This window comes from Salmo salar, chromosome ssa15, assembly GCF_905237065.1.
Source record: "Salmo salar chromosome ssa15, Ssal_v3.1, whole genome shotgun sequence".
In the NCBI taxonomy this organism is placed as follows: domain Eukaryota; kingdom Metazoa; phylum Chordata; class Actinopteri; order Salmoniformes; family Salmonidae; genus Salmo; species Salmo salar.
Genome location: NC_059456.1, coordinates 34259528 through 34403706, shown reverse-complemented (window position 1 = coordinate 34403706; position 144179 = coordinate 34259528). Strand labels below are relative to the sequence as shown.

At 41.9% G+C, this 144179-nt stretch overlaps 1 protein-coding gene across 4 annotated transcripts; it reads left to right on the top strand.

Annotated features, from left to right (window-relative positions):
• The first annotated feature begins 31651 nt into the window (after window positions 1-31651).
• LOC106571329 (ephrin type-A receptor 7) lies at window positions 31652-106448 on the top strand. 4 transcript variants are annotated; one of them, XM_014144271.2, is made up of 17 exons: window positions 31652-31840; window positions 33580-33644; window positions 35066-35735; window positions 51839-51994; window positions 58544-58879; window positions 86635-86759; window positions 87955-88123; window positions 88757-88868; window positions 91331-91386; window positions 95243-95356; window positions 95799-95984; window positions 97460-97521; window positions 97695-97904; window positions 98229-98378; window positions 100420-100613; window positions 102174-102329; window positions 102613-106448. In XM_014144271.2, the coding sequence occupies exons 1-17, from the start codon at window positions 31747-31749 to the stop codon at window positions 102725-102727; spliced, it is 2970 nt and encodes a 989-aa protein (XP_013999746.1). In that variant the 5' UTR covers window positions 31652-31746; the 3' UTR covers window positions 102728-106448. The 4 variants fall into 4 exon arrangements, with proteins under 4 accessions (XP_013999746.1, XP_013999745.1, XP_045551596.1 ...); XM_014144270.2 differs by having other exon boundaries at window positions 95231-95356; XM_045695640.1 differs by having other exon boundaries at window positions 88757-88904.
• The last annotated feature ends 37731 nt before the right edge of the window (window positions 106449-144179 follow it).

Here is a 144179-nt window from a genome sequence, read left to right as displayed (position 1 = left end):
AATACAAGTGACAGATGTGAGTCAAAGCTAGGTCTATGTCTGAAATAATCCCCGGGAGCGCTCTGAGACCCCGCACCACTTGCCACCAACAGATGGATCTGAATTAAAGAAGATAAATGAGAAATTACTTGTACTGTATGAACACCGTCCAGCACACAATACAACACAGAAATGTTATCCATGGCATGAGAAACAGACATGGAATGCTGGTTCACTATGGGGAATAAGTAAACCCACATTATTCTGATGTGAAACTCAAGCCCTGAGAAAAGAATAAGATCAATAATGTCTTTCATGCTTTTCTCCAAATGCAGGACGTTAATAGTCTGGTAGGCCAGTGTGAATGACAGGTTGTATACTATAAAGCACTGGTAGCATGTACATTGAAACAACACACAAACCTAAGAACAGGAACAAAACGTCCACACTGCGTCATGGCTCAGGAGCCACTGGGAATGCAGAGGGGGATGGCAAGAGAAGAATCCCTGGATGGGGAGAAAAGAAAACTGGGCCTGTTAGTCTGTCCATAGTCTGTCCATGTATACCTGCTGGGAGAACTGGTGAGGGAAGAGATCCTGTGAGTCTACTCTGTTTTGCCTGCACCTCCCACCCACATACCTCCCTCCAACCTCCTCTGATAGAAGCAGCAGGCTTTGCAGTCCTCCGCTAAACAGACAGCCTATTGTAGCCCCTTGCCCTTCAGGCTACGAGCTTTCATCGGTGGGTTTGTCGTGCCCAAACAAAAAGGGGAAGTTCTGGGGTCGTTACACACAGAGACACAAGGCTTTGTTTACTGTATGACTTCCTAAAAGCCTCCCAGCAGAATTGGGTCGACCACCGTATTCCAAGACAGTGGCAACACTCCAAAGATAGAGAGGGGTTTCTTCGAGGACAACCTATCATTGCCCCATCATTGCTCAGGGTGTATTACTGTAATTCATATTAGCACATTAGGCTCTTCTGATTTCAGTCTAAAAGGGGATAGACAATGAGTAGCATTTTCATGAGTGAGTGAATAGAGGAAATCAGAAATAAATTGTTTGAATTCCCCAAAAAACCCTCTTTACTGTATTAATTTGGGACACGTCTGTGGAATCATCTGAATGTGATTAAAAATATGATTTGTTCCAGATGCCTCAATAAAATGATATGGGAATTTTTGCCATTTTGTAGCCTACAGCAAGCTACTCAAAGTATTCTGTTGGAGATGTTGGATAAACATTTCTTGATTATGACGGTCATTCAATTAGGTTTGAAGCCACCGATATTTCATTGACATCTCAGTGGTTTAGCACCATATTCCCAGGTGTGCTAACCATACACAGTACCAGTCAAAAGTTTGAACACACTTACTCATTCAAGGGTTCTTCTTTATTTTTACTATTTTCAACATTGTAGAATAATATTGAAGACATCAAAACTATGAATTAACACATATTGAACCATGTAATAACCAAAACAGTGTTAAACAAATCTTCAACATTGCCACCCTTTGTGTCACGTCCTGACCAGTAAAAGGGGTTGTTTGTTGTTGTAGAGTGGTCAGGGCGTGGCAGAGGGTGTTTGTTAAGTGTGTTTCGGGGTTTTGGTTTATGTTCTATGTTTTCTATTTCTATGTGGGTTTTCTAGTTTTTCTATATCTATGTTAGTTTTGGGAACGTTCTCCAATTAGAGGCAGCTGGTTGTTGTTGCTTCTAATTGGAGGCCATATTTAAGTGGGTTTATTTTCTCTTGTGTTTGTGGGTGGTTGTTTCCGTGTATAGTCTGAGCACCTTACAGGACTGTTTTCGTAGTTTGTTTTGTATAAGTGTTTTTTTCCCCTTCTAAAATAAAAGAAGATGAGCACCTTAACCGCTGCATATTGCATACTGTCTATCCCTGTTCTATCCTCTCTGCACAGGCCATACAAACGCTTCACACCGCGTGGCCGCTGCCACTCTAACCTGGTGGTCCCAGCGCGCACGACCCACGTGGAGTTCCAGGTCTCCGGCAGCCTCTGGAACTGCCGGTCTGCAGCCAACAAGGCTGAGTTCATCTCAGCCTATGCTACCCTCCAGTCCCTAGACTTCCTGGCGCTGACGGAAACATGGATTACCACAGATAACACTGCTACTCCTACTGCTCTCTCTTCGTCTGCCCACGTGTTCTCGCATACCCCTAGAGAATCAAGCCAACGGGGTGGTGGCACTGGAATCCTCATCTCTCCCAAGTGGACATTCTCTCTTTCTCCCCTGACCCATCTGTCTATCTCCTCATTTGAATTCCATGCTGTCACAGTTAGCAGCCCTTTCAAGCTTAACATCCTTATCATTTATCGCCCTCCAGGTTCCCTTGGAGAGTTCATCAATGAGCTTGACGCCTTGATAAGTTCCTTTCCTGAGGATGGCTCACCTCTCACAGTTCTGGGTGACTTTAACCTCCCCACGTCTACCTTTGACTCATTCCTCTCTGCCTCCTTCTTTCCACTCCTCTCCTCTTTTGACCTCACCCTCTCACCTTCCCCCCCCTACTCACAAGGCAGGCAATACGCTTGACCTCATTTTTACTAGATGCTGTTCTTCCACTAATCTCATTGCAACTCCCCTCCAAATCTCCGACCACTACCTTGTATCCTTTTCCCTCTCGCTCTCATCCAACACTTCTCACTCTGCCCCTACTCGGATGGTATTGCGCCGTCCCAACCTTCGCTCTCTCTCTCCCGCTACTCTCTCCTCTTCCATCCTATCATCTCTTCCCTCTGCTCAAACCTGCTCAAACCTTCTCCAACCTATCTCCTGATTCTGCCTCCTCAACCCTCCTCTCCTCCCTTTCTGCATCCTTTGATTTTCTCTGTCCCCTATCCTCCAGGCCGGCTCGGTCCTCCCCTCCTGCTCCATGGCTCGACGACTCACTAAGAGCTCACAGAACAGGGCTCCGGTCAGCCGAGCGGAAATGGAGGAAAACTCGCCTCCCTGCGGACCTGGCATCCTTTCACTCCCTCCTCTCTACATTCTCCTCTTCTGTCTCTGCTGCTAAAGCCACTTTCTACCACTCTAAATTCCAAGCATCTGCCTCTAACCCTAGGAAGCTCTTTGCTACCTTCTCCTCCCTCCTGAATCCTCCTCCCCTCCCCCCCCTCCTCCCTCTCTGCGGATGACTTCGTCAACCATTTTGAAAAGAAGGTTGACGATATCCGATCCTCGTTTGCTAAGTCAAACGACATCGCTGGTCCTGCTCACACTGCCCTACCCTGTGCTTTGACCTCTTTCTCCCCTCTCTCTCCAGATGAAATCTTGCGTCTTGTGACGGCCGGCCGCCCAACAACCTGCCCACTTGACCCTATCCCCTCCTCTCTTCTCCAGACCATTTCCGGAGACTATCTCCCCTTCCTCACCTCGCTCATCAACTCATCCTTGACCGCTGGCTACGTCCCTTCCGTCTTCAAGAGAGTGAGAGTTGCACCCCTTCTGAAAAAACCTACACTCGATCCCTCCGATGTCAACAACTACAGACCAGTATCCCTTCTTTCTTTTCTCTCCAAAACTCTTGAACGTGCCGTCCTTGGCCAGCTCTCCTGCTATCTCTCTCAGAATGACCTTCTTGATCCTAATCAGTCAGGTTTCAAGACTGGGCATTCAACTGAGACTGCTCTTCTCTGTGTCACGGAGGCTCTCCGCACTGCTAAAGCTAACTCTCTCTCCTCTGCTCTCATCCTTCTAGACCTTTCTGCTGCCTTTGATACTGTGAACCATCAGATCCTCCTCTCCACCCTCTCCGAGTTGGGCATCTCCGGCGCGGCCCACGCTTGGATTGCGTCCTACCTGACAGGTCGCTCCTACCAGGTGGCGTAGCGAGAATCTGTCTCCGCACCATGCGCTCTCACCACTGGTGTCCCCCAGGGCTCTGTTCTAGGCCCTCTCCTATTCTCGCTATACACCAAGTCACTTGGCTCTGTCATATCCTCACATGGTCTCTCCTATCATTGCTATGCAGACGACACACAATTCATCTTCTCCTTTCCCCCTTCTGATAACCAGGCGGCGAATCACATCTCTGCATGTCTGTCAGACATATCAGTGTGGATGACGGATCACCAGCTCAAGCTGAACCTCGGCAAGACGGAGCTGCTCTTCCTCCCGGGGAAGGACTGCCCGTTCCATGATCTCGCCATCACGGTTGACAACTCCCTTGTCCCCTCCTCCCAGAGTGCTAAGAACCTTGGCGTGATCCTGGACAACACCCTGTCGTTCTCCACTAACATCAAGGCGGTGACCCGATCCTGTAGGTTCATGCTCTACAACATTCGCAGAGTATGACCCTGCCTCACACAGGAAGCGGCGCAGGTCCTAATCCAGGCACTTGTCATCTCCCGTCTGGATTACTGCAACTCGCTGTTGGCTGGGCTCCCTGCCTGTGCCATTAAACCCCTACAACTCATCCAGAACGCCGCAGCCCGTCTGGTGTTCAACCTTCCCAAGTTCTCTCACGTCACCCCGCTCCTCCGCTCTCTCCACTGGCTTCCAGTTGAAGCTCGCATCCGCTACAAGACCATGGTGATTGCCTACGGAGCTGTGAAGGGAACGGCACCTCCATACCTTCAGGCTCTGATCAGGCCCTACACCCAAACAAGGGCACTGCGTTCATCCACCTCTGGCCTGCTGGCCCCCCTACCTCTAAGGAAGCACAGTTCCCGCTCAGCCCAGTCAAAACTGTTCGCTGCCCTGGCACCCCAATGGTGGAACATGCTCCCTCATGTGACGACCCTCCCACTGTCTGCCGTATTCTCTCTCTTTGTTCTTGTTTCCTTATTAGGATGCCGGTGGGCGGAGTTGGAAGGGTCGTCAGCTAAATGGGAAGCACCTGGGCCCGGCTGGGTCCCAGGATAAATAGACCTCTTCCACAGTCATTAAGGGGAACTCTCTCCATGCAGACACTTTGTTGATTTTGGTTGGGTAGTTTTGTGGCTTTTTGGTTATTTGCTTTGGCACCTTTCAACACCCTGCATTATTACATTCAGGTATGCAAAACACTCACTTACACTACTGATTACTGATTACACACGCCATTGTTAATTATTTAGTTACTTTAGTTAATAAATATATATTTTGATACTCCTTGTCTCCACGTTGTCTCCCTTTTGTTGCGAACTCAGAGCCGGTTCGTAAAAAGTGGGGGCTCGTCCGGGATCTTGAACTTGTGTTTGGGAGAAAACGTGGAGGTATGTTAAATTGAGGTGCTTTGTTTGTTAGTTTGAGTTTGGTGCTTAGTATTGGTTGCCTTTGTTTGTTTGGTTTGTGTGCTGTGTTGGAGAGAATACATTGGTTAGTTTTCAGGCCCCTGCCTAGCCTGGAAACGCTTGTTCTACTTGCTGTTGGGACGTTGGTCTGAGGAGGTGAGTACAATCAGCTGTGTACCTTGGTGGGAGATTTGGATAGGGTAGTGAAACTTACTACCCGGAGCTATAACCTTTTTCCCCTGATAGGCTTAGCGACGTGTTTCATTTTTGGAATATGTTGGGCATTGTTAATGTTTGTTATTTTTGTGTGGTGTCTGTGGACTGAGCAGTTGTCTCGGGGGCACATCTGTGGCTTGGGGGAATCTACCAGCGTGCTGGGGGGTTACTTCCTTGCCAGCGGGCTACAGTGCATAATTACCCACCGCAAATCTGCATGAAGACTAGGGTTGAGTTATTGTAGATTTTGGGGAAGCTCCATTTCTCATCTCTTTTCTGTGGTGCCCGGTGTGATTGTATTTTCTCTTTTTGTGGTCTGGTGTGCTCTGTAGAGGGGTTGAGTGAGAATTTTTTTTGACTATGGCGTCCAAAGTAGACGAGTTCATTCGCTTTCCATCAAAGGAACTGTTAGATGTATGTACTAAAGAACAGCTGTTGAAGGTTGCTGAACACTATAAGGTTGAAATTAGTGATAAACGTAAAAAAAATTCTATTAGGTTAATATTGAAAGCCAATCTGATGGAGAGTGGTATTCTTGAAGATACCACTGGGGCAGCCTCTGCTGAGGACTCGCCGTCTCCCCGATATGTTACAATTACCGCTCCATCGGTTAGTCCTAGTAGTCTTCTTTTTGAACAGCAGAAAGAGCTGCTTCTGTTACAGCTAGAGCACGATCGTGAGAAGCTAGAGCATGATCGTGTAAAATATGAGAAGGAATTGGAATTTAAACAGGATATGGAGCGTGCTGATCGGTTAAAATATGAAAAGGAATTGGAATTTAAACAGGATATGGAGCGTGCTGATCGGTTAAAATATGAAAAGGAATTGGAATTTAAACAGGATATGGAGCGTGCTAAAATCAAGCTGCAACAAGAGCGACTAGAGTTGGTTAGGGAAGGAAAGCTCTCGGGGGAGAGTTTGCTCTGGGAAGGTGATGCAGATTTACTTAGGAGTCGTTCCTCTTTTGGTCGTGCCCCGGACACATTTGACATTGTAGGGAATTTACGGTTGTTGCCTCAGTTTAATGAAAAGGACCCTGAGACGTTCTTCTCGTTGTTTGAGCGTGTTGCTGACGCTAGGAGTTGGCCTGATTCTGACCGCACTTTGATGTTGCAGTGTGTGCTGACTGGTAAAGCGCAGGAAGCATATTCAGCTCTTAGTGTAGCCGACAGTGTCAGTTATGATAAGGTTAAAATGGCGGTGTTACAGATTTACGAATTGGTTCCTGAGGCTTACCGCCAACGATTTAGAACTTTAGAAAGGGATGATAGGCAGACTCATGTTGAGTTTGCGCGAAAATTATCTTCACAGTTTAATCGCTGGTGTTCCGCCTCTGCGGTTATGACTTTTCAAGGGCTGTGTGATCTGATTATGCTAGAGCAATTTAAGGACACAATCCCTGGTCATATAGCGACGTATATTAACGAACGAAAAGTAAAGACTGTCGCTGAAGCTGCGGTTTTGGCGGACGAATATGTTTTGACTCACAAAAGTGTTTTTGTAGAACCCCGTACTTGGAGTGAGTGGGGGCGTTCGGAGAGATTTGGGCCTCGCTCACTGAGATACTCTGGTTCACGGGCAGAGTTTTATTCAACTAGGGTTGAGCCTGACTCCCGTGGTAAAACTGACTTTGGTCAAGAGTGTCACTACTGTCAAGGCTCAGGTCATTGGAAAAACGAATGTCCGGTTCTCAGGTCTAGGGGTAAATTCAGTACGTGTGTTAACGTTAAGTGTAGACATCGGCGTTAACTGCGTCTGTTCCACATCAGTTTACTCCTGACACATTGTCTCAGGCCCATGGGCATGTGAAAGTCCATATTGACCCAGGCTATTTACCTTTCATTATGGAGGGTTTTGTGTCTATGTTAGGAAGTAAGAACCTAGTGCCAGTGAAGATCCTACGAGACACAGGTGCCTCGGAATCGTTTGTGTTGGAATCTGTGTTACCTTTCTCTGCTGAGACTGATTCTGGGAATAGTGTTCTAATTAGGGGAATAGGTTTGAACAATCTGTCAGTTCCATTGCATAAACCGATATTGGATTGTGGACTGGTGAAAGGTGAGGTTGTTGTGGGGGTGCGTCCTTCGTTGCCTATTGAGGGTATCGACGTTATCCTTGGGAATAACTTGGCTGGTGAGCGTGTGTGGCCTGTCGTGTTTCCATCTCTAGTGGTTTCCACTAAACCGTCAATTGTAGGGATTCCTGATGAGAGTCCGCAGAGTTTCCCAGCGGTGTTCTCTGCGGGTGCAGTGACGCGGTCTATGAGCCATGGTGACCTGGTCCCTGCTCCGGTAAATGAGAATACCACAAAGAAGTCTATCACTGTTTTCCCTGTTATCCCGTTATCTGTATTCCGCTCCGATCTAATCAATGCGCCACGGACTAACCCCACATTAGAAGAGTTGCGTGACCAAATTGTGCCTGTGGAACACTTGGGAGATGTCGCACATGGTTATTTTCTCCAAGAGGATGTTCTGATGCGAAAGTGGAAGTCTACAGAGGATGGTAAACCTGTTCGTTTGGCTGATACCATTACTTCCCTTGGTTCTTGCAATGCTAGGTCTGTGCATGAGGACGAAAATGTTCCTGGTCCCGATGATTGTATACTGCAGGGTAGATTGAAAAATTCAGAGACACTGGATATTTTGGATAGCCCTTTTACTCAGCTACCTGTTGACGGGCGGAAAGAGCTGGTTGGTCTGATTCGGAAAATTCCAGGTTTGTATTCTGTGACACCTACACGTACAAACTTGATAGAGCATGATATTGACATTGGAGATGCTGACCACATTCGTCAGCGGTTCTATAGAGTTTCTGTAGAGAAACTGCGTTGTCTGGATGCTGAGGTCAGGTACACGCTGGAGAGTAAGATAGCAGAGCCTTCTTTGTCCAGTTGGGCTTCTCCCTGTATCTTGGTCAGTAAACCGGATGGAACGGACCACCGTAAGGTAAACGGAGTCACTAAGCCAGATTAATTTCCTCTTCCTCGGAGGGAGGACTGCGTTGATCAAGTCGGCGCAGCTAAGTTTGTGAGCAAATTTGACCTGTTATTGTGCTATTGGCAGGTGCCACTGACGAGTAGGGCACATGAAATTTTTGCCTTTATTACACCCTCTGGTCTGTACTCGTACTCGTATTCGATGAGTTTAGTGACTATGAATCGTTGGGAAATGACAACCGTTGAGAAGTGACTATGAACCGTTGGGAGATGTTGTTTGCGTTTGTAGCTGATGTGGTCTCTTGTGCGCCCTGTTCCTGAGTGTTATGTGACTGACCATTGTTTGGTTTTGTCATGTTCTAACTTTCCTGTCTGTTCCCTTCTGGTCTTGTGTTCTCCTTTCCTCTTAAATTTTGCTTCCTGTGCACAAAGGTTGCTGAGGTCTGGGGAGAAGGAGGTTGGCTGGGGCAAGTGGAAGGTGAACATGTAACCCCTCATAAATTTGGGACGCAGAGGCCTGTGTCAATTTGGGACGCAGAGGCTGGTACGTTGTTCCGGGGCCCTTGTTGGTCCCCGGTTTTATGGGGGGGTGTGTGACGACCCTCCCACTGTCTGCCGTATTCTCTCTCTTTGTTCTTGTTTCCTTATTAGGATGCCGGTGGGCGGAGTTGGAAGGGTCGTCAGCTAAATGGGAAGCACTTGGGCCCGGCTGGGTCCCAGGATAAATAGACCTCTTCCACAGTCATTAAGGGGAACTCTCTCCATGCAGACACTTTGTTGATTTTGGTTGGGTAGTTTTGTGGCTTTTTGGTTATTTGCTTTGGCACCTTTCAACACCCTGCATTATTACATTCAGGTATGCAAAACACTCACTTACACTACTGATTACTGATTACACACGCCATTGTTAATTATTTAGTTACTTTAGTTAATAAATATATATTTTGATACTCCTTGTCTCCACGTTGTCTCCCTTTTGTTGCGAACTCAGAGCCGGTTCGTAACACTCACGACGCCAGGACAGCGGAGTCAATCACCACCTTCCGGAGACACCTGAAACCCCACCTCTTTAAGGAATACCTAGGATAGGATAAAGTAATCCTTCTAACCCCCCCCCCCCTTAAAAGATTTAGATGCACTATTGTAAAGTGGTTGTTCCACTGGATATCATAAGGTGAATGCACCAATTTGTAAGTCGCTCTGGATAAGAGCGTCTGCTAAATGACTTAAATGTAAATGTAAATGTATTGGTCCGATGATTTCTCCTCTTCAGACGACGAAGTTTGTGACAGAACCACCCACCAAAGTAGGATCAAGCAGCGGAGGAAGGAGCAGCAGGAAAGTTATTTGGAGTCGTGGACATGGGAGGAGGTACTAGATGGGAAAGGACCATGGCACCAGGCTGGGGAGTACAAGCGCCCAAAGGAGGAGCTGGAGGCAGCAAAGGCTGAGCTACGGAGGTACGAGGCACTATATCCTCCATTTCAGGAGGTGAGGAGGCACCCCAAAAACATTTTTTGGGGGGGCACACGGGGAGTTGGAGTAAGTCAGGCAATAGGCCTGAACCAACTCCTCGTGCTTATTATGGGGAGCGTTTGGCGGTGAGAGCACCGTGCTATGCGGAAGTGCGCATGGTCTCGCCCATCCGCACGCACAGTCCGGTACGAGCGATACCAGCCCCGCGCAAGTGCCGTGCTAGAGTGGGCATCCAGCCAGGGAGAAGTATGCCTGCTCAATACATCTGGCCACCAGTGCGTCTCCTAGGCCCAGGCTACCCTGCGCCTGCTCTACGCACGGCAGCCATCATGCCTCAGCACAGCCCAGTTCGTCCTGTGCCAGCACTCCACCTGTGCTGGGCTACAGTAACAATCCAGCCAGGACAGGTTGTGCAGGCTGTGCGCTCCAGACCTCCAGTGCGTAGTCAAGGCCCAGTGTATCCAGTTCCTGCTCCTCGCACTAGCCCTGTCACTGTTCTGGCGCCTCCAAAGCCAGCCCCACGCACCAGGCCTTTAGTGCGCCTGCCCAGTCCAGTACATCCTGTTCCTGCTCCTCGCACTAGCCCTGTGGTGCGAGTCACTAGTCTGGCGCCTCCAAAGACAGCCCCACGCATCAGGCCTTCATTGCGCAGTCCCCGTACAGAGCTTCCGGCCACAGTTCCCCGTCCAGAGCTTCCGGCGACAGTTCCCCGTCCGGAGCATCCGGCGACAGTTCCCCGTCCAGTGCTTCCGGCAACGTCCTACAGTCCGGCAGCCGACAGAGACCGCCCACAGTCCGGAGCCTGCAGAGACGGCCCACAGTCCGGAGCCTGCAGAGACGGCCCACAGTCCGGAGCCTGCAGAGACGGCCCACAGTCTGGAGCCACAGTCCGGAGTGTTTTTTTCCCTTGAGCACCTTAACCGCTGCATATTGGTCCGATGATTTCTCCTCTTCAGACGAGGTTTGTGACACTTTGCCTTGATGACAGCTTTACACACTCTTGGCATTCTCTCAACCAGCTTCATGAGGAATGCTTTTCCAACAGTCTACAAGGAGTTCCCACATATGCTGAGCACTCCTTGGTTGCTTTTCCTTCACTCTGCAGTCCAACTCATCCCAAACCATTTCAAATGGGTTGAGGTCAGGTAATTTTGAAGGCCAGGTCAGCTGATGCAGCACCATCACTCTCCTTCTTGGTCAAATAGCCCTTACACAGCCTGGAGGCGTAGGTGTGTTTTGGGTCATTGTCCTGTTAAAAACAAATGATAGTCCCACTAAGCGCAAACCAGATGGGATGGCGTATCGCTGCAGAATGCTGTGGTAGCTATGCTGTTTAAGTGTGCCTTGAATTCTAAATAAATCACAGACAGTGTCACCAGCAAAGCATTCCCACACATTACACCTCCTCCTCCATGCTTCACGGTGGGAACCACACATGCAGAGGTCATCCGTTCCCCTACTATGCATCTCACAAAGACATGGCGGTTTGAACCAAATATCTCAAATTTGGACTCATCAGACCAAAGGACAGATTTCCACCAGTCTAATGTTTATTGCTTGTGTTTCTTGGCCCAAGCAAGTCTCGTCTTCTTATTGGTGTCCTTTAGTAATGGTTTCTTTGCAGCAATTCGACCACGAAGGCCTGATTCACGCAGTCTCCTCTGAACAGTTGATGTTGCGATGTGTCTGTTACTTAAACTCTGTGAAGCATTTATTTGGGCTGCAATCTGAGGCTGGTAACTAATGAACTTATCCTCTGCAGCAGAGGTAACTCTGGGTCCTCCTTTCCTGTGGCAGTCCTCATGATTGCCAGTTTCATCATAGCGCTTGATGGTTTTTGCAACAGCACTTGAAGAAACTTTCAAAGTTCTTGAAATAATGCGGATTGACGGACCTTCATGTCTTAAAGTAATGATGGATTGACGTTTCTCTTTACTTATTTGAGCTGTTCTTGCCATAAAATGGAATTGGTATTTTACCAAATAGGGCTACCTTCTGTATACCACCCCTACCTTGTCACAACACAACTGATTGGTTCAAACACATTAAGAAGGAAAGAAATTCCACAGATTAACCTTTAACAAGGCACACCTGTTAAATGAAATGCATTCCAGGTGACTACCTCATGAAGCTGGTTGAGAGAATGCCAATAGTGTGCAAAGCTTTCATCAAGGCAAAGGGTGGCTACTTTGAAGAATCTCAAATATAAAATATATTTTGATTTTTTAACACTTTTTCGGTTACACCATGATTCCATATATGCTATTTCATAGCTTTGATGGCTTCACTATCACTCTACAATGTAGAAAATAGTAAAAATAAAGAAAAACCCTTGAATGAGTAGGTGTGTCCAAACTTTTGACTGGTACTGTACATTACATCTTCAAAACCATTTAGCACATTTCATAATGATATCGCTTTGCAACAGATGGTGATCAAGTTTGATCCTGTTGAATGCCTTCTAAAAATCCAGAAATTAATGTGACATGAACATGAAAATTAGATATTTAGGTTACACTGAAACTATGGTTATGTATGTACATATTTGTTATTGCTGGTGGTTATAAGGTATATCTTTTTTAATAAGGTAGACGTGTTTGTAGATGTGCTTAAAAAGCACTTCATTAAGCAAGACGGAAATATGTTACTGGCTGGATATTGTATCTGTGTTTTATACTACCCTGCATAAAAATGTTGCTGAGTTGCAAAAAGCTTGTTAGAAGGTCTACAACCTCCACATACTGTAGCATTCCCACTGGAGAACTAGCCATCTAGGCTGTCGTCAGTGTCAAATAACCTACCCTCTACACTCATGCTTTTCCTAGCTTCATGCTACCAACATACAGGGTCACAGTGAGTCTACACAGACAGTACACACAGAGAGTTGCGCAACCTTTTGGCCACAGAAGGGTGTAGCATTGTAGCATTGTTTAAATATTCCCCATGTAATGTTAATGGGGAGCTAAGATGGCTGCCATAGAATGTTGAAGTGTCATGTAAATGCATCATAATGTAGAAACCGCTTCGGCCCAACTCTCTAAATGCATGGCTCTGAGCATACCCTGTTTGGTATTTGTTAAGAAAACAATCCCAGCAATTAAATGTAAGGAGAGGGAATTTAAAAAAAAACTATAATTTTCTGGTTTTAACTAAGAAAAACTACAGTTGAGATGATATGGGCAGGGTTCTAATGGAATGTCTAAATTGTTTCGTTTTCCGAGACATTAAGAAGATAAATGATTGTGCATGTCTGTTGTCGACATGGGATATGCGGTATCCTGACCTGAAGTCTACAGTTGCTATTGCCAGAAGAAGTGAAAGAAAAACAGGGAATGGAAAACCTATCTGAGTGTGTGATTGCAGTGCGTCCTGGGTAAAAAAGACAACAACTGGACCCCTTTGACAGCTTGCACTTCTATATCTGACAGGCAAAGAAAGGGAATTATGTGGAAAGAGAGAGATATCAGGAGGATCTGAAAGATGAGGAGATAACAAATCAAAGCAGAGAAAAAAATAATAAAGATAAAAGATAAGACCAGAATAATAAAGATTAGATGTAAGACCAGAATAATAAAGATTGGAGGTAAGACCAGAATAATAAAGATAAAAGATAAGACCAGAATAATAAAGATTAGATGTAAGACCAGAATAATAAAGATAAAAGATAAGACCAAAATCATAAGGATAAAAGATAAGACCAGAATAATAAAGATAAAAGACCAGAATAATAAAGATAAAAGATAAGACCAGAATAATAAAGATAAAAGGTAAGACCAGAATAATAAAGATAAAAGGTAAGACCAGAATAATAAAGACAAAAGATAAGACCAGAATAATAAAGATAAAAGATAAGACCAGAATAATAAAGACAAAAGGTAAGACCAGAATAATAAAGACAAAAGATAAGACCAGAATAATAAAGATAAAAGATAAGACCAGAATAATAAAGAGAAAAGGTAAGACCACAATAATAAAGACAAAAGATAAGACCAAAATAATAAAAATAAAAGATAAGACCAGAATGTCCCGCTCATGCTCTTTCTTTCTTTTCAATCAATGAACTCATAAAACTAGAGCTTCCAGCATTATTGAGACCTATGAATGCAGAGGCAATGTAATCATGTAGGTTACATTGGTGCATACAGACAGTATGAAGTTCAGCTAATAACAGCAACACATTCATATTGACCTGGCACCCCGGCACCATTAAGCAATTACCAGCTAATGACTATGTTTGTGAAGGCCAGAGGGTTAGCATCATTATGTGTGTAGTGAGCCGCAACGGTCAGCTCTGTCTGACCAGTGAGGTAGGTGTGAATAGATGTGACCTGCATATACATATTTCAGAAAGATGTTCTCAAAACAGAGGCATTAAGGAAAAGCAAAACACTATAATCCACAGCATGCCTGTGCAGGACAGAACTTCTGCTTGTTCAACTGCACAGTCTTGCCTAGAGTCATCAAATAACGGAGATAATAACACTACATTTAGGATGATCCTCATGCCCTAGCATGTACTCTATGATGAAAGGCAATCAAAGTATTTGAATATAAGCCATAGACAGCCTTACATCACATTCTGCACATGCATGGGCCTATAGCGAAATGTATATACAATCTTATACTGAACAAAAATATAAACACAACATGCAACAATTTCAATGGTTTTATTGAGCTACAGTTCATATAGGGAAATCAGTAAATTGAAATCAATTCATTAGGCCCTAATCTATGGATTTCACATGACTGGGCAGGGACGCAGCCATGGGTGGGCCTGGGAGGGCATCGGCCCACCCATTTGGGAGCCAGGCCCACCCTCTGGTGAGCCAGGAAAAGCCAATCAGAGTGGGCTTTATTACAGACAGAAATAGTCCTCAGTTTACAGAAAACATTTACTGTCGTGTAAAAAAGTAATCTACATTTAAAATCTGCAATATTACAGGCAGACGATCCCGCAGGAGAAGATGGCGGATGTGGAGGTCCTGGGCCTGTTCGGTTACACGAGGTCTGTGGATGTGAGGCCGGTTGGAAATACTGCCAAATTAGAGAAATTAACATTCAATTCTCTGGCAACAGCAATGGTGGACATTCCTGCAGACAGCATGCCAATTGCGCACTCACTCAAAACTTGTGACATCTGTGGCATTGTGTTGTGTGACAAAACTGCACACTTTAGAGAAGCCTTTTATTGTCCCCAGCACAAGGTGCACCTGTGAAATGAGCTTGCTGTTTAATCAGCTTCTTGATATGCCACACCTGTCAGGTGGATGGATTATCTTGGCAAAGGAGATATGATCACTAACAGCGATGTAAACACATTTGTGTGCACAATTTGAGAGAAATAAGCTTTTTGTGCATATGGAATATTTCTGGGATCTTTTATTTCAGCTCATGAAACATGGGACCAACCCTTTTCATGTTGCGTTAATATTTTTGTTCAGTGTATAAAGTCTAGAATTGCACCACTATGTAGCTGAGTGGGATTATATGAATTTCATGTGGTGATACGGCGCAGACACTTACGACTTTCCCAGGGGAGTAGAAAACAATTATTTTGCAAAAGCAGCACGGGACAAGGAACATTTCACTAAACAATGTCTGTTTTCCTCTGCATCTTCATACTCTACATCAGGACATTTATATACTGTAAGTAATGATTAGGAGGGAATGAGGTCTAATAACTGTCTTAGAATGTCACTCAAGTGTCACCAACTTGACAGTAAGTACATTATCCCCCCAAGCCAGGGAGACATAAATGTCTATTGAGCAGAGCCCAAGCTGGTGGGGCAAATCCCCATGCCATATCTATTACTAGGAATTTCAATTTAACCGCAAATATAACTTTACATCCATTTAAACCCATGAAGTGCACTTTAGAGCTCCCTTTGTTATACAGTGGCTATTATTAAGTGAAATGCTCGGAACAGGGAATAATTGGTACTTTCTAATCCAGTAATGTTGAGCTATCTCTGGGAATTAAAAGTGTGTCTATTCTTTTTGTGCTTTGTGTCTTAGAGTGCCCGTTTAGATTTCACATGTTGAATCAAACATTTAAGAAGATGTGAAACACAATCGTCGCGTGATTTAATTATCTGATAACATTGTATGAGCTATGCTTTTCCAGTTAAATCCATGTATCTGGATCTGTCTTGTCAATCCTGACCAGAGCCCGACTACTATCTCCCCCTTCTCCCAACAGTCCTCAGGGTCATAAAGTTAAGCTGTCTTTTGTCTATCATTTGATGCTTTCTCTGTTTTCTTCCCTTTTGGTCACATATGATAATGTCTGTTTTTCCCCCACTTTTGGTCACATATGATAATGTCTGTTTTTTCCCCTTTTGGTCACATATGATAATGTATTTTTTCTCTCATTTTGGTCACATATGATAATGTATTTTTTCTCTCATTTTGGTCACATATGATAATGTCTGTTTTTTTCTCATTTTGGTCACATATGATAATGTCCGTTTTTTAAACTTTTGGTCACATATGATAATGTCTGTTTTTTCCCTTTTGGTCACATATGATAATATCTGTTATTTTCTTATTTTGGTCACTTTTTTGGGGCAGTATGTCAACCTCTGGCTACACATTGAAAGTGTTGTATTATGTCTTTCTATATGTATCTTATTTAAACAATAATTTGGTATGTGATTTGTATCAACGTGTAATCTGAGACAGAGGTCAAATGTGTGTCGGAGAAAACCGGCCCCATAATTGTTTTCTTCTTTAACAAGATCAGCTTTAAACCATAGCTCTCTGATTATTTTCTCTTTGATGAGATGCAGACCATTGTTTAGCATTATCTCTTGTTTTGTTGCTTTCTTTTGTGTTAAAATATCTTTATTTCATATTCAATAGGATTTGTTTTGCTAGTTTTTGTTATTAAAATCGATGATTAACATGAATAAAATCCTTAACACAACGTTTACATTTCATAATACAAAAAGGATTGAGAATTGATTTGAAAGAAATCAAAAAACAAGAATCTCCAATTGTTCACCCCTTCCTCGTTTCATTTCAATAGTTCTCCCTTTAAGTTCTGTTCGAACTTGCCTCCCGGTTGTTAGCTTGTGCTACAGTATTAAGATCACCTCCTATAATGACCGTATAAAATTGTTAAAAGTTCCACCACTGACATTCCTTTTACTCATAGCCCATGTTTTAAACTTGGTCAACTTCTTTTCGATTTTTCAGGCAGAATTCTTGTACAAAAATGATATCGGCCTTGTCTTTTAAAAGGGTCTCTATTTCTCCTTCCTATTTCTGCTCAACTACTATAAAGGCCATGTAGATTACTTCAGAATGTTAATTTAGTGTGGCATCATCAACAAATATATGGTGACATGTATGTAGGGGTAGGTTTTACTCCTTTCTTTTTCCATTACATGTACTGTAGAGTGACGTCGCTTGGCAGGTTGAGCAGGCCACATTGATTTTTTGGGGGACCGTTTTTGTTCTCCAAAAGCAATTTGCAGGCCAAATTGCTGGGCGATATGGACAAAAAGTCATACCACAATAAATTAACCCATTGTATATATATACCATATATATATATATATGCGCAGTTACTTTCTATTAGTGGCTGGGCGCTAGTCTGTCTTTTCCAGTGCTAAGTAAGACATGAAATCCGTTAGATATTTCATCAAACATGTTCAGAGAATGCATCATGGATATTTTAATGTGCAACATGTCAAAATAGGATCCAGAATGATCAGCTTCCTTTTTGACTCTTTAGAGATGCATATTGGCCTTAGCTATATGCTACATAATTCACCTGAGGAAGTGGGAACTCAAAACTAGGGGTTGGAACCGGTTCAGGGAGCAAAGAATAAAAATAAAAATAAATAAAATAAATAAAAAAAAACACAGCAAAGCACCCATGCAAAGCCCTTTCTCTGTCAATCAGAAACTTCTTCCAGGGTCTGCCTGCCAGCTGAAAATCTTTGCCAGTGTGTGTGATTGTGTGTGATTGTAGGTTACCTGATTTCAAAAGGAACAGAAAGGAACCAGTTCGAATCGGTTCAGAACTTTATTTTGCTGGTTGGAACAGTGGGACAGAATGAAAAAAATAAGGGTTCTGTTCTGAACAAAATGATTGGAAAATCATTTTGGTTTTAGCCCCTGCTCAAAACACATTATCTATATTGCTAACCCTAAATACAATATTTTTGCTAGATAGCCATGTAATTGATTTATTTTAGCTTCTACCCTCTGCTGAACAATTAATCAAATGGCCACCGGACTATTTACATTGACAGTCCCCCATTTGTTTTGTACACTGCTGCTACTTGCTGTTATTATCTATGCATAGTCACATCACCCCTACCCAGCTGTGATTGTACATTTTGGTGGGGAAAAAAAAAACTAATGTGGGATGCATGCCAGCAAAGCCACTACACAACACAACACTAAACTATACATTAATTGCACTATAACGGTGACAAACGGTGCCCACAAACTGTTAGGGCCTACATAAAGCTGTCCCAACTGCAGTCCCAACACCTTACCACTGCTACACCTGGCTATCAGCGGAGCCTTGTCTGGCAGCGAAACAGTTCATTGATAGTTCACTGATATGGAATGGCATTCCCATAGGAAATCTCAAGTGTTGAAAATTCCCTGGTATTGTTATGGGGCAGCTCACACCCATTTGCATCTGACACCGGTTTGTTGATAAAATCCCATTTCTGTCTCTGAGAGTCTGTCTCTGCCCGGGTGAAGTTAAAAAAATGCAAAGCACTGATGAAACAGTAATCATGCCACATAATTTCCCCCATGTTTAAACAGTAGAAGGCTCTTATTCATGCCTTGGGTCACAATTAAGTTCATATGAAAAGTAGCAAGAAAAGGAGGGAAATCGGCAGAAAATCCTTAATATGCAGTGATCCAATTAGTCAGTTCAAATAGAGTGATATGAAAACGTATCTTTACTAAGCATTTTCCTATCTGGTGTGTAGTTCCATTCAGGGATAACAGGAAGGAAGGATAGCAGGAAGGTTCAATTCGAGGCATATGTAGAGAGAACGTATTGTATTGCAGTGTTCTAGGCTACTTGTATAGGCCATTGGAACCAGAGTACGATGATTTGTCAGTGTATAAAGGCAGGCTGTTAAGCTTGAGTAATTGTCATAGGAATAATTTTAAAAAGTACACTTTTTTATATTTCATTTAATTACACGAAGAACAGAAGTTGGAATGGAAAATTATACACAATTGAAGACTAATGGAGCCTCAAACGACACAACAGAGGAAAAAACATGCATTGATTGATGTGCTCACATTAAAGTTAAGCTACAACGATACTTGTGCTTTTAATTCAAGCATGTTATTTCATAGCAAGTGGAAATTAATTAAAGCCTTCAAACTATCTGCAGTATGTACACAAAAACACTGACTTTATGCACCAACTTCAAATGAATCTGCCGTTTTACCCATTGCAAATGGGGATGAAGTCGGTTGGTTTTATGCAAATATATACTTTGCTTTCTGTCCATAATTTTCCTTTAACATTGAAGTTCCAGTAGTTTTCAGGGAAGCCCTTCAGTTCTGCTTCTGTCGTGTGAGTTCTTCCTCTGCGTACTGGTTCCTTAGAGGTCTGCCTTACTAATGACTGGGTCAGTGCCTGCGTCATGGGTCTTTGGGCTACCCTAGACATGGCGGGATTCTTGGAGTGACAGATGAAGACATCCAGACACCCATATGTACGGAAACCATGTGGTTAGTCAGTTCCTCCTTCGTGCTTCAGGAGAAGCAATTTGATTGGCTGAGACAGGATCATTAATGTCTAGCTGTATATTTTGGCATGGTGAAAAAGACCCGCCTACATAACTTCAGATGTTTAAACAGCTGTCACTTTGTACCTGGAAAAATTATGAACTATAGGGTCACTTTGGCCAAGAATAAAATCCCAAATCAACCGTTTGCATAAACTCTCCAAGGAAGGGAAGGCCATTCTTGTGATCAATGATTAAGTCATTGTGATGTAGCTTTGAGATACATAAACCTTTTCCTCCTTATACCTGACTATAAATGTGATCTTTATATCCTCTGAAACACAGATGACAGCACATGGTGAGAACTGACGTTGGCAGATTCCCGCTCAAGGATCAGACTTATGATATAATCTTATGATATGCTGAGGAGTTTCAAAGTTAAGACTGAAAGGATATGAAAGGATGAGGTGTGACAATGCCACTAAGAACCTATAAGCCGCCAATTACTGTCCATGTCTCATGCAGACCACTGTTCAATGAACAGTACAATTACAATACCCTATTCGTTATCACTTTACTTGCCACCCAGTGTCATACACAAGGATATAACCATGTCATAATATGTCATAACAGCTGACATCATTTGTCATAACCTGACATGATTTATATTCACACCTGTTGTGACATATATTGCGTTACTTTCTGGCTGGTTATGACATACTGTAAGAGTGTCAAAACCCACATTAATTGACATTTGTTTTTTCCCTGCTAAGAAGTTTCCTTTGTTTAGAAAGTTTTTATCTTAGATCCTTTGTTGTTGTTGTATTGAATTCTCCACAGTCAGGTTTTTCTCATCACATTTTAAATGACTTCTAGAAAATACACTTTATGACACTGTCATGATACATTATGACCATCCTGTGTCGCTTTACTTGGACTTTATGATACTGTCAGGAAGGATTATGAGCATCATAACCATATAAGCCAGGCCTATCACGTACATTCCCTTATATCAGTCATCAGTCAACAAGAGGGTGTCTTGCCCTGCTCCTGAAATCTGCTCCTGCATTCATTCCAGTCATCAGCAACAGAGCATTGGAGTAGATGCATGTCTGACATCAATGTGTGTTCAATTACAATGATAATTTAACATGGTCAATTTAAAAAACGGTTATAATTTACATCATAAACATACTGTTGAGACGTATTGTTACCCACCTGGAGGCCCTCGGGTGATTTTATTTGGCCCCCCAAGTTTTCTGAGCAAAACAAAATTAAAAAATTAAAAAATTGTTGGACAAAAAAAACGGTAAAAACACCAGGAAATCATCTCCAAGTGACATTCATTTGGGAAATCTGTCCCCAAGTATTTCCATGCATAATAGTAAGATGTGATCACATACAAATGCAAGCAAGGTTTGAAATCACTATGTTTTAGTCCAATATTATATCTGTTTGGGATTCTTGCGGTCAATTTGCAGTCAATTATTTGTAATTATGTTCCAGCTCCCCGACCATGCGCTCAAGAAATAAATCGGCCCCCGGCTGAATGTAGTTGATGATCCCTGATGTAATGGAATGTTTTGCCTTGTGTGGTAAGTTTTGTGGGTTTTGACGCTCTTAAAATAACACAATGTAAAACTATGTTTGCATATATTATTGCAGAAGAATAGTGAGTAACACTTTATTGACACCCAGCATCGTAACAGGTTATGACACGGTCATAACCATGTCATAGTATGTCATAACAGCTGACATAACTTGTCATAACCTGTCATAGCAGATGCAAATATATGGGTCATGACAGTGTTATGACCATATTATGACAGGTTATGACAAGTTATGTCAGCTGTTATGACATATTATGACATTGTTATGACCGTGTTATAACGTGTTACGACGCTGGGTGTCAATGAAGTGTTACCCACTATTCTTCTGCAATAATTCATGCAAACATAGTGTCTATGGTATGTATTGTATAATGTAAAGTGTTACCATAAATGTATTAATAATCTGCTGCAGTACTTCAGCACGGTATGTGCTGCAAGGATTCTGTGGTGGGGAAATACACTTCACGTATGAAAACTCATAATTTAAAGTTATCATTATTCAGCTGTTCATGCAACAATGAATCTCATTTTAAAGACAAAAATAGGTACGGGTTGCTGGGCTCAAATCAAGGGATACGTCCCAAATGGCACCGTATTTCATAGTGCACCCTATACCCTACATAGTGCACTACCTTCACTAGGGCCCATTGGGCTCTGGTCAAAAGTAGTGCACTATGTAGCGAATAGGGTGCCACTTAGGACACAGGCAAAGCCTCTCTCTTTCAGATATTGCTGCTCTGTCAGAGTGTTACTGTACGTGTCACCAAGATCCAAATGTGGTAACAGTATAGCATTACTTGACTGTCTCTAATAAATCAACTACCTCAGAGGGAAAAAAGCAGCCAGGGAGTCAGTTAGGATTTCCATAGCGTGAAATAGTAGACGGTGGCCCCTCTGAATCTGAAGGATGCTCAGCAGAAAGGTGTTTTATTTTACTGTTTCTCCAGCTGCCTGCTCTGAAATGCTGATGGCATCCACTTTTGTAATGTGCAGCCAGCCAGGCAAATGGCGACCCACAGCCCAGACAGAACAGACCCCAGCTCAGCTAGCCGTTGTCTAGCAGCCATTACTCCTGAAAAATATTATATGTCCTATCCTCCAATTATGGTTTAATCAGGTCCCTGCACAAGATATTGACAATTTCTCATTCTTTTATTTTTTGGGGGATATTGCAATCGTATCCTCTTGTGAACACAACCAAGGTTATTTCTCCACTGTCTCATCCTTATGGGACTGGTATTTGACTTCAATGTTATTTTTGGCAAATATTTGGTTAGTTTGTCAATTGAATATGCTTTTTCATGAAGTGTAACGGCTTACTCTGTAACAAACTTGCATAAAGCGTAAACTTGTCTGAAATGAGACATTGGGGAACTTGGTCAGTGCAACAGTAGTGTATTGACAGGAAAATCAAAGGAGTTCAGCGTAAACAACAAAATAATGATTCAATAATTAACAACAAATTAACCTAAAACCTTAGTCCTACCAGAACCTCTGGTTGAGTCAAAGTCCAAGTCCAAATAAATATTTGTATTCCAATGGAAAAACCTTTGACGGACAAAATCCAGACGGAACCCCATATATAAACCCCAGATATATAGCCTTGGTTTCTCAAATGATTGAATCGCCTGGTTCACCAACTACTTCTCTGATAGAGTTCAGTGTGTCAAATCGGAGGGCCTGTTGTCCGGACCTCTGGCAGTCTCTATGGGGGTGATACAGGGTTCAATTATTGGGCCAAGTCTTTTCTCTATATACATCAATGATGTCGCTCTTGCTGCTGGTGAGTCTCTGATCCACCTCTACGCAGACGACACCATTCTGTATACTTCTGGCCCTTCTTTGGACACTGTGTTAACAACCCTCCAGATGAGCTTCAATGCCACACAACTCTCCTTCCGTGGCCTCCAACTGCTCCTAAATACAAGTAAAACTAAGTGCATGCTCTTCAACCGATCGCTGCCTGCACCTGCCCGCCTGTCCAGCATCACTACTCTGGACTGTTCTGACTTAGAATATGTGGACAACTACAAATACCTAGGTGTCTGGTTAGACTGTAAACTCTCCTTCCAGACTCACATCAAACATCTCCAATCCAAAGTTAAATCTAGAATTGGCTTCCTATTTCGCAAACAAAGCATCCTTCACTCATGCTGCCAAACATACCCTCGTAAAATTGACCATCCTACCGATCCTCGACTTTGGCGATGTCATTTACAAAATAGCCTCCAATACCCTACTCAACAAACTGGATGCAGTCTATCACAGTGCCATCCGTTTTGTCTCCAAAGCCCCATATACTACCCACCACTGCGACCTGTACGCTCTCGTTGGCTGGCCTTCGCTTCATAATCATCGCCAAACCCACTGGCTCCAGGTCATCTACAAGACCCTGCTAGGTAAAGTCCCCCCTTATCTCCGCTCACTGGTCACCATAGCAGCACCCACCTGTAGCACGCGCTCCAGCAGGTATATCTCCCTGGTCACCCCCAAAGCCAATTCCTCCTTTGGCCATCTCTGGAAACACTTATCTCCCTCACTAGCTTTAAGCACCAGCTTTTAGAGCAGCTCACAGATCACTGCACCTGTACATAGCCCATCTATAATTTAGCCCAAACAACTACCTCTTCCCCTACTGTATATATTTATTTTGCTCCTTTGCACCACATTATTTATTTCTACTTTGCATTTTCCTCTACTACAAATCTACCATTCCAGTGTTTTACTTGCTATATTGTATTTACTTCGCCACCATGGCCTTTTTTGCCTTTTCCTCCCTTATCTCACCTCATTTGCTCACATTGTATATAGACTTATGTTTCTACTGTATTATTGACTGTATGTTTGTTTTACTCCACGTGTAACTCTGTGTTGTTGTATGTTGTCGAACTGCTTTGCTTTATCTTAGCCAGGTCGCAATTGTAAATGAGAACTTGTTCTCAACTTGCCTACCTGGTTAAATAAAGGTGAAAAAAATAAAATAAAAAAAAAGTCAATAATCCAACATAAATTGAAGTTGATGGTTCTGAACTATTCCATTTACACCAAAACAGAGGAATATGGGAGTAAAGAGGCCTGAAATCCATTTGAGCAAACAATGCTAGCTCTCATTTTCATTTTAGGCTTTCATGGTAACACACGTTACAACTCTACTACTTCATTGCAGTTGATCCCAAAAGTAAAACTCACCAATTCGACAGACTGTAATTCTTTACTGCATTAGGCTGTGAGATGGCAAGTGTAATTTCAGAAGTTTTGTCCTAAAAAGCCAATTAGTACTTACAGTGCTCCCTATCCCTCTCTATTATAAATTGAGTGTGTCTTTACCCATGGAGAAAAATGGCCAAGCTCCTTCATCTGGCAAATCAAAGCAAAATAATTCTACGCTCTTCAGATTTTGCAGAAGCCCCGAGCTTTCAGATAATGAACTAGTGGCCATGGGAAGAACCTACTATCATTATAACATCAATTGTCTCATCAAGAGACTTTTTCAGCATTACTTTTTCCCTTTTTTCAGAAAACCAATTTTTTTTAACCTGTACAGATATAGGATCTTAGTTTGATCACCCTGTTGCAGGATAACTTTCCTGCAATGCAATAATTCAAATGTAAAATGTGTAGTGTATTTGAGGTTTCAAAAGACTTCTGAAGTTTGTAATTTCCACTTTGAAATTTCAGACTTGATTTTTCATTACGAAAAACGTATCAACCCGTACAAAAATGGCCATTAATTATAATCCACATAATAATTCACACTTCCCGTTGCTGCAGGATTATTTTCATGCTGTAGAAAACTGGCTCAAATTAAGATCCTGCATCTGTATGCCTTGACTCAGAAAGGAGACAAAGTAAGAGAGCAGGAAATAAATCCTTTAACCTGTGAGACACCTTAATGAGATGCCACTGGTTCGCTCCAAAGTTTCGGCTCAACTTCAGACTTAGTTAATTTTTCCTGCAGGAAATAAAAGGCATTATGTAAGCTTTAAAGGGATTGGCCCCCATCTAGCCCTGCTCTTCTGTTCCGTTTCATCTCCTGATTGGGTTAATTCTTGTTTTGGGTAAAGGAGGAGGCAGAAGTGCTGAGTGAGCGAGAGAATGGCTTTGAAGCAGGGCCCACCGTGCCATGCTACCACTGTACATACTTTGCTCTACCGGTGTCCTTTCTCTGCTCAGAGTACACAGGCTGAGGAGCCTCTCTCTCTCCATCTCTTCTCTGTCTCTCTCTCTTCTCTCTCTCTTCCCCCCTCTCCCCATTTTCTCTCTCTCCCCCTCTCTCTTCTCTCTCTCTCTTCACATCACCATGTGTCCTTTGTCTCCACACCACTATGTCTCTACCTAGTTTTCCTTACCTGTACTTCTCGATTTCTCTTGCTCTCTCTCTCTTTTGCGCTCTCTTTTTTTCTCTCTCTGTGTGTGTGTGCACATGTTTGTGTGCGTATGCGCGTGTATTTCGCAACACCTCTCACTCTCTTTGTACTGCTTCGTCATTTCCCATCTCCCCCTCTGTCTATATGTACTGCATTATGTGAAACTCCCTCCCTCCATTTTCTCCCTCTACTACTCTCTCTGTGAAGCCACACTCCTTCATTTCTCCCTGTGAACATGAGAGAGAGAGAGAGAGAGAGAGAGAGAGAGAGAGAGAGAGAGAGAGAGAGAGAGAGAGAGAGAGAGAGAGAGAAAGACTCACTATGCTTGTTCTGACAGCCATGTAAACCCCAAAGTCACACAAGTTAACAGTGGCATATTTTCACATGCTAATTCAGGTGCCCTGGGAAGTGCGGGCATGCAACAATGACTTATCTCCGAGTTAACGGCATATTAATGCCAACATAAACAATACTCCAGGGGTAAATTACACGAGTCGGGCAATACCACCTACATGTATATTTTTATCAATATGATTTATTATTATTTCACATTTGGGGTGTTTAAAATGTCCACTTACTGTAACATGAAAGGGCAAGACTATAAATGCAAGCTAAATTAAGGCAAGCAAGCCCCTAAGGGTGGTAATGTATTTGCATGTTGGTTCTAAAAACATTATTTTAGAACAGTCATCAAATGACCTCAAGAACACTCACCTCTAGACAAGACATTCTCCTGGGACAATGTGTATGGTGGTAATAATAATGGTAAAATTAAGGGCGAAGGTGAAAATTTTAACACATGCTAGACTTACCAAGCCAAAAATGTCACCTGGTTGGATAGATAACAACTACAAGATAGATGAGGCACCAAGGTCATGGGCAGAGGCAGACTTACCATTAGGCAACTCAGGCAATTGTCTGAGGCTTCACATCATCAGTGGCCTCGTGAACTTTGCATAATTTCATTTATTTGGTCAATAGTAATATGCATTAACCTGCTTCTTGCAATGAAAGTATCTGTCCTGTCCCTATTTTGCTGCTTGCTCTCACTCCCTCTCGCCAATTTGTGCATGGAGTGAAGGGAGAGATCAAATCAAATCAAACTTTATTTGTCACATGCGCTGAATACAAGTGTAGACCTTACTGTGAAATGCTTACTTACAAGCCCTTAACCAATAGTGCAGTTCAAGAAGAGTTAAGAAAACTTGCCTGTTTTGCATGCTATTTTGGCCTTAATACGTGTCACATATCAGTTTGCAAATCATGTAAAAATATATTATTGAGTTAATAAAGCCGCATACAAACATGGTCTCTTTTTTGTTTTCTTGAGTAAGGCAGCTCCAAAATGCAGGTGTTTCAGCCTAGCTCAGTGCTTTCTCTGGTGGTGGGACAAGCCAAACAGAAAATAGGAGCATTGCGCCATGATTGGCTCAGTGTTCTGTCACTCATGGGGACACTACGTCATCACCAATTCTAAGTCCTTAGTAAGGGTAGACATTGAAATGTTTAAGCCCTTTGGGTCCTGCCATAGAGTTACATTATAAGTGCCCTTCCAAGAAGGCTCAAGGTCATTGGCCACAAATAAATGGCGTCAAATCACACATTATATGTACAGTAGCTTTGACTGTACTGATCATGTCATCATCTTACTTTCAAAATCTCAGCTAGCAGTCATCATCATGAATCAAGTCGACAATCTACTGGCATATCATTTTTAATCATTGTCATATGAAGAGAAATTATAGATGAAAGGTATCGGTGCTCATTGGCCATTGGACAGTAACATGACACAACAAGTTAGAAATTGCAAATTCAACAATGAGTGGTTTGGAAGGAATCGGTGACAGTTGCTAACTGCAAGCATTATAGCTGGGAAGTTGGAAATAAACGAGCTCAAACTGGGAATATATGTTTTGAACAGTCATTTAACTCGGAATTGTAAATCCGACCTCTTTCTTTTTCTTTGATGACAAAATTTGCCCGCGAAGGACTGCAGCACCACCTTCCTGTTCAAATGAGCACATCAAAAATGTCTTATATGCTGCTGCATAACTTATGTAATATGCCAGGGAGATATACTGTAGCTAAGAAAGTAATACTAAGTGTATGTTGTGTAGTAAGCTCTTAGTAGCACATGTGCCTCGCCCTAATAATTTGGTCTATTTTCACCTCTTAATTTTGCCTACTGTTCTGACTTGGTGGTGCACATGTAGCCTATAACCTGTTTTTGAGAAATGTAATCATTGAATATTGTAAGAGCTTTCATTATCTGCTTGTATGCCCCCTTTACTTATCCTATGGTTCTGACTTGGTGTACAGGGAGAACATTGTAAGAACGGCCTATGTTCTGAATTCTGTTGCTGCACATATCAATTCTGTCGCTGCGCGCTTAACAAATAGTTATATTGACTACCTTTGGTTACTTACAACCTCATGCTAATCACTTTAGCCTATGTTAGCTCAACCGTCCCGTGGATGGGACACCGATCCCGAAGAAAAGTAAATTAGGTGTTAAATGAGGTGAAAAGGAGACTGGAGTGCCACTTTACAGCTATGGGTGGTGTGTTCCTCCAGCACTCACAGATGTTCTGACTGCCCCCACCCAGTCATGCAGGATGCCAGGATCATCCTGTAGCAAGTTCTTGTGGAGGTGCTTCCCACTACTTACTGACACAGCCAGAGGTGCATGGGAACAAGACAAGAGCCGTATGCATAAGCAGCCTGGTCTCATAGACTAGACATAACACATAGACTAGACAATCAAATTAGCAAAATATGTTACGCTTGGTATGGTTACATAAGACAGACGGTTACTAAAGGTAAAAATGAAAGTAGGGTGGTTGGTCGGGGTGGGTGTTTTGTGTTCGAATCTCATCACGGACAACTTCAGCGTTTTAGCTATTTATTAACTTTGTAACTACTTACTACATTTGAGCTACTTTGCAACTTCTTAGCATGTTAGCTAACCCTTCGCCTAACCCTAACCTTAACACTTTAACCTAACTCCTAATACTAACCTTAACCCTAACCTTACCCCCTAACCCTGCTAATGTTAGCCACCTAGCTAACATTAGCATTAGCCACCTAGCTATATTTAGCCACAACAAATTGGAATTCATAACATATCATACATTTTGCAAATTCGTAACATATCATACAAACTGTAATTTGTAACATATCATGCAAAATGAATGATGGACGATGACAAATCAATACATACATATGAAGCGTTACATATCATACTAATTGTAGTGTCTCGGATTTAAGTGAACTATGTTACGTCTATCCCTGAGTCCAGGTTGTTATAAGTAGCCAGTCACCAACTTCTCAGCAGTCTTCAGATTGCTTTCGGTGAGAACCACATAATTCAGTCCTGCAGGGAAAGAAGCTAAAAAAAAAATGTTGTAACTGCCTGCTGATGACGACAGTGTGGTTGGTGAAGGATCAGCTTTCACTGGAAGGGAACCAGAAAATAAATGTTGTATAATGCTGTATAATAAACTATTGCGTATGTGTCACTAAACTTGTAGTTACTCTTGTGAATTATTGGTCGCAGATGGTAATTTCTTCTCAGGCTTTATGAATTGTTTTGGTTTTGGTAGGCTACAGTACATCCACTTGCCTAATGACGTCACATTAATTTCAGCTGATATCTCGACAACTAGGGGGTTCCTTAAACAGACTGAATGGGAGCAGTAAGTGTCTGTCAGTTCACAGCTTGAAATAACACTTGGTTTTGCAGCAACAGCTGCATCTAACCCTCCGACCACTCTCTCATCATTGTTTCCCCATATGATGGACAATTTAACACCCGTTTCAACATAAGTTGCTATAATTTAAATATTACATGCAAAAATAGGATTTCATAGCCTAATCTACACCATTCAAAAACTATGATTTATGTTTATTTCTGTGTACCTTTCATCTGTCACATATATATGGGTTCCTGTGTAATAAGTTATCCACACCTTATTGCAGAGGATAGGCCTAGTTGCTGCTGATAGCTTTACTAGAGTTGCGTACCAAATGGCACCCTATTCTTTATATAGTGCACTATGGGCCTATGGGCCCTGGTCAGAATTCACACCCTGAAAAGGGAATAAGGTGCCATTTGTGACACAATCTATAAAACAGTGAACACTACCACTACAACAATAAGTCTTCCCTTGTGAAGAGTGTCACTTCCACATGACCACTAACCACAGCACGGCTATAATAATAAGAACCCAATTAGAGAGTGCCATGGTCACAGTAAGCAACAGATAGCAACAACAAATAGAGGTAATGCATCTCGGAAGCTTATAATGACCTGAGATCTGACCCAGAGTGACAATTCCTTGGCATGATACAGAATATGGTTTGATGGATCATGGATATTCTATGATGTATTAATGCGGGAATATTAATATTAACATCATAAAAAGACAGCATTGTACTTTTTGGGAAACTACTTGTAAATGTAGAAACCTTTATGTATTGTTTACTCTTTGAATATCCTTGTGATCATTTGTCTATTCTAGAGATGGGAAGCTTTGTAATGCCTGAGCTTGTCACGTGGGAATCAAGCCAAAGATTGAGAGTGAATAACAAATAACCATGAATATTCAAATGTCTTTGATACAAATCCAACAGACGGAGTATAATGACAGTCAGTGGTACAGTAAATAAACACAGTCAACAGGTCTGAAATGATGCCCCACTGAACATAATCATTATTTTTCAAATCAATGATTAAAGGCACGGTTTAAATTATAGAGACACAGGCTATAACTATAAATAATAAAACATGCTGGATAATGAAGGTAACTTTAAGACATTTTAATTCTCTAATAATGAAGAATACAGCATAATGCATTGGTGGAACATGTATCACAGGTGAAGAGGATTAAGAGTAATTTGCATAATAAACATGTCAAACAACAAATTAGGTACATAAAACTTGAATGTCTCCTTACATCCATTCATGCCTTGTCTCCTTACGTCCATTCATAATGTACATAGTTTATTAATCAATATTTGTGGGCCATAATTACAGCTGTTTTTACTTGGTAGAGGTAAATTGTGATTAATTAGTGAGCTGAAACACATGTTGTATGTGTAAAGGGTTAATGCGTTTCTCTTTTATGCTTTCATTTATCAGTGATTTTCCAAGTCAACTGAGCAACGGGAAATTAACGTTACACTTTTTAATTGTGTTTTGTGTTTATCTTGATGTAGAGCGCTACTTAGAACCCCAGGATCCAGTTAGTTCAATCTTTACTGTAGCAGTTCTTCACGCAGCAACACAACACAACATAAGGAGTCATCTCCTCCTAATGCCCAGACTCCTGTCTTAAGATGGCCTTCTCAAATCAAATCAAATTGTATTTGTCACATGTGCCGAATACAACAGGTGTTACAGTGAAATGTTTACTACAAGTCCTTAACCAATAATGCAGTTTGTTTTTCTGAAGATGATGCACACTACTCCAATGTCTCTACCCATTGTCTTTACTCACTCTTCTAAGCAAATACATGGGACATTACAGCGAAGTGGTAACATGGTAAAAGTATGGTAACAGTTTATAACAACATTATTTGCCCAGATAGCCCTTAATTCTTGAAATAGTTATGTTGTTATTTCAGGGAAATGCACCACATACTTTGAATTAGAGTATATCCCCTTTTTCTAATCCTCATCCTCAAACTCTTACATACTTCCAGAGACTAGAGAGAGAGAGAGAGAGAGAGAGAGAGAGAGAGAGAGAGAGAGAGAGAGAGAGATGGCTTTCAAATAGGCCTATTGATATTTTTGGTTTAGGCTATGTTAATGTAAGCTGATAACTATTTGTTTTGTTTTGTATGGAAGGAAAGCTTCTTACCATCATCTTACCCAAAGCAAAGAGGTCCATCTTGGCCAAAGAAGACTAGACTGTAACATTGACTAAAATCATAATTCATTCAATTATCCTGAAGAACAGCCTCTGCAACGAATTTATTTGTCACAATGCTTGCACAGGATCCTTTTCTACCAGCCGTGAGTGGATCATTCTTCTGTCAGTCTAGTTGAGTGACATCAGTTGTGTTACAGTCCACGCCCAGCAGATGCGGATGCTATTTGAGTGAGACACGGCAGGTTCTCGTACATAGAGCTGTTTTAGCGTCGTCAATGGGAAGTGCACGCCAAGGTGGAAAAGCGAATACTGTCTAGCTAACTTCCATTTACAACATGGGTTCTACGTCGACTCCGTGTTTGTGGATTACATTTTGCCTTCATTTATGTTGTTTGATGAACACTGGGAAAGCACAGAATGCGAAAGAAGGTATGTAATAAAGTTTGATAACCTCTCATCAACCAGGCTACATCCCGAAAACGAATCGGCAATCGCGCGTAGTGACATCCAGAGAAATAGCGCGCAGTAGACCATCCTGCGATTGTGTTGCTTGCGCACAAATTATCATTCCTGTATTTGTCAAATGTTTAAAAAAGACAATATGTCATGACATTAGTTCAATGACATTACAGTGTTGTTAGTCAGTGGATTGCAGTCTGTGCGCATTACACAACGTTTGTGTGACAAACGACCCGTTGTAGGCTATTTTAGTAAGCTTTTACGCATGGCACCAAATCCAAAATAAGGCTCTATACGGACGATGGTGAAATTGTTGTTTTCAAGGCTAAGATAGTCTACATTTAGACTTTCATTCCACTCAGTCTCACATTATGACTTGGAATAAACTTCCAAGATCGATGTGTAAGCTAATACCAACCCATTCACCTTAAATATGGTACACATTAACCCTCCTTGTCATTACAGGAGTTCATGTTTGAAAGACCTGAAATTAGTCTATGAAAACGGACATGCACATAGCGAGAGCGCACAAGGAAAGTCTATATGTTACATACACGGAGAGATCGCAAGATCAAGGTATACTGCTTATATAAATGAACCAGAGGTTAATTTTGCTAAGGAAATTGACTTATTAATAAACAAATACAATTGGAAGGAGATAAATAATATTAAAGTATTGCCAAGTTGCTGACCTTCACTTTTAAGGTGATTATTGTATTCGTAAACACACTGTAATGATTCTGAAATACAAACTATTTTCGAGTCTGTCTGAAGTTTGAAACGGGCTGTGTAAATGATTTAAAGCATATGGGGCTATAATATATTATCTCATGTCTGATCAATAGATTGAAATGATATTTAGCCTATAGTAACTCTGCTATTAAACACTTTCTTTCATGGCTCTGCGTTCAAGGAGAGAAATCGGCAGTACGCTCTGAGGCTCTATTCCGGTGAATGAATACCACGTCTACCCGCTTATAATCTATTAAATGCACATATATATATATATGTATATATGTATATATGTGTGTGTGCATTTAATAGATTATTATGTTAGATAAGTGACACTTTTACACCAAATTCATGTCGCCGTTGGTAGACTACAGCCGAACAGTTTTATGATTATATTTATGTTGTGAGTGCGCCTGTCGCCCGTGGCACAGCAAGGACTCGTGCATTGCTTTTTATTGTCTTAGATTTACGTATAGAGGCAGGTGTTCTATTCTGACCCTATTGCACCAGCATGTGTGCCTCCATACTGAAAAGACACAAACAGATAGATAGGTTTAAATAATTTTGCCATTTTACCCCATGTTTATGTGGGTTGTAGGCTTCATGAAACCCAAAGTTGTCACAAATACCACTTACCATTTAGCTTAATGGAGATAAAAGCTGGCCTTAGTCTTAATAGGAAGGGTAGCCTTCTGTATATGACATGCGTTTACCCAGTAGTCTTCAATATGAAAGCAGTTCTCAGGCAGTTCCATTGAGGTAAAAAGTATTGTCATCAAATCAATACCCTATTGCACAGCCTGTAATTGTTCATTTTCATAGCTGGCTGCAGAAAATGGGTCATGTGTCTAGTCACCTAGCCCTCACATCAGGCTGTAGACTTTCATAGCTTATTCATTTAATAATATTAGTCGAACTGACAGTGGCACATACAGAGGTTTAATCACCTGCTCTACTCTTTTATTTCCTGTCGCTAGTGATTCTGTTGGATTCCAAGGCACAGCAGACAGAGCTGGAGTGGATATCTTCTCCTCCTGGTGGGGTAAGTGGGACACTAACTAGCCTACACCTCTGAGAACATATAATACTCCAATTAACACTATTATTTTCAGCGTTACCATGCTCTACCTCAATGGAGGAAAATCTAGATTTAAATGTGAAATTTCAACATGGTCCAGTATTATTATGTCTTTCTGGCTGGGTCATTACCATGGATATGAGCCTCTGAGTCATTACCATGGATATGAGCCTCTGGGTCATTAACATGGATATAAGCCTCTGTGTCATTACCATGGATATGTGCCTCTGGGTCATTACCATGGATATGAGCCTCTGAGACATTACCATGGATATGAGCCTCTGAGACATTACCATGGATATGAGCCTCTATGTCATTACCATGGATATGTGCCTCTGGGTCATTACCATGGATATGAGCCTCTGAGACATTACCATGGATATGAGCCTCTGAGACTTTACCATGGATATGAGCCTCTGAGTCATTACCATGGATATGAGCCTCTATGTCATTACCATGGATATGAGCCTCTGAGTCATTACCATGGATATGTGCCTCTGGGGCATTACCATGGATATGAGCCTCTGGGGCATTACCATGGATATGAGCCTCTGGGGCATTACCATGGATATGAGCCTCTGAGTCATTACCATGGATATGAGCCTCTGAGTCATTACCATGGATATGTGCCTCTGAGTCATTATCATCCGCACTGTCCAGAGACAAGCTTTTTAAAATTGTCAGAGTGTCGGACCGAGTTCGAGAAAGGCCATTTGGGTGGGATGTTTGTTTATGTTAATTGTTGTTAATTGTAGCAGTCCTGAAAATCTATAGGATGGGTGGCATTTAAGTGAAGAGATATTGATTTTGTTTTTTATGTAGCCCAGGCCTCAAGTCACCTTTCCATAATAGCCTGTCCGTAAAGGTTTTAACATTTTAATCTAAAATAACAACATTTAAATAATAAATAAATACAAATCTAGCAATATGACTGGAAAGTAATCGAGGTTGATCCATTTGTTTTTATGCTTATCAGATTTACTTATTTGCTCTATTAGGAATATCTAACTTTAGGCTTATCTCTGTTTTCTAATCTTTCTTTAGGTCTGATTTCATAATAACAGTGCAGAGGTTTATGGATTTTGTTTAATAGTTCCATACTCCTTTCCAAATACTGTAAAAACAAAATGGATGACCACATTTTTTAAAGTGCTCCAATAATGGAGGTCTTTTCATGCCCTATGTTTTTGTGATTTCATTTAGCTAACCCGCCTTTATTACTAGTTTTTACACCTTGTACACTCCTTTATTAATATGTTAAAACACAGTAGGACAGAAAACCAGCCAGTATTTACATTGTTGTGTTTTGATTTCCTTGCAAAAGTATGTTGCTGTTGAGAACCAATCCATATAAATGGACCAAACTTGTGCTCTGTTCTTTTCAGTGGGAAGAGATCAGCGGGTTGGATGAAAACTACACCCCCATTCGCACATACCAGGTTTGTCAGGTCATGGAGCCCAATCAGAATAACTGGCTTCGGACTAGCTGGATAGAGAAGGGCGATGCCCAGAGGATTTTTGTGGAACTCAAGTTCACGTTGAGGGATTGTAACAGTCTACCCGGTGTGGTGGGCACGTGCAAGGAGACATTCAACTTGTATTACCAGGAAACCGATTCGGAGGTCGGCAGGAATATACGAGAGAACCAGTACGTGAAAATTGATACAATCGCAGCAGATGAGAGCTTCACTCAGGGGGACCTGGGAGAGAGGAAGATGAAGCTGAATACAGAAGTGCGCATCATTGGGCCGCTGTCCAGACGAGGGTTTTACCTGGCCTTCCAGGATGTAGGGGCATGCATCGCTCTGGTCTCTGTCAATGTTTATTACAAGAAGTGCTGGTCCATCATTGAGAACCTGGCCACATTCCCAGACACTGTTACGGGATCAGAATTCTCCTCTCTGGTCGAGGTCGAGGGCATGTGTGTCGGTGACGCCGAGGAGGAGGCCGATAATGCTCCCAAGATGCACTGCAGCGCAGAGGGAGAATGGCTGGTGCCTATAGGGAAATGTATATGCAAAGCTGGATTTCATCAGAAGGGCGATGCATGTGAACGTGAGTGCAGTTATATTCATCTTGCTCTATCCTCTCTATACGCCGTTTTCATTAGTGGCATAACTTTTTCCATCCTCTGCTACACTGCAATTTTCAATATAGAAAAATATTACTCAGCCCTAAACATTGTATTAATTTGGGGAAATAGGAAACTTATTGGTAAGCAGAAAATGTGCCTCATTCAAATGTAAATGTTTAGAATAGTTTTTCCCTTTGATTTATCGTTTTGCACAGGGTCACCCATGCCTAAACAACAGAAAGAATCTGTTGAGTATTTGAGTTTTTAATTATACAAAACAGGCAAAGGACAATTTAGGCCATGTTGAATAGTTGTGGTGGCAAATAAAATGAAAGCAACTGATTTGAGGGCCATATCAATGATGGATAAAGTATGGAGGCCTGAAAATCCTGTGTAATAATTGGAATCCATGTTAATTGTTTGATTAGCAGGCTCTTAATTTATTGCCGTGGTTCTGTTGACACTAGGATTAAATGATAACTTGCACTTCAGTTTAGCTCAGTGCTCCTCGGTAAGAGCACTTCCCTCTCTGGCTGGCTGCTGGCCAAGGCAATCACTTGCAGAATACACAGGTCTGGAGGATGTCCAACCAATCTCAGTATCCCTCTGCCCCTTCCAAACAACCCTGACAGAGAGAGAAAACAAATAGCCGCCATACTATGGCATTTAGGCCCCAAGATATTTATGAAGGGCCCTAACAGGAAACACAATTAAAGTCGCTGCGGATATGCATTTTGTGTTGTTTGGTCCTAGCACCATGCCTCGGCAGTTAGCATTAAATGCTTTATGTCACTCTAATTGCACAAAGGATTATTTTCAGCGGCCACCTGACTTGTAAGATAAAAATCACTGTGGATTAAAGGGGAACTACTTAAGTCACCGAGTTTAAGTGCTCTGTCTTGTCAGCCAAGCTTTTTTTTCTTTCACGGAATGGGCAGTGTCCCTCTAAGCAGCTTATGAGGGGTACTGACCAGTAATAATTAAAGGAAATGTGTCTCAGGACAAACTAGAAGTCCAGGCAGGCTGGCCACTTTCAAGCCAATACTACAACACGTAGTCCTCCACCAGAGAGTTAGGTCTATACCCTCTACCATGTGAAGTGTACTTAGGTGATATTATCAAAAACAAACAAAAATTGCCTCTTGAGTTATGTTGCTCTAAAATGTGGTTAGAGGTTAGAGCTTGTTCAACACCCGGGGAGTCCTTTTTTGTGTAGTCGTTTATATTATTTTGGAGCAAACAATGAAGCATATATTACATAAAAGCTTTGTCTAAAAGTACCAGCTGAAGCCTGCTCTTCTGCTTGTAAAGCAGGCCTGTTAGATCTGAACTGTTGCCCATTCGTGGCAATTAACTGGTCCAACTACTGTGCCAGCTAAAACTGCCAGCTAAAACTGTCCTTAATGAGGTGGAAAACATACTCACCTGTGTATGAGGGATTCAAATCCTTTCTCAACATGTTAACTTTATGAGAGATTTATTTCCATTGGGGCATGGCTGGCCATTGTATTAACGGATAGTTCATCTAAATAAAATGAACATCTTACTGCAGAATCAGCAGCTTCTCCCAGAGATCTGGTGATATTAAATCGCCCATTCAGTGGTTTCTCCTAGAGCAAGAGGAAAATCCAACAGTTTTCCATCGGTTGAACACCACTTCAATGGGGCCTAGAATGGAAGAGGGTTTTGTCCTTTGTAACTGCCCCTTAGCTTCAGTACAGCTACAATACTTATGTTGGAGTTTACTCAGTCTTCACCCAGGCCTCTCTTTTAGCATCCTGCTTGCGATACTGTGACTTTCTATATAGAAAATAGATACACATTCCGCTCACTGTCCTATTTTCAATATCTGCAGTATCCTCCAATTGTAAAATGTCCATCTGTGAAATATGAGCAGAAGGCTGCAGGAGGAGCAAGTGAGTTTAGCTGTCAGTCATGTCATTCGAGGACTAGGAGCCCCCCCTCTGTAGATGCAGAGGCCTCCTCCAAAACGTGTTGTGATCCACTCATTCATCACCGTCACTGGAGAGGGACTGCATGTCTTTCACTCCTCTCCCTCCCCGTCTATGTCTCTCTTTAACTATTTTGTGGCATCTGCAGCGCTATAAATACCTGTGTTTCTCTCTCTCCCAATGTTAGGAGAATCAGTGTTATGGGTGTTGAAAAGGGCACATTTTAAGTGTCCTGCAACGTGCACAGGGTTTATTTGCATAGAAGTGTGTGGTGTTAAAATAGTGGCCATTCAGAAATGTAGCCACTGATTCGTTACGAGAAATAGAGGGCCCTTGTGGACAGACATTGGTGTCTTTGTTTTGCCAGGAATGTAGGTTGTCCAATTTTAACACATCACATAATTATACCCTAAAGCAACCAACTCTTGAGAACTGATGAACTATTCACCTGTTCAACTCTTTCTCCAGTGTGGGAGGCCTAGTCTCTCAAGTAAACAGATAAAAACACAACCTTATCCCAGCGCTATCGCTACATGCTAACAAGATAATTCATGAGAGGATACAGCATCCTGCAGACACTGACACCATCCATCTTGGTGTGTCAGGAACTCAGACAGGAGTTAGTCTACGGCTGATTGATGGGCTGAGACCCCTGAGGGAAGGACCTTACTGTGATGCGGTTGACCACACAAGCCAAGGTGTGTCTGTCTGTGTGGAGGGGAGAGGGGCACCAGGCAGACCCAGCTCCAGGCCCAGGCAAGGCCACTACTTAGCATTTCAAATGAAGCCAGGAGTCAGGGGTCCTCATGCATCTTGACGCTCCTCCTGATTGATAAGGTGTGATTTTAATAATGCTCCAAATGGCCGTCCTTTACAACCGCTCCTGGGCTTAATTATTCAAATAGTGGTGCACACGGAATCCCCAGGAGACACAACTGGATTGAAATCACTCAAGATTGAAATAATTTGGTGATGGATGGTGGCTAGTCTTGTCACCGCCCGTGTCGGCTAGCTTCTGGTGAAAAGCTGCATTCTTCCACAGCTTCAGGGTTGTTCCTGTTTTTGTTTGTTTGACCTGGCAGGTAGCACGGTGATAGACTGTGGGGCCATTGTATTTGTTGCTTTGAAACACAAACATGGTTGACAGCTAGCATCAAGTCTCAAAATGAATTAGTTTAGTTTTGGCGGGGGGGGGGTTCAAATAAATAGTATGTAGGCTTATACAAAGTGTTCACCAAGCCTTAGATATTACTAATATTTGATATGGAGATTTACATTTTTGTTTTGTTAGAAGCTGGAGAGACACATATCGACAGAAACAAACACCCTCACATACGTACACACCCCATATGTATAGTCACAGCGTAATAGAGTATGTGCCTGGGAAAGAAATGGTAGGCTTTTATGCTACAGAGCACTTCTAAGCACATTTTTAAGTCCCCTCTCTGCCTGCTCGGGGTGTAAGTGGGGAAAAAAAGTGTTGAGCTTATGTAATAAGTTATTGATTTTCCTCTTAAAGGAAGATTGAAGTGTAGAGCCACCGGTCTACAAAGCTCCCAGAGGAGACAACAGACAGAGCCTTCCCTCCCTGCCTCCCTCCCTGCCTCCCTCCCTCCCTCCCTCCTTCCTTCCCTCCCTCCCTCCCTCCCTCCCTCCCTCCCTCCCTCCCTCCCTCCCTCCCTCCCTCCCTCCCTCCCTCCCTCCCTCCCTGCCTTTCTCCCTGACGCACGGTAAGGTGCTAAGACCCTGGGCCGAGTCACTTTCCCCCACATGCCACAGGGACACTAAACGGCAAGACGTTGTCATCTGACATAGTGTTCCCCTGTCCGATCGCATCCCTCCCAACAGAATGGTGGTTGAGCAATTACAAAAAAAGACATCTGTGCCACAGTTTAGATAGCCAAAGGAAGTAAAGCCCGCAATCTCAAGAGGTATGGAACCGGGGATCGATGGAAGTGTCTGAACCTGTTAGTGCAAGTGGAGATGAGGGCTGCTGAGGCATGGGGAGGGGGCTATTGTTGTGCGGGGAGAGGGGGCCAGAGAGGTGACTCTTCTGATGAACAAGGGTCAACTGCTGCGATCATCCATCTTCCGTCTTGGCAGTGTCCTGTCATCCAGGGCGCTCACGTTACTAAGCACAAAAGCCAGGCATCCATTGTCCAGCCCGGCCTTGTTTGCAGCCATGTGTAAATTAAGTTAATATTCACTGACCTTAAGCATAGCCAATGAGAGACCCCAGTGTCCCCTTGGAAATAACGCCATCTGACACAAAATAGCAAAGGTCTCTCTTTTAGGGTCAACAATGTCTACCCACATATCTCTTCTTATTGTCCTCTGTTTCCATCAAAATGGAGAATGTTTACTAGGCTTCTGTCTATTCATGAAATTCTACTTTGGTCTCTAATTTGGCCTGACAGCTCTGATTTAGTGACAGATCTATAGATGAATAATGTGTGTCAGTTAGTTAGCCTCCATTTTGAACTAACATGACTCAAAGAGTGCTTAATAGGAATATTATGTGTGGTTTTGCCCCATTTGATTAACAGGTATTCAGCTAAGGGGTTAAATACATTTCATCTAATGGTGTCTTCTGGGCAAGTTGGTGTGTCCCCACAAGCGTTAAGTGGATTATATTTTACTGTCCTCTGATTTATATTTATATATACATGATTTAGTTCCAGCAGCTTATCAAGCGAGGTGAAAGAAAAACCTATTACCAATGACCAGGCAGCGAGCAGCAATGTTTTGTCTGTTTCAGGGAGACTTATTCCGGATATTTTTAGGTCTGGATTTTACACCCTCAATTTATCAACTTTTATCTCTAGGTATAATATCTGCAAGAATGACAAACAGTAGAGACAAACGTTAAAGATAATAGAGTTTTCTTTTGATTTGATATAGCCCTAACCCAATATGCATTATGTTAGAGTAAAGACAACTAGATTCAGCCGCGGGCCGATTTGTTTCAGAGCGGATGTTCGGGGGGCCGGAACATAATTATAATTTGTACACTGCAAATTGACTCAGCCCAAAAATAGATTTTATTTGAAAATAACAATACTTTTATAACCTTGATAACATTGAGACATGTTCACGAATGTCCCTTATTTTTTATTAGTGGGAATACTTAAGAACAGATTTTCTAAATTATTATTATTATTTTTTGAATTCCGGGTGATTTTACTGTCTTTTTTGACACAAAACTAAAATCTCCAAATATTTTAGTACTGTATACTGTATGTGTTTTTAATGAAAACTGTGGGGACTGAAAAAAAAAGCATGGTTAACGACCACTGGATGTGAATCAATGCATATGGGCATATTCTATTTTTGCATATGACTTTGAAACAAATATTTACCATACCTAAATGAAATGGAAATGAGTGAGCCCTGTGAAACTGTTTTGTTTAGAAAATGAGGCATTTGTTTTTCATTTCACATGTTAAAGTTCCCGCAGAATGTCAGGCCTGGCAGCGTTGTGCAGCTAGGAGTCTTGTATCCAGGGAAACTTGTATTTTTATTCTTTTATTTCTCATTCGGAAGTGGTGGTGTATATTTAAAAGGGAGAGACATTGTATCCAACATTAAAATGACTACCCTGTTTATTATAGCTCTCCACATTTATAATTTAAACCAATCTGTGATCTTTCCAGTTCTCTGAGGAAGAAACTATGATTCAGTCTACTAATGAGAAGCAGAAGAAACTGCCTTTTTCTCATAACAAGGGATTAAAAAGAGCAAAGGCACTGCACAGAGGAATACAAGCTACATCGTGAGGCAGGCAATGAGTGTGTTTCTGTGCTAGGTTATTACCAAATCAAAAATCTAAGCAAATTCGTTGTATAAAAATGAATAAAACAGCCAATGTTCTCTTGACTCAAGCCGTCTGTTTTTCCCCACTCCAAATAATTTGATCTGCTCACGTAAGCAAAGCAGCACAGTGGTACCACTTATTCAGATGCAAAAAAGCATGTTTGTTCTAATTATCGTGATTATTATAATCCATAAACTCGTGATTAGCATTTGTTTGAACTGGAGCAGCCACGGACAGGATCTGGGTTTAGATGTGGTGTGTATTTGGTTGTCAGGACAGGAGCTGGGTTTAGATGTGGTGTGTAGTTGGTTGTCAGGACAGGAGCTGGGTTTAGATGTGGTGTGTAGTTGGTTGTCAGGACAGGAGCTGGGTTTAGATGTGGTGTGTAGTTGGTTGTCAGGACAGGAGCTGGGTTTAGATGTGGTGTGTAGTTGGTTGTCAGGACAGGAGCTGGGTTTAGATGTGGTGTGTAGTTGGTTGTCAGGACAGGAGCTGGGTTTAGATGTGGTGTGTAGTTGGTTGTCAGGACAGGAGGTGGGTTTAGATGTGGTGTGTAGTTGGTTGTCAGGACAGGAGCTGGGTTTGGATGTGGTGTGTAGTTGGTTGTCAGGACAGGAGCTGGGTTTAGATGTATTGTGTAGTTGGTTGTCAAATCTGGATTGATGTTCTCTTTGCCTCCTTAAGTTGACCTGGCTGTTTCTCTGTGGAGCAGCACATCAGCATGGCCATCTGAGGCCAAACGGACACCTTTGTGTGTAACTGGAGGCCACGGGGGCTGGACCGCTGTAGAGAGACTAGTGGCTGGTTTGAAATTGTTCCTGTGTTTCAGTCCTTTCTGTCACAGCAGTGGGTCCTTGGGGATTGGAGTGGGGTGGGGTAGGAGGGAAAGGGGGGAGTGGGGAGAGGGGGGTGGGGCATTGGCACAATTTGGAGATAATGCTTGGTTGCTGACTGGGGACATTTTAAGCGTTGATTCGTTGTGGCTGCAGGGGGCTTTGGGTCGGGGTAGACCTTTGGGCCCTCTGCTTTTATCCCGAGAGCAGCACAGTCTCTTCTTTTCTCTTCAGTGTAGAAGTCTTTCAGCAATAAGAGATCCTCTTACATCTAGCCACATCCTCCATTTAAAGGTAGCCAGCTGCCCGGGCTAGCTGCCCTTAAGACTTTTTTCTCCCGTCGCCATGCGAGTTTAATGAACTAAACAAAAGGCGATTAGGCAGGGACATTTCCATGTCACTGGAAAGTCATTTGGAAAGCCCTTACCCTGCATGATGAATTAAAAAAGTGAAGACCTCGCTCTCTCTCTCTCTCTCTGGAAGAGGGTGTACTTTTGTACGGACACAAGGTTCAGTTTCTGTTCAGGCGGAACCAGCGCTATAAATTCTGTAATGATTTAATGTGAAAACGTCCTTCATTTTCCACCTGCAGACCCATGCAGTAAATCAGTGTGATAGCTAAGTGAGGAAACAGGTGCTGGGGTTTATTGTTGCTTATTTCAATTTCTGACAACATGCGGTAGCGCAGGCTGTAATGCACTAGGAACAGATTTGAAAAGTTTGTGAACTTGTTGTGAACTGGTTGTGAATATTGTTTTTTTCACACTTATCGTGACTTTTGTTATCAATGTGACATTTACCAAAACAACTGTACATATTGATTATTGAATTGGATGTATTGGCATAATTATCATCACACCCGATACAATCTGTTCTCTTCTAAGCCTTAGTTTTTAATATAGATGCCTTGGTTTTAGGTTTGACACAAAAAATGACAAGTGAGGCTAAAGATTCTTCCTTTGGTGTTGGGGACGACTAAGTGGAGCCAACAAAAATGGGAATGTCAGAAATATAATGTATTCAACAGTAATTGCACGACTGTTACATTATCCTGCTGTTTTGCTTAATGTAAGTTAAATCAGTTCAATTTTTCTGTTATATTTCATTTCTAATTATGTGTATATTTCTAACTATAAAACCCAAATAAGTTCGGATTTAAATAATATATAATATTTTGGTAGCCAGAATAGATTTTTTAGACTTTTAGAAGTTGATCAGTAGGCTAGCTAGCTTTGATCTTAACTCGGTACGTCCAACCAGACACTTCCTCAGGAGTTTGGCTGTTTGGAGGCCAAAGCAGTGTGCCATCCAACACAGTGTAAGGGATTGCTAATCTTCTCTTTGTTTCTCATAGTAAAGCTACTTATCTCCCCTTAAGCACAGGTAGCACCGATGAATGGAGGGGTTGTCTAGGTGTGCCGAGTGCACGCAAAGCCAGGCACAGCCATTCAAGCTATGCGTGGTGTGGGCCTATGTGGGAAGAATTAGTGACAATATGATCGTTTTTAGGTTTTCCAGCCATTTAATCTGGTCTTTCTAGCTAAAACTCTTGATCTGAAAGTTTGTTTAGTTTTTTTTGCTCACTGTAGCCTTGTTTTTTCTCTCCTTCTATCTCCACCCCTCCATTCAAAAGCCCACAGGAGGTGTAGGTGTTTGAAAGTAGCTTGTTTGGAAGGGGTTAGACATTGAAACTCTATCCCCGTCCCCTGTGAAGAGGGTTCCAACAGGGTCTCAGTTCTCTCTCCCTCCTCTCCTTTGTGTGTTGTGCCACTGTTTCCAGGAGCTGGGTAGGCGCCTCGCCTTTCAAAGGTGGGAGATTAACATGTCTCGGGGCAAAAGCCCAACTGTTCAGCTTAGTTTCTCTTTCTTTTCTTTCTTTATGGATAAAAAAGAGGGAGATTTAGTAGAAAAGTGCAGTACGCTACCTCAAGATATTTTTTTTTTCTCACAGAGGTGGAGAAGTCTAAAAACACCTGTTGCTAGGCGGATGCTGTGAAATTACTCTCAAGATTTACTCCATGGGAAACAAGAGAGGTTGTTGAAGAAAAACCAAAGGGCATTAGCGTAAAAACAACAACTGTGTAGAGTACACAACATGTCAGTAAACAGAGCTTGATGGATGTCCTAACACACTACCTGCCATGGCAAAAACACCCATCTAATCAGAGCCACACAGTATGTAGAAGAACTCAGCTTCTCCAGGGCTATTGACATCCCTCTCTAACAACACAGTGTCACGTTCATAATTATATATTATGCCCTCAGAATAAAACCCAGACATTGACCTAAAGCAATGATTCTGGAATAGAATTTCATGGCTCTGTGAGCGTTGAGAAGCAGGGTGTTTTTAAATTACTGGCAAAGAATGTCCCCGGTAATATGAACATTGAGTTAGCAGTATAATGGAGTTGATGAAACAACACCTCGCAGGGTGAATAGGAGATAGATGTGTTTATGCTGTGTTGCCAGACAACAGAGCACTGAGGTCAGAACAAGCAAAACAAGGAAGAAGGAAAAGACTCTCGGAGGAAATGGATTCATAAAAACCGGCCTAGACAAGCTTCCAATATTTTGTGGGGCCTGTGTTTATAGTTGATATTTGTAAAGACATTTCCCTATCGTAGCGCCGGTGGTGGCGGTGGCGACAGAGACTGTTTAAGGAAAGGCAATGGCGTTTTGAAATTAGAAAATAATCTGTTTCCTTTATCGTGTTTGACCTGCTTCACCTGGCATACATCAATGAGCAGAGCCCGGTAGGCCTGGCTGTTGGTCCTGTCGACTGCAGCTCTCTCCCTAGGCCTCTTTTATCACTCTAATGGCGTGCTATCTCTCTAAGCTGCTCTCTCACTCCGGGTCTCTGCAGCCTCCATTCACCGGCTTGCCAACTCTCACATTCTTTCTCCGTCCATCCTGACAGACACGCAGGCGGATTTAACACATAATCAGGCTGGATGAGAGGGTGGCCAGGGGGAGGCCCGGCCCTGTCAGGGCCCTCAGACTAGCCCACACCAGTCCATCTCACTGAGGGTCAGGAGAGCTGAAGCACCACCACCACCACCACACACCACCACCACCACCACACTCACCACCATCAACACACTCACCATCACCACCACCACACTCACCACCACCACGAAAACCACCATCACCACTACCACCACCACCACCACTACCACCACCACCACCACCACCACCACACACCACCACCACCACCACACACCACCATCACCACCACACTCACCACCACCAACACCACCACAATCAACACACTCACCACCACTACCACCACCACCACCACCATCATCACCACGATCACCACCACCACCACCACCACCACCACCATGACCACCACCACACTCACCACCACTACCACCACCACCAACACCATCACCACCATCACCACCACAACACACCACCATCACCACCACACTCACCACCACCAACACCACCACAATCAACACACTCACCACCACTACCACCACCACCACCACCACCATCATCACCACGATCACCACTACTACCCCTTCCACCACCACCACCATCACCACTACTACCACTTCCACTACCACACTCACCACACTCACCACCATTGCCACCACCACCACCACCACACTCACCACCATTGCCACCACCACCACCACCACACTCACCACCACCACCACAACCACTACTACCACCACCACCCCACTCTCAGACTAGGCAGGATTACTGGTACTACTAGGAGCCTCGCCTGGCCCTGTGAAGAGCTACCCTAATACAAGGAGACAGATGTTGTGAAACTCTATATTACTCCTAGCCTGTTTAGACCCTGAAGTCCCCTCTGTCCTCAGTAGTTGATAGGGAGAACTAGCCTGTTTGGACCCTGAAGTCCCCTCTGTCCTCAGTAGTTGATAGGGAGAACTAGTCTGATAAAACCCTGAAGTCCCCTCTGTCCTCAGTAGTTGATAGGGAGAACTAGCCTGTTTGGACCCTGAAGTCCCCTCTGTCCTCAGTAGTTGATAGGGAGAATGAGCCTGTTTAGACCCTGAAGTCCCCTCTGTCCTCAGTAGTTGATAGGGAGAATGAGCCTGTTTAGACCCTGAAGTCCCCTCTGTCCTCAGTAGTTGATAGGGAGAACTAGTCTGATAAAACCCTGAAGTCCCGTCTGTCCTCAGTAGTTGATAGGGGGAACTAGCCTGTTTAGACCCTGAAGTCCCCTCTGTCCTCAGTAGTTGATAGGGAGAACTAGCCTGTTTAGACCCTGAAGTCCCCTCTGTCCTCAGTAGTTGATATGGAGAACTAGCCTGTTTAGACCCTGAAGTCCCCTCTGTCCTCAGTAGTTGATAGGGATAACTAGTCTGATAAAACCCTGAAGTCCCCTCTGTCCTCAGTAGTTGATAGGGAGAACTAGCCTGTTTAGACCCTGAAGTCCCCTCTGTCCTCAGTAGTTGATAGGGAGAACTAGTCTGATAAAACCCTGAAGTCCCCTCTGTCCTCAGTAGTTGATAGGGAGAACTAGTCTGATAAAACCCTGAAGTCCCCTCTGTCCTCAGTAGTTGATAGGGAGAACTAGCCTGTTTGGACCCTGAAGTCCCCTCTGTCCTCAGTAGTTGATAGGGAGAACTAGCCTGTTTAGACCCTGAAGTCCCCTCTGTCCTCAGTAGTTGATAGGGAGAACTAGCCTGTTTAGACCCTGAAGTCCCCTCTGTCCTCAGTAGTTGATATGGAGAACTAGCCTGTTTAGATATTATGGTTATTAGGGAAGTGGAGAGTGTTGTTTCCCTATTTCACCGACTCTAAAAGTGAGGTAAAACCTTTGCTTTTCTGGAATGGTAAAACTAGCTAGAAGGCAATGGGCACTTTATGAAATGCGATCTGTCAATCTAAGTGGAAGATTAACCGAAGGAAAAACAGCTCAAGTGCCATTGCGTCACACCAAGACATTAGGAATAATTATCATCTGGTAAGGCCACAGGAAGCGATATGTCAGCCTGTCACAAAATGTCAACACAGGATGAGAATCTCATCCATCCTTATTCCTTTTTCTACCTCTGTGTCCTTTACCCAGATTGCCATTCAATTGCCAAACAGAGAGAGCGTCTGGATGGAATTGAAGAATGTTAAAAAGCCGAGCTTGGAGGAAAAACAGACAAAGCAGTATCTTGAAAAATGAGAGAATTTCATTTCTTAGTGTGTGTCTGTTGGAGATAAGGCCTTGTTGTTTCATCCTCTCGTGGCCCCACAATGTGGAGAGTGATGTGGAGAGTGATTGAGATGTCCTCAGTATAGGGAGTCAGTCAGGACATATTCCTCCCTAACTGTGCTCCTAGCCCCAGAGTGAGGCCTTTCTTGTTCTGTCAGTACAGTGTTGAAAATGCTGACTGCAGACAGTTTTTTCTCCCTATCGCTGAATGAAAGCGTTTGACCACTGTAAGGTAAATTACAGATGCTGTCTGTTGCCCCTCGCTAAGGAGCCTGGTGGAATGTCAGACTTGTATTTTCAACCTCAGCCCTGTTCTCTAAAGACCGGCTAATTTCGCAGTGTAGTGTAAATAAGGCCTGTGTTGTCTGTCCCAGCTCCTGCTCCATGTTTTTTAATCCACCGTCTGTGTCAACAAGCACAGCCTGTTAACCTAGCCTTTATCTGAGTGGTAGCATAGGGCGGGTGTCACAAAAACAGACATTTTCAAGTAGTCTCTGTGTACTTTTTTCCCCCATGTGTGAGTTTGTCTGTCGGATTCGGCGTCAATGTAAAACGCAATGGATTATTGTGAGTCAGGAGATGGACGTGTACGGTGTTCTAATGTGTTTCCCTATCAGTGTGACACTTCTGTCAGTGAAGTTCTCAAATACTGTATGAGAGGCGGGCCGGGTTTGTCCTGATATTACAGACAAGCACTTGAGATTAAACCCAGGGTAATTATACAGTGACGTGTTTTTTTTCCCAAAGAAATGTGATGCTGCAAGGGAAAAATGAGGGGGGGAAAACTATCACCCTCTTTTACCTAATGCTTCAACATCTGCGTTAAAGAGTGTGTTTTCAGCTGATGATGCCAGGAACAGGGACTGGCCAAACGCGTCTGTGCTGCTGGGCCTGGAATGTAGGCTCTGGGATGGCTGTGTTTGTGCATGTCACTCAGTGCACTGTGAGAGAGTCCTGGAGAGGGAGAGCCAGGGCGAGCCCAGAAAATGGTTACCCATGTCACACAGCTGTTGGATTTGAGGCCCTAATTTGCCGCCTTGTTGCTTCTGTAAACATTTCCGGATGCCAAAGCCGGTCAGACACGTTGATAAACACAGGGGCCCTGATGACAAAACAAGGAAAATAAAGTGTTTTTTCATGGAAACTTTAACTTGGAGTACTATTTACTTTTGAAAGCCCTGTGGTTCCAGTGGCTGAGATAGCACTAATCTGGGCCTGCTAGCTAGCGACGTGGAGGCTCAGCCTGGGACCCTGGTAGCCAGGCAGCCCTGGGCTCAGCTGGGCCTCCCCTCTACACTGCTGGCCACTTAGCAGAGCACCACTACTCAAACCTAAAGGTAAACAGACACACTGGCTTATCAGAGTGTTTAAACAGCCATGCGTGGTGAGAGAAGAGAGGAGAAAGCAGCCTTTCAAACAGCACCGTTGGCCAATCTTTAACTTGCCTCAAATGGACTGCTCTGTGTGATCACAGACACGGGCCAACGTGAATATTTACATAGTCTTATCAGAGAACGGTATAGCGCATTATGTGTGTGTCTTTGCGCAGGTACATTGTTTGCACTTAAAGTCTAATGTTATGGTAGATTGGTAAATTAGAATATGTATGATTAATATGTTTCGGCAGGCAGCACACAACTCCAACCAAAGGCACCTCTCTCACAGCCTTAAAACCCTGTTTTCAATTACTATCTCAGCTAAAGTAATGTTAGAGCTAAAATCATGTATTTTCCCACCCTCTCTACGAAAAATGTCTTGTTTCACGAGGCTGGTGAGATAAATAGAGAGTGACAGGGCTTTTATGTTGCTGAAATGGGGATACCCCGTCCCTCGCTCTCCTCCACGCGCTGAGGCGGTGTTAGAATGAGGAAACCTGTGTTCCCTTATCCTCTCTATTTTAGATCTGTCACAGAAGTACGGCCAAAGATTTTGAACACTTGAAAAAAGAGTGCAACGGTGATCTGAAACGGGAAACATCGGCATGAAAACCTTTGCCCATTTCCCCAGCAGCTCATGAAAAATTTAATTTTGTATATTTTTTATATAATTTGCTAGTTTGTATACAGAGCTATTTACAGGCGTATAGACTCCTTGTAGATTGGAACAGAAATCATGTGGCCAGAAGGCTTAGCAAAGGATTTTACACCAACAGTAGGTCACCGTGGATTAGCAGACTTAAAGTGTTGAGACAAAAAAAGCCAAACCCAGAATTTCCCTATTCACTAACATGGAACCCAAACTGGCTGCGCGCGTGTGCCATCGTGCATAAATGTATTTTGTCCCCCCACACCAAACACGATCACGACCGCAGGTTAAAATATCAAAACAAACTCAACCAATTATATTAATTTGGGGATAGGTCGAAAAGCATTAAACATTTATGGCAATTTAGCTAGCTAGCTTGCACTTGCTAGCTAATTTGTCCTATTTAGCTATCTTGCTGTTGCTAGCTAATTTGTTATGGGATATAAACATTGACTTGTTATTTTACCTGTGTAAGGTCCTCTACTCCGCCAGTTCATCCACACATAAAACGGTCAACCGAATTGTTTCTAGTCATCTCTCCTCCTTCCAGGCTATTTCTTCTCTTGACTTTATATTGTGATTGGCAACTTTCATAAATTAGGTGCATTACCGGCACTGACCTCGTTCGTCTTTCAGTCACCCACGCGGGTATAACCAATGAGGAGATGGCACGTGGGTAGCTGCTTCTATAAACCAATGAGGAGATTTGAGAGGCAGGACTTGCAGCGAGATCTGCGTCAGAAATAGAACTGACTTCTATTTTAGCCCTTGGCTATTTTAGCCCTTGGCACACTGCGCGCGAGTAGTGTGGATGCAATAATTGAATAACATGTATGTCTACATTTATTTTGCAGCTCTCGCGCACGTGACGCGAGCTGTGTAGTCAGCCTGTAATGCTTAAAAGTGAATTTGGATAATGTGATTCACAAAGCCCTCTGTATGAATCGTTTTATTTATTATACTGGAATTGTTTCTTTGCTAAAAAACGGTTATTATAGCTGGATTTTGTCAGGAAATATGCCCTTTTTTGTCCCCTACACGATTTAGTTTGTGGCCCATTGCATAAAACAATGATCTGTGATAATTCAAGATGCTCATGTGGATAGATTGAATCAGCGGCTGAATTAATGAATTGTCATTGAGACATGTAAAAGGACCCACACAAACAACCATGTGAACGATAGTGAATTATTCACTGTCTCCTATCCCTGGTGGACAAGCCTATTCATCTCACCTCTTTCTTTTGAAGGTGAAACATTGAAATAATCCATTTAGGATTTATACAACCTTGTCTGTGTTCTATGGTAGCACCCCACGGAGCACTGTAGGACAACATTCTCTCTCAGACTGGGCTTTGATTAGCAAAAAACCCTTATTTATTTAAAGTTTCAAGTTTTTTTATGTCAGGTGAACAAGCACTGTAAAATGATTTTTTTCTAGTTCTAAACCCAACAATGCAGTAATCAATAACAATGTAATACTAAAAATAACAAGGTAGAACAAAAACACACAAGAAATGACAATAAGAAGAACACGATAAAGTAAGAAGCTATATACAGGGTCAGTTCCAACACCCTATTTACAATGTGCAGGGATACTGGAGTGATAGAGGTAGACATGTATAGGGGTAAGGTGACTAGGCATCAGGATATATGATAAACAGAGTAGCAGCAGGGTAAATAATTATTGTATGTTAGTGTGTGTGCGTGTGTGTGTGTGTGTGTGTGTGTGTGTGTGTGTGTGTGTGTGTGTGTGTGTGTGTGTGTGTGTGTGTGTGTGCAGTTATGCAGCCAGTCAAGATGCTCTCAATGGTGCAGCTGTAGAACGTTTTGAGGATTTGAGGGCCCATGCCAAACCTTTTCAACCTCCTGAAGGGGAAGAAGCGATGTCACCCCTTCTTCACGACTGTGTGTGTGTGATTGGACCATTTTAAGTCCTTAGTGATTTGGACAGAGGAACTTCAAGTGACTAAATGATAAAAAATTGACCAAATATAGCCAGATTTTTCCTCTGGTTAATAAGCAGTGATTTTCCCCCATGCAGTGCAGGCTTTGCCATGGTGATATTTGTGATGTGTTTTTAAGTAGGGTTTGTTAAGCTTGTTGATGAAGCCAGAGGGGCAGGTTGATCCAAACACCAGCTGTTCTGTGATGTGAGCACAAGCGTAATGCTCTGTTCCATCATGCCCTTTCTCTTTTATGGGAATTCAAGTGTGAACTAAAGTATTTTCTCTCTCTCTCTCTCCCCCCACTCCCTTCCCTTCTTCTCCTGGTTATAGCATGTGGCCGTGGGTTCTACAAGTCCTCGTCCCAGGACCTGCAGTGTTCGCGCTGCCCAGCACACAGCTACAATGACCGGGAGGGCTTGTGGCGCTGCGACTGTGAGGACGGCTACTACCGGGCGCACTCAGACCCACCCTCTGTGGCCTGCACAAGTAAGTACTGGAGTGTTGCTAAGTAAATGAAGGAAGAACCTGAGGTAGAGTCTGCATTTATGCCCCCATTAACACATCCTCGCACATGTACAAACAATCTTGCACCCCTTCCAGATCCCTAATGCCCACCCTGAGAATGTTCAATCTGGAGAAGTCTGGTGAAAACCCACTCCAGAGTCCATACCAGAGCCCTGCTTATGCTTCCCAATATGTCTTTAGAATGATGTTCATGGGCCTGGGCCTGGGTGTCTGCCCCCCCCCCCCTAGCTGGTAGCTAATTTGCCATTTCCCGTCTAAAAGATTGCAATTACAGTCAGCAGCAGCAGCCCTGGCAGCACCCTGTGTCTCCATTTGTCCTGGCCAATGGTGCAATTATGTGACAAGCATTGATGACTTGTTTACACAGGCCAGGGGATTCATTTTACAGGGCGGGGCTCATTTGCTCCCAAATCCACTCCTGTTGCTCCCAAACAGGTTGATTCAGGAGAGCCAAGGGGTGTTTTTACAAGGCTCCCCCTCAAACCAATGACAGTCTACACAGAGATTGAGAGAGAGAGGGAGAAGAGGGGGACAGATAGAGAAAGAGTGGTAGATGTAGAGGGAGAGGAGGAGGAAGAGGGAGAGGGAGCGTGAGAGAGAGAGAGAGAGAGATAGAGAACGGGGAGAGATAGGGGGACAATGAAATTAGTCTTCATTTAAAGGAACAGTAGCGTGGGCAGAGTGGTACAAGACTGGGCTAATAAGGTGAGGTGGAAAAGTGGACTTCTTCCTTAAGTCTGACAGGCTGATTTATCATTAGTGCGTTATTCCAGCGTCTCTCTCTCTCTCTCTCTCTCTCTCTCTCTCTCTCTCTCTCTCTCTCTCTCTCTCTCTCTCTCTCTCACACACACATTTCACTTCCCCCCAACCATTCCCTAGCAACTACAGGCAGGAATCAGGATGGTCTCTCTCTCTGTGTGTGTTGAGCTCTTCCCGTGTTTGTTCTGGCCAGTCTTAATACAGTAATTGACTTGAAACAAGGACAGGACACACTGTATGCAATTTGACTTAATTGTTACCTGGTACCTACCCCTTCCCACCCCTTACCTTCTCCAATCAAAAACTGGTAGAAAAAAAGCCCATATTTCCACGGTAACCACTCTCCACCAGGGCCGTCCCGTGGCTTTTATGTCTGAAGATGAAAATACTCACTTTACTGCTCCGCAATTCCCTCTTACATTGACCAAGAGCAGAACACATTTGGTTTGTTATTTTTCGATGCCCTCTGCCTGTTCTGCTGTGAAGAATCACTTAGGAAGAAACAGGAGATTGAGCTCTCTATTTCACAGATTCAATATGTCTAGGTTTATACAACATAGAAAAATGTTCATTGTATTCAAAATGACCAATATTAAGTAAAGTTTAATTCTTCCCATTCAACCAATAGAGAAGGTTAACAATGCTTTTATAGCTGCATATGTAAATTATTGCTGGATGAAGTTATTGTGACCACATCAATGTTCGTGGACATTTTCTTTGTGGGGTCTTGTATGGTCTGGGGTACAATAGTAAACGAAAGCGAATTTACATTGCTTGAGCAAACAGCTTGATTGACATATTTTGAAATGGGCGCTTGTAAACCTCCCTTATGTTAGGCTCTGCACAAACAGATAGATCTCTGCAGCAGATGGATTAGGCATCTAAGATGAAGATTGGACGAAGGGGAATATAAAGATGCAACATGATGGGAGGTAATTCACTGCAAGAGGCAAAAAGCCAGGCAGAAAAAAAATTAGGACACTAGTCAAACAATATATTTTGCGTTATAATTGTTGCAAATATTGCATGTTGGGAGAGAAGGGAAAAAAACATTGTATGATAATCTTTTTACATTATTTGTTCACTCCATTTTTATGCAAAGCCAAGAGATAATGAGAACTGTATGGGGGTGACACTGCAGGAAGGCTGGGAACAATTTTCCAAGCAGAAGCTGGGGAAAAGACTTGAAGCTGTTGACTGGTTGGGGAGTGGGCATCAATCATGTGACAGCTGTGAATAGTGCTGGTGGTAGTAGCATCTGAAAAGGGCAGTTGTGATCAGCCATCTCCCCCGTCCTCCCCTCCAGCCCCTCTCCCCCCTCTCCCCCTTCCTTCCCTCCAGCTCCTCTTGCCCCCCGTCCCACTCAAATTTGCCAACTCAACAAGTTGACATATCACAGAGGGAAAGGGAGTGAGAGAAACAGAGAGAAACAGAGAGAAAGAAACAGAATCCATCCTGATTCCTGTCTGTAGTTGCTAGGGGATGGTTGGGTGCCAGTGAAATGTAAGAGCCCCACTCCTCTCCTCCTATCACAGCCTCCCTCTCTTCCGCATGGCTTCACTCAGCCAAGTTTTAATCACCCAGGTCAAAGGTCATGACACGTGTTTGTAGATTAAGGATTAGTGCTTGGCTGATTTGAATACCAGCCTCCCCTTTCTCCTTCCATCCCTCCAATTAGTGAGCTAATACAGATGTAGGATTTTAATTTGAGCCAGTTTGCTAAAGCTGGAAAATAATTTTGCAGCAACAGGAAATGTTCATTATTATGTGGATTATAATTTTTGTAGGGGTTGATACATTTTATTTAAGGTAAAATCAAGTCTGACATTTGTAAATGGAAATTACAACCTTCAGAAGTCTTTTTAAACTCCAAAGTTTTACATTTCCTGCATTTCAGGAAAGTTCTCCTGCAACAGGGTGATCAAATTAAGATTGTACATCTGTAGAGCAGTGGAGGGCTGAGACAGCCTGGAGCACTTCTCTCTCCCAGCGCAGCTTTCTCTCACACCAGATAAGCACAGGATTCTTTTCTCCTAAGCCCTCTGACTAACTCAACTCTAAACAGACCAGCGACAGGCTCAGGAAGATGACCTAATTATCAACTAACTGCTATTAACCAAAATAGTCAGCCATCTTGATTTATGCAATTTAATTCAGTTGAGAAACGTCCATTAGATTCTGTTGACACATTGGGGGAGTGAGAACGTGCTGTCAGAGGCGGTTATTCATCAGCAATATCACAGCTTCACCCTGTCTCTGGAGAAATAGCTGTATTACGCTATGAGAAGGAGGTGGCAGGACACACATGCACACACTCACACGCACGCACACACACACACGTACGTGCGTGCTGACACACACATATGCGCACACACACACGTACACAACACAATGCCGCGTTGGAAGGAAGAAGATAGCATGTGACTGAGACATCTCAGACTGTGAGGGCTATGGAAGGCTAATCCGTGAAATGAAACTTCACCTGGAGGAGGGGGTGAGAGAGGGAAAGGAAACTTCACCGGGAGGAGGGGGTGAGAGAGGGAAATGAAACTTCACCTGGAGGAGGGGGTGAAAGAGGGAAATGAAACTTCACCTGGAGGGGGGGGTGAAAGAGGGAAATGAAACTTCACCTGGAGGAGGGGGTGAGAGAGGGAAAGGAAACTTCACCGGGAGGAGGGGGTGAGAGAGGGAAATGAAACTTCACCTGGAGGAGGGGGTGAGAGAGGGAAATGAAACTTCACCGGGAGGAGGGGGTGAGAGAAGGAAATGAAACTTCACTGGGAGGAGGGGTGAGAGAAGGAAATGAAACTTCACCGGGAGGAGGGGTGAGAGAAGGAAATGAAACTTCACCGGGAGGAGGGGTGAGAGAAGGAAATGAAACTTCACCGGGAGGAGGGGTGAGAGAAGGAAATGAAACTTCACCGGGAGGAGGGGTGAGAGAAGGAAATGAAACTTCACCGGGAGGAGGGGTGAGAGAGGGAAATTAAACTTCACCGGGAGGAGGGGTGAGAGAGGGAAATTAAACTTCACCGGGAGGAGGGGTGAGAGAGGGAAATTAAACTTCACCGGGAGGAGGGGTGAGAGAAGGAAATGAAACTTCACCGGGAGGAGGGGTGAGAGAGGGAAATTAAACTTCACCGGGAGGAGGGGTGAGAGAGGGAAATTAAACTTCACCTGGAGGAGTGGGTGAAAGAGGGGATGAAACTTCACCTGGAGGAGGGGGTGAAAGAGGGAAATGAAACTTCACTGGTAGGAGGGGGTGAGAGGGGGAAATGAAACTTCACTGGGATGAGGGAGTGAGAGAGGGAAACATAAAGAGATAGAGAGAGCAGAGGAAAGAGGGACAGAAAAAGAGAGCAAGACAGAGAGGCGAGAGCAGCAAGCCCTTGAGCTACCAGGATCAGCAGACAGACGGCGGACTCTCAGGATGTGTCGCGCCTCCGAGCTGCAGGTGAGGCGGGGGGAGGACAGTGTCACCTCGCCCAACAGAGGCTTGGAGAGGACAGTGTCGAGGCAGGGAACCAAGCCAACCCAGTGAACAGGAAGCACTATGTCTAGCCAAGGACAAAGAGGGGAAGCTTGCACTGTATTGCATGTCTGCAAAAACAAGACCAAGACCAAAACACAGGCCACTCAAATTCTATTTCAATATCCTCCTCCAGCTGTTATCTCTGAAATCACTGCCCTGGTCTTTGTCACTTGAGACCCAATGAGAGTGGCTGAGTAAAACTAGCTATTATCTGTTGTTAACCGTGACTGTTGTAATGCAGTACAAACAGACCCCAGAGATGTGTGTGTGTGTGTGTGTGTGTGTGTGTGTGTGTGTGTGTGTGTGTGTGTGTGTGTGTGTGTGTGTGTGTGTGTGTGTGTGTGTGTGTGTGTGTGTGTGTGTGTGTGTGTGTGTGTGTGTGTGTGTGCGTGTGTGCGAGTGACTCTCGCTCATTGTCCCTGAAGATTCTTAAGGACGCAGGTTGAGTGTCGGCGACAGTGCTGAAGTCGTGCCTTGGTGCTCGCTTGAGTCACGCCGCCACTCCTCTTCACCTGCCACAGGTGTCTCTTTCATCTCCAGAGCGCCGAGTCTCACCTCACTCAGTAAAATAACAAATATTTTTGACTCAGACGATTGTAGTTTTCGCTCTAAGCATACCTATTACCTATTTGTAAATACTTCTGTCTAATTAAATGTGTTGAGAAGCTCCTTTCGAGGGTTCACTAGAGGAACAATTCGGATGAAAATGGTCATTTAGAATTTTAGAGGGAAAATTAAAGATGCTTTTAAAAATGCTCATGAACAAAGATTACAAATCATAATCTACAGATGTAGGTATTCAAAGTTAAAAAAGGCTTCTAAAGTTTCTAATTTCCACTTTCAATTGTCAGACTTTATTTTCCCTAATGGAAAATGTGTCAACCCCTACAAAAAATGTCCATTAATTATAATACACATTTCCTGTTGCTGCAGGATTATTTTCCTGTTGTAGCAAACTGTGTATGATTAAGATCCTACATCTGTATGGTGCATTAAGGGGGCTATAAAACTAGCACTCAATTTCAAGTGTACAGTATGTAAACATCTGGGTCATAAAAACAAGGGCTGGAATTTGAATGATAAAAGCAGCAATTTGTAAATCATTGTTTTTATGAGAGGAATGTCATTTTTTGCCATTACACCCCCTGTTCAGAGGGCAATGGTTTGTGTAGTGCAGTTTGGAGACTTTGTGGAACTGATTGTTATTCTATAGGCTGTTGTGAGGCTATTGTGAGATTTAATCTCACTTGTAAATTCTGGGGTGAGTCAGACTTGTCTGTCTGCCTATTTTTCTCAAACGTATATGTTTTGTGTCTTGTCTCTGCAATTCATTGGAAAGGAAACCCTTTGTCTCACCATGGGATAATTCTATTTTGGGGAGGACTGAGGGAGAGCTAATAATGCCACTTTATGCCTCCCTTTGAACCTCCGTTCAGGATTAATAATTGTACAATGTAATGACATCTCAATCATTTCAAAATGGGATATTCCTACAAATCTTACATTTTTCATATAGGCCTATTCCATGTTTTAATGTAAACATTGATTTGTGAATTGTGGATGCATGACCATTGAATGACGAGAACGGGCATCCAAAAAGGGCCTACCTTGGCCTGGCATGAGCCATTCACACCTTTAAATAGGTCAAATCTCTATAACAGGATAATCACACTCAAAAGGAAATACTGTTGCACACTTGACATTACAATGTCGAATGCTTAAGACATTAATAAGGCATAATTGTTGCTGATAAACAATGAAAACACCCCTTAAATGGGAGAAAACAAATGACGTTGGGCGCACGACCTGTGGCTATCGATTAACATTCATATTTAGCATACACAGCATCATATCAGAGTGGTAGTAATGCAGTCGTTTTGCAGTATAATGGTCTCCATGGGTTGTTTCCATTTCAGCACCTCGTCTACATTGACCTTACTTGTATTTAACTTCCTCTGCCGACCTGCACTAGTTTTTCTTTTTAGATCTGAGTTCTGTCATAATTGTGTGTCAGGCTAAGAGCTGGCATGTCCCGCGGCATTCAGTCTGAGGGAACAGAACAGAACGGTGAACCACAGATCCAGTCAGTGCACACATATGGTTGGCTGTCACTTTCCTTCCCTGGCACTCTGTTATTGAACTCTCCCTCCTCTCCCTCATTAAATCCTCTCCCGCCTTTCCTCCTCTCCCTCCTCTCATTGTCTTCCCTCCTGCCCTGACAGGACCTCCCTCGGCGCCACAGAACCTGGTTTACAACATCAACCAGACCACCGTCAGCCTGGAGTGGAGCCCGCCGGCCGACATGGGCGGTCGCAACGATGTCACCTACAGGATTATGTGCCGGCGCTGCAGCTGGGAGCCCGAGGAGTGCGTGCCATGCGGGGGGAATGTGGGATACTCCCCCCAGCAGGCGGAATTAGTGGACACCTACGTAAACGTGGTGGACCTACTGGCCCACGCCAACTACACCTTTGAGGTGGAGGCCGTCAACGGGGTATCTGACCTCAGCCGCACCCAGAGGCTGTTTGCCGCAGTCAGCGTCGCCACCAGTCAAGCAGGTAGGCTCGTAGAGTTACAGTATTCAGTTCAGTTTAAATGCCTAGAACACTGAGAGAAAGTAGAGCTGCTGGGGAACTTCAATATTCCTCTGCTCTGGGCTGGTGTGGGCTGGTGTGGGCTGTTGAGGGCTGGTGTGGGCTGGTGTTGGCTGGTGTGGGCTGGTGAGGGCTGGTGTGGGCTGCTGTGGGTTGCTGTGGGCTGGTGTGGGCTGGGGAGGGCTGGTGTGGGCTGGTGTGGGTTGCTGTGGGCTGCTGTGGGCTGCTGTGGGCTGGTGTGGGCTGGTGTGGGCTGTTGGGGGCTGGTATGGGCTGGTGAGGGCTGGTGTGGGCTGGTGTGGGCTGGTGAGGGCTGGTGTGGGCTGCTGAGGGCTGGTGAGGGTTGGTGTGGGATGGTGTGGGCTGGTGAGGGCTGGTGAGGGCTGGTGTGGGCTGGTGTGGGCTGATGAGGGCTGGTGAGGGCTGGAATTGCTTTCATGATTGAGTTACAAAGAAATGTAATTAATGTTCATATGCAGCATTTTTTGGTCTTCTAGATGTTCAGGATAAGCAAGGAAAATATGGCCCTTTTAGGATACAATATAATGTTAAAAGTTTGCTCTTTTGTCTCAGCACATTCTGACAGAATTATATGGGTATTTTGCACTGAGGTTGTTAGTGAAGTTCAATTGAGAACATGCACCTTAAGTACCTTAAGCATTCTACATTGGCTTTAATGATCATAGGCTGATATTATCCACAACATTTATAGTTAGCATATTACCCAGATTAATTTAAAGTGTGCGTCAGAGCTATGGTGGTAAACATTATTAATGTAGCAAGGCTTGCTGCCAGTTTTACCATAGGAAACAGTGTGTGTTGCTAAAAGCCACTGGGAACCTACCATAATTAAAATGCTGTATTTTTGGGGGTGACACACTCCAACTCAAGGCTGCACTAGACCTTTTTATTTGTTCATTATTTCTATGGATCCACCAAACAAGATTTGTCTATTATGCTCAAGCATCCATGAAATCCAGTTGGCGTAAAAAGGACCCACTAACTAGTGTTATTGAAAGAGGACTGCACAGGTCCCCGTTTTTGACCTCGTGGGAGAACTGTCGACGTGCCCTTGAGCAGTGTGTTGACCCTGGTTGCTCCTTTGGATCGCTCTGGATGGGAGTCTGTTAGATGAATAAATGTAATGTAAATGTTGAGCGGCTTCACGGCAAGTAGATCGTATGGTTTAATCATTTAAAAAAAGAGGATTGCATAGCCATTGTGGCTTATAACGAGGGTATGGGGAATATTATCATCATAACCATGTTGCTTACCAGTATCTACAGATGTAGGATCTTTCATTTGAGCCACTATTCTACAGCAGGAAAATAACCCAACCTTATACATGAATGGAGAAGAGCTGCAAGTCTTTGAATTCTTTGCTGAAAGAATTGGGTTAGTCCTGCACATCCAGCCATGTCCTATGGTGCTATGATACTCTCCTAGTAAGATGAAGCTTCATACAATATCTGTTACATTCTGAAATGTTTGATTGCACTATAGAAAATTGTACCAAATTTGGCATGTATTGAGAAATGAAAAGATCAAATAAACAAAGTAAAGGAACTAATATGGCGACAACCTCCATTCTTAAATTGCCAGAAGGTTACAGGGAGAGAAATGGGTGGAATAGGATGGTAATTGCTGCCAGGCAGCAGAATACATTTGGGATAAACTGTAGGGAATGATGTATGTTCTGTGACACAGTTGATGACAGAGACACACGCTGGATGGTGCTGGTGGTTGCCTTGCCAAGGACACATGGACACTGCAAGGAGGGAGACCTGCAGGAAAACACAGGGAAAACAATTAACACATGGCTCTCTCAGAGCCTCTTATAATTACATGTTGACAACAGACAATTACTCTGCTCACCCTGAGGAATATTTAGCCGTCATAAATGGAAGGAAATAAAGGGACGCATTTTGATGAGGAAGGAATGATGTTAAAGTCTTAAAGCTAGCTTTAGGCTACTATTTGAAGCTATGTAGGCTACTATTTGAAGCTATGTAGGCTACTATTTGAAGCAAACCTAGTTTAAGATGCACTCTACTATTTATTGTAATGAGATGTGTTGATATATGTTTTATTAACCTATAGCCTAGATACATGATGACTGATTTCAACATTACGGATGTAAGAGATTGTTTGGCTTCAGTTTGATGATGGGCAAACACATATTGTTAGTGAGATCTTCATGTGAGAGAGCAGGAAGAATCCGAGTGTTGTTGTGCACGTAGAAGGCCAGACATTAACCCCGTCCTGCTCAGCTCTTAGCACTGGCCCCTCACTGTGTCCGGCTGCTGTTCCTGGAGCCGTTAGGGAACGCTCCAGCGCTTTGTAATTGGAACGTCGGCGCTTCCTAAAACAATGGCCCCTTTCCGAGCAAGCATGCATGGCCACATCGTTAAAGAATGACTGCATTATTAAACCCTTTACGGCTCATCATCCAGAATTGATTAACCTTTCCTGGGTGATGGGGATGGGGAGAGAGAGAGAGAGAGAGATAGAGATAGAGAGAGAGAGAGAAAGCGAGCTGTGGTTCAGAAAAGGTCTTAAAGAGAGGAGGGAGAGGAGAAACCCTCTAGCGGGTGGTGCCTCTCTCTTCTCCTGCATGATAATCAGCCTGTGCAGAGGAGAGGAGAGGGAGCTGGAGGAGTGGAGTAGAGGGACTGACTGGGGGAAGGAATGCTCCGCAGTGCTGCTCGAATGCAGATGGTGATCCATCTGATGAGGAATTCACACCTCCCCTAATTATACCAAAGGAAGTGTGTGGAGTGAGGCTGTGATGAGGCAGGCTGCAGCCGTGGAGCTGAGGAACTAACTGTACAAGGTGCTGAGTGCTTATTGTTCCAAGTAAAACCTAATTACCTCTCAGCTCAGTGTTTAAATAGCTACTGTTGGAGACGCAGTGCAAGTTCATCATCTTGATTTCTATCCGACCCCCCCTCGAGTCCTCACCACCTCCTCCACAGGTGAATGAATAGAAATTTGTCATCACATCTTGATGATGTGGAGTTTTTCCAGAAGGTCTTTTCGTGGAAAGTTAGGCTAGCTAGACAGAGAGTGCATTTCAATCAGGGCTCTATTGTTGCTGGACAGCTCTACAGAGCCGTCCTCGAAGGTCCTCCGTGCTCCGGCTGCTTTCATGCCGCCACACTTGTAAACAAGGCCTTCTGTTCTGGCAGGAGGCAGTGAGTGGGAACCTTTCATGGAATAAGCCTTCATATTTATTCAACAGAGTGTGTGTGCACATCTCAGACAGAAAATTCATTGGAGAACAAAGTAGAAATAAGACTGGAATTGGTTAAGTGGAATGGCTATAGGAGCGCTGTGGACACTCAGCCACAGACGATGATGCTGTTGAGGTACGAGCAGAAAGAGGCATAAACAATATCGTAAGAGAGAAAGGGAAAAGCTGTGGGAAATAATTTGAATGCTGACTGCTCATATTAGCCAGGAGCAGCGATCAGATAGAAACTTCTACTATCGCTGAGCACTGCTGTTTGTGTTCAGAGCCCTCTAGCATGCATGAGTCAGAGTGGGACTGGGATATACTGTAACTAAGCAACATGTATTATTTACACCTAGATGAATATTAGGGTTGTATTTTATTCTTTATGACATCATCTTTCATGGTGGAACTGTTGAGGTCAAGTGTATGGAAAATATAGGAAGCCTTTCTTTAATAAATTGTTACAGATGAATGGATTCAGATAAAACAATGTTGCTTATTTGTTTATTTTGAGAGAATCTCCTTCAGGACTATTTTTTGATTAACTTCATTTGTACTATAAAGGAGATTGGAGTGCCCTCATGAACAAACCTATTTAAACATTCAAAGGGAAGAAGAGGCTATTCCCTTTGCTACCATTTCACCCAGGGAAATATGCATTCTAGTACGCATGAATGTAAGTTAAGCATTTCACTTTGATCTGAAAAGCCTCTCTGCTCTGGCAGAGAGGCCTGCTAGTATTGTTGGCCTGCTAGTATTGTCAGGACAACTTGACTGTCTGATGTCAGTCATTTGTATGAAGGTGTACAGAAACTGTATTAGTGTAATGATTGGATAATCAATCTCCCTTAACACAGTGAAATTAGTTAGATAAATGTTGGGAGTGTGAAGTATTTGGACTTCTAGGGCAACCATGCAAGCCGATACTCTCAGGTTCTCCAGCGGTAATCTATACGGTCACTTTATCCACACTTCATCACCACAAAATGGATATTGCTGAATGCATTGGTGAGAGTAACACTTTTGGGAACAATAAGGCCCATTGATTGATTCCTAATCTGTCATGGTGGCCTTAAACAGAATGGATTGATTGATTCAGAGGATTCCCCACTGACTACCACCACCTGAGCCCGTGTAATTTTCTACTTAAGCGGATACTCCTTTCTAGCGTTTGTCTGTGGTTTTACGTTACCTGGGAACCCATTCTTTTCTCTCTCTCTTTTTGCTCTGTCCCTCCACATGCAGTAATTTGATGAGAGCCGGGCAAAGCAGTCCGATTCAACAGCTGCAATAAGACAGCGGTGGTCTCCCCGAAGCACAAGCTCTCTGGCACTTAACCTGTTGCTTTCTGTAAATGCCTCCTGATTTGTCTGTCACCCAATCCGTCAGCAATGAATAATTTTCATGGAAGGTGCACTTTAATTACTTTCCCATTTAAATGGCATTATCGTGGCCTATCTAGGTAATTAATCTCCCCAAGTATCCTGTTTCAGCCTTTTATTGCTGGCAGACGAGCCACCTAAATCCCCCTGAATCTGCTGTGCATGACTGAGCTTTAGCTCACAGTAGCCCCACAGTGTTCCCTCTTTCCCCTTGACTTGGTCACCACCAGTGGACAGCCCAGTGGCAGAGGGGCTTTTCAATAGGAACACACAGAGTTTAAGCTCTCCGTGCACCCTGTCAGAATGATAGTCCTGTTTCTCTTTCTCTGCCTTGGAAAGGACACATTTACAGACACCGTTGCAGACCGACTGTGTGAAAGAGCTGTGCACACACGGGTTAAATCAACGTTGTTTCTACGTCATTTCAATTAAATTACATTGAAACAATGTGGAATAGACATTGAATTGACGTCTGTGCCCAGTGCGTTGTTACCGTCCACTAAATAGCATTTACAAATAATAATAACTTTGTATTCCTTAGTCATACTGAACTGTGATAACGTTGATGAAAGCAATATCTATCAATCTCTCAGTCTCGGCTTTTGTGTTTGTGTGTGTCTGAGAGTGTTGTGTTTGCAGTTATACGTGAACATTTGTAGAAAATTGTGTTATTTGCCAGGAACTGCAACTTTTTCATGATTATGTTTTTTCCCCAACTGGGAATCTTAAAAGGCTCCGGTGCCCATTCCTATTCAGTTTCATCTTCTAGCTGGTGTCTCCTTGCAGAAGTCAGGATGGAGACCAGTTAATTATTTAGACGCCTGTGAAACTGCAAACAAAGTTGGAGGCAAAGTTTTTCCCAGGCTGCCTATTGTTCACCGTAGCAACATAGCAACTGAACTTTTTACTGGATCATTCCCCGATCATCTTCCAATCTTCGCTGTTTATGTCAAGGACCAGGAATCAATCATTAGTTTTACCTCACATCTCAATCTTTTAAGACCCATTGGCATAAATGACATACTGGCATACAGGACAAATCCATGGAGTACAGATTATGAGCTCAGTGAAATAAATGTCCTTACAAAGAGTAGGACGAAAATGGAACACTAATATAGTTCATTCAAAATTGGATGGACTCTTATTAATGAGTTTCTTTGACTGACAGGGCCTAATTGAAGTAGTTGTTGGCTGGGCGGACATACCAGACGAGGGCTGGGATAACTAATAGCATGACCCGGGAACAATGCAACGCTAATGAAAAATTATGAAAATATTGTTAGCACTGATAAAAATGACTCAACACAGGTTCAGAGACAATGCTTGCATTGTTACATAGAGGAATGGATTTGGCAATGCATAACCCTTGCTTTCAATGAGGTGGCACTTATTGTGTACCTCTGAGTTGTTCAAGAATGTGTTCAGCGTTAGTATGTAACTCTGGTCTGTAACGCCAAGTGTGTAATTACCTCCCACGCTTTCAAGATGTATACATACAGTAACAGTCAAAAGATTGGACACACCTACTCATTCCATAGTTTTTCTTTATTTTTACTATTTTCTACATTGTAGAATAATAGTGAAGACATCAAAACTATGAAATAACACATAGAATCATGTAGTAACCAAAAAAGTGTTAATCAAAACAAAATATATTTTATATTTGAGATTCTTCAAAGTAGCCACCCTTTGCCCTGATAACAGCTTTGCACTCTTGGCATTTTCTCAACCCGCTTCATGAGGTAGTCACCTGGAATGCATTTCAATTAACAGGTGTGCCTTGTTATAAGTTAATTTGTGGAATTTCTTTCCTTAATGTGTTTGAACCAATCAGTTGTGTTGTGACAAGGTAGGGGTGGTAACCAGAAGATAGCCCTATTTGGTAAAAGACCAAGTCCATATTATGGCAAGAACAGCTCAAATAAGCAAAGAGAAATGACAGTCTATCATTACTTTAAGACATGAAGGTCTGTCAATCAGGAAAATTTCAAGAACTTTGAAAGTTTCTTCAAGTGCAGTCGCAAAAACCATCAAGCGCTATGATTAAACTGGCTCTCATGAGGATCGCCACAGGAAAGGAAGACCCAGAGTTACCTCTGCTGCAGAGGATAAGTTTATCAGAGTTACCAGCCACAGAAATTGCAGATCAAATAAATGCTTCACAGAGTTCAAGTAACAGACACATCTCAACATCAGTTGTTCAGAGGAGACTGTTTGAATCAGGCCTTTGTTGTCGAATTGCTGCAAAGAAACCACTACTAAAGGACACCAATGAGAAGAAGAGACTTGCTTGGGCCAAGAAACACGAGCAATGGACATTAGACTGGTGGAAATATGTCCTTTGGTCTGTTGAGTCCAAATTTGAGTTTATTGGTTCCAACCGCCATGTCTTTGTGAGGCGCAGATTAGGTGAACGGATGATCTCCACGTGTGTGGTTCCCACCGTGAAGCATGGAGGAGGATGTGTGATGGTGTGGGGGTGCTTTGCTGGTGACACTGTCTGTGATTTATTTAGAATTCAAGGCACACTTAACCAGCATGGCTACCACAGCATTCTGCAGCGATACATCATCCCATCTGGTTTGCGCTTATTGGGACTATCATTTGTTTTTCAACAGGACAATGATCCAACACACCTCCAGGCTGTGTAAGGGCTATTTGACCAAGAAGGAGAGTGATAGAGTGCTGCATCAGATGACCTGGCCTCCACAATCACCCGACCACAACCCAATTCAGATGGTTTGGGATGAGTTGGACCGCAGAGTGAAGGAAAAGCAGCCAAGAAGTGCTCAGCATATGTGGGAACTCCTTCAAGACTGTTGGGGAAGCATTCCAGGTGAAGCTGATTGAGAGAATGCCAAGAGTGTGCAAAGCTGTCTTTTTTTAACCTTTATTTAACTAGGCAAGTCAGTTAAGAACAAATTCTTATTTACAATGGTCTACATCGGCCAAACCTGGACAACGCTGGGACAATTGTGCGCCGCCCTATGGGACTCCCAATCACGGCCGGTTGTGATACAGCCTTGATTCGAACCAGGGTATCTGTAGTGACGCCTCAAGCACTGAGATGCCGTGCCTTAGACCGCTGCGCCACTCGGGAGCCCCAAGATAAATGGTGGCTACTTTGAAGAATCTCAAATATAAAATATATTTTGATTTGTTTAACACTTTTTTGGTTACTACAAGATTTCATATGTGTTATTTCATAGTTTTGATGTCTTCACTATTATTCTACAATGTAGAAAATTGTAAAAATGAAGAAAAACCCTTTTATGTGTAGGTGTGTCCAAACTGTTGACTGTTAATGTACGTATTCATGGTGACAAATGGATACAATTATAATGTTTGGCTGAATTAAATTATGTTGTAACAACTGTATTAAAGGGATAGAGTTCAGATGAACTTGTGGATACCATCTGTATGTCTCTGCGTCCAGTATGAAGTAAGTTAGAGGTACAATGCCCTCAGAAACTATTCATATCCCTTGACTTATACCCCCATCTTTTGTGTTACAGCCTGAATTCAAAATGTATTTTTTTTTTCTCTACCATCTATGCAGTACCCCATAATGACAAAGTGAAAACATATTTTTGAAATGTTTGCAAATGTATTGAAAATTAAATACAGAAATTCCTCATTTACATAAGTATTCACACCCATGAGTCAATACTTTGGCAGCGATCACAGCTGGGTAAGTCTCTAAGAGCTTTCCACACGTAGTTTTGTGCAATATTTGCCCATTTTTATTTTCAAAATTCTTCAAGTTCTGTCAAATTTGTTGTTGATCATAGCTAGACATCAATTTTCAGGTCGTGCCATAGATTTAAGTCAAACCTGTACCTAAGCATCTCCAGTGTACATGTAGCCTTGTTCTGAAATGTGAATTAATCTCCCTGTATCCAGTGGAAAGCAGACTCAACAAGTTTTTCCTCTAGGATTTTGCTTGTCCATTCCATTCCCCAGTCCTTAATGATTACAAGCATACCCATAACATGATGCAGCCACCACTATGTTTGAAAATATGGAGAGTGGTGCTCAGTAATGTGTTGTGTTGGATTTGCCTCAAACATAACACTTTGTATTAAAGACACAACTTCATTGTTTGCCACATTTTTTGCTGTATTACTTTAGTGCTTTGTTGCACTAAATGGACAATGACCCAAAGCATATTTCCAAAGTTGTTGCAAAATGGCTTAAGGACAAAAAAGTCAACGTATTGGAGTGGCCATCACAAAGCCCTGACCTCAATTCTATTGTAAATTTGTGAGCAGAACTGAAAAAGCTTGTGCGAGCAAAGAGGCCAACAAACCTGACTCAGTTACACCAGCTCTGTCAGGAGGAATGGGCCAAAATTCACCCAACTTATTGTGGGAAGCTTGTGGAAGGCTACCCAAAACGTTTGACCCAAGTTAAACAATTTAAAGGCAATGCTAACAAATACTAATTGAGTGAATGTAAACTTCTGACCAACTGGGAATGTGATGAAAGAAATAAAAGTTGAAATAAATCATTCTCTCTACTATTATTCTGACATTTCAGATTCTTAAAATAAAGTGGTGTTCCTAACTGACCTAAAACAGGGAATTTTTTCTAGGATTAAATGTCAGGAATTGTGAAAAACTGAGTTTAAATGTATTTGGCTAAGGTGTATGTAAACTTTGTTGAAGTCGGAAGTTTACATACACCTTAGCCAATTACTTTTAAACTCAGTTTTTCACACTGGCAGCTCGCGGCTGTGTTTCCCTTTGTTGTCCATAATAGTTTTCAAACCCTGCCACATCCGACGAGCGTAGGATTCAACAAAACATTGAACAAAAAGCAAACAAAATAGCATAGTTGCTTAGGAGCATGTAAAACATCAGCCATCCCCTCTGGCGCCATTCTTTCCTTCCTCTCCGGCAGCTGAGTTAGGAAGTACGCCTGCATCTTTGTAGTGATTGGGTATATTGATAAACTCTCCAAAGTCTAATAACTTCACGATGCTCAAATGGATTTTCAATGCCTGCTTTTTTCTTGATCTACCAATAGTTAGTTGCTAGGCATTGAAAAGCCTTCCTGGTCTTTGTGGTTGAATCTGTGTTTGAAATTCACTGCTTGACTGAGGGACCTTACAGATAATTGTATGTCTGGGATACAGAGATGAGATAGTCAAACAAAAATCAAGGTAAACACTATTATTATTGCAAATTTTTACTCCTGGACTTATTTAGGCTTGCCAGAACAAAGGGGTTCAGTACTTATTGACTGAAGACATTTCAGCTTTTCATTTTTTATAAATTTATTCCACTTTGACATTATGAGGTATTGTGTGTAGGCCAGTGACAAACAATCTAAATTTAATCAATTTTAAATTCAGGCTGTAACACAACAAATTGTGGAAAAAGTCAGTGGGTGTGAATGATTTCTGAAGGCACTGTAGTAGCTATTCTCATCGAATTCTAGTCATTAGGCTAAGGGAAGTTGGTAATTGCGCAAACGCTAGAACAAAATGTCCTTCAAACTGCACGCAGAGACATAAAAATGGTATCCACTAATTAATCTGACTGTGGAAGTAGATAAAAGGCCTCATTGCCAAAATCCCGAACAATCCCTTTAAGATATTCACCTTGTGCTTGAAACACAAATTTAGTTTACGATGAACCAGGGAGATCCTTTGGAGAAGTTGCAACTCACTGCTCAATCCAGTTGACCAGCAAAGGGCCCTACACACCCTACGCAAACAGAGCGATGGAGCATCCTATACGGTCTGTTCCAACATTTAAGCCGTAAAAAAGTACATAGAAGTACATAGAGTACTTAGAAAACACTGCTCCATCGCTTTGTTTGTGTAAAGTTTGTAGTGGCGTTAAGTAGGGCAGACTGAGTGAGGCTGGCCTTTGTGTTGGTATGCAGAGTCTGTACGCCCCTTTACTGCCCATGGGGGTGACTGGGAGGCCCCACTAAACACTCATATACTCTCTCTTTCTCTGAGACACACACACACCAGCTCAGCATGCACCTGTGACTCCCAGACACTGTGTTTATATGGAACACATGCTCGTCCATGCTAGATCCCCTGGCTGGAAAGGGCTCCAGCAGTTTGCAGCGTAGGCATTCAAGTGTTTCATTTCCTGTCGAAGAACTTAAAGGAGTTTGGTAATAAAACCTAAATAGTGATGCATGTCATAGGTGCCTGATAGGGACCAAATCCCCATCGACCAGAGAGAAAGAAACACACACTCCCACGAAGCCAACCACCAATCTCAAGACCTTCGTGGCTTGTTTCTTTCACAGAGGGAATTTTCCCAGCACTGCTCTGGGTGCAGACTAGTGGGATACTTTACTTACGATCCAGACAGTTTAACCCAGGTTGACAGGGAAAACTCTCTCTGCTAGACTGCCACACACTGGAAAACGGTTCCGTCAGCCTGAGGTTAGACATTTGATATCCATTTGCAGTCTATTTCAGCTTGTCACCATGACTTTTATACAAAGAGAAGAGTTGAAGAAAATGAGCTGCAACGTCTGCAACAAGAAGACAACTACCTACTTTTCAGAGTTTATTTTCTTCTTTTGAATTCAGCTTGGGAAAAATCACAGATTGTCTTATGGGATGGGCTTTGGCAGGACTTGTATGTTGTATCACACAAGAATGTATTTTGGTAGCAGCGAGAGACCGAGATTTTTTTCCGGGTCTGTGAGCATTACTCACTGCTGTTTTTTGAGATAAAAAGAAAGGAGGCAGATTGACAGGTCTGTTTTTTCACTCTTTCATTGTCTCATCAGCATACTGTCTGTCTCCTGCAGTGAGGGGAACTAATTATGTCTTCAACCCCCTGCTTCACCCCCTCCCCTTTGTTCAGATCATCACACTTGGAAATCATAATGAGTTTGAGTCAGACGACCACTTCGGCACTGAACGCAAAAAAAATATCCAAATCCAGAAATCCTCCAAACTGCAGTTGCTACCTCTGAAAAGGCCTGCTGGTAATTATGGGTGACCTCTTGACCCCCAAAGCTGTCGCCTTATAGCCTGACCACTAGCCACCTGCTTGTCTCCTCAGCTGTGCTAGCTGAGCTCTTCACCTTCCCAATGTACAGCAGCTCAGTACCAGCAACACATTGTCTTTTAGAAAAGCACAGGGAATATTTGACAGCCATCTGCTACGCTGCTTTTGATGATTTGGTATAAAAACAACAGTAAAAAGATTATAGCATCCGTGGAGTCCACTGAGTGTTGGTTACTGGTTGTGAAGCAGATGGGACAAACATCTGGGCTGGAAGAATTTAGCGAGGGGCAGGAGGGAATCTGGGTCTGACTGAGAAGTGGCCTTCCTTGGGCTTTCAAACCTACCTCCCTCCCTTCCTCCTTTCCTCAGTATCCATGCCCAGTGGTGAGGGTGGAGTCATCTCTGTGGTCATCTTGGTTAGTCTGTAACAAAATCCTTGGACAGTTCTGTAAGAAGTTCTAGAGAAGGACTTTTTTTTAAGTGTCCCTTTGGTGTCCTATTCTAACTAGGGAGTCATGTAGTTGGGAATTTAATTGCCTATTTAACCTTGTGCATCAGTGCAATTTTATAATTTTATACTTGGATGACAAAAACATGGTTTTACTTAATACTGTTGGAGAAACTGCTTAATTACTATCTTGGTGTCTCAAAGGATATTTCTTCCGGTAGTAGACTATACAATAGTCTGTGTTGGGGATACATTATCCTTGCATGACCAGATTCAGCTTTTTTGCTATTCTTTGTGTTAGTTGTTTGTTGTGATAGTGTGGATGTGCCCGAAGCTTTGGTGAAAAAGGTGCTTTCTAGGTTATTTCTAGGTTCCTCATGCATAAAACCACCATATTTCATAGTGGAATAATCAATATATTTTTATTTGAAGAGATCTTGGGATTGTTTTCTGAAAAGTATTCTCGGAAGAAAAACTATATAAAAAAAAACATGGAAGAGCCGATATCTCCAGAGACTGCAATAATTAAATGAGTTAATTAAATTCTCCTCAAATGGTCTCGTTGTCACACCACTGAGTAGCCATAGCCAGCAATACTGTCACATAGCAGCTAGACTAATACACTTTGGCAAAAGCATCTTGTTTCAGGCTGTGGATACTCTAGATTAGAGGTTACTGGCTGATACTGTGAGACATACTCCATGCATGGTGGCTTCACTGGGCTTGCTGCTGCAGGTGGGAGCAGGCTGAACCCCCAGACTGTCAATACGGTTTTGTTAGTTCGTTACCTCCAGATAATTGAAAGGTAGTTCATTTTAAATTGTGTGAACATTCCTGGTATTTACATAATAATACGGCAACATCCTCCAATTAGCTGGTGATTTGTGGATCTGCTAAAGAAAACATATAGTGTGACACAAAGAGAGGCAAAAGCTTCTGTCTGTCAATGTGCAGTGCGGGTAATTGGGAACAGGGTTTGGGACAAGCTCAACAAACTGAAAGCAAACGATAGTCCAGCCCTCCCACTAGCCCTAAGCCTGTTCCTTACTGTCTAACAATGCCCAGAAATCACCAATTACTGTAATGGCAAATCCTGGCCTCAATACACAAAGGCTGAGAGAAGTGACACCTGGCTGATCTTCATCAACAAGGTTTACTTGATCTCTCAATACAGAGCTCCTCAGTCACTAACTCCCCTATATGCACAGCATTTAACCGTCTTAGTCCAATTTCAGATGATTTTGTTATCCCATTGGGTTCATTGTTAGGAGAATGTGCTATTTGTGTAAAAGCTGTTTGTGTGCTCTCTGCATTGCTGGTGGTCCTCCCGGTTGTTCTCCCAGTGTAGAATATCACATCACAAACAGCCCCACCCCTTACCCTTCACTCCCTGCTGCCGCCTTTCCTAAATCCACATCGAGGCTGCATGGCCAAAATGGAGAGTACATGGGATATGGATATGAATGGCTGGACTAACTGTTCTTTAGTTTAATAGTGAAGGATTAAGGCAATTCAGACTGATAAACAAAGAAAAGGCTGTGGCAGCTTTTTAATTGTGCTGTTTGATTAATGGCAGCTGCGTTAGACCAGGCATTTTAGGAGACAACACAATTAAAAGTGATGTAAAGCATTGACTACTGATTAGTTCCATGTGGAGGGCTGAGAATTTGATTTGACCAGAACACATTTTCATTTGTAATAGATTAAGGGAAGTCCTGTCTTCCCCCTCTTCTAAAGACGAACAGGTCCACAGAATCTTGTGTTCTTACTGTACCGGCTTTCTCTTTGAGAAAATAAAATGACAATTCCGAGAGAAAATTTGAAGTAAGTAAAGATTGGGGTTTTTGTATCTGGCAAAGCTCCAAACTTTAATCAGGCTGACGACTTCAAAGGCCTTGCTGCCGGCCTTTCTATTTTCACATTCCAATACATTCCACTGGCCGTGTTCCTCCTTTCATAAATCCAGAGAAACTGATTCATCTGCCAAGCCTAGCTGAGTTTTATTGGGCCATTCCCAGGGTTTGTCATTTTAAGCAACTTGCAATAACTTCACCACAAAGCCATGAAAACGTCTCACTTTGATCCCCAAATGAGAGAACATTATCCAGCTAATGGAGCAATTACAAAAAGTATCCTCAATGATTACTTAATGACATAGCATGATGTATGCTACCTACATCATACTATATTTCATGAATACCGTTAGTCCTGATCTTCTGTGGGCACATCAGAATCAGTCTCTATAGATGGATCTGGCTGACCTCTACAAGAATGTTTCTCAACCTTGAGTAAGATCTTGATTAGTAGCTTTTATAACATTTACCATTCAATATTTATCCTATTAGTCTGTGACTTGTATTGTTTTCAAAGAGCAATAGATTATTATGTAGTTGATCAATTGTTTTTAGGGCTGTCAGAGTTAATCAGTTCATCAGTTAATCAGTTAACTTTGTGTCGTTTTAGTGCACCATTTAGTTTTTGTGTGATTATTTGCATTGTCTGAAAGTACATGGAAACTTCCAAAATACATAATATATACAGCTAAAATCTACAATGTCATGTAGAAACAAGTTGACATTGAGGTTAAAGAAAGTGTGCATTTTAAATGTACCTGATTTTGCTAACCATTACTTTAGACAAAATTAAGACATTAATATTCTTGTAATATTTTTTTTCTGAAAAATCTTTAAATTACACCTCACTTTGAGCAAATTCTGACAATGCGATTAATCGCGATTAATCACAGCAAATTCTGCGAATAACTCAATAAAATATTTTAATCATTTGACAGCTCTAATGCTTGCTTTATGTCAGAGATGAATTGCAGTCATCTTTTTCCTACATTGAGGAAAGAAGAAAGAGTCATTACAAAGTCTATTAGAGGAGTTAGTAACCAAATAATGCTCTTATAAGACAAGCTCTGAAGAGTTCATGGAACTGTACAATGTTCTGAGGGATAATTACCTTATATAATTATGCCAGTGTAACTCATCATGATCCTTATGTCAAAATGTGAGAACGTATTCATATTCACACACTCACACCTGCTCTCCCTTGTATGAGCAAAATGTTGATCTGAATACCAAAAAAATACTACATTTATAATACCCCATTACTATTTTCCTGACTTGTGTAGCAGCAGAATAATTTCAGCTGTTGTGTTGAGAGATCCGTTGTTTTCCTGAGAGCTGCGGTCTGGGGGAATGAGTCTAACCAAAAGCGGTTCAGGTACTGAATACAAACAGAGAGGAAAAGACGAAGCGCAAGGATTTACTCCGCCCAAAATCTGTCCGCATGAGATAAGCCAGTTTTTGTATGGAACTCTAAGAGAGAGTGTTGAATTACCTGAGGCTTATTTGATCTAATAGAAGTTTCGTAATGTTTACTCTGTTACAAATATACTGATATAAGTGGATGCACATGGCATTCTGGCAACTTTGAGAAAAACAACTTAGTTGTGCCTGTTGTTCACACTCGTATCTGCCCTCTCATTGGCTAGGATGGTCCCACCTGAGCTCACCTACCTTCAATCATAGTGGACTTGTATTTCCATTGTTAGAGCGAGTGGTCACTTGGCTATCTTGTCAATATAATAGAAAATCTTTGATACAAAACAACAACAAACAGATCATACCCTCCTACCTCAGCAGATATAACCTCCTGTGGTTCTATTTCCTGGGTCAAGGGTCATACTACTGTAGATAGTATAGCTTAGCCAATATCCACCAGCTGAAAGGTTGGGGGCGGCTGCCTCCAAACCCCTCGCTTTATTGTTATTGTCATCCCACCCAGAACAGTGTTGAAGAGGCTTAGGGGGGTGCTTTCTAGGGAAATGGAGCTGACCTGGCTATCTTCTGGGTATTATAGTGGTGTTGCGCTTCTCACGGCAAACTGAAGCCGATTTGTGCCCAGTGATTATGGCCAATCACATGCTCTGGAAGCTGGCGGAGGCGAGGGGAGTAGGGCAGTGGAGGGACAAAGGACAGTCTCACTGGTCTTTGTAGGGTAGGGAGAGAGAGAGAGAGAGCCTCTCTCAGCAGTTCAGGGTTCAGCTAAGCAACCTGAGAGAGACCCTTGTTTTAGAAGGTAGCACATCACTCAGCACAGTTTAGGTTGAAATCAGCGAGTGTTTCCATGTAAGGGGAGAGAAGACAGTGGTGTCTGACTGGGGGAACAATCAGCTCTTTCTCAGTCTGTTCAATTCATTCCCAACCTAGGGGTGGAAACAACGTAAGACTTCAATGAGTTCTAGCATGCCAAAACAGGTTTTACCTGACAATTTATAATAAATCATGGTTACAGTTGTGATCAAAACAGATTGTTGCAAGCTGGGGAAATCTGGCAAACCAACTCTGAAATTCTCTCCAAAGCCAGGAGTTGTAATGTTTTGCAGTGTGATATGAGAAAACCCCATAGACACTGAGTCATTGGATTTCTCTTTGTATGGTAATCAGACATGACTCATAATCAGTTTTTGTTTCTGTTTAGCTAATATAATACATCATGAATAAATATGGCTGGGTGGGCCGTCACATCTAAGATCATCAATGCATCTACATACTTTATTCCCTGAAGGAACTATGTTTGGAGTATGTGTTGAAGTGTAAATTGAGCACACCCTGTCATTGTCAGTGCACGTGTCTGATTTTCGCCATGCCCTGTCATTTTGTTTTTGTCTGAACATAAGACATCAAGCTTGCTTCACATCACACAGATGAATGATAGCTCACCGGCGATGACACACAAAAAGCTGACCTCTAAAACTATACTGTGACTAAGCAGACTGTTCTGCGCAATCTGTGTCTTTGCTGTCTGTATGGCTCAGTGGAGGGCGGGTTGAGGGCTGCGGGCTGAGTTTGTCTGGGTGTCGGAGGCAGGGTTTACTCATCATGACCGCTGCTGCTGCTAGTATGTGGGCCTTCCCCATCATGTCATTACTGGCTGCTTGGAGTTTAGTGGGCCTGCCAGCTCTGTCCCTCAACGCTCGGGACACTAAGCAGATTTGTTTTCACATGGACAGGCACACTCGCCTGTCACGGGCGGACTGAGTTCTGCTCCATCCTACACCCACTTGGAGTATTCCTCCCACTACTATGTCATGTCATCATCACCTGTTTTGCGACAGAGGTAGAATGAGGTGGCAAAATAGGAGGTAGAATGACAGAGTTGTGACGTGGGCATTTATTTGATTTGTGATTTACAGGCAGACATAAGAGAGCTAAGAGGCAGCATACCTCCCCTCTGAGAGCGTGACTGTGACCTGTGGCTTGAGAAACATAAAGAGTTGCCAGTAAACTGAGGGGGTCAGAGTTGTGGTGAAATCTACTGGGGTCGGCCATGTCGTTAAATGAAATGACTTTTTACTCTTTTTTGTCCGTCTTTTTCAGGTTTTTTGTTTTGCCTACGCTACAACAAACATTCAAGAGTTTGTTGAATAGAACCACCTCCCCTCTTATCACACTCTGTGAGTCTGTGATGCCAAGTTTGTTGGAACGGACCATGTCTACATTCACAGTCCCTCTCTCGACTGATAATTTCCAGTCTACTTGCCAAACAAGATAAAACCCTTTAACCACATATCCGTGATGCTCAAAAAAGAAAGTCTTGATTATTGTGCTGCTCCTGCTTTATCTGTTGACAGACTCAGGTAGTCACTCAGCACGCTGGCCACAGCAGCTCCAGGGGTGATGATGATGTCTTTAATTTCCAACATACCGCACCCCCTGTAGCTTTCCAAAATGTTTCGAGCAGGCAGGGTTATTTTCCACACTGGGGAGAGATGGTCTGCCTTTGGCCTGGAATCTACAGGTATGGACCTGACTCAGTGTTCTTACACAGTGAGAGAAAGAGAGACAGAGAGAGGCAGAGAGAGAGAGAGACAGAGAGAGGTCTGCCGGGTTGGCTTAGAGCTGTTGGCAGTCAGCAGAGTGCGTCCAACCAGACTGCTCAATGCAAAATTACAGACTTGGCTGGAGGGGCTCTGGATATAATTTCCCTGCTATGGATGCTGTCCAAGACTGTGATTAAAGAGCATATGAGCTCTGATTAATATGATCATCTTGGTGATGACAGAGGTATTTCTATAATAAATAGATGTTTATGATGCCAACCCTCAGTGATCATATGTTCCCCCGATTGTGGTGGTTTCATTTGGCATTTGTATATTCGCCGTGCCGATGCCAAACTTAAGATTTATTCACCGCTGATCAGGAAATGAGGATGCGGGGTTAAGGCAGTCTAAGACAGGCAGAGCTGCCTTTCTAGGAAGGCATAGATACGTGGCCATAATAATATCCGTGCCTCGGGATTCCGACACAAGCTAGCCCCATCACCCTCCAAACACACTGCATTTTATGAATTCTCTCTCATTTCAATCCCCATATGGCTCGGCTGTCCAATCAAGGCTTTAGATGCATTCGCCGGGGGCCTGGGGCTGTGCTTTGACATTTAATAGAAGCGACGAGGAGGTGGAGGGCCTTGTGGCTGGTTAGCAGCGGATCCTGTAAATGTCCACAGTCACAGTCAGACCTACTCTTAGGAACATTCTGCCGTGTGCGCCGCTGCTGTAATCTGCCTCTGTGCCTTTTCAATCCAGAACCTTTGTTTTATTAAGATAAACGATAAAGCCACTCTGTATGCAAACACATAGACTTTCTCTGCTTAGGCCTGTTGGTGTATTTGAAAAGACATGCCTTGCAGCTGCCTGCAGCAGAAAGGTCATTGAGGCAGGCGATAAGCATATCCAGGTGTGTACATTACTACATTACCACCTGTCCCACTACTTTCATTTCTCATCAGTTGTTTCATCACCTGATTCCCTGTGATATTCAGTGTGCTGAGCAGGACTTAAATATCATCATTAGAATACGACTCACAATAAGGGATTTGGACGAGCAGGGCCGTGGCATATTTTTCTGCCGTGAATTCCATGGATCTGGCCCTGTACGTCTTCCAGGGAGGTTCTGTTCTGTACTCCGACTGGGATTTACACTAAGTGAGTTCAGATGGAAAACGGACTGGAACAAAAACTAGATTAATTTACAAAGCCACGGAGATCTCACTCTGTTTTTTACCTTTCATGTATTTCCGACGACCGCCCCTAAAACAGGTTGGTGTTTAGCATCGTTTACATTCTTCTCCTCCCACATCCAGGCATGCTGTTTATTGTCAGTCAAATTTGGATTGCCAACATAAGTCAACAAAAAGCCTTATTTGGCAGCAAGTAAAATGTATTGCATTAAATTGTCCTCTTGTATACCCCTTGGTGTGAGCAGCAGAGGATTTGACAGAAATGCGGAGCTGAATTACACATTTTATGATGCTGTTATTGCATGTAAAGAAGCCAAATTTGACTTCATGTGTGAATGCAAGGTCTTTGTGTTGTGTTGTGTTTTGTATTGTAGTATTTAGGGCAGGTACAATACCAGTATTGCAATATTGCAAAATTATTTGGTCCTTTAAAACCTGCTGTGTGTAAAATATTGTGTGCTATAGCTTGGAAAATACATACATGTGACTCTGGATGACAACATAATGTTTGTTTCCAACATTACGGTTGTTTTCCTAAAGAAGTAGGAATCCGCTTCGTGTTTTGTTTCCTTGCTAACAAGTATCGTGATACTGGTATCGTCCCGGCCCTAATAGTACATGGACCATTGTTTACTCCCTAATAGTACATGGACCATTGTTTACTCCCTAATAGTACATGGACCATTGTTTACTCCCTAATAGTACATGGACCATTGTTTACTCCCTAATAGTACATGGACCGTTGTTTACTCCCTAATAGTACATGGACCATTGTTTACTCCCTAATAGTACATGGACCATTGTTTACTCCCTAATAGTACATGGACCGTTGTTTACTCCCTAATAGTACATGGACCATTGTTTACTCCCTAATAGTACATGGACCATTGTTTACTCCCTAATAGTACATGGACCATTGTTTACTCCCTAATAGTACATGGACCATTGTTTATTCCATATGTTACAGCATCTTTCTTTTTCTTGGTTCATACATTTATTCACATTTATGTACATTTAAGTAATTTAGCAGAGTCTCTCATCCAGAGCGACTTACAGTAGTGAGTGGATACATTTTTGTACTTTTTTCCCCATACTTGTCCCCCGTGGGAATGAAACCCACAACCCTAGCATTTCAAGCGCCATGCGCATCCAACTGAGCCACACGGGACCTTATTATTGGCTGTGGTTCATTAGCCTAGTTGACTATTATAGCCAGGGAAATGTCCTTATGAAGACAGAATTATTTGGGCCCCCGGCCTTGAAAACAAAACATTGACTTATCTTTCTCAGACCATTAATGCGTACTATTTAACTGGCACCCAAGAAGACATTTAGGCTATCGTTCTTCTATTTACATCATCATGATCCTGAAGTTGATGATACAATTTTCCATTTACCTTGAAACATATCATTATAATTGTTTAATATTGTTGTGTCTCAGTGGGCCACTAGGCTATAAATAGGAGCTAAGTGCAATGGTCTGGTCACTCTGAGGAAGACATCAGCTTGACATCGAAACATCAGTCACCTGTCCGCATTCTGTACAATGGATTAAAGTGAGCAATAAGAAATCAATCTCTGCCTTTTTTTGTTGCGTCCTTCTTTTTACCTGGAATAAGTCCTTTTGGATTTTTTTCTTGGTAAGCCAGTCTCTTGATGACACATTGTTTCTCTCTTATAAATCACTCTCATTTTAATAATTTATTTATTTTTTATTTTATCTGACCTTTATTTAACTAGGCAAGTCAGTTAAGAAGGGCAAAAAGACCTCCTGCCAAAAGGCGAAAGGCCTCCTGTGGGGACGGGGGCAGGGATAAAAAATAAAATATATATATAAATATAGGACAAAACACACATCACGACAAAAGAGACAACACAATACTACATAAAGAGAGACTTTAGACAATAACATAGCAAGGCAGCAACACATGACAACAACATGGTGGTAAACACAACATGGTAGCAGCACAAAACATGGTACCAACATTATTGGACACAGACAACAGCACAAAGGACAAGAAGGCAGAAACAACAATACATCACACAAAGCAGCCACAACTGTCAGTAAGAGTGTCCATGATTGAGTCTTTGAAGAGATTGAGATAAAACTGTCCAGTTTGAGTGTTTTTTGCAGCTCATTCCAGTCGCTAGCTGCAGCGAACTGATGATGGGGATAAGAATGATCGGTAGTGAAACTCCAGGTAGGACATGATTCCATTCATGCTTTACATGAGGGTAGAGGACAAATATCTCCATGACAACCAAGCAGCCCCAGCTACTCTCCTGTCCTCTTGGAGGAATCGGGGTGTGTGTCTCAGAGCTGCTGATGATAGGCTGCCAGCCCTGTTAGCCCTGCTTCCTAATTTGGCCACTGACACCGAGCAGCAGAGTGTATTTTCAGTAAGTGGGGTCCCTGCTGCCTAAACAATTATGTAACAAAGCTGACCAGTGATTTCTGCATCTGTTACACAACTATTTGGAGATTAGAACGGAGTTCACACAGCATGGGACGACCATTGAGGGGCAGGTTTGAACGGATCGGACTCCCTGTCAGCTCGCGATGGAGGGGCAATGATGCGCACGGCACATTATGTGTCCATGTCAGTGAGTATGAATATTAAAAGGGTCTGGAGCAATTTTCCCGCTGACCCTCACACTCACGGCACAGTTCACCACAAGACTATAGTTATTTTGTTATGGTGGGTGACACAGGAAACCTGCTGAAACGCATTGAATTTAATTCATTTGCGGACATAAAATTGGCCAATCGAGAAGTTATTCATCATTGATTCAAATTTTGGTCAGAAAGCTTTTATTAGATGGTTTAAAGATGTAGACACAGTATACCATTGTTACATGATATTTAAAAATAGTCACTTCAAGATAACATAGAGTACATGATAGATGGCGATACATAGTTTTGAAGCCCATAAATATCTCACTGTTGATCCAGGGGAGTACAAATTAATATACGTTGGGCTAGGTTTTCTAAAAGGTCTTTGAGTGGGAAAATAATGGTATGGAATTGTCATCTTGATGGCAGTACTGAAGTGTCAGATATGTATTAATCATTGCCCATCAGTTGCGGAGCTGTCAGTTCGCTGATGTAATATGAAAGAGCCAAACTCCTCTAAATCAGTTTCTGCTAATTACTTTGAAGCAGAGGCCACTTTGACCTCCCTGAATGCCCGGCAAAGGTGCCCCTAGTCCAGCATTGTCATTATACAGGTAGTGGTCCAACTAGCTAGCTAGTCTCTTGCTAACTCTATTTTGAAGCACACCACATCAAGGGTAATTTGATAAGGGTATTTATATAAGGATATTTTCATAAGGGTATTTTATGAGGGTATTTCATAAGGGTATTTATATAAGGCTATTTATATAAAGGTATTTTTATAAGGGTAATTATATAAGGGTATTTTTATAAGGGTATTTTTATAAGGGGAATTATATAAGGGTATTTATATAAGGGTATTTATATAAGGGTATTTTTTATAAGGGTAATTATTTAAGGATATTTATGTAAGAGTATTTTTATGAGGGTATTTTATAAGGGTATTTATATAAGGCTATTTATATAAGGGTATTTTTATAAGGGTAATTATATAAGTGTATTTTTATAAGGGTCATTTTATAAGGGTAATTATATAAGGGTAATTATATAAGGGTATTTTATAAGGGTATTTATATAAGGGTATTTTTTATAAGGGTAATTATATAAGGATATTTATATAAGGGTATTTTTATAAGGGTATTTTTATAAGGGTAATTATATAAGGGTATTTATATAATGGTATTTTTTATAAGGGTAATTATTTAAGGATATTTATGTAAGCATATTTTTATAAGGGTATTTATATAAGGGTATTTATATAAGGTATATAAGGGTATGTATCTAAGGGTATTTATATAAGGGTATTTATATAAGGGTATTTATATAAGGGTATTTATATAAGGGTATTTTTATTAGGGTATTTTTTATAAGGGTAATTATATAAGTGTATTTTATAAGGGTATTTCTATAAGGGTATTTTATAAGGGTATTTTTATAAGGGTGATTATATAAGGGTATTTTTACAGACACTCATTTATACGTAGCACTCACACTGAATTTGAATCAGGGTAACTATAGAGATGATCAAATGAAATATAACTCACAGATGAATAAAGACATTCTAGCTTTGGCTTATTATCTATATTTAATGACTTGTTTGAAAAGAGAAGGAGATTGCCAAGTGCTGGGAGTGAAAGGAGAGAACCCTGGTTCTGCTGTAGGTGCTGAGCAGAGCTTGGGAATTTCTCTGTTACAAAGGACTCCACTCAGCGATGTCATCCACATGAAAGCTGAAGCCTTGATCCCTCTACAAAATGAAAGCGTTACTTAACGGGGCTGAACAATTTACGTCTGCTGTGGTCGCTCTCACCATCTCCCTCCCCAAACTCTAAGCGGAGGTGACAAAGCTGTGAGCGGCGGTGGCTGGGAAGGCACATTTCCGTGTGTGGCTTGTCGCGGCAGGCAGTGGAGCGGGCGGATGAAGGACGCACACCAGTGCAGATCGAGGCCCACTAGCCAATCCCGACAGCTCCCCTCACATTCATCAAGGGCTGGGCCAATCATTGTCTGAGGTTTTTATTTTCTGAGTCACTGAGCCTCTACTGCTTGCTCTGAACACAAAAGGTGAATTCTCCTTCTGTCTTCTTTTCCATGACTGCTCCCAGAGTGATTGAAGAACCTTCACTATTAAGCTAGTAGACCCAGTCTGCTGTTTCCAGCCCAGGCAAGACTACACTGTCTCACAGCCAGTTAGGCTATAGCTGGAAACCTAGTTATAACAATGAGGGAGTACACCCACCTCTTACACACACACACACACACACACACACACACACACACACACACCAGCTCTACTTCCCTTCGTCCACTGCTTCAACATCCCTCTCTCTCCTGGGCACCGCCAACATTTAATACGAGGGAGTTTTTCTCTCCTATGTGAGTCACAATGTCAAATGGGAATTATTGGGGATTATGTCATAGCTCATTAGCGTCAACCCTGGGACCATACTGTCGCCGATCTTGATGTTTTCATAGAGGTTCCCAATCTATTAAAGTTGAGATCCTTAAGTGGGCCATAAATATCAAACTTGTGGTCATGACAGAATGAAATCTAGAGGACAGACCAAAAACAACGTACTGTGTGTAAAACATGTCTGAGGTGGTTCCTGTCTGTGTGACATCACACCCGTTTCCTTAGGCTAATATTTATATCATAGGCTAAGCCAATGTATGTTATCTGCAGATGTTTCAAGTGTTGAAATTACCTTGTTGTTATTAGATTTCCTGTCTACTGTGCAGAGCCTGTTAGATGCAGCAATCTCCCACTCATTTTCTATTTAAATGCTGTTAAGTAACCATAGCTTTTAAGATAGTATACGTCATCTAGTACACTCAGTCAATAATGTGGGCGTAAGATACTCAAGCTTGACTTCAGTAGTTTGGTAATTAAAAGCAGAGTAGTTTATAGAGGAGCAGAAAGAAAGGAGTTTCTATAATGAACTGACATTTTCTCTGCCACTACTTCCGCCACTGTAGACTTACCCAGAACCAACCGGAGTGAAAGAGAAGCGGATATTAAAATCTTCCAGCGTAATGTATTCATAAAGGTATTCAAATGCAGCGCATGAGAGAGAGTGGGCTTCCGGATGAGTTAGCTTTACAGGGGGAGGTGTTGGGGGTCTCTAATACATTCTCTAATATTGTAGACTGAGTGATTGCACAAACGCTTTCCCCCAAACAGTCACTTTGAGACAGGCATAACAATTAATAAATGTTCTGGTACACTAAGCCCCTCGGGTTTGTTAAAAGTCTTGTGGCTGACTGGGTTCTGGTCCCTATAATGTTTAGTACGTCATTAATGGCTGTCACAGGGTGCTGCCTGAGTAATCCACAGGGGAGGAATAGAACCGTTTAAAGGAACATGCCATGTCCGTATTAATAACCAACCCCGCTCCCTCACTCATTCTCACCCCTCAAACATTTGAGATGCTTCAAGGCCACTGCTACTACCTTCCTTTTTTAAATGACTGTTGGAGAATTCACTTTTTTCTCTCCTGTGGAACAGATCTGAAAATAGTGTGCATTGATCTAATGATGATACCTAGTGAAAACAAAACATTGCAGATGTTTGTCACCTGTGCTTGAGTTAGGGAGGGAGGGAGGGAGGGGTGAAGTGGAGGAGTGAAGTTTGTTTGGGCTGCTGGGTGACTGACAGAGTCCTAGCAGAAGGCCCAAGGCTGGAGGGGGGTAAATGGGGACGATCTAATGATTAGGCCTGCCTGTGGATGTGTCCCAAATGCCACCCTATTCCCTACATAGTGCACTACTTTTGAACAGGGCCCATAAGTGCCCAAAAGTATTGCACTATATAGGGCAGGGTTTCCCAACTGGCGGCCCGAGAAAGAGAGCGAGAGAGAGAGAGAGAGAGAGAGAGAGAGAGAGAGAGAGAGAGAGAGAGAGAAGAGAGAGAGGCTCACAACTGTCAAAATCTTCATTCAATTTCCAAACAGTCGATGGAGCCAAGCGACTGACAGTAAAGTGTAAAAGGATTGAAAGGAACACACGCTAGAGGTGTCTTGACGCAGTTCTAAACTCAAACCAGAACATCCATCGATCAGGAGAGGGGCGGTTGTCTGTACTTATTAAAGGACCAGTCACAGGACAGGGTGCAGAGAACAGGCATCCAAGATGGCCCAAGTTAAGCTGCCTAACCTTTTGTTGTGGAAACTTAATCGTCCCAGGAACTGCGAGGCCATTGTGAAAAATATATATTGTTACCGTGTTTTGGTTGGATTGGTAGGATTATACGTGACATATCAAAACAGGGAGTTTGTGACAGGGTCTCTGGTGTCGTGTGCGTTACTGTCAGGAATGCAGATGAGCCCTAACAAGGTTTAAATCCAGCAGCAGTCATTAGTGGGGAGATCATCTTAAAACAAATCTGGGGTCAGGCCCTGTTGGGGCCCAACAGCTCCGAGAGCCCCTCTTCCGCTGGGTGACTAAACAGCATGACACATAGAGACATCAGCACTTTATCCGCTCTGAGCTCCAACTTCAACCTTCCTTCCCACACAATCAGGGCTCACCCTCCTCCTTCCTATGGGAAATCCCTTTGCCTGCTTATTTCATATACATTCTCATAGGATATTGGATCATTATTATTTATTTATTTATTACATTTATAAAACTCTTTTCATTATACAGAATCATCTCAAAGTACATACAATAATAAATAAAGAGAAAACAAGTGGAGACAGCTAGACGTTAAGAACCCAGCTGACACTACCAGGGAGAAGGACACCAAGGAGCACAGATATCAACAGAAAGCCTTCCTAAAGAGAAAGGTCTTTAGGCCCGTTTTAAAGGAGCCCAGAGTCTGTGGTGCCTTCAGGTGGTCCGGGAGGGCAAGCTGAAAGCTGAAAGGATATACTCTACTGTATATTCATAACTTCAAGTTCAATGAGTATTTTCCATTTTCTGTGGAAGTTCTGGAGTTAAACCTTATGTGTCGTAATTTGTGATTCTGAGAAAATTAAAGCATTGTTTCATTCAAAACCTAACTGGCCTTGAGGCATGACTGTGTGTGGTTGATACAGTAGATGGAAGTAAGAGTATCATACACCACTCTGTCCATCTTCCAGCTCACACCAGCAATGAGCAATGCACGCCCCATCTGCACAAAGATTTGAATTCATTACCTTGAGTTTATTATCTTTGTTACAAAAATCTGCCTATGTTTACTTCCTCTTGCTTAACAATGGATATTCAAACATGTGGGAGAATTTAAATATTCAGAACTGTTACAATGTACAATTACAAGCTTAACTTCACAGCTCTTCACACCCAGTGCAGGAACAAGACACTTTAATTGTGCTGTAGAAGGGAAAAAAGAGACTAACTTTCAGAGGTTATGCTCAGTGCAACAGATAATTACTCTGCTATAAACCAGGTGTCGTGAGGTTACAGGTGCATTTCACTAAAAGGATTTTTGAATGCATCTGTCAGAGAATAAGTGCTGCCGGTTCGACCGCCATCTCACTGGAATTTATTTGACTTAATTATAATATACAGTATAATAATATATGCCATTTAGTAGATGCTTTTATCCAAAGCGACTTACAATCATGTATGCATACATTTTACATATGGGTGGTCCTGGGAATCAAACCCACTACCGTAGCGTTACAAGTGCCATGCTCTACCAACTGAGCTACAAAGGACCACATGTATTCAGAATCCACATGTTGAAGTTTTACACTGGCTGGGATAATGCTATCTTATGCTGTTTGCACTGTAATTAAGAGGTGTAAACATTTAGGAGCAGCCGTGTGAATAGAGAGTGTGTGTGTGTGTGTGTGTGTGTGTGTGTGTGTGTGTGTGTGTGTGTGTGTGTGTGTGTGTGTGTGTGTGTGTGTGTGTGTGTGTGTGTGTGTATATTTGTGTGCGTGCGTGCGTTTCATGAGTTTGAGAAAAAAATACACATTTAAACATGCAACCAAGTGCATGGAGAAAAAGTTGATAAAAAAACTATGTGCGCTGAGTGGGTTTGCCCATCACTTATTGACACGTCTTGTTCCAACAGCTCCCTCCCAAGTCAGTGAGGTCATCAGGGAGAGAGTTCAGCAGCGAAGCGTCCAGCTCTCCTGGCAGGAGCCTGAGCAGCCCAACGGAGTCATCACTGAATATGAGATTAAGTACTACGAAAAAGTGAGTGTGTTTGAGAGAGAGAGAGAGAAAGAGAGAGAGAGTGTGTGTGTTGCCTGTCCGTGTGTGTGTGTGTGTGTGTGTGTGTGTGTGTGTGTGTGTGTGTGTGTGTGTGTGTGTGTGTGTGTGTGTGTGTGTGTGTGTGTGTGTGTGTGTGTGTGTGTGTGTGTATGTATCTGTGTGTGATTGTGTTACAGCTTTGAACACAGACAACTCTGGCTCTCCCAAACCCTACCCCCCCCCATCCCCTCCCTATCTCTCTCCTCTCCTTTTTAGTTTCATTTTGCCTACTCTTCACTTCACATTCTATCTGCATGCCGTTGCGAGTGGGATCGGCAGGATTCTGCGAGGAGATCCTTTGTCCCATAATTGCAATAATGAATGAGACGCTCATAAGATTTTAATCAGTCCCTGGTTCTTCACAGCCACCCACACACACATACCAGGCAGCACACACTTTATCATGCTACTCTGCCATCATTAACAATCTGTTTCTGTATCTTCCCTCTCTCCTTTCCCCCCTTCACCCCCTTCACCCCCTTCACCCCCTCATATATAATATAACCTCAGCTCCCGTGTGCCCTAAGTCTGAGCAGATGAGCAAGGTAGCGATGGGGTTGAGGAGGTTGAGAAGATTGGGTTTAACACAACAAATCAAAGGGCTAGATTCCATGACTCCTGATGTTCCAGGCCCTGTTGGCCATGGCCTCTCAGGCTGCCAGGAATCAGTCTCCTGTGTCACGTACTGTGGCTATAGTCTGCCCAGCTGTAAAATTGGAAGCAAGCATGACTTCACTCCTAACAGGCTTTGGCATTCCATTTGGGTTTTTTGCCGAGCAAATCATTTACAGATCAACAACAAAAGACACAGTACACGCAGTCTGTAAATTGTAAACGGATTCTGAGCCTGACATCACAGCTTTTTTTCTTCCTATTGGTTTGAAATAGTCTACACAGAGAGTCATTATTTAACCCCAGATAGGGGTCTCCTCCAAATAGTTCATTAATAAATCTTCTGAAATCATATAAAAACACCAGACAAACTGAGGCATTCAAAGATTTACAGACACATTCTGGCTGTATCTTGGTGTCTCTGATTGTCAATTCATACATCATCTAGACATACTGGTGTCTACTGTCTACGGTTGCAAATTGACAGGATGATTATAACACAAATCCTGTTTGTTCCTCTCTATAGGACCAGAAGGATCGTATCTACTCCACAGTGAAGTCCAGATCCACGTCAGCCACAGTGAACAATCTGAAGCCCAGCACAGCCTACGTGTTTCAGATCCGAGCCTTCACCACGGCCGGATACGGCACCTACGGCCCCCGGCTGGAGGTCACTACCAAGGAGGAGGCCTCAGGTACCAGCAGAACACATGCACAGGCAGAGATGATTAGTGTGTAGACCTTCATCAAAATGCCACTGATCTCATAGCTCCATTTATCCCATTTAGAAATATGGTTGAGTATCGTCCACAAGGAGCAGTAGGTCCCAACTAAAGTGCCAGGGCTCAGAAATCATTACTCTCCTCTCTCGCTGGTGTTTATATAGCAACTGAAGTGACTTGATTTAAAATGCATGAATTCTCCCAGTCATACACCATGTGCACTGACAGTCTAAAGTGCCTTAGCACCATTCTTTTGAGCAATTGGTGGTTTGTCAATGCAAACAGTCTAACAGTGTAATCGGCTCTGAACGGGAGACAATCCAAACCGAATGTGTCATTGTTTCAAATGAAGGGCACCAGCATTACCATCTGGGACTGTTAAGCCCACTTTCTGAAACAGTGGAGCCGTGCATGCAGAGGGCCCAGAAATAGAACTAGCCTTCCGTGTCTCTGTGGTAAAGGGTGAGAAGGGGGTTATCAGTCTCCATGCTCGCTACTCATTGGTTCTATTATGTCCTGTATGTGCTGAATGTTCACACTGTGTGCCCTTTGTCTGTGTGTGTTTGTTTGTGTGTGTGTGCGCTTGCATGTGTATCCCTCTCCAAGCATCCACCATTGTCTCCAGCGAGCAGAACCCCGTCATCATCATCGCGGTGGTGGCCGTGGCGGGAACCATCATCCTGGTCTTCATGGTGTTTGGCTTCATCATTGGGAGAAGGTACGCTCTCGCGGGCCCCATTGACTCTCCACTGCTGTGAGTCTCTGCTTGTCAGTTAGCCTTTCTGTCACTCACAGGACTCCATAGCCGTGGAGTCAGTCCACCACACACCACAGGCACCCATCATCTATGGCATGCTGTGCTAATGGATTGTGATGCATCATTTTCCAGTCCTCACACTGTGAAGAACAACTGACTCGCTTTTTTGCATGTTTATTTTTTGTAATGAATCCATTATAGAGACAAAGGTACTCTAAAATTAAAGCTTTTGTCTCCTCTTTGTGCGTGTGTGTGCGTGTGTGAGTGTGTGTTCGTGCGTGCCGATGTGTGCCTGCACGTGTGTTACGTCGTTGGTGTTAAACAGTAATACACTCATGACACTGCCTGTAGCCGTCTCCTCCCAGATCAACCCTCCTGTGTGTCAGTCACCACCCTGCTCTCCTCCATTGGTCCCTCATTTCCATGTGGATAGCATTTCATCACAGCATGCCTTACATGGGGGTAGAGCCATACACGTGTGATTTCTAAATCCATTTGACATTAATCTGCATGTCAATCATCACTCCATCATCAGTTCAGTTTGTTAGCAAACCATATTGTACAGTGCTATAGAACAACCATGTACAACGAATTACCTGCCCGAGGGTGCATTCAATACATCAATGTTACACATATAACAAGGACTGCTAAACAGTCTTTTACAGAGTATATACACTGCTCAAAAAAATAAAGGGAACACTTAAACAACACAATGTTACTCCAAGTCAATCACACTTCTGTGAAATCAAACTGTCCACTTAGGAAGCAACACTGATTGACAATAAATTTCACATGCTGTTGTGCAAATGGAATAGACAACAGGTGGAAATTATAGGCAATTAGCAAGACACCCCCAATTAAGGAGTGGTTCTGCAGGTGGGGACCACAGACCACTTCTCAGTTCCTATGCTTCCTGGCTGATGTTTTGGTCACTTTTGAATGCTGGCGGTGCTTTCACTTTAGTGGTAGCATGAGATGGAGTCTACAACCCACACAAGTGGCTCAGGTAGTGCAGCTCATCCAGGATGGCACATCAATGCGAGCTGTGGCAAGAAGGTTTGCTGTGTCTGTCAGCGTAGTGTCCAGAGCATGGAGGCGCTACCAGGAGACAGGCCAGTACATCAGGAGATGTGGAGGAGGCCGTAGGAGGGCAACAACCCAGCAGCAGGACCGCTACCTCCACCTTTGTGCAAGGAGGAGCAGGAGAAGCACTGCCAGAGCCCTGCAAAATGACCTCCAGCAGGCCATAAATGTGCATGTGTCTGCTCAAACGGTCAGAAACAGACTCCATGAGGGTGGTATGAGGGCCCGACGTCCACAGGTGGGGGTTGTGCTTACAGCCCAACACCGTGTAGGACGTTTGGCATTTGCCAGAGAACACCAAGATTGGCAAATTCGCCACAAGCGCCCTGTGCTCTTCACAGATGAAAGCAGGTTCACACTGAGCACGTGACAGACGTGACAGAGTCTGGAGATGCCATGGAGAACGTTCTGCTGCCTGCAACATCCTCCAGCATGACCGGTTTGGCGGTGGGTCAGTCATGGTGTGGGGTGGCATTTCTTTGGGGGGCCGCACAGCCCTCCATGTGCTCGCAAGAGGTAGCCTGACTGCCATTAGGTATCGAGATGAGCTCCTCAGACCCCTTGTGAGACCATATGCTGGTGCGGTTGGCCCTGGGTTCCTCCTAATGCAAGACAATGCTAGACCTCATGTGGCTGGAGTGTGTCAGCAGTTCCTGCAAGAGGAAGGCATTGATGCTATGGACTGGCCCGCCCGTTCCCCAGAACTGAATACAATTGAGCACATCTGGGACATCATGTCTCGCTCCATCCACCAACGCCACATTGCACCACAGACTGTCCAGGAGTTGGCGGATGCTTTAGTCCAGGTCTGGGAGGAGATCCCGCCACCTCATCAGGAGCATGCCCAGGCGTTGTAGGGAGGTCATACAGGCACGTGGAGGCCACACACACTACTGGGCCTCATTTTGACTTGTTTTAAGGACATTACATCAAAGTTGGATCAGCCTGTAGTGTGGTTTTCCACTTTAATTTTGAGTGTGACTCCAAATCCAGACCTCCATGGGTTGATAAATTGGATTTCCATTGATTATTTTTGTGTGATTTTGTTGTCAGCACATTCAACTATGTAAAGAAAAAAGTATTTAATAAGATTATTTATTTCATTCAGATCTAGGATGTGTTGTTTAAGTGTTCCCTTTATTTTTTTGAGCAGTAGATATGGAATACCAGAGGTGGGTACTTTAGTTCAACATCAGCAGCCAAACAGTGTTCCCCTGCTTCTCAGCTGTATCTGTACCTGCAGCATTGTGGCGCTGCATTAAGATTCTAGTAAAACAGACAGGTCTTCTGCCTCGGCCCGATCAAGTGATTGTGTGTTCCTCCGCCTCTCTCCCTGACAGGCACTGTGGCTACAGCAAGGCAGACCAGGAAGGAGACGAGGAGCTGTATTTTCAATGTGAGTCCCTTCTTTCCTCATCAGCTCACACACACATTGAAACATCTCACTTACAGCATGCCTGTCGCCTCACAGGAAGTGGGTCCAACAACAAGGCCCCCAACTGAGTTTAAAAGTAATTGGCTAAGGTGTATGTAAACTTCTGACTTCAACAAAGTTTACATACATCTTAGCTAAATACATTTAAACTCAGTTTTTCAAAATTACTGACATTTAATCCTAGTAAAAAATCCCTGTCTTAGGTCAGTTAGAATCACCACTTTATTTTAAGAATGTGAAATGTCAGAATAATAGTAGAGAGAATTATTTATTTCAGCTTTTATTTCTTTCATTACATTCCCAGTGGGTCAGAAGTTTACATATACTCAATTCGTATTTGGTAGCATTGCCTTTAAATTGTTTAACTTGGGTCAAACGTTTTGGGTAGCCTTCCCACAATAAGTTGAGTGAATTTTGGCCCATTCCTCCTGACAGAGTTGGTGTAACTGAGTCAGGTATGTAGGCCTCCTTGCTCGCACACACTTTTTCAGTTCTGCCCACACATTTTCTATGGGATTGAGGTCAGGGCTTTGTGATGGTCACTCCAATACTGTGACTTTGTTGTCCTTAAGCCATTTTGCCACAACTTTGGAAGTATGCTTGGGGTTGTCGATTTGGAAGACCCATTTGCGACCAAGCTTTAACTTCCTGACTGATGTCTTGAGATATTGCTTTAATATATCCACATAATTTTCCTCCCTCATGATGCCATCTATTTTGTGAAGTGCACCAGTCCCTCCTGCAGCAAAGCACCCCCACAACATGATGCTGCCACCCCCGTGCTTCACAGTTGGGATGGTGTTCTTCGGCTTGCAAGCTTCACCCTTTTTCCTCCAAACATAACGATGGTCATTATGGCCAAACTGTTCTATTTTTGTTTCATCAGACCAGAGGACATTTCTCAAAAAAGTACGATCTTTGTCCCCATGTGCAGTTGCAAACTGTAGTCTGGCTTTTTTGATGACGGTTTTGGAGCAATGGCTTCTTCCTTGCTGAGCGGCCTTTCAGGTTATGTCGATATAGGACTCGTTTACTGTGGATATAGATACTTTTGTACCTGTTTCCTCCAGCATCTTCACAAGGTCCTTTGCAAGGTCCATTGTTCTGGAATTGATTTGCACTTTTCGCACCAAAGTACTTTCATCTCTAGGAAAAATAATGCGTCTCCTTCCTAAGCGGTATAGCGGCTGCGTGGTCCCATGGTGTTTATACTTGAGTACTATTATTTGAACAGATGAATGTGGTACCTTCAGGCGTTTGGAAATTGCTCCCAAGGAAGAACCAGCCTTGTGGAGGTCTACAATTTTTTTCTGAGGTCTTGGCTGATTTCTTTTGATTTTCCCATGATGTCAAGCAAAGAGGCACTGAGTTTGAAGGTAGGCCTTGAAATACATCCACAGGTACACCTCCAATTGACTCAAGCTTCTAAATCCATGACATCGTTTTCTGGAATTTTCCAAGCTGTTTAAAGGCACAGTCAACTTAGTGTATGTAAACTTCTGACCCACTGGAATTGTGATACAGTGAATTATAAGTGAAATAATCTGTCTGTTAACAATTGTTGGAAAAATTACTTGTGTCATGCACAAAGTCCTAACCGACTTGCCAAAACTATAGTTTGTTAACAAGAAATTTGTGGAGTGGTTGAAAAACTAGTTTTAATGACTCCGACCTAAGTGCATGTAAACTTACGACTTCAACTGTAGCATCTGGTTGGTATTTGATAGACACATCTATTGAGATGAGGACACGAGGCCTAGCTCCAAACTGCAAACACATAAATATGAGAGTTGTCAGAGACAGTGATCCAGGGCAGAGCTGAAAGAGAGAATTCTTCATAAACAATGTAAAGGCCCAACTTTTCAGCCACTTTGGTAGGATAGGAGGATGCTGTCGACCTCCTGGTGGTACTCGGAGTAGAGATGTAGAGATGTACACACATATTTGCTCTATCCCAAGGTTCCTCTTCTAGGCTCCTTTAACCAATACACACACACACACACACACACACACACACACACACACACACACACACACACACACACACACACACACACACACACACACACACACACACACACACACACACACACACACACACCACCCCATCCTAACGATGCCCCTAGAGATGCAGCCACAGACATCTTCCCAAGCGAAGCCCAAATGATCTGCTGCTGTAGGCAAACTGCTGATTGTGAAACAAAGGTTCAAGGTGTCACATGGGCACAGTGGTAGAAAGAGGGCTGTGCTGGCGTTTCGCGATCCTCGGCTGATAAGTACCTGACAGATCAAGCTGCAGGAAGGCACAGGTCCTTCAGCTAAAAACACTGGGAGATGGAAACGCAAACAAGAGCGCTCCGCTGTGTGTTGTTGGGCCTAATAGAGGGACTGCCAGGGTGACAGAAGCCAGATAGTGCGTGAATTCAACATGTAGGCCCAATTTGTCCGCTGTCTAGTGCCGGAAGTCATGGTAAGATGTCTCCCTATCAGATCGAGTGACAGCTTGGATGGACAAAGCAATTATAGGATGGATTGGAGGGGAATATCAGCTGCCATCGCTGGAGCTCCTCGCTGGAACACAATGTGTTTGTGTTTATGTTACTGGATAGGCCAACATGGCTTTCCAGGATGTATGCAGAGGATATTACAAAAAAGTATTTATTTCTGTTTGTCATTATTGAGTCTGGAGCTGATTAGTAATTTAATGATGGTGTTTGGTGTCTCTGTTTTCCATGTTTCTGTCTGTACTGTGTTTTCGCTGTGTGTTACTCTTCCACTATGTGCATCTCATTAAATAGCTTGTGGTTTTGAAGCTGGCAGGTTATGTTCTAATTAGGTATAATTTGATATGAACAAATTAGGTCAGTGGAACACGCTCATGTACTATACCCGTGTAATTTATTAGTGTGGTGTTATATACATGGGAAGAACTACACCGCGTCTTTCTCAGGCAGTGTTTTTTTTTTACCCTACAGATGTAGGATCTTAATATGAGCCAGTTTGCTACAGCAGGAAAATAATCCTGCAGCAACAGAAATTATGAATTATTATGTGAATTATAATTAATGGAATTATTTAAAATCCACATTTTTCATTAGGGCAAGTCAAGTCTGACATTTTAAAGTGGAAATTACAAACTTTAGAAGCCTTTTTAAACTTTGAATACACAACACATTTCCGTTTCTCAGCAAATTGTGAGTGATCAAATTATGATCATACATCTATCTGTATGTGCGCATGAATATGTATGAACCTTTCCAGTATCATTGTGTTATAATCGTAATATTGTACTAGTTGTGATAGAACTAAAGTCACCATTATCTGGGTAGCAAAATCCAGAAGGTTATCAAGTCACAGACCATAAGAAAATAACTGTCTTCTATAACTCGTATTACAGTATATCAGGGATTGCCTTACCAGACTTTTAAATTCACTGGCAGAGCTTGACAGACTTAGCTAACTCAAAACCCTGCTCAGTATAGCAGACAACTTTAGCAGCAAATCCCATTCTAGGCTTCTGAAATCCTTGTCGCTCCTTTGTGAGGAGGTTAGGAAGAAAATATAATAACGTTTTCATTTCTATTGGAGGAAAATAAAAAAGGAGTAACATAAAATAATAAATGTCTGGTTTAGGGTGTTTATAGAAAGACCTTTTGACGCAGATGCTTTCCATCAGCTGGCTGTTTAGCAAGCAATTCCTTCTGAATGATTGCCCTTGGTAATGGTGTGCCTGTCAAGCGCCCGGCCAGCCTGGTGCTCTGTATGCATATTTAATCGTAACAGTAATCCCCTTACCTTTCTACAGTTAAATTTCCAGGCACCAAAACATACATTGACCCTGAAACCTACGAGGACCCGAACAGGGCTGTCCATCAATTTGCCAAGGAGCTGGACGCGTCCTGCATTAAGATTGAGCGAGTTATTGGAGCAGGTGAGTCTGGCTGGTGTCTCCCAGCTCTCTCTGTTAAGTCACGTATACTCATACATCATAATGACAGCCACATATTTACACCTTGAATGGGGACACGGTTTATCCTCACCGTATATTAATAATGGGGAAAAGTTCATTGCAATTAATGTGTGGCCCTGCTACTTTTTAAAAGGCAAGACAATAGCAAAGCAGCTCACAGCTGATAAATTGCTGCCACAATAGTTTTAGAGATGCAGTCAATGAGAGTATCTATATATCCACAGCTTGTCTTATTATGTGTCTCTGCTACACTCCACAGAGCAGAACAAGATCTCCTAGTCCAATTTGTTTTGTCCTGCAGCGCAGCTGTTTTGTCTGAAAACACACTAAGCGCTTTGTCAAAACATGAAATGCAGGTTTTTCTTAAGGGTCATGACAAGTTATGTCTCTGTCTGTCTCACAGGAGAGTTTGGGGAGGTGTGTAGTGGACGGATGAAGCTCCCAGGGAAACGGGACACGTCAGTGGCCATTAAAACCTTGAAGGTGGGCTACTCTGAGAAACAGAGGAGAGACTTCCTTTGTGAGGCCAGCATTATGGGCCAGTTTGACCATCCCAATGTTGTCCATCTGGAGGGAGTGGTGACCAGAGGTAAGGACTGCATTCTTTCACACGCACACACACACGCGCACACACACACACACACACACACACATTAAGGTCACATTAAATGTCAATATTTATTGTTTTTAGCTTGCATTTCAAGTGTTAAATTGCTACAGTCATTATAAACTGAGTGCACAAAACATTAGGAACACCTGCTCTTTCCATGACATAGACTGTCCAGGTGAATCCAGGTCAAACCTATGATCCCTTATTGATGTCACCTGTTAAATCCAATTCAATCAGTATAGATGAAGGGGAGAAGATAGGTTAAATAAGGATTTTTAAGCCTTGAGACAATTGAGACATGGATTGTGTGTGTGCTATTCAGAGGGTGAATGAGAAAGACAAAACATTTTAGTGCCTTTGAACGGGTTATGGTAGTAGGTGCCAGTTTGTGTCAAGAACTGCAAGCCTGCTGGGTTTTTCACACAACAGTTTCCCGTGTGTATCAAGAATGGTCCACCACCAAAAGGACATCCTGCCAACTTGCCACAACTGTGGGAAGCATTACAGTCAACATTGGCCAGCATCCCTGTGGAACGCTTTCAACACTATAAGAATATTTTGAAGATAAATACACAACCTAGAGGATAAGAGGACGAGATTAATAAACTAAATATAGTACTAATGGTCAATAGGGAATTGTCGATGTAAATAGTTGGTCTTCAGTTCAACAGCTGTTTAGAATCTGTGGAATGTCAGTCCTGAACTCAGAGCTATGTATGCTACGTGTGCTACGTTCTGTACATTGAGTCGGGAGCAGGATACTTGTTATTTGGCCATTGGCCCAGTCGTACTGCAAGGACTTCTGATTGGTCAACCCCAGGCTAGGGTGGGGGGTTGTAAATGGCATCCTGTTCCTTTGTTCCGTGGAGAAAGCTGAGGACAGGGGAGACTAAACATCTACCTCCCAGCATAACATCTTGATTTGTCCTTCTCAAATAAACCTATTTTTCTCCCCCTGATTTGCTTTGGAGTTTGTGTTATTGAAGAATAACATCAATCGCTACCAACACCTTGTAGTGTCAATGCCCCGACTAATTGAGGCTGTTTTGAGGGTGAATGGGAGTGCAACTCACATAATAGGAAGGTTTTCCTAATGTTTTCTACATTTAGTGAATAACGTGAATGTGTGAAAAGGTTAAGTTGCCAGACCAACTGCGAGAGAAAGACATGAGAGGAACATTTTACAATATATTTTGCTAGCTATACAATGTGAAAGTGCTGCAGTCGTAAAGGAATGACATTGAGAAGTATCTGATTGAATTAGCCTTGCTCCCTGTTTTATTTTTTCTAATTTAGACAGCCTAATATAAGGGGCAGATGTTAACACTTAATTACAAACAAACGGCTCAAAATAACACTGAGGTGGAAATGTATTTTTAGCAGGCCGTCATTAATAAACACTTGCAAGCCATATTTATGAGTCAATTAACGGAAAGTGTCACCCTTGTTTTCAGGAAAACCGGTGATGATTGTGATTGAATATATGGAAAACGGCTCATTAGATGCTTTCCTCAGGGTGAGAACCTTTCAATGCATTCAAATGGCAACTCCCTTACCAGTTATACATGTATAATACAATATGTTCCCAATAAGAGCTTATTATTCTATGAATAAAACCACTGCAATAGCTTTGTGACCTGGATCTCAGTGGATCTTGATTAGCTGACGGTTGTCCTCTGTTGTGTACAGAAACACGATGGTCAGTTCACAGTGATCCAGTTAGTGGGAATGCTGCGGGGCATAGCAGCGGGGATGAGATATCTCTCTGACATGGGATATGTCCATCGAGATCTGGCTGCACGAAACATCCTTGTCAACAGCAATCTCGTATGTAAAGTATCTGACTTCGGCCTGTCAAGAGTGATCGACGATGATCCCGAGGCTGTCTACACAACAACGGTAAGTCAATTAAGCCAGCCCCGTATTACTTTCCCTTCCTAGACACCTTGCGCTCTCTCTGAATACTCAAATCCAGCCAACAGCCAATGCATGAAAATGTAGTATAAAATATGGATGCATGCCCATGCATACCTGTGCTAGCTAGCTATTCAATATGCAAAGCCTGCAGTCTATGTGGTAGAGTTTTTGCTTTGAAAGTTTTCACGTTTTGCTGACCCTGTGTGCAGAGGTATAACTCTATTTTAATTGATGTTTTAGGGGAAGATGCAGGATATAATGAATTTGATCTTTACTCCAGCCATTGACTTGCATTTTACTGAACAGGGTGGAAAGATACCTGTTCGATGGACAGCAATGGAAGCCATCCAGTACCGTAAATTCACTTCCGCTAGTGATGTGTGGAGTTATGGCATTGTCATGTGGGAAGTCATGTCCTATGGGGAACGGCCTTACTGGGACATGTCCAATCAAGATGTGAGTTGCTCTTTTACATGAAGTCAATTATACACCAAATGTCATGTCAGGTTTCACATGTAGCTCAGGGACTAGCTACCATATTACCCAGGGGTTAACAGAATTAACAGAATTCTTATAAATGATTTAAACATGGGCCACAATTACTATTCATAGTTGAATGAGGTGGATTGTTAGGTTTTAATTAATTCTGTTTTAATCAGAGATTGATATTCATAAAATGTATATATGATAATATAAAGAAAAAGAGTAGCTAGCCACTTGGCATACAAAATAATTTTCTGACTTCAAAATGGCTTTTAACCTTTATAATGAGTTAGGATAATGAAAACCAAATTTGCCATTAGCTGAGTTCAATAATTCCAGAGCCATTTACTTAGTCATGTAGAGCCTTTAGTTTGAACTGCAGTCATTGCTTTGTTTCAGCTAAATTGGAACAGATGAACATTGCATAGCTGTTCATCATGCTGATCGCAAAAGTGGCTTTAGCGGAGTTTGGTCGCCGATTCAAACACCAGTAACGATGATGCTTACAGATGTAGGATCTTAATTTAATCCAATTTTGCAGCAACTGAAAATGTGAATTATTATTTGGATTAGAATTAATGGATATTTTTTGTAGGGGTTGATACATTTTTCGTTAGGGCAAAACAAGTCTGACATTTTGAGGTAGAAATAAACTTTAGAAGCCATTTTAAACTTAGAATACACTACAAGTTTACAGGAACAGGAACATTCTCAGGAACGAATGTGAGTGTTCAAATTAAGATACTACATCTATAAGTTGTAACATTTTGACATTTTTTATTTAACCTTTATTTAACTAGGCAAGTCGGTTAAGAACAAATCATGATTTTACAATGACGGCCTACCCTGGCCCAACCCTCCCCTAACCCCAACGACGCTGCGCCAAATGTGAGCCGCCCTATGGGACTCCCGATCACGGCCGGTTGTGATACAGGTTGGGATCAAACCAGGGTCTGTAGTGACGCCTCTAGCACTGAGATGCAGTGCCTTAGACCGCTGCGCCACTCAGGAGCCCAAAATCCACCAATGTTTGCAAATACTAGTCTGGAAGATGCTCCAGTGTTAGTTGTCTCCCTTGGCAAAGTTAAAGATGATATAATCCAGTAGGACAAACAGTCTTCTCCTCCGCAGAAACAACGAAAAAGGATTATATTTCTCTCAACTCCTCCTAATGGGAAGCCTGCTGATTGAACAATCAGCTGGTAGAAATGCTAAACATGATTGGCCATTTTAGTGCTTGGCAGGCATCAATGTCAGGGATTTCAGTTCCTCTGTCAAGATGTTGGCAAACAGCTCCTCTGGGATACACAAAGAGAAATATTTACATTTCCTCAACATTTTCAGTGTTTCGACACTTTTCCTTCCGTAGTTCAGTGTTGTTTGAAAAGCCCTGACAGGAATAACAGATTAATATTTGCAGAAAATAAATCCTAGAATAGAGGAAGAGACGGTTGAGTCTCAAATCAAAGTTTTCCATTGCCCCTAATGTTAAATGTTCTCACGCCATAGACTTTCAATGGACTTGGTTTTTAACTATTGACACAGTGAGAATATATGTAGCTTTAAGGATATGCAGATGCCCCCCTATTGATGAGACAAACAGTATAAATGATGCATCTAAAGGAAAAAAGTGCCACTGTTGGCTAAATGAATTACAATCATGTCTATTGGTTCTTTATAACAGACAGGAGCAGCTCTTCCAGAGACTAATCTCCGTGCCATACAGGGACATACAGGATGCTACTCTCAATAGCTCCTCATTTGGGTCCTGCTACTCTGTGTCCTTGTGTCTCACCATCATCTTAACATGCTGACACTGAGCGATGAACATCCGGTTTCGCTTGTTTCCCCTCAATGTACCACGTCTGTAAATAGGGAACCACAAAAGACTTATGTACTGACACTTCCTGTTTACAAACATCTTGATTAGAGGATGAAATGGTAATGAACTGTAGGAAATGGTGACTTGTGTTAATGTGGTGGTAATGACTCTCCTGTGTTTCGGTTTTCCCAGGTGATAAAGGCCATAGAGGAAGGGTACCGCCTCCCTGCTCCCATGGACTGCCCTCCAGGCCTGCACCAGCTAATGCTGGACTGCTGGCAGAAAGACAGGGCTGATCGACCCAAATTTGATCAAATAGTTGGCATCCTTGATAAGATGATTCGCAATCCCAATACCTTAAAAACCCCTTTGGGAACATGCACAAGGTAAGGAAAGCTTGTCTCATTAACCCTATGACTGAGCACTACAAAACACCAATGAAATACATTTAATTTTCAGCTTCATTTATTAGATTTGGCCATGTTTGCTACAGATGTAGAATCTTAATTTGACCTACAGGTAAATGCCAAAATAATGGGAACACTTGAGTAAATGAGGGATGCAAAATATATTGAAAGCATGTTCTTCCACACAGGTGTGATTCCTGAGTTAATTAAGCAATTAACATCCCATCATGCTTAGGGTCATGTATAAAAATGCTGGGCAAGACATTATTTTGGGTACCATTGCTATGCCCCCATAGGATGACAATGCCCCCATCCACAGGGCATGAGTGGTCACTGAATGGTTTGATGAGCTTGAAAACCATGTAAACCGCATGCCGTGTCTGTCTCAGTCACCAGATCTCAACCCGATTGAACACTTATGGGAGATTCTGGAACAGCTTTTTCCACCACCATCAACAAAACACCAAATTATGGAATGGTGTCACATCACCCCAATAGAGTTCCAGATACTTACAGAATCTATGCCAAGGTGTATTAAAGCTGTTTCAATGCCCTAGTAAGATAATTTCTGTTGGTGTTTCCTTTATTTTCTGGCAGTTACCTGTATATTGTCACAGCAAAATAATCCTGTGTTTAGTTCACAATGATGCTTGATTGGTGCTTAGGCTGGAAACGTTGTCAATAAAGCGGTGAATTGGGAGCTTTAAAAGTGTGCTGGCCTACTTGTTCTATACTAGGCTATTAGCCAGTCAAACGTAGGCTACATGAAAAGTGCTATATTGTTAATATAACTGTGCGTTTTCAGTGAATTTATGTCAATCACGAAGCTCATCTAGATTTCCTGCGGTGCAGGAAAATTCTCAGCAACAAAAGAGTGATCAAATTAAGATCCTACATCTGTTGAAGACTCTGGAAGTATATATTGTTTCTTCATATTTCATTCCTATGGAACTACATTAGTGGACAATTCAGAGCATCCAGTGGTTGATTTATCCATAGGAGTTCACAGATGAAAGATAAATCCCTGAGAATCAATAAGCCAAAGCAGCTTCCATGGCTTTATGGTCAATAGCAGGGCTTTTAAATCAATCCCTGTAATGAGTTCCTGGGACTTTCAGGTGCTGTGGGAACTCTGGACCCCACTGTGACATTTGTCAAATTAATTATATTTACAGTCGGAACACAATCTCTCTGGGTGAGATTGAGAACGGAACCCCCCTGAAAATGTAAAAAAAACTCTTCCGTTTCTGGGGGCCATTTGTGGGGATTTGAAGCGAAAATTACCATCCAACTGATGTTGAGGGTTTTTGATAGTTACTTAGCACACATATTTGACTGAAAAAGAGGATCAGATGGCGTAGTCACTTTTGAATTTGATTTTGAAGTGTAAAAAATGTGGTAATTTATTTTTCACTTGCAATTTACTGCACCCCGGGATGTCTTTGGCTGTCTTTGTGTTTTGTTTCCAGCTGAATTTGTATTTGCTGTTGGAATGTTTTTGCATAAGACGTTAATGTCTTTGTCTTGCTCATCCCACAGACCGATTAGTCCCCTGTTAGATCAGAGCACACCAGACTTCACTACGTTCCGCTCGGTGGGGGAGTGGCTGGAGGCCATCAAGATGGAGAGATACAGAGACAACTTCACCGTCGAAGGCTACAGCTCACTGGAATCTGTGGCCAGGATGTCAATCGAGTAATGAACCTGAACTTTAAAACACTTGTGGATGCCAAAGCCACCATAGCCAGTTCTGGAGAGTTGTCTTATAATTATTTTCTCATTCAATATCCTTGGATATGCCCTGACTAAATTTCAATTTCATCATTTTGATTCATGAACAAGCCTGTCGAGTTTTACTTATATTTTTTTATCCTCCATTTCTCCTTTAATGAAATACCTAGTGCTATAAATCATGAGATGTTTTGAGCATCTTTGTGGTACAGTGCTGTGATTTATGATTGGTTGTCTTGTCTTGCAGGGATGTGATGAGCTTGGGGATCACTTTAGTGGGACATCAGAAGAAGATCATGAGCAACATACAGACTATGAGAGCCCAGATGCTAAATCTCCACGGCACGGGCATCCAGGTGTGATGATAGACTACAGTGCCCCCTGTGGACAGGGGGGCAAAGAGCTATCTAGAGCAGCGCTAGGGCAGAACTTCCCAGGATAATCATAAAAAAATCATGTGACGTGACGTCGTCTCCTGTGTCTGACTCTGTTTTTCCGGATTTTTCGGAATTAAAATCATTCCTTTGTTCCTTGGCAAAGGATTTAACCCCTCTTTAGAACGGGTACTAAAGGAGAGAATGAGAGAATACTCCCTGGACATGATGCCGCTCTGAGAAACTCAACCACAAATAGAGATGGAGCTTTGGAAAAGGAGTTTTATCCATATTACCTTGTTCTTTTAACCTTATGAATTTTTGGGGGGGAGGGCACCATGAAAATGGATTTCACTTAAAAAAGCAAAAAAATCCCCCCAAAACTTTTTCCCCTTGCAGTGTTTTATTAAAATATTTTTTATTCTAGTTTGTTAATTTTGTTAGTTTCAGAAGGCACAGTGATATGGTGTGGTACGTACAGTAATCTAATATTTTTCTTTCGCGTTACAATTTTTTCTTCTTTTCATTTTGGACTTGACAACAGGGTAAACGTTCCCATCCAGCCGGACAGGGAGGATGAATATGGTGTGTGAACATTTTGGTGGAGATGATTTAGAGGTACCTTGACCAGTTTGTCTTGAGACACCTGTTTTAACTGTTTGCAATGAGTTGTGTTTTTTGTCCCTGATGTTTTTGAAGTGGAAATGGTATCCTGCACCTCAGATCAGTGAATTCAAGGATAGTAGTATTCACTTGGTTGTTTCAAGCTTGCAAGAGTGGCTTGTTGTATGAATTTTTCTGAAGACAGATGTTCTCGTTGTATAATGAAAACATTTCAAATTTGTATGTAGGAATTGCGAAACAGTATGACACCAACAAGGCAAAGCGATTTCAGATTGATCACAACTTTAATATCTAATATCAAGCATCAAATTGGCAATGTTTATGTTTACCACATGAATCATTTTACCTTATTGTCCAATATACTTTCAATCTGAAATGTTTTGTTGTTTAATTATTTATTTGAATGTTTCCACAGACAGCACTATAGAAAGGTTGTATTGAAACTTAAAGAGACTTGATCCACCGCAAAGGGTTTGAAATGCCTAAACAAACTTATTTTTATGTTGCAGCAAATGGTATTTGTTTCCTATTTTGGTTAATACAGTTGTGAAGGGTGAATCAATGAAAGGCTGTGTATGTTCTTTCTACAACTAATTCTCCCTTAAAACGAATGTACTCCCATTATTTTTAGGCACTTCTATGGCAAGTTTTCTTGCGATTCAATGAGACAGTCTTTTGTAGGGTTGAATGGACAAGTTCCGTTTTTTCTTTGTGGTATCCTGTCATCCTGAACTTGAATAGATCAAATCAAGTGCATTTACACTTACATATGTTGAGTGATGGTTAACACAGTCAGTGTAGGGTAGAAGATTGAACAGAGCAATAATTAGCCCAGGTGGAAATGGTCCTCTGAGATTTTAAGGTGCTAGGTTTTACAGAAATATCAGTTGCTCAGTGCTGGGAAAATGAAACGTTCTGTGACCAACAGGAAAAAGGTATATGTATTGACCTTTTTCCAGTTGAAGATTACCTGGATTATAGGGCTGGGAGGATAGATTGGTACAGTATACCGGAATACAGAGTTATCAAATAATGAAATAGTAATGCCACTTACGAAATGGTATACCGTGACATGCTAATGACTTAATAACAATGTCACAGAGTATGAGTATGTTTGGAATATATGGCTGTTACAGTGGAGTGAGATGACATTCAACCAGCGGAGAGTCGCACATATTAGTCATGATATCATCTTTTCCATTGCAGCACACTGCATTTGCAGGCGTTCAGTTCGGTGCGAGGTACCTACAGTAACTAATATTATCATAATATATTGAAAATCCTGATACTACATATTATGATGCTCATACTGTGAAAATCACATACCGTCCCAGCCCTAGCTGGTCAGGAGAGCTAGTCACATGTTTATTAATGTGTCTCTGCTCAAACCTTTCCAGGCAAACAGGGTGATGTAACATGCATAAAAGTGTTTTCTATGCTTTTTTTCTTAACTTACCTGGCCCTTCGTATGTTAATCACGGCACAGAGATAAGGAATGGGCTTGCAAAGATGTGCTAAAGAGCCAACCTAATGGTGCCATCGCAGTCTTCTCTTTCTACAACAAAATGAATGTTATCACGTTGAATATGTCTCCAGCATTGTATACTCTGATGGTCGATTCACTCATTTCTTTGTCATTTAAAGTAAGGAAAAATCGGTATTTCCAATTGCAATTATATCCAAGGCTGTCTTTATGGACTGATCATAGATTCAGATTTTCAAAGCTGCAGCTTTTCCCAATGGTTTATTTAAGACGTCTTTCATTATGCCTGTAGAGAATGAATTGGTCTTCAGAAAACCAACCTTGGAACACTATCATGGACTATGGCTGCAAGCTTAGTTTTTGTAAAGCCATTAGTGACTTTGTCTATTTTTTCCTAGATTAATTTCCATTGTGCTCGGTCCAAAGGGACTCACACCTGTGGGGGGGTACCCAGGGAATCAGACCATGCCCAGCCCACTCTGGGCCCCATGTCACAGACAGACAGACCCATTCTTTATCCATACAGCAAAGCTCAGCAATTGGGAACATGCCAGCCCTTTGAATTGAATACCAGCGTAAAGGCATTCAGTCAGCACAAAACCCCCAGTTCACGGGAAGGCAAGCAGGCTCCCTCTTTTTCTCTCTCTCTCTCTACTCTCCCCTGCTCTGATCTCCAACAGCGGGCCCCTAGGGGCATTCACACCCCGGAGCTGGAGGCTCCCACTCCCCCTCCTCCCTCTCTCTCTGAGTCTGGGGTCCTGTAGAGACAGCAATTTTGAGCCAAATTGAGATTAAGACCTGGATACAATCGATCTGCCATATAAATAATCTGTAACCTTCACAGGCAGTCAACTTTTACTGTCCGCTTTTACTTTGTTTCTTACCCGTTTTCTTGTTGAGGATGTTCAAGTGAATATATGGGGGTGTTGTTCTGTTTCAACAAAGCTAAAGGCAGTTTGTGTGGTGAGTTGATTGGATTCAGGATTGAGAACACATTTTAAATACAAAGTAGAATGGTTATTATTTTCAAACCTTTTGGACAAACTGTTGGAAATTGTGGACACGCCTTTGCAATGCATAGGTGTTGGATGATTCCAAAGAGTTCAGCACTGTTGATGGTGTCATAAAGATCAGAGGTCCGAGGGGAACTTTGTATATGTTCTAATTGTAAAACCTGTACATTTTATTTATATTGTTGTCTTTTTACACACATTACTCTGTAGTGAGCTCTGAATACATTGAAAATGCACTATATTTTTCTATCTCACTTGCAGATGATTATTGTCACCCAGAAGATTTCAGTTGTACATACTTTCTCATTTAGGACCAAAGACAGGTTTTCCATCTAGAATTGTATTTTGTTTTTATTTTCTCTTTTAGTTTAATGTACAGTTATATGAATTGTCAATGTATTATTTATTTTTTCTGTGATGAGAGTATTGAGTATTCATCGGTCAAGAGTATTTTCCCCAAACAGCAGAACTGTAAAATCATTACTTCTTAGACAATTTCCTGTTACATAGGACATTTCTTTTTTGCTTTGTAACCTTTGTAATAGACTGTACATATATTTTTGGAAATATAATACAATCTCTATAGAAATCTTTTGTTTCTCATTGGATTCTTTTCCATCATAAATAGCTACTATTATACAGGATTTCCATGTAAACATGTGGTACAACCTTTGCTTTTAAACAGTTTCAAAGTGTTTAATATATTCATCAACACACACCATTTTGTAAATCATTAACCAGTGATATTTGAAAGTTAAAGTAAGAATACAATCAAAGTAGTTTTGATTCAATCTAAACAAATGTGATACATGACTGTTTTGTGTTTTTGTGATAGAGAGAGAGAGTGTGTGTGTGTGTGTGTGTGTGTGTGTGTGTGTGTGTGTGTGTGTGTGTGTGTGTGTGTGTGTGTGTGTGTGTGTGTGTGTGTGTGAGAGAGAGAGAGAGAGACTGAGTGACATGGGAGGGTACAGTCTATATGAAGAAAGATAGCTGGGATGGTGTCATTAAGAAGACATTACTAAACCTCCAACATTGAACAAAACATCTAATTAAGCTCCATCCTGAGGGATTTTATACAAAGGAACCTTAATCGATTTATAAGGATTATATCTCCTGTTATTCTAATATTTATTTTATTAAGTTGGAATGATATCAACATCTTGTCCCACGGGCTGATGGAATGCAATCATTATTAAGGGTTGCATCCCAAATAGCACCTTATTCCCTTTATGGTGCACTACTTTCGACCTGTGCCCATAGGGCTCTGGTCAAAAGTAGTGTACTATATAGGGAATAGGGTGCAATTTGGGATGCATCCATAGTGTATATTGCTAGGGGAGTTTGGCCCCCATCCATGCATTTTTGGGTGAGTAGGAGAGGCTCTATGGCTACTCCTCTGTCACCACTAATCCCTACAGTACACTACAGCCTGCTAATCATCCTGCCATCTAACATGGACACAGAAATGTTTGAGTATTTTGATATACACAATAGAGTTGGACTGATTTAATAGCAACATAGAGTGTTCTTCCATCCTCATGGTTCCTAGTTTGGCAGATTTATGCTTAGGGTCCATTGGTAGAGGTTGTATGTTATCGTGTTTTTTTCTCACGACTGCAGGCTGATTGGACATAGTATTGACGTTGAAAATATGTGAACTCCAACAGAACAAGTATAGAAAAGAAGCTCTGCAAGTTTTCCTGTAAAAGTTGGGTTTGATTTTCAATCAGTTGCTTGAGGCGTCGCAATACGTATCTTCTCTATAAAACCCTTTTCTCCGTGTTTGAATAGGAAAAGTTCATATCTCCCAGATATGCAGCACTTAACTCAACCATCAGACAGAGATGGAGAAAAACTGGAAGATTGCCAATAGAGGATTAAGGGAATTAAATAATTTATTTTTTGCAATTCTGCAATAATCTGAAGCACTAGTTTGCCATTATTCATACAATTCACATCTAACACCAAGGTCAATAGTGATATTGTTGAAATATATAAGAATACACTTGGCCTGGATTGGATAATACCAGTCTGCCTCAGCAGTTTAAAAGATCATGACCCTTTTAAATAATGAGGACTCATCATCCAATGGCCAGCTGTGTTCTGCTGGGCAGTATGCTGTACATGGAAATCAGATGAACGGTAACCCACTGGGGACAGAAGTCAATTCAACATCTATTCCACGTTGGTTCAACTTAATTTTATTGAAATGACGTGGAAACAACGTTGATTCAACCAGTGTGTACCCAGTGGGAAGGCTTAACTAAACCATCTGACTTCCTGCTTTCTATAACTAAATTCCTGGTTTGAAATATGACTGCTGGAGCTAGTGGACTTGTCAGTACGAAAAGCCAAGGACAGATATGCAATTTCCACACATGAAAAAATTGGATGTTCACTGGTTACGCAACTATTTATCATGTCTGATCCCAAGGTGAGCAGTAATGTTAAAATATGACATGATGAGCATGCAAAGGTGTGTATTTGTTTGTGGGGGTTTTATGGCAGCTAAGAGACATAAAAAAAAGCAATTATGGATTTGACTGAAGATTCAACTCACATTTGTCCAACACACTATAAATTGATGATATCTGTTAAGCAAAACCTGCAGATGGGGCAGCAGGTAGCCTAGGGGTTAGAGTGTTTGGCCAGTAACTGAAAGGTTGCTGGATCGAATCCCCAAGCTGACAAAGTAAAAATCTGCCATTCTATCCCTGAACAAGGTACTTAACCCACTGTTCCCTGGTAGGCCATCATTGTAAGAATTTGTTCTTAACTGACTTGCCAAGTTAAATTGAAAAATAGATGGATAATATAGCATTGACTGAACACTTTTTTTCCCACAAAAGAAATACTACTGTACAGTTGAAGTCGGAAGTTTACATACACTTAGGTTGGAGTCATTAATACTCGTTTTTCAACCACTCCACAAATTTCTTGTTAACAAACTATAATTTTGGCATCTACTTTGTGCATGACACAAGTCATTTTTCCAACAATTGTTTACAGACAGATTATTTCACTTATAATTCACTGTATCACAATTCCAGTGGGTCAGAAGTTTACAAGTTGACTGTGCCTTTAAACAGCTTGGAAAATTCCAGAAAATTATGTCATGGCTTTAGAAGCTTCTAATAGGCTAATTGACATCATTTGAGTCAATTGGAGGTGTACCTGTGGATGTATTTCAAGGCCTACCTTAAAACTCAGTGCCTCTTTGCTTGACATCATGGGAAAATCAAAAGAATTCAGCCAAAACCTCTGAAAAAAAATTGTAGACCTACACAAGTCTGGTTCATCCTTGGGATCAATTTCCAAACACCTGAAGGTACCACGTTCATCTGTAAAAACAATATTCCGCAAGTATAAACACCATGGGACCACGCAGCCGTCATACCGCTCAGGAAGGAGACGTGTTCTGTCTCCTGGAGATGAACATACTTTGGTGCGAAAAGTGCAAATCAATCCCAGAACAACAGCAAAGGACCTTGTGAAGATGCTGGAGGAAACAGGTACAAAAGTATCTATATCCACAGTAAAATGAGTCCTATATTGACATAACCTGAAAGGCCGCTCAGCAAGGAAGAAGCCACTGCTCCAAAACAGCCATAAAAAGCCCGGCTATGGTTTGCAACTGCACATGGGGACAAAGATCGTACTTTTGGAGAAATTATGAAACAAAAATAGAACTGTTTGGCCATAATGACCATTGTTATGATTGGAGGAAAAAGGGTGAAGCTTGCAAGCCGAAGAACACCATCCCAACCGTGAAGCACGGGGGTGGCAGCATCATGTTGTGGGGGTGCTTTGCTGCAGGAGGGACCGGTGCACTTCACAAAATAGATGACATCATGAGGGAGGAAAATTATGTGGATATATTGAAGCAACATCTCAAGACATCAGTCAGGAAGTTAAAGCTTGATCGCAAATGGGTCTTCCAAATGAACAATGACACAAAGCATACTTCCAAAGTTGTGGCAAAATGGCTTAAGGACAACAAAGTCAAGGTATTGGAGTGGCCATCACAAAGCCCTGACCTCAACACTATAAAAAAAATGTGTGGGCTGAACTGAAAAAGTGTGTGCGAGCAAGGAGGCCTACAAACCTGACTCAGTTACACCAGCTCTGTCAGGAGGAATGGGCCAAAATTCACCCAATTTATTGTGGGAAGCTGTGGAAGGCTACCCAAAACGTTTGACCCAAGTTAAACAATGTAAAGGCAATGCTACCAAATACTAATTGAGTGTAGTAAACTTCTGACCCACTGGGAATGTGATGAAAGAAATAAAAGCTGAAGTAAATCATTCTCTCTACTATTATTCTGACATTTCTCATTCTTAAAATAAAGTGATGATCCTATCTGACCTAAGACAGGGAATTTTTACTGGGATTAAATGTCAGGAATTGTGATTAAATGTATTTGGCTAAGGTGTATGTAAACTTCCGACTTCAACTGTATGTAATTGAAAACAGTTTTGAAACATGTCTTCTGTTGTTGTCAGGTATTTCACTGAAACTCAAACATCTCCATTTAGCCTTAATCGTCAGTCTGGTTTGATCATTAGGTCTACATCTGAAAGCATATTCACAAGTAAGAAATTCATCCTTTGGTTGATAAATAAGGACAAATGAACAGGATCATATGCAAATGAAAAGCTTCAAACTAAAATATAAGGACATTTGAAAAACACACGTTTGGCTTTAAAATATATAAGCTGAATAATGATTTGCATATTTGAACATTATTTGCATATTTGATTGTATGAATCGAAGAGACAATCTGTCATCAGCCTAACTGATCTACCTCAGACAAGACCTTCCTTCAGCAGACAAACAGAAAGGTTATTCTTCTTTTGCTCGTGTTATATTTTATGGAAACGCAGAGAAATAATTGGCAAAGTGCAGGGAAAGGTTTATGCATGAGAATTACAGCGTCTCTGCACTCACCTAAGATGATGACATTGACAGCAGAGTCATTTCCTAGCTTGACATTCAAACATGCTTAAAGGTAAGACTCATCAGTCCAGTGTGATGCAAATAAAGACATCAACTCTGCAAACTCACACAAAGCTGATTGAAACCCGTTTTGCTCAAGGCAGATAAATAGATAATGGTCATTTGTGATTCAAATCTGACATTCGTCTTACCCCAAAGAATACTAAATCATAAGTCTTTTTATTTTAATACCTTTCAAAATATCTCCCTTTTTTTATGAAAAGCGCTGGCATGACTCGAGTTAGACACATTATCTCCTTTATGAAAACCCTTTCAGATGCTTTTCCCATACCAGTCTACCCCGGACTATTTGATTGGGAATAGCCTGGCCGCCATTGGATTCACACTGATTCCTTTTTATGGCCAGGCACATGGCACCTTGCAGAATTAAGTATTTAGGGGCTAGTAAAATATGGCTCCCCCTCTCCGGACTGCCATCCTCTGGGCAGATGATCAATTTCACAGGCTGGCAAAAGCCTCTGTGGAGAAGGATGACGGATTTGGCAGATCTGATGGTTTCTTTAAAGACACAGTAAGTTATGCGTATCTGCTATTAGCTGGCCAGTAGTGCAGAAGGAAACAGCTCATTTGGCATGAGCTAGCCGAGGCTCTTTTTCTAGCCCCGTAATGGCCGACTGTGAAGACGAGCCTCACAAATCCATGTACCTGCACATAGTATCAAGGAATATATTCATGATAACATATTTGGGCTGAGGAAGGATTTGAAATGCCATTTAGGTTGAGCTGCTCTTGTTATGAAACCTGAAGAATCAGAATTCTTGGGTTCAGAGAAGTCAATGGTGTTTACTCGCCATCATAGATATTCCATATCTATCTCCTTGCCTTTTACTAGTCACTGCTGTGTAATGAGAGAGTATGATGATGACTATTGCATAACATTGTGGAAGGGCCAGTCAGGTAAAGTGCAAAGATCATTGATTAAAATCAAATTCAATCTCAGCGGGGTTCTAAGGAGAGAGGAAAGAAATAAATCAAACCTGGGAAAATAACGATGCAATAAAGGTTTCTTCCTCATGGGAATCATGCGAGGGAGGAACCAAAGCTAAAGAAATCAGTGAAGTCAGACCTGCTCCGCACCATCCACGGCACGCAAAGGTCAAGTAGTGTGAACTGCGTGGGTGCCACTCTAATGAGAGTCAAGGGTCAATCATGCATCTTCTCTGCAAATCGCCCTCTCATTGGCCAGCAAATGTGAGGGATGAAGAGGCAGGGAAATCACAGAGTAGCCCATTGTCAATAGAGAGATGTGTGCCAGCATTGTGACACCATTGTCTTTCCATCTCACATGAGATGTACCACATTATTAATGGGAAATTAATACTGTAGGAGATGCCAACAGCTCAGGCGGTAGTGAGGTATCTGGGTAAACGTGCTAGAACAGCGTTTGTGTAACCACTATGGTGATATAGTATAAATATTGCTTCATGACTGTTTATGAACCGACACATGCACGATACCCGTCCCTATAGCAACAATTACCATACATTCCTGTGAAGATTTGTTTGTCTGATATGTACATTAACAGCAATTCCCCTCTATCCCTTTCTAGTGGTATGGTGCTGTACATGAAACCCTATGCATGTGAAAGACAACACTAGAAAATCTCCACAAGACTAAAATGAAATTAGCCACAATTCATTGACACCTGAATTGATACACTGTGAATGCATAGTGGCCAACAGCTGCTTGGCTGTCCTTTGGCAGGATGCTTGATTTTGATAAACACAGATGACAAATTCACTCCCTCAGTAGCCAATATTCACAGCTCATAATAACACTGGAACCCACTAGAATAGATGAGAGGCTGCCATTCGTGCTGTGTACCTGGATGAGGGAGCTGTGGTATAGCTGGAGAGAGGAACTAGGGCCTGATGGATGAGTGCCGCAGGGCTTGGAGAGGCTCCCCATCCCCACCACCACCAACAGCACCGCTAAGAGCAGCAGCCAGGATAGGCCATTCAATGCCCAGAGCCCACCCTCCACGGGGGTCCCTAATGGGGCCTCTATTGACCGAGGGCCCAGTTCTCTCCCCATGGGTCTAATGGGAAATACTGTGCTGAACTAGAGGAAAAGAAAGACACATGGTTCTGTTTTGGTCCTTGGAAAGGGTACAAAGTACTACTTACTGTGCCCCTGACACATTGTATTTTCCCTCTCACAGATCGATTCTCAGTTGATAAATCAACAGTTCAAAGGGTATTTAAAATGGCACCTTGCAAGATAACTCTTGTCGGACTTGTATCAATAATTTATGTTGAATGAACTTATGATGCTTGAAAAAACTGCTACAGTTACATATCGCAATATTATTTTTGGATTATATTATATCAATATTTGACTCCATGTATTGATTAATAAAAATATAAAAATAATAATTAAAAACCCATGCTTCTGTAGGTAGCGTAAGTTATCGCTAGTCAGCTGTATCTGCACCAAAACTCTGGTATTTTTCATCCTATAGCTTGTTCTTCATCTTCTTCTTAAATAGTAAGCCAACATGTTTTCAGCACTTTTATTTCCATGACTGAAAAACAAACTTTCTCATGCTCTCTCTTGTCTTTCTGTTGCAAACATAAAGCCTAGTGAGCAATATGTTTGGAACATCGAATCGCAATACATACACTATAGAATCGTGAGAATCACAATACATATCATATCGGCACCTAAGTATCGTGATATCATATCGTGAGGTCCCTGGTAATTCCCAGCCCTAATGGAGTACAGTAAGCTGCCCTCGATGGTGTACTGCCTTTGTTTGAATATCTGCTTAAAGCTCCAGCCTCTGATGTATGGAGTACATATCCCCTAATAACCTTGGTGTGGTGTTATTCAATGTAAACTAGGTTAGATACCAGACACATTTTCCAATGAAGTATGGTGTGTGTGGTGCAAAGGGTCATGGGAAATTGTAAGCCCAGACCAACATTCATCATGCCCTGATTCCAGCTTGATCAGCCCTCCAGGGTTAAGGGGAGAGATGTGGGAGCCACTGATATTTCTAATATGACTTAGATGAGGGTAAATGGTACTTCAGTACAGTCTCAGCTAGGGAACTGTCTGGAAAATAAACTAAATCAACTAATGGCAATTCACCCTGACCTATATGGAGAATTTCTACAGGAAGTTAATTACTCCCTAGCACTGGGAATGTTTCCATATAGATATTTTATTTGGGTTATTTTGGTCTGTGCTCAAAGGTTCTATAATCTGAGATGACAGTTGCGGAGGCATGTTTCTTGTCTACTTCCTCGCCTTCCTCAACCAGTTTGTAGGGGTTTTATTTCTATATGAATAACCATTTTGGGAATCACATCCTATGTCTTACTTTTCGGGGAGAATGCCTCTAGTTTACATAATTCATTACTTATCTCATTTATGCAGATTCAATGATTACTAGATTAACCTCCTGGTCTCCATTCAACAGTAATTGTTAACAAGAAATTGAGCTTTCATTTACAATTGTTTATTCTATTTCTGTGACTAACGCAGCTGTCAGCTGCAGCACACATCTGCAGAGGGAGATTTGGGTATATGGAGGAAGAGCACAGCTAAACTAAGCCAGAACAGAGATGCTTTTGAATACAATCAAATGCATCCATTTCCCCCATATAGAGCTGGATGGTGGTGTGGGGATTCTGATAAGGAGGGGAGAAAACTCACACATTAATCACTAATTTGTATAACAAGACAAACAACAGATCCCCCTTGAGTGCTAAAACAATTATCTCTATAGATAACAGAATCATTTGGGGTTGGCTGAAGTGGCTGAAGTGGTATGGTAGTTTTGACATGTAGAAGGGCATCATTAGTGTTGTTGTTACACATGCACGAACCCATATTTCACTTGTCTGACATTGGATATACACGGAGAGCAATTATAGGGTATGAAATGAGAGGATTAGTGGATTCTTTCCAGCATGGTTCAATTAGATCCAGTTTGACAGTCATAAAACCACTCACTAGTCCTGTTCTTTAGACATCTTTCAGAAGACAGACGGCACAAATACACCCTTGTGGAATGTGATTTTTTCCAGAAATATATTATTTGGAAAAGGATTTGGAACCAGTGAGAAACTATAAATCCGATTGCTTGGTTTTGAGAAAGTCAAAATGAAGTGTGTCTTAAATTTATAACGAAAAGTTTCAGGTGAGGATTTTCAGATTTGTTATTTTTATGATTTACATAGATAAAGATATTTGGTTATTGTGATGTAGTAATCTATGTATTTTTCAAAAAGACCAATCAGTGAATTCCATAACTTCCCAAACAAAGGTCCTGACTGAAGATTTGTTTTTGAAGTGATCACCAATGCAGTGGTGGAAGGCGTACTCAATTGTCATACTTGATTAAAGTAAAGATAGCTTAATAGAAAAGGACTCATGTAAAAGTCACCCAGTAAAATAATACTTGGGTGAAAGTCTAAAAGTATTTGGCTTTAAATAAACTTAAGTATCAAAAGTAAATGTAATTGCTAAAATGTACTTAAGTATCAATATTAAAAGTGTAAATAATTTCAAATTCCTTATATTAAGCAAACCGGATGGCAACATTTTTTTTAATTCTCTTTTACAGATTGCTAGGGGCAATCTGTAAAACACTCAGACATAATTTACAAATAAAGCATTTGTGTTTAGTAAGTCCGCCAGATCAGAGACAGTAGGAATGACCAGGGATGTTATCTTGATAAGTGCATGAATTGGATCAGTACTTTTGGGTGGGAGGGAAAATGTATGGAGTAAATCATTTTCTTTAAGAATGTAGTGAAGTAAAAGTAAAATTTGTCAAAAATATAAATAGTAAAGTGAAGATACCCAAAAAATGACTTAAGTAGTATTTTTATCGAACTACTTTACACCACTATACAAATGTAGGACTCATAAATGTCTCTCGGGATTTTGTCAGTTTGGATTTTGAGACCCTGCCTGCCATTCATTATAACATTATAAAAAGGAAAAACTATGCACTACATACCATTAAACACAAGAGAATGGGTCTCAAAAATCTCAACTTTGTCAACGAGTAATCAAATTCCACATTTGACAACTGAATGGAAATGCAAGTGGGGAAGACAACGCATTCAATTCACAAATATTGGCTCCATCACCATGTAATATAACCCTCAAAGGGAGGGACATGATTGATGTAGTCCAAGCAGAAGGGGGAGTGATAGGATCTTATCTGATATATGTGTCACACCCTCAGAACAGGTGAGAAATGGCTGCAATTAACACAATGTCATTGGTTGCATTATCATAAATATTACAAGGTGAGAGGTAATTTGCATGATTGATAGGAGTAGTCGTTGACAAAAGGATCCTCCAAATAGTGTTCTCCCATAAGGCTTTGCAGTATAAGGCTTTGCAGTTGATGTACGGTGAGTGAGTACTATTGTGTCTCATATAATAGCTATCAGTATGTATTCAGTTGATAAATCTCAGTTTGGCCCTCTCCAGGCCAGTGTATTCCTATATCCCATACACAAATGGCATTGTGCTAATGTTCTGTTTATGGTCACATGAAGGATGGAAGAGTAATACAAGAGTAGCAAAGACAAATATCTCAGAAACATCATCTTCCCCAGTACATCACAACACTTGGACAGCTTTTCATAACGTGTTCCTCCCAAAATGTATTTTCAAAATCTGTATAAAGATTACTTTACTACCTACTACCCATATGTTCCACCTGTGTTAATTGGTTCATGGTGCAGTGAGGGAGTGGTGCAGTGTGGATTGTGCAAAGGCAAGCAGCTTGTTTTTAAGGGAATTACATTGAACGATAGATAGAAGGGTTGGCTCGGATTTAAAGTGATGCTTCCCTTTGGGCTCCCGAGTGGCGCAGCGGTCTAAGGCACTGCATCTCAGTGCTAGAGGTGTCACTACAGACACCCTGGTTTGAATTCAGGCTGTATCACAACTGGCTGTGATTGGGAGTCCCATAGGGTAGTGCACAATCGACCCAGCATCGTCCGGGTTTGGCTGGTGTAGGCCGTCATTGTAAATAAGTATTTGTTCTTAACTGACTTGCCTAGTTAAATTAAAAAAATACAATTCCTTCTTTTACTTGAGGTGCTGGGAAGGGAAGACTGCAGTGACTCTGAATGGAAAGATGCTGTTGACCCTTGTCAGTCAAACTCTACGTAGGAGGTCGCGCCAACGGTAGTGCAAGATCAATTGTATTCATGGAAATAATGCTGTAGTGGGTCCCTCCAGTTGTCACCATACACTAACTCAGCCATGTGACTGCTCCTCTGATCTCATTCCCATCCACACACCCAAGTCGTTTCTCCCTGTTGCTTCTGATGTTTCTGCATGACACTTGTGCCCTAAGACCAGACCATGCCAAAGATAAAAATGTTTTTTTTTTAAGAATCAGGTTCAATTTAAGACATTCTTTCAATTACCTTTTAGTGCTTCAGTAAGAGGATCCTTGCTGAGTAGTTTGGCTTTAACCTTTTACTGTAGTGGACTAAATCAGGGTCACACAGAGTGTTTCTTGGAAGTCTTAACCAAACATAATTTGAAACAAAAGTATCCACCTCACACATATGGTTATGGGCGTAGAAAAAGAAGACACCTGTACCATGTCAGATATCGAGTTGAAATGTATCACATTTTGAGTTTGCACCTCAATATTACACTTTATATACAGTACATCACAGAAGACTGAAATATAACAAAACTGTTTGACATAGAAACACCGGGTTTTCTGTGGGATTTTAGAAATAATGTTTATTAATTATGAAATGTTTTAATAATATTCCACCCATGAGGCCACTAGAGGGTGATTTGGACATTTGACTGTAGGAAAGGGCTACAGTGGAATTTAATGAATTTAATCTGCACCTTTTATGTCACTTAGGGGGGTCACATTTATGATGATTCTATATGAAATTGTATGTCCCCAGAAAACAGGGGACGTCTTAAGGACGTCCAGTGGATCATGATACAACCTGACATTCCAGGTACATCCTAACGACTAATTTTTGTTTGCAGGGGTATGACCATATGGGCTATCCATGTCCCCTGATTGCGTAAGTATGCAGGGAGCATAACAAATCAATGGAGACATTTGGCATGTTTGTTCTCAATGGAGAGCTGCTCACTGATGTGTGACCTGAGGTTGCAGGCAGATTGGGATATTGGAACAGATGAGCGCCCCCTGCTTTGGTCTAGTCCCTTGTCAATACATCTCTTCTGATGAGGAAAAGCGACCAGCTATATAAAATATGCAGAGGACCTAGCTAAGAGATGAAGAGTGAAGGCCTTAGCTTTAGGTTCAAAGTGCAATATGCAAGCCCTGGTAAATGCTGCAGACACCTAGAAGAATAATAACATATCTGAGCTTGCATTGCATGTCTTCTGGCCTGTCTAAAGCAAATTCATTTTTTCTGAGAATACAATACGAGCAGTTCGATCAGTATGCACCGCGGCATCCCAGAACGCAATCTGCTGATCTCTGTGCCATTTCTGTATTTCACCATGTGTAAAGTTGACTATCTTTCGGAAGGGACATTATCTTTTGTTTGCTGACTGCAGGTCAGTGGCAGTATTGAGTGGAAAATGTTTGCACGTACAGTAAATCTAGTGGTAATTCTTGAGGTCATTGCTTGGAGATGTTCTTGCTTCCATGTCAGAGCAGATTTTAATACATTTTGTGAAAAATCAATGAATTTTCATTTGCTAACAGGATTTCATAACTGCAAATCACTGTAACTGAGAGAGAGAGAGAGAGAGAGAGAGAGAGAGAGAGAGAGAGAGAGAGAGAATATAGCCACTTTTTCTAATTAAGACGATAGAATCCAGATCAAGTTCAGAACATGTCATTTATTCATTTTCTCACTTTCCCTTACTTTATTTTCCTCTTACTGAAGTTAATGCATGTGGATTTAATGGATTCCCATTAAATGCATTTCTGTTCAATCTAAAGCAAATGGATAAAATACAGCAAGGCAATATACGGTCTTGCCAAACAGCCAATCGGTGATGTAGTGAAGGGGAATCCATGTCATTTATACTGAAAGACCTTCATTGGATACACACAGTTTATTCTGGATACAGATGCTAATTGCATTTTAATGTGTCATTAAAAATAAACCCATAAATCAACTGGTAGCAGTGTAATTGGGGTTTAGAGATTTAATGGCCCCTTAGGAGACATAATCCCACTTCCAGAGGAGTGGTGAGCACAGTGCAGTGCGGGGTTTCAGGGCAAACAGATAAATGGCCAGCTTTTCAGTGTGACCACAAATATGTCCAATGGTGCTATTCAGCTCTGAGGCCCTGCTTTGAGCAGCCAGGACATGACTGAAACACAGTGGAGGGGATCCAGAATACAGGATTGATTCTTAGGTTCAAAATTAACTTAAGCACAACCCTTGACTTGCGATTGTACTGACAATTCTCAGGATGTTACATCATTGCTTTCAAGCAGAGGTTACTCTGTACAATGGAGGTGCTTTTTCATGACAAATATTTTAAGTTAAAGCCCAAATGCAGTCTTTTAAATGTAACTGTATGTCTATTAAATCACTGTGTGTGTTCATTTCATGAAAGTATCTCCAAATAAATGTATATTCATTTATTTCCCTGAGCCTCCTTTTACCATTGAAATGCTCAGTCTGATTGCGTGGGGGCGTGTTGATACAAATGTTAATATATTTACATACACAGCCCTGATTGGCAAATAGGACCCTAGACTCTTGAGCCTACCTGCTTACCAATTAAAAGAAGGAGGATACATATACAAATAAAAGATGACTAGTCATTGGTCAAAATAATCAGATCAGACTGTGATGTCTTTATCTGGGCCAAAAACTCCCTCCCACCGGAACAAGCTGAAATTCCAGGAATTTCATCTCTAACACAAAAACGGCATTATCATAATTTTTACAATTTCAGAGTGTTATTCGACCTCAAAATTAAACATGAAAATTATGGTCTTGACTGCACTGCCCCTTTTAACCATAGAAAAAAAACAAGTAATCAGGTGAGATGTCTGTGAACAAAACACTTGTCCATTACATCAGCAAAACCTCCAATAATCAATAAAGAATAGGATTTCTAGAGGTTGGGAGAATAGGGCAGAAAGTAAGTCCAGGAAAGGCGGTCAAGCTTCTATTGTTGGTGGATGAGTGTGGGTTGAATTTGGGGTAGAAAGAGAAGTGTTCGAGTCTAATTTTCTCTCTTACCCTCTCTCTGTTATGTAAAATCCAAGAGCAAGCTGAAACAAGAGGGAAAAACATTGAGGGAGAGAAAGAGAAATATTTGAGTCATTTTTAATTGTTGTCCCACAGCGATATGTAATTGTCAGATGCTTTATCTGTCAGCTGCACTCCTGCCAATATACAGTAGACAGCTCTAGGCCCACTGGGAGGTTTCACGGTGGCTTTTTTCTCACCCCTCTCTGTCTGGCTGTGGCAGGTGTAGTCATCACAACTCTGTTATCTCCACCATGGCAATAAAAGCACATTAACCTGCTAGCCGGAGATCCCTGCTCATTACCCTAGTGAGGCCCAGTAAGGCTCAGTGGACCATGGAACCAGGGGAGAGGGGCTGGGGCTCTGTCCAGAGGGGCCCAGCCCTGCTGCTTTCATCTTTCCACTGGCTCAGAGACACGGAGCATGGTGAGGCAGGGAGACAAGAGGTCACACGAATGAAAGCATCAAACAGTGCTGGATTCTGATCACATTCCACTCTAGCCTTCACAGGCCCTGGCCCTGTCTCAGAATGCTTAAAATCCCCCACACGCTCCCCCATAGTAACCATCTCTCAACAAAAGACAGGGATAATAGGTGACCACTGACAACACACTCCCCCCGGCACACGGCCCTGGCACTTCTGCGGTCAGCCATCGTGGCAGGCAATCTCCATTCACACCCGGATACAGGCCTGCTGGTCGGGCTCGCCTGGTTGGGGCTACCTCGCCACAGGGGCATGTCCGCCTCCCTCTTTCCACCTCACTAATCCCAGGCTAGCCTACCAGAGAAGACCATTGAGAGCATACCTGGCAGGCCCCTCCATATCCACCTAGCTGGGTCTGAGATAATTAGCCTGTAGATTTCTCTTATCCCCACTGCCTGTGCGTCCCTGAGAACAAGCCCTTTGTGCAGGAAACATTTACTGGGGCCTCAATGGGCTCCTGGAGGTGTAGGGTGGTGGGGGCCAGTGTCCCAGCCCCTCAAGGAGATGGAGAAACGTTGACCCTTTGTTTTCCCTGTGGAGCTTTCTCTCAACCTGGAGTTTTGGAGATGATTAAAAACTCTGTAACATTGATAAAGGAAGCCAGATTCATTCAAATTTTTGTTTTGTCTCTATCTGTGTACAATAATGTTTGGTTCCGTTCTTTCCTTCCCTCTCTCTCCAACCTAGTCTCAGAGCATTTCGTATTATTCTTTATTTAAATCTGTACACTCCATTCAGTATGATATGTTATGTTTCGTATGGTATGTATTAATTTGTGGATGTCCATCATCCATTTCGTATGATATGTTACGAATTACAATTTGTATGATATGTTATGAATTTCCAAAACATACTATATTTTACAAATTTGCAAAAAGTATGATATGTAACGATTTCCAATTTGTTGTGGCTAATGTTAGCTAGGTTGCTAACACTAATGTTAGCTAGCTGGCTAATGTTAGCTAGGCTAGGGGTTAGGTTTAGCGGTTGGGATTAAGGTTAGGATTAGGGGAAGGGTTAACTAAATGTTTAAGGTTAGGATTAGGGTTAGGGTTCGCTAACATGCTAAGTATTTGCACCCACACATCCACCCCGACCAACCACTCCCTTTTTGTTTCTGCCTTAAGTAACATTCTGTTTTATGTAACCATACCAAACGTAACATATTATTCTCATTTGAGTTTCCCGGATTTGCTTTTACTATGTTACTTCTAGTCTATGAGACCAGGCTGCTCTCTCCTGTCACATTAATTACCTCAGTCAGAGAAGCTGAGTTCAAAACAGTTTTCTCTGGTAGGAGACCAAGATATACAGCTTTCTGTTTTTTGGACATTAACACATTTTTACTTGGTAAACGTAGAAGTTCCAAAATAAAAAAAAGTCCTCGCTAACAATTTTATCGTCTCATCTCCCAGTCTTAGGAACCAGGGAACTGTACACACAGATGGAGGTAATATGCCTCACTCCCCCCAAAAAATACAAAAATTAAAGCTTTTCATAGGCTTCATTGTTATGCAACAAAAAGAAGCAAGGATTAGGCCTAGATATGAATTAGTACACGAACATACTTTTATGCAATGTAACAACACAGAGTGAGGCAGAATGTATGCTGATGTGTAGATTGTGGCCATCAAGATCTAAATAGAAGGGGGAACATAACAGACCCTTCACTTCATTCTGCACCTATTCAAGAATCACATTAGGGTTGTAGAGTACTGCTTTATTGCTTTTAGCTTTTCAATTAGGCCAAATAATTTGTGTCCACCTCTTTGAGATTAGATTTTAAATTAGAAACATGTTGTGTAATTAATTATCGGAACTCTTATTTTGTGGACAAAGCTCTTTAGCTCCAAACAACTTAAAAAAAAAAAATAGTCAAAGAAGTATGTAAATGCAATAGCGTCCCTGTCCCTTCTCTCTGTCCCCTGCATGGCTAATGTGATGAGCAGAGTGGAGCGGAGCTAGCTCGGGGCTGGGGTGTAGTGGACAGACAGACAGGCTGAGTGATTAGCTCAGTGACGATGAGAGGGGGCTGTCACAGCAGTAGCACTGAAGGCCCATCAGGCGCCTGCATAACCATGCTGTCGGGCTGGTGCTGCGTCTGTCATCTGCCTGACACCTTCACACAGGGTGGTGTGTGTGTGTGTGTGTGTGTGTGTGTGTGTGTGTGTGTGTGTGTGTGTGTGTGTGTGTGTGTGTGTGTGTGTGTGTGTGTGTGTGTGTGTGTGTGTGTGTGTGTGTGTGTGTGTGTGTGTGTGTGTGTGTGTGTGTGTCTGTGTGTGTGTGTGTGTGTGAGATGCTCATTCCTCAGCACACTGCTAACTCTTCTTCTGCTGCGGCTCAGCTTAGCAAAGTGGGTCAGGCCTCTGCTGCTACTGCTGCTACTGCTTGCCTCCGTTGCCCCTGGATCCACACATACTGAGAGAGACAAAAGGGCTGCTACAGCGTGACTGTTTACACTGCAGGCCCTGTGTATATATACCATACGTGTACTTTGCATCATATGTCTATTTGAGGGCTATATTGAATTCCTGTGGAGTCCTCCTCGGGTGTTTAGCCTGTGATAATGACCCCTATCACACAAAAATGTCCATTAATTTTAAACCACATAATAATTCACATTTCCTGTTGCTGCAGGATTGTTTTCCTGCTGTAGCAAACTGGCTCAAATTAAGATCCTAGATCTGTAGAAGTGGCTGACTAGAGTGACGGATGTGTTTAGCTAAAACAGACATCAACATGGCTGGTGGTTTTAGAGTATGGGTAATGCTCTGGTAGGTCATGTTTTTCTTTTTTTACCGTATGCCTGCTGTTCATTAGAGCTGTTAACAACTCTGATCACAAACTAGGTACACAGTACTCTAATTCAACCATAATGTGACATTTCAGTAAACCTATCAGGCCACTCTGAACTTCATGTGAACTTAATGTTAGCACACTGATCAATAGTGTTCTAGAGTAGAGCTGTGTTCTCTGTGACACATGTTCTGCATTTTCAAATCTACATTTACAGGTGATGTCATGTATTTATAAAATGGAAACAAAGCAGTCATTGATTTGCATTATGCATGCTCAGGCAAAGTCCTCTGAAACAAGTAGAGACTTCAAACATGACAAAGTGATTGAAACATTATGCCTACAACTGGGTTTAGGGAAAACAAATGACAACGCAGCAGCCCTACGGCTATGGCTCTTATCTTTGAGTAACTACTTGAACCTTAGATTTTGTCACCTGAACCTTGACCTCTGCACCGCTGCAGCATAGCCAATCAGAAAGGCAGTGGAGAGCTCTATGACCACCCAACAGTCCTTATAGTTAGTATAGATTATACACCTCACAATCAGACCTGTAAGGGACGGCGAGCAGTTTTTTTGTAAGGTATCCTTCATCTGAGCACAAAAAGTATAGTTCTTTACTTAAATGCTCCTATACGATCTTAAAATGATGCAAGTGCACTTGAGTTGCTTCTCAGAGGGCTTTCCTCAGAACGGGAGCCATTACTGTATGTATGTAGCTATACCAATTCCAGTTTGCTAACAGTTGAGGATCTATTTTAGAATTGGTGCAGAAATCCCAACAGAAAACATCCCCTCTAGGGGGTTTGGGCTTTTTGTTTCATATTCATGCAATTAAAGCATACTCTCCTAATTATCAGTCTATTCCACTCCAATCCTTTTGAAGAGAGACTTTTTTCTCTCCTCTCTTGAAGCTGTATCAATAAAAAAAAGTTGAGAAAGGGGGACCAGTTTGGGAAAGGCAAACATTTCTGTAGATACAATTCTACTTTGCACATTTCTTGAGAGACCAAATCACTATTTTAAGTGTTTATGTAGACACTATTATCCTTAATTATCGAGGTACAGTGCCTTGCAAAAGTATTCAGACCTATTGGATTTCTTCACATTTTGTTGTGTTACAAAGTGGGATTAAAATGGATTTAATTGTCATTTTTTATCTACACAAAATACTCTGTAAAATCAAAGTGGAAAAACAATTTTATGTTTATTTAGATAAATAAGCAATTCCTAAAAAATATAGTTGATTCAAAAGTATTCAGCCCCTTTGTTTAGGCAAGCCTACATTAGTTCAGGAGTAAAATGTGGCTTAACAAATCCCATAATAAGTTAAACTCTGTGTGAAATAATAAGGGTTGACATGATTTTTGAATGACTAACCCTTCCTCTGTCCTCCACACATATTAAGTGCCCTCAGTCAAGTTTTGAATTTCAAGCACAGATTCAACTACAAAGACCAGGGAGTTTTTTTAAAGCCTCAGAAAGAATGCCAGTGATTGGTAGATGACAATAACAAATCAGACATATCTCCTTTAAGCATGGTCAAGATAATAATTATGCTGTGAATTATACAGTATATTAAATCACCCAGATACATCAACTGCTCAGGGATGTTACCATGAGGCCATTGGTGATTTTAAAACAGCTACAGAGTAAAATGTCTGTGATGGTAGAAAACTGAGAACGGATCAACAACTAAATGACAGTGAAAATAAGAATACAAATATACAGAATAAAATATTATATCGTATGCAACAAAACATGAAAGTATTACTGCCAAAAAACACGGCATAGGAATTAACTTTTTGGACTAAATGCAAAGCCTTATATTTGGGGCAAATCCAACACAACACATCACTCAGTATCTGCCTACTTATTTTCAAGCATGGTGGTGATGACTTTATTTTAGTTATTTAATTTCTATTCATCTTTAAAAAATATATACTTTTTCTTCCACTTTGACAGAGTATTTTGTGTAGATTGTTGACAAAAAAATTACAATTAAATCACATTTAATCCCACTTTACAACAATAAAATGCGAAAAAATCCAAGGGGTCTGAAAACCTTTGCAAGTCACTGTATGTCACCGATTTAATGCAAGCTATCCCTGAACATGTTTTTGTTGGGCTTTCTTTTATTTGCTTACATAGTGTTAGTTGGACTCCAAGTCAACTCCCTGGTCTCTAAATTACCCCACTGTGGTATCAAATCAAATCAAATTTTATATGTCACATACACATTTTTAGCAGATGTTATTGCGGGTGTAGCGAAATTCTTGTGTTCCTAGCTCCAGCAGTGCAGTAGAATCTAACAATTCACAACAATACACACAAATCTAAAACTAAAAGAATGGAATTAAGAAATATATAAATATTAGATTGAGCAATGTCAGAGTGGCATTGACTAAAAGTATATACATATCAGATGAGTAAAGCCGATGTAAACATTATTTAAACATTATTAAAGTGACTACTGTTCTATTATTAAAGTGACCAGTGATTCCAAGTCTATGGATATAGGGCAGCAGCCTCTAAGGTGCAGGGTTGCGTAACCGGGTGGAAGCCAGCTAGTGGTGACTATTTAACAGTCTGATGGCCTTGAGATAGAAGCTGTTTTTCAGTCTCTCGGTCCCAGCTTTGATGCACCTGTACTGACCTCGCTTCTGGATGATAACAGGGTGAACAGGCCATGGCTCGGGTGGTTGATGTCCTTGATGATCTTTTTGACCTTCCTGTGACATCGGATGCTGTACGTAAGTTCATGACACGAATGGAATCATTGGCAAATGACACCTGCTTACTAAGAGTGATATGTTAATTGTGGTGTGTTCAGTCCAGGAAAGTCAGGAGATACTTGTAAGCAGCGTGTCTGCTCCCATACTGTGTTTTTCTCATAACCTGTTGATGAAGAGGACTGACAGCCATTTGTTCAGCCTGACCGCAAAGACCTTCAGCAAACAACTGGTAAGAAAAAGGCAACGTGCTCGAGCCAAACTGCCGGTGTTGGAGTACTTAGGGACATTTTAATCTGAATGACAATTTAATGACCCCCCCTTTCCTCTCGTCAAGTGCCCTGAGGAATTTAATCCATGTTTTGTTGCTTGTGTAATTTCACTTTCACTCAAACTCCTCAATATGCTGGTAATTACCCACAATAATGGAGTTTGTGATGATGCGATACAACAACTGGGCTGGGGTAGAACTGGGAGAAGTGCGTTTGTTGTGCTAGTTTAGAGGGATGACAGTGATCCAGACCTGAAAAGACAACAAGTGTGGCACCTATTTAAATGTTTGGTGAAATTAAATGAAAGGTGACACAACAAGAGAAAAGGAGAGTGGGGACCCACCTGCCTCAGCCCGGTGCCTGTAATTAACTTTGGTGTGACGGAATCACAATTAACACACAACAGTGTTTATGACTGATGCTGATGCCCTTCTAATGCTGTCTTCATCAGTGCCCAATGGGGAGAGCAGAGAGGAGTTTACCTGTCTCCATCAGCCCCCAATGGGGAGAGCAGAGAGGGGTTTACCTGTCGGCTCTTGATCAGGTGATCGTACTCTGATTGGTTAGAAAACATCCGCTGGTGGTGGACCGCACACCGCCCACCAGGGTTGTTTGTGCATCCTGAAGTGAAATCTCTCTTTGATAGTGGAAGCTCACCCACAGGCAAGGACAGCATACAGGGGAATAGTTACAGGGGTTTTAAATGGAAGCCGCTAAAGGAAGATAAATCCCTATTAGTCTGCCCATTGTTGAGTAGGTCATATTACTGTACCTTACAAGGTCATTGTTTTGGCAAAAATGTACAGTGTGTTTTTGAATTTTCCAGCTTTTTAGAACACTGGTGGCTGAGAGTGAAGGGGAATAATAAGATGGTGGAGATAGCAGGTCTGGGAGGAGCAGAAGGTCCTGGTTGTCTGACCACCAGTGAAGACCAAGAAGGTGGAGATAGCAGGTCTGGGAGGAGCAGAAGGTCCTGGTTGGCTGACCACGACAGTGGTGTTGATGTCTTCTAGAGTGGTCCAGCTGTGAAAATGAGCCCTAGAACTAGTGTGTTAAGTGCCGGGCCACATTACACACATAAAAGACAGGCCTCTACACCTGTTTGTTCTTATAATGTTGATCCTCAAGCCTATGTCACTGCGAGTTGCTTGGTTGCCATATGTGACCGACCAGCTCGATTCAGTCTTATGTAGCAACATTTTAAATGTATTGTTTTACATTGGATAAAAGTAGAGACTCAGAGCTAGACAATGGTATATCATACACTACAGTTGAGGAACAATGGGAAAGTAATTTTGCTTTGAAAGTTGATAAACTTCTAACTCCTCTTTTGAGAAAATGGCCCTTGAATTTTTTGGTACACCTACTGGAGAGCTCTTCTTTGTCTACACCCATTCAGCATCGTTTACACCCTCTTAAGCCTTAGCCCCACCCATCTCTTTAAGGATTCACATGTGAGGCAATGTGTTAAACAGTGAGTATGGTCGAGTACTAAACAACCAAAGATCTCAAGACTAATGGCTGGTTTATATTATGTCTATCGACATGTCTGTATACAGTTGTCATTCATTCTTACAGGAAAATAAACTCACAACAAGATCATTATTTACAAGTTAATGGTGAGCTAATTACAGAAAATAGCTTATGGTTGTGAGTTTGACAAAATGAAAGCAGGGCATTCTACCGGAATTTTGGCCTAACGTCATATTAAAATTTGACTTTGATGCAGGTCATGTTGTTCTTCACTGTCACGTCCTGACCAGTAAAAGGGGTTGTTTGTTATTGTAGTTTGGTCAGGGCGTGGAAGGGGGTGTTTGTTTTATGTGTTTCGATTTTTTTGTTGGTTAATGTTCTATGTTAGTACATTTCTATGTTCGTTCTAGTTTTTCTATTTCTATGTTTAGTTTATTGGGTTGACCTTCAATTGGAGGCAGCTGTTCTTCGTTGCCTCTAATTGAAGGTCCTATTTAGTAGGGGTGTTTTTCCATGGGTTTTTGTGGGTAGTTGTTCCAAGTGTAGCTGTGTGCCTCACAGGACTGTTAGCGTCGTCGTCATTGTTTGTTATTTTGTTTTTCTGTGTTCACGTTTTTCTTCTCAATAAATAAGAAGATGAGTTTACACATTCCCGCTGCGTCTTGGTCCCATCTTTACGACGAGCGTGACATTCACATTACCGTCTCTGGTAAACACACACTATATCAAAGTTTATTTGTCACATGCACAGGATACAGAAGGTGTAAACGGTACAGTGAAATGGTTACTTGCGTAATGGAGTCTTCTGTTTAGACATGTAGCTAGCTAGCTAGCTAAACAATGAACCATAATCCTAACTCATAATGTTACTACCCTTCATGAATCTACAGGTAGCTAACAAACTAGGTTCAATGTTAGCTAGCTAGTTAACATTAGGCTATAACTAGCAATGCAAATGACTCTGAGATATGAATAATATTACTACACAGATCATACATGTAACATTTGCTAGTGAGCCAGTCAGCCAGCCAGCGAACGTTAGCTAGCTAGCTACCAGTACACTTTAACTTGCAATGAAAATGACTTTCTGACACAATTAAAAATGTATAATATCTGAAAATGTAGCTAGCTAGACTCTCTTACCTGTATACATGGATGAACGCTTCTCCCTCTCTGTCACGGATGCCATGGTTGCCCTTAGTTTGAAGATTTAATCCGTAGACAGGTGTTTAATACAGGTGTTTTATACGACTCCCTCTGCCTGAATTTTCTCCATCTCTTTAGTTATCATACTCTGCTTCCACCGGGCATTCCACTGATTTCAAAACTCGGTCTTCCAGAAAGTGAAGAGCCATCTATAAAAAAAATCTGTGTTAGAAAGGATTACCTACACATACTGAGCAGCTCATTATAGACGGAAGCATGCTACATGGCAGACCAATCCAAACTTACCTCTTGGCATGTCCAGCCCATCCATTATCTCAGCCAATCATGACTAGCAGGAAGGTTCCTCAGCCAACTAGGCTTGTAATTTAACAATTGTGTTTGTATTTACAGGTGGCATACAAGTTTGTTATCAAGGCACTTGAAAGTTCACATGTTCCAGAAGGCATTTCTGGCAAAAAAACGCATTTTGATAAAGAAAAAGATTTGGTTCAAATGTCTATCCTGTGAAGTAGTGACGCGCGATATACACCTAGTTTCCTGAAACTAGTTTCCTGAAACGATTGCACCAGGTCCTCCCATGGACTCCAACACTGGGAGCAGGCCAGCTGGAAGGAAACACACTGTGACAGGCTTGAGATTCCAACCTTTAGCCTGTTCTGTGGACCTCTGGATGCTTCTGGGACTACCAGCAAAACAAATCAGGGGAGCATTTAGATTAAACGTTATATCTTCCAACATGCTATACAGTTATCGCTCTGCCCAAGTATCTGGTTGACAGCTCTCTCCACCGGTTGACACAGCTCTCTCCACAGATGTTGCAAGCAACCACATCCTAACGATGTGATACTTTGGGTCATATTTGGTTCATGTCCCATGGGAGCTGATTTTTTTGCTTTGTGCTTCCTTGGAGTAAGGTATTAATCCTAATTAGGATCTACGCATTTTTCTATTGACTGCTCTGGGTGGACCACGAGCCTAAGGGATGTCTTCTCTGTCCAATGATGTGAAGGTCGGGTGCCCCAGTTACATCTAGGGAGCACCCTCACTGGAGAGGAGGTATGGAGGACTGTAGGAGATAAATATACTTATAGTATACTGCACATGTGATTAGAGATACTTGTTAGAAAATACTCTGGTTCTGTTCATTTTGGTTTGGGAGAGTCAAACTCAATGTTCATCAGAGGATGCCATGAAAATATATTCAATAGAAAAACCTTTTTACTTAAAGTATTTAGTCAATTTGTGGCACCAGCTTATTTGTTATATGTGTGGATACAAAACAATAATTTTGGTTCCAAACCACAGTTTTTGAAGACTTTTGGGCTTTAATTGACTATGTGTATAAATATCAGAGAATCCGCATTGAAACCTTCGTTTCTCTTTTCAAAGAAAATCAAAGCTGAAATCCAACTGTGCTGCCAAATGCAGGAAGCCAGCTTTCTGGGCTCACAAAAATTACTTGTGACTCACAACAAGAGATTTTTGAAACCTTTGATTCCATCTGAATAATGTATGGTAATTAGCAGCACTGCTTTAGTGTTGCACACTAAAAATGAGTGAGTTGTAACAATTATTTTACTTCAATATAATTTGTCTCAGTAGGGAACATTTAGGCTATGCAGAACAATGGCCAGCAAGATTGCAATCAGTATTCAATAAATGCAAACAATACAAGCTAGTTCATTTCAGGTTAACTAATTTAATAAATTATTTGTCCTCTAAAGTCAGAAAGAAACAAACAGATTGTTTTTTTTAGGGGGGGGCTTAACCCAAAGACAGAAAGATCATTGCATCTGTAAAAAAAAATGCAGATCTTTTTTTCATATCCAGAGAGAAGAAAATGGAAAATGGAGAATATATTTTTTTTAAATGACACTAGTCTACAGTATAATGACTTAGTACTGATGAGTAATAAGTATCTGCCACTGTGTCCAATTTCCCAAACAAGGTTATATTGTTAACAGTGTCAGGAATGCGATGACTGGGTTTAATTTCAAGCCAATGCATGACTGATATGCATGGCTTACTCTTGTAATTGTCTTGGTGCGTTGGACCCAAAGATAGACATGGCAATCTTTGCAGTCTGGTAATGTATGTGCTAAAATGTATGTAAAACTGAATTATCAGTTCAGGGTTTGCTGTGGGTATTCTCCTGCCTCTAGAGATCCACAGAACAGTTGCCACAGATAGACACAGCAGCAAATATTCCAAACTAGTGTGATATACCAAACTGATGTACCATTTGTAGAGCATACACATCAACTCAATCACGTTATCATACAGCAACCCGATCACTTTATCAATGGTCTGTATGATTCATATAAAGTCCAAAAGTTCATTTGGATTTCTACGGTCTAAAAAAACAACTTGAGCAAACTTTAGAGCTGCTCTGGGACCATCTTTAAAGATCCAATGCAGCCGTTATCATCTCAATATCATATTATTTATGGGTAAAAAATGTTGTACCTTACTGTAATTGTTTTGAAATAAAGTGGTTGAAAATAAATAAAAATAACTTCTGGGGCAAAGAGCAATTTCTCAAACAAGAATTTTGCCAAGGCTTTCTGGCAAGGGAAAACGGAAAACTAGCTGCTATTGGCAGAGAGATTTGGAACTCTCTTTCTTACTGGTCTATTAACTAATGTTCCACCTTCTGATGTCACCAGTTCACCCAAAACTCCATCCCACCACAACATGCTGAAATTTCAGGCGATCTTTTCAAACAGCTCTTACACTAAATGTGCATAATCATTATTTTCACAATTTCACAGTATTATTCCAACCTCATAGAGTGGAAATAGATATAAAACACAGGCTATTCACGTTTTTGACTAAACTGGGCCTTTAAGCACAGAGTTTATCTGTGCCTTCCCTGTGGCTCAGTTGGTAGAGCATGGTGTTTGCAATGCTAGCATGGTGTGTGCAACGCCAGGGCTGTGGGTTTGATTCCCACGGGGGGGCAGTACAAAAAAAAATGCATGAAATGTATGTATTCACTACTGTAAGTCCCTCTGGATAAGAGCATCTGCTAAATGACTAAAATGTAAAAATTGTATCTGGCGGTCACCACCACCAGAATTCTGTTGGTAGTATTTTAACCGCAGAAACGAACACAATTGTTTGAGGTCCTATCAAATTTCATGTTTTGAGAGTCTATATTTTGGGAACCTTGTTAAAGGTGTTATACTTGAAACATTTTTCTGTTACAGTAGACTGAACTTGTCCTACAGTTGCCTGGCACATTTTGGGTTTAATCTGGTTTGTAGTTCCTCTGTGAATAAATCAAGTGAAGCAGGGTATATTTCAGCATCAGTAATCCTATTATTTGTCTATCTTTTTTTCTGGCCAGTGAATTTTCGAACTTTTAATAGCTACTTATTGGTTTCATGGATTAATATTATACAGTACTTAATAGGATTTACTATAATACATCCGGTTTTAGCTCATTTAAACATCAGGGACAGTATGGGGGATGTGACCATCATACTTTAATTGTGTAGTTGATTTTGAAAAGCTTTGATACTGAAACTAATGTGTTGGATAAGAAAAACTGTGTCACTGTCAGCTTTGCAATCCATTACTTTTGGGGATATTTATATGTATTTGGAATGATGTCATCATATGTATTCTAATCCGTTACAGTATGGTTGTATTTTTATTGAGTCAAGGAGAACTGTCAAGTTCTCCTTGACAGTTCAAGTCAAATCTCCACTAGTAGCAAATGAGAGATTGGGACAGTCTTTATGTTTGGGGTGGCAGGTAGCCTACTGGTTAGAGTGTTGGGCCAGTAATCAAAGGTTGCTGGATCAAATCCCTGAGCTGACAAGGTACAAATCTGTCATTCTGCCCCTGAATAAGGCAGGTAACCCACTGTTCCCTGGTAGGCTGTCATTGTAAATAAGAATTTGTTCTTAAACTGACTTGCCTAGTTAAATAAAGGTTAAATAAAAATATATATGTAACTGCTACCATCTGTCACACACTGACAATTAGGTAGCACCACTCTAATTGCACTGTCAGATAGCATTTACATGTATGAAAAAGGATTACCTACTGTATATGGTTAATGGCAGACTCAAATGTTATTTTCAAGATGTTTGACACAGTCTGTGACAGAGACCTCCAGGGGAATATTCCTGGGTTGTACTCTGTGTGGATGAGATTGGAGTGGTGTTCGGTGGTGCCGAGGAGCTAGGGGGCTTGAATAGAACTCTCATCCCTGTGACCAATCAAATTAAAAACCATCATGTTTACCATACCTATTGGCCCTACTAAGAATAAAATCGCTGTTTTTCAGGCCTAGGCGTCCCGCTAGATGACAACTTCCGGTGAAACTGGAGGGCGCGCAATTCAAATAAATAATCATACATATTATGGATATTAAACATTTAGGTACATATAAGTGTCTTATATCGGTTGAAAGCTTAAATTCTTGTTAATCTAACTGCACTGTCAAATTTACAGTAGCTATTACAGCGGAAACATGCCATGCATTTGTTTGAGGACGGCGCCCCACATCAAAATATTTTTCCATCGGCAAAGGTTTCATAAATTCACAAATATCGATTAAATATTCACTTACTTTTTGAAAATCTTCCTCTGATTTGTCATCCAACGGGTCCCAGCTATAACATGTAGTGTCATTTTGTTAGATAAAATCCTTTATATCCCAAAGTCTGTTTAGTTTGCGCCATCGATTTGAGTAATCCACTCGTTCAACCTGCAGAGAAAGGAATCCGAAAATCAAAAAAGTCAAAATACGTTTCTGTTTACTCCTCAGATACCCTAAAATGTAATCAAACTATAATATTTCTTACAGAAAGAAGTATGTTCAATAGGAAACTGATTTTAGCAGGTGCGTCCTGTCTTCATGGCGCACGCAAACACGAATTTCCAAGACCTGTACGAAAACTGATATTTCTTATTCGTTTTTGAAGTTACAAGCCTGAAACCTTGAACATAGACTGCTGACACCCTGTGGAAGCCATAGGAATTGCATCCAGGGAGCTAATTTTCTAAATGACCTTATACATGACATTCTAAGAGGGTGGTCTCTCAAAAAAAAAAAGATTTCTGGTTGGTTTTTCTTACATTATTTTAACATTTCTACAAACTTCAAAGTGTTTTCCTTCTAATGGTACCAATTATATGCATATCTTGGCTTCAGGACCTGAGCAACAGGCAGTTTACTTTGGGCACGTCATTCAGGCAGAAATTGAGAAAAAAGGGGCCTAGCCCTAAGAAGTTAGGGAGAGAAAGAAGATAACCAGAGATCAAATTTTAGAAACAAATGGACTGATTTCATATATCTTTCCTCACAGAATCCATCTCTATTTAGCATACTACCAGCACTTTTCCAGAACATCTCAATGAGTAAACTATGGTTAGGACAGGATGTTCTTGATAAATTGCCAAACCAGATTGTTATGCCATATCAAATTATACTCTTCATGCAGTCATAGAGTATCATGAGATTTTGCATCACATCCTGCTTTGGTAATTTATCAGTCTAACTGAAATCCCAAAATGCCCTGATACAAACTGCCATGAAGGTCATGGGTGTGAGGCAGCATCCCTCCCTGAAGACAATTTTTAACAGACTGTTACCAGACAAGTGCAGAAAATGATTTCAAATCCCTCCCATGTACTTCACTCTGAGTATCAACTCCTCCCCTCAGGCAGACGCTATACTGTATGGTTTCTACGTGTAAGTTGAACAGGTATAAGCACTCCCTCATTCTCCTGTCCATCAAATACCTAAACAGCAATACGTAAAGCTGAGATATGTTAGTATGCCACTGACCTAATAAGGGAATGTGCAAAGCATTATGTATGTGGCTATATGAGAAGTGTATGATGATGAGGGTAACATGCAATGTATGTATTATGTTGAGTGTGTAATGTCTATTTTGTATACAGCAGTGCTGTGTGTCTAAGACAATTTTCCCCTTGGGGATATTAATGTTCTATCCTAAACATAATTTGCTGATTGAGATGTTCTGGAGAAGTGCTGGTGTAGACGGCATGCTGCACCTATGTCAGATGGTGTGTTGCGTTGTGTTCTTGCGCCTTAAAAGAGAAGTCGTGCTGCAGTTTTGAGGGTTGGCTTTATTGACCGATCTGGATCACAAGGAAAAAGGAAAGGGGAAGTCAGGGCCGGACGTCATACAGGCTATATATTTGCTGTGCCTCCCCTCGTTCAGATGGAAACAGCTCTGCCATACATTCTCAATGAATCACTTAATAAATAACAATAGGATATAACATTACAATTTTATAAAGTATTTAAGATCAATAGCTAATAGAATAAGGGACCAATGTCGAAATATGAATAGACCAAATAAATGAATGAATAGGAATTAGTGATATAAAATGACTTTCAATGTGATAAAAACATTTCCAAATGTTTCACAATAACAAAGCCCCTCAATAGAATTGAAATGACCCACAATGTGAATTTAAAGAGTTATGAAATCACAAATACAAATATGAACCATGTTCTCAATTAATACCAATAATAGAATATTATGTTAAAAAGGATGTTCAATGAAATAACCTCGTAACCTAGGCTCAATGAATTAGCCAATTAGCCAGATGGCTATTGAATCTGACACAGAACTGATTCATTAATAGACAAAAACCCACCCACACATATTTCATGCAGAATCTCGAAACCTGGATCACAGGGCAAAAGGAAAGGTGACATCAGGGCTGGATGTCGTACAGGCTATATATTTGCTGTGCCTCCCCTGTCAGAAGATGAAAACGAAACTGAACCAACGGTAGCTAGCCACTGAACACTGAACGCTAGCAAGGCACTAACCTTAGCCTGCTAGCAAGCTGGCAAGCATTGTTACGAGTAAAATACAACATTTTTAGAGGTTACAATGTCCATTTAGTGAGTTTTATACATTTAAAAAGGGGAGGGTGGGAGAGAACACAACCTACTGTACCTCATTCAGATGGAAACATCTCTGAACGAGCTCACCTGCGTAGCGCTGACATCACACACAGAGCCACACAAAAATACCAGTAGGAGATTCAACCAAAGAAAATTAGAAAAAAATGATGTGAATTGGTGAAAATTCATCACAGTTTACCAACTCCTGTTACACTAGCAGTATGCTACATACAGATGGATTCTGGCAGGAAAGATACATGAAATCAGTATATTTGTCTCTTTATAGGATTAGTTAGTAATTATTGACAAATAGGTTGGGAAAAACAAAACAATGAGGCCTTACTGTTTTTTTGGCAAACAATAATTCCTTGGATAGCCTTTCAGAAGTCAGAGAATGAACAATGTTCTTCACCTTTGTACATATGAAATCATTTTGGGGAGATTGCTGCTTAGTTTCATTCATTACCTAACACTTGCACCGGCCAAATTCTCTGAGGACAACTCCTGGCAGCATGCAGCAGCGGATCCAAGGTATTGTTTCTGTTTTTAAATTGATAAGTGAATCAGAGGGGTATTACATATTAATTATTAATTCACAATGCGACACAAAAAACACTGGCAGATCAAACTGCTGAAATGAATAAGAAATTACTCTGCGCACAACAAAGGCAGAGCGCGATGGGTTGAATATCAATGGAGCTATTTTCCAGGACCTGCTGTAAGCCATAATAATGCTCCTTCCTCTAGTATAGACCCTGTGGACCGGTACAGTAATGACCTACTGTATCAGTCAGAAAATTGCTACTGGGATTGCTGCGGGATATCAGGCTGTCTCCACAAGGCTGCACGTGTCAGTCCCGAATAGAGTGAAAAGAATTACATTTCACCAAAATTGGGGGAACATTTGTTGCATTACTAATGCCCGATTTTGAAACACACCAAACGCACAGTGACAATCAAAATCCAAATTGGAAACACAATCGGCAAACACATTTTCAGACTGAGTTGGTTTCACCTTTGCACTTGTATGGGATAATGCAGACAGACTCTTTGTTAAATCTGCTCTTGACTGATGAAGAGGAGTGGGTATCTCATATTCACACAAGACATCACGCTATGTAGGTGCATGTCAATGAATGGTAGTTATGAGGATGTTATTTCTCTATATGGCAAGCCTCAGGAAGGGGAAGCCAGTGTAACAGTATAGCTTCCGTCCCTCTCCTCGCCCCAACCTGGGCTTGAACCAGAGACCCTCTGCACACATCAACAACTGACACCCACAAAGCATCATTAGCCATCGCGCCACAAAAGCCGCGGCCCTTGCAGAGCAAGGGGAACAACAGGTCTCAGAGCGAGTGACGTCACCCGATTGAAACGCTATTAGCGCGCACCACCGCTAACTAACTAGCCATTTCACATCGGTTACACCAGGCTATCAGTAATCTCAGCCAAACCTCACAGCCCACATTCAACCTTGCCCTGGTGCTGGTGTGACCATAGGCAGGGCCTGATATAATGGACTGTTTCCCAGTGATCTAGGAAGAGCTCCATCACTGGCCTGGTCTGCCACAGTCACATACAGGTGTTTGCCTTTCTCTTCCATTCTGAGTGGTCAGTAATTTAGGGCATCAAAAGCAAACACCTGTACTCACATTCGGATAACATGGTAGGTCTTGTGGTGAAAATAATAAAAGGTGAGGTATGTTTGTCAAATAATGCAGCCTTACTTTGGCTTTCTCAATGAAAAACTATTCAAAAGGCCTGTGGGAATCTAGGATTGTCCATTGTGTGGACCAGTGATGTGCAGTGAGGTTGGTTGCTATGTAAGCACTGGCTATTATCAAAGCCAGTTTTACTCACAAATCAACCTTGATGAAGCCCAAGTTCACTATGCAACAGATAGCTCCAACAACCAAAGTGACATATGCTATTAACCGAAATTGACAAACAATTTCCCCAAATGTAAATACCAATGTAGCCAAGATACACAAGCAATAGCTTCTGATGGTGGCATATTTCATATCATCCGACAAAATGACCACATCCACAGTTACAACTAATATGTGGCACTACAATACCAATATATGGACACATTTCATCTGAATAATTCGCAATGCAAACTCCATATCCTTTCACAATAGATTTACAATTCGTCCGATGTGAAGTAGCTGGCTAGCTAATCAGATGTGTGGCTTTTAGATCACACACAACAGAAATATAACACAACGTCAAGGAAAAACATAGTAATAGCTAGTTATAACTAAATAGCGAAGCAACATCTTATATTAAAATGAAACAAACCAATGCATGGCACAGTCAGCTTGCTAAGAAGCTAGCTACACTAGCTGCTAATGTGGCTTGAAAACAACAATCAAAACAAGTAATCCATAGTAGCTATAACACTCGCATACATATTTACAACTAAATAGCAAATGCAAAATATCACTTTATATCTAGCATGTAACGGAGACGCAGGGAGTCAGGAAGCAGGTGCAGTCAGGGAGTATAATAGGAACGAACATGGAGTGAATACAAAAACAGGAGTAGCGTCTAAACATGAAAACAGGAAACAATACTACCTAATGGGTGATACAACGGAGTGCTAGATAAAGGGGAAGTATTCAGGGAGTGGTGAAGTCCAGGTGTGCATCATGATGGTTGCCAGGTGTGTGTAATGATGGGTTGCCAGGTCCGGTGGTTAGTAGACCGGCGACGTCGAGCGCAGGAGCGGGGTAGCAAGATATGTTAGCCTTTTCAGCAGGTCAGTTTTGAATCTCTTAGCAAGCTTGCTAGCAAGCTCTCTCCACCTTCTGAATGCAAATATGAGGTTCCCTCTCGATACTGACACAAAAATAATTCCCATTCCTTACGTCCACAAAGCAAAAGTAAATGTCCAAGATGTCTGGGTAACAAGTATTAATGGTAATGACGTTTCAGACAAATGGACAGTACAGTACTCACTGTTCGCCTGCTGCCAGACAGCTGCAGTAGCAGTGAGGGAGATGGTGTCTTGTAACATGTGTAGAGATCCTATAGTCCCTGCTGCCTCTGTCTGGTCTTAACTTTCATTATAGTTGACGTTCTACCTTTCCACTCTGACGTTCCAAACGGCATATTACATTATTACAACTTGGGAAATAGTTTGAGATACAATAGTGTCTATTTGTCAGGTAACGTGTTGTGTTTCCTAGCCAGCTAGCTTTTATTCAGTTCAAGGGTGAATGCGAGTAGCAAATTATGCAGACACGCCCAAATGTGCACAGCTTACCCCCAGGCAAAACTCACAGGCAATACGCATGCTCAAAATATGAAATCGTCTCGAATGAAGTTACTTCAAGCTAGGCAAAGCAGCGACATTTATTCTGACCCTGTCCATTAACAGTGAGTTAGGAAAGGCAGCACACGTCAAGGATTTTAATGGATGGAAATAATGGCATGAATACCCTGACACCTTTCCTGGGGATTTGATGCAGTTTTAGCGAGGGAACTGATTTTAATGCTACTGTGCTGCCATTGCTCTGATCACACCTGCTAAGCAGAGAGACAGAGAAACAGATATGAAGCTCAATAGTGCAACTTTTCTCTGTGGATGTTTTATTTTTCTTTGACTCAGGCATTCATTGATTGTTATTGTGTGTACTCTTTCAAATAGATTGAAAGATTGCTGCATCAGAATGTGTTCCCCTCTCGACTTACAGATTGTCAAAGTGATCTAAGAGATATTTATGCACAAAGTGGATGCAAATTATGAATTCAGATTCACAAGGGACAGAGTACTGTAACGTTCTCGATGTGATAATTGCTGCCGGGAAAAGCCACAATTTAACACAAGGGATCAGATGAGATTTGCAGGAACATCTGATGATGTGCATCTTGCATCCCACGATCGTTATTGTGGATTGTTATTGAGATTACAAAGTAAACTTCCCATAGCCCAATGCAATAAAGCACTAAGGACATCCAGGGAGTTGAATAAATGCACGAGTGTCATCCTAATGCAAATTGCTATGGTGGATAGCTACATGAAGTTCCACCATTGTTTTGGAAAATATTCATTGAATCATTTTTAGGGGGCAGGGGAAATGGAGATGTACGCATTGTATTCGTAAAGCATTGGGCCATGTCATCCAGAGGGAGGAAAGGTTATAATAAAATAGTTTATTTTACATTCCCAACCTCTGACTGACTGACTGCTGTGTCCAATATGATGTTACTGTTAATGCTATTGGTTGAACAAGCTAATACTATAGGGTCAATCCATTGGATCAGCAATCATCATACAACATCTGAGCCTTTTGAGTTTAACAGTCTAATAGTCATCTATTACATGTTCCTGGCCACTAGACTATTGACAACTTTACTTGAAGGTTGCTGTTTGGAACTTCTCTTATTTCCTCTAAAATACTTTTTGGAACAATATCAAAAATGTTCTCAGGATCTGCGTCTTGACAGATGAGTGAAGGGGGATGTTTACGGACCTCAATTTACATCCCCAGCTTTCCAATACATCTTTAATTTTCTGCAGAGTGAACGAAATATAATAGACAAAATTCATATTTCATAAGTTGTGTCTCTCTTTTACACCATAAGAGGACATGGCTGTGCACAATGAATGGTGAAGTGGAATAATGAAAAGTGAGATGCTGAAGTTCCATCTCAGTAGAAACGTACAGCATTTGATTTGGTGTGGGCCCTTTTCCAATGAGGCCATTAAAGATTACGTTTTAAAGTTTGTGTCAGTTTGACTGTCACAATGAAGTCCCTGGGAGTACACAAATCAACACCTTCCTAGCACTGATTAACAAATGACTCTATTGATCAATGGACTACAGTGGACTACAGTTCATACAAGGACAATTCTTCAAAACAGATGTGAGACCAGGTTGAGTAGCTGCATTAATCTAAATGTGTTGTAAAATGTTTATTACACATTTATTATGCAATATTTCTTATACCTGTTCATGTGGCAAAACGTAGGAAGGCAACACGAGTTCAGCTGTAGAATATGGGAAATCAGTTCTCTGGGAATGTTAGAGAATGCAATTTCTTTGCAATTAAATGCATTACAATGACAGATGTGCAGTTAGAGTTTCCTGACCATTTTTCGATGGAGCTTATGTCTGTCAAGAGTTGTCTAATGAAATACAGTACACAACTACTTTAGTCTGAATTACTATTGTATATATCTCTGCCCCCGTCTCTCTGTCTCTCTCTGTCTCTCTCTGTCTCTCTGTCTCTCTCTTTCTCTCTCTGACTCTCTCTCTGACTCGCTCTCTCTCTCTCTCTCTCTCTCTCTCTCTCTCCCTTTCTCTCCTTCTGCCTTTCTCTCCCTATTTTCCTCACTTTCTCTATGTCTCTCTCTCTCTCTCTCTCTACCCTCTCTTTTTCTGAATTAAGACTTTAGAGAGGTCCGTGAGAGGTCATGTTTCATGAACTCAGCATTACATTATTCACATGCAGTTGTCTGGGTTAAATGCCTCAGGAAATGGCAATTTTTGAAGCAATCTTATACCCCACTGTTTGTTTCTCTAAAAGTAAGCCCTTTGGATTACAGATCTGAGGAGATAATAGGAAATATCAGTTTGAGTATAACACCAGTCATAACATCACAATCTAAATCTTACTAGTGGAAACATAAAAATTAGTCCACTATGATAAATATGTAATTTCTACAGGCACTGTATTTTGTGAGGTATATGCTGATATACACTGAGTGTACAAAACATTAGGAGCACTTTCTTTAACCTGTCTCCTCCCCCTCATCTACATTGATTGAAGTGGCTTTAATAAGTGACATCAATAAGGGATCATAGCTTTCACCTAGATTCACCTGGTCAGTCTATGTCATGGAAAGAGCAGGTGTTCCTAATGTTTGTACACTCAGTGTACAGTATATACAATCACATTGATTTCTGAAATAGATACAGTTGTCAGCTATTTACCATAGGATTAGTGTGGATGAATATACTTTTCAGATTATTTTATGGGTTTGATGTCCAGACCACAATGACATTAAATAATATTTTATTTATACATTTTTTTCACCTTTATTTAACCAGGTAGGCTAGTTGAGAACAAGTTCTTATTTACATCTGCGACCTGGTCATTACCGAACATTCTGGTAAATATACAGTATAAGCCACTGACATTGTTCATAATACACTGTCCCCATTTCCACAGTTGTATCACAGTCAATGAATGTAGGCTATCGTACAGTATGTGATGTATGTTCAGGTCGCAGAGTCTTCCACTCTATACAATGTTTATACACGTGATCCAGTGGCGGTCGGTGACGTTTAAGTTAAGGGAGGACAATTTTTATAATTTTTTTATGAGCATGGCCTTATTTCTATTAGAGCATATTCGATGACTAACATTCATATTCCATTCACCCAGCTCAATGTATCATCGATTGGTTTAGGCTACTACATGATAATCACATTTTTCCTATACCAGTCATGAAGTTGCTACAATCTAGAAATTTGAGTAATCGAAGTGACAGACATTGACACATTCAATACCGCCTTGGACGCTCTTACCTGCATCTAGCTGATCTAGGGTGTAATCATTAGTCCAACAGTTGCAAATGAGAGTTTCTGCTGGACAAATTCAGGTATGTTTATCCCTGCTCCGTTCTGTTTGATTCCACTTAAGAAACATTTTTCAACAGAATGAATACACCCTTGATCACACGCAAACACTGTTCGCTTTCATAGCAGCCACAGCATGATCCCTTTGATCGTTGTATAATTACTACATGCATCTACATGCTCTCCTCCTCTCACCTTTTCCATTCGCTTGTGGACTTCAGTGCACAACACATCAGCTGTCTGTGAACAGAAGGGAAAATCTTTCCAAGCCAAACTTTCATAGCATAACCACTAACCGCTACACACAGCCTATATCATATTATAATGTCATAGTCAACCTAGCCACAAGAACTAACATGTTAATAAACCCGGTACAATCATGCAGTACAGTGTACAGTCAGCAAGGAGTTTAGCACTTACACTGGTGGACCACGGTGGAAGTAATTTAATAAAACCAAAAGCTTACCTTGATGTGGAAGAGTTCCCATGTTGGATAGCCATAGCCAGCTAGCTAAAATAGCACCCCTCTCTGTTTGAGTAGGCTAAACTAGCTAACCGCATTTGCTAGCTAAGTAAGTGAAGAAATGTCTTTGTTCAAAACTGTTCAAAAACTATTGTCTTTCTCTCTCTTTGAGTCAACTACTCACCACATTTTATGAACTTCAGTGCTAGCTAGCTATAGCTTATGCTTTCAGTAATAGATTCATTCTCTGATCCTTTGATTGGGTGGACAACATGGGCTTTGTTAGGTTGGAGAACGTCCTTCGGAAGTTGTCAAAATTATTGTGTCTAAGTCTATAGAAGGGGTGAGAACCACGAGCTGTAACGGCTGTCTTCAGAAATGAACCAAGGCGCAGCAGGTATGTGAATACTCATATTTAATTACCCAAAAAAGGAGTAAAGCATCCACCGGAAACAATAAACAAGACAGCAGCAACAGTTTGCAGGCTAACAAACGCAGTGCAAAACAACCACCCACAACCCCAAAGCAAAACACACACACCTATATAGGACTTCCAATCAAAGGCAACTCAACACACCTGCCTTCAATTGGAAGTCCCAATCAACAATCAAACATTACCATACACAAAACTGCCACGTCTTGACCCCAAAACTAAAACAATAGCTCCATCTGCTGGTAAGGACGTGACAGTACCCCCCCCCTCAAGGTGCAGACCCCGGAATGCACCTACCAACAGAAAACACCAACAAAAAACCCATAAACAATAACCCCCTAAACAATAAGGGAGGGAAGGGAGGGTGGCTGCCGTCACCGACGGCACTGTGCTACACCCTCCCTCCCCAACCCACCTATCCTGGAGGTGGCTCTGGTGCAGGACGTGGACCTCGCTCCACCTTCGGCGTCGCCCACTTTGGTGGCGCCGATATCTGCGCCGGGCAGACGGGCCACTCGGGCTGGGTCGGAAGACATGCGGGCCACTCGGGCTGGACCGGAGGGCAGGAGGGCCACTCGGGCTGGGCCGGAGGGCAGGAGGGCCACTCGGGCTGGGCCGGAGGGCAGGAGGGCCACTCGGGCTGGGCCGGAGGGCAGGAGGGCCACTCGGGCTGGGCCGGAGGACAGGAGGGGCACCGCTGGGCCGGAGGACAGGAGGGGCACCTCTGGCAGATAAGGGCAGTCGGGCACCTCTGGCAGAACCGGGCAGTCGGGCACCTCTGGCAGAACCGGGC

Excerpts from the sequence above, each read along its gene's own strand:
- LOC106571329 (XM_045695639.1), top strand. The coding sequence starts at position 31,747 with ATGGGTTCTACGTCGACTCCGTGTTTGTGGATTACATTTTGCCTTCAT. Across the intron at positions 88,124-88,756 it reads TACCAAGGAGGAGGCCTCAG|CATCCACCATTGTCTCCAGC; the intron begins GTACCAGCAGAA and ends TCCCTCTCCAAG. Across the intron at positions 97,905-98,228 it reads AGGCTGTCTACACAACAACG|GGTGGAAAGATACCTGTTCG; the intron begins GTAAGTCAATTA and ends TTTACTGAACAG.